Raw genomic sequence first — 117,266 nt, forward strand, 5'->3', positions numbered from 1 at the left:
ATTCCTGCTGTTACAGATTTGTCAATTATTACGATCGGCAAAAGATAGCTCTATGTCACCAGATCAGTTGAAAATAATCTTTACCTTTTACTTTGGACAATTTAAGCCTAGGACTATGGTCTTTTTTAGCATAGTATCGATTATTCAAAAATAATAAGTCTTTTGTTTCATATCCCTTTGAAATAAAAAGTATACATCCTATGAATGAGATTGCCTGTCCTGTAAGTACTGGGTTAAATCGTTAGGCTTACAATGGTAGTGAACCAATGTTTACAAACATATCTTGTATAAATACTGAATCAAATATGTTGCATCCGGTGAGAGAAGTTTAACATGACAAGTAGCAGCTTCAGCGAGTGCTCATTTCTAACCTATGAGTGGGTTTTTGTTTTCCCTCGTCTTAAATGAAATGACCTTTTGTGTAATGTTGTTTGTTGGGAGAAGGGGGGTATATTATTGAATATTTACTCTAAAACCTGAGCTGTGCAATGAGAAACTTTAAAGCAAAATAGATACAAATGCTAAATTTATGAAAGTTCTCAGTCCAAAAAAAAAAGTTAGTCAGAAATTTTCCAAGAAACCTAAAATGTTCCTTCATTCATATTTGCTATTTAAACAATTTCTCACTATGTCCCAGTGTGATGACTGTTCCATTAAAATTCTTTAAATTGTGATTTATTTATGAAGTAAATTCTTTCATTCAAAATATCACTATTCCAGGTAAAGCCTTATACATACATGTACTATAAAATTCTGTATGTCAAAAGCAGAAATTAAAATAACTTTTTAGAGAAAAAAAATTTTTTGCTTTCAATAAATTATAACAGTAATGTTTACATATATTTATCATTAAAATACATAGTAACAAAGGTTATTTGTTAGTTAATGTGTTTTATAACCGACTGGAAAACAGTTAGAGATCGGGGGAACATTTAGGGTAGTTTAAAAACTTGAATTTTGTCCTGTTTCATTTCTGATTTACTTTGGAATTTTGATTTCCTTTGTTCTAGTAACCATTAAGAAGTTAAAACTCTTTAATACGAATTACTTTACCAATACAGTAACATAACAGCACAATTACAAGTCTAAATATGACTTCTTTTGCGTAGGTGTTCGTCGACAGCGTAAATTGGAACGAAAACTGATAGATAACAAAATTGACATCTTATTTTAGTATGCATCAATTTATTTTTGGCCAACAATAGTACACTTTATTAGTAATTCATCATTTCACTTACTTTTTATCAGCAAAATGATCTGTTATTAATTTTACTGATCGTTTAGATTAATTTTACTAAATAATATAGTTAAATTTATTTTACAAGATAATTATATCGCCTACTTCTGTACAACAATTTTCTTACCAAGATAATTTTATTTTATCATTATACAAAAAAAAACTGTGTATAAATGTTTGTTTTACTTGAATTTATATATTTTGTTTAATTTTTGAATGGTAAAGATGAGGATTTAATGTATATATAAATATATAGGTTGTAAGAGGGTCTTTAAAAATCAACCATTTCTGATTTCATGTATTTTCATCTGTTTCTCGAAACAGTTCTAAAAATAAATTCTTAAATAGATTATATATAACTTCAGTCAGGCTTGATATATATACTTGTAAGCATTAGTCTGAAAATGAAAGGAAATACCATAGAAATGACTAATTTATTACAAATGTAGTCAGGTTATTGTACAAAATTGTTGTGGTAAAATTGAATCATTAGATTTTGGATACCATAATGTTGCTTTAAGACAACCTTTTGATTCACCTGATGTTTGTGGCAAACATTTGCAGATGATGAATTTTCTACAACTACATTAAATTGTTAGTATGTGGGTGGAGCCATTTAACAACCCTTATTTACCTCTTTCATTTGTAAATGTGCAACGTAATTTACAACATGCATATATATAAATATACTGATAGGTAATAAATGATAATTACTAAATCAGTGAATAATGATTGCTTGTAGGTTAACATTATCTATATTATGTTTTAATTCGTCAGTTCTATTTCATTATTTCAAGAGATATATATTTGAAAATAAATGCATCATGAAAATTAAACTACTTGAGAAAATCTGAATTTAACTGACAAGTTGCAACGACATGTAAATATGGATAAGGTTGAAGATTATTTGCCTTGTCAGAATTGATAATAATTATAAGTTGGATCATATAATGCCAATTGATTGTAATGAATATTGGTTAATGGAGGGCTATTAATACCATTAATGAATTATTGACTAGTCAGCATTATGGTACTTGACCATTATTGATGACCGATAGGTTGAATAGGTTACGGCCTTGTATTATACTTTAATTCTTTGTAATGACATCATTCAAATAGCTTCTATCTACAAGTTATAATTCTTAGTTTGTAAATAAACCAGAAAACAAATATTCCAGTTATAAATTTAGAGACAGAAATTTGTTTTACTTTTAGTTCTATTGCTATTATATAGGTTGGTAAATCATAATTCAGTTCTGTTTGAGTCATCCATATTTCAACTTCGTACTCAGCTAAGCCTTTAAACATTTTTGATCATGCATCACTGGTCCCTCTTTTGTAGACTAATATATGTCTGATATACAAAATTGCAATCCTGATATCTTAGACAAGTTTATTTGTTAGAAATTTTTTGAAAATTATATGGGAACTTTTAAAATTTTTACAATAAAATACATTCCTGAATACCCTGAATAAAGGTATCCTGGTACCCTGATGATAGAATTATCAAAGTTTCTTGGTGTGCTGATGATAAAATAGTTTACAGAGTACACTGTTAAATGCTGGTTCATTCTTACAAGGACAATGATTTTGATGCATTCATAATCATTTTAAATCAATTGTTCTGTTCAGAAATAGAGAAATGTAATATTACAATTGTAACCCTCTTTGTTCTTTCAGGCAGAGAACTTGCTGCTAGATGCCAACATGAATATAAAAATAGCAGATTTTGGTTTTGGAAATTTCTACAAAAAGAACGAACATTTGTCTACATGGTGTGGCAGTCCGCCATATGCTGCTCCTGAAGTATTCGAAGGGAAGAAATATTTAGGACCACAGATTGATATATGGGTAAGTAGTGCGTCTGACGTCATTCTGTCTGTACGTACGTACTGCAGTATGATTGATAGATAGTATTACATTACCACTGGTGTTTAGTTTGCCCCAAGCTATGATCTGACCATTTGTAAATTGTAATTAAATAATGTTGTCACATAGTTGTCTGTGAATACAAGTAAGGTTTGCATTGACCTACATTTATACATGTAATACACATTGTTATTGTTTCGACAAATTAATAACATGTCAGTCTGAAAACATATCCTGTAAGTCACGAAGATTTCCAAAAGTTGAGACTTTTATGCACTGTTTTACAATTACATTTTAAGATTTTGTTCAAAATGTTAAAATGTCAAAATTGCACTTAATAAAGAAATGTTGCTTGATGATAAATCTATTTTATTTTGATTACAGAGTTTAGGAGTAGTGCTATATGTATTGGTATGTGGTGCTTTACCATTTGATGGTCAAAGTTTACAGATTTTACGTGATAGAGTGCTGTCTGGGAGATTTAGAATCCCTTATTTTATGACTACAGGTAAAGAACCAGGAATTATTTTTTTTAGGCCTATGAAAACAAAGGGAGACAATATAGATATATCACCCAAAAAAATACAAAGACATCTATTCATAAATGAACCTATTATAAAGTTTGCTGAATCCACTCTCCTCAGAAGAGAATAATACTGTACATGTACACTCCCTAGAAAAATTAAAAATCATCAAAACACAAAAAAATTTAGATCATTCATACATTCCTTAATACACGTAATATGAATTTAACAGTCTATTGTAATAAAATATATGTCAAGGTCTGGACAGTTATATAACAATCATTAACGTGTGTTGGGTGCAAGAATGTTGTAAAGGGCTATCAACTGAGATTTTATCATTTATGATTATTTATGAGCTACCATAACAGTAGATATTTCTATAGTTTGAATTTGTAAAATATGTTTTCGATCCAACTGAATCGGGTTTAAAGAAATAAAATTGACTTAAATCACAAAAGAGTCATTATGTTATAAAGTACAATAATATACTGCAGGTAATTAATATGCTATTTATCAGTGTTTTCACACGGAACAGTGATTTCTATTTAGAATGTACTTTTTGAAAAAGCTGTGTTTTTGATGAATTATAAATAACTATTATTGAATATTTTACATGCAGAATTAATTACCTGGCTCGGACAACTATTTTTGGAAAAAAGGTGTAAATATTTCTTTGAACTGATTGCTCAATGTTTTGTTTATAAATTTTTCTTTTCATCTTTTCCAATAGATATAGATTGATATTAATTCAGCTTGGTTGTTGATAGATGATTTCATCAATATTTATTTCATCTTTAATCACTTGAAATTGAATGCAGAAAACTAATCTTGCATTTATATGCATGATATATAAGAGGGTTAAAAGTATAACATCCAGTTATATTTCATATTAACATTACATTTTTTTGCAACCTTGTATTCTTACATTTATGCAAGAAATTAAATATTCATTGCCATATTTTAATGAATTTCAGATTGTGAGAATTTAATTAGAAGAATGTTAGTGCTGGACCCTAACAAAAGATTTTCTATTAATCAAATTAAAAAGCATAAATGGATGCAGTCTGAGGAAGGACAGCCTAAATCTACCCCTCCCAGTCCTATGTTAGGGATCAATGCAAAGTTAGGGGAGTTCAACGAACAGATACTCCGACTTATGCAGAGTTTAGGTATTGATCAACAGAAAACAAAAGAGGTATGGTTAACATCAAGCATTTATAATACATCATGTACATTTTATACTTGCCGGTAAAGCGGAAGGTGATAGTAATTTTGAAAATGACTATTAACATATTTATATACGTATACTGATGCAACCTTATAAATTTCTGAAGTGCAGAACACATTCCTCTTCAATGTACATGATCACCAAAAAAAGTATTTTTATGCCCCATCTAGGATAGTAGAGGGGCATTATGTTTTCTGGTCTGTGCCTCCGTTTGTTCGTCCATTCGTTCGGCTGTTCGTTCGTTCGTCCGTTCGTTCGTCCCGCTCCAGGTTAAAGTTTTTGGTCGAGGTAGTTTTTGATGAAGCTGAAGTCCAATCAATTTGAAACTTAGTACACTTGTTGTTTATGATATGATCTTTCTAATTTTAAAGTCAAATTAGACATTTGACCCCAATTTCACTGTCCACTGAACATAGAAAATGAAAGTGCAAGTTTCAGGTTAAAGTTTTTGGTCAAGGTAGTTTTTAATGAAGCTGAAGTCCAATCAACTTGAAACTTAGTACACTTGTTGCTTTTGTTATGATCTATCTAATTTTAAAGCTAAATCAGACTTTTGACCCCAATTTCACGGTCCACTGAACTAAAAAATGAAAGTGGGAGTTTCAGGTTGCAGTTTTTGGTCAAGGTAGTTTTGGATGAAGTTGAAGACCTAACAACTTGAAACTTAGTACACATGTTCCATATGGTATGATCTTTCTAATTTTAATGCCAAATTAGATTTTCTACCCAATTTCACAGTCCATTGAACATGGAAAATGATAGTGCGAGTGGGGCATCCGTGTACTTAGGACACATTCTTGTTATTGCCTGAAAATGAATGAATCAAACAATGGAAAGAACAGAGGGTTAGGGGCAGTCACATTTGATACTAGACCAACTTCAGGAAAAAATTGCAATATCAAACGTAGAACAAAAAAATTCCATTCATGTATTGCTCCTGAAGGGAAAACAATATCGCAAACAAATGTCAATAGAAAAAAATGAAATCTCCGTAATACAAAGTACATGCTGTATCCAAGAATCAATGAAATCTTGTAATACAAAGTACATGCTGTATCCAAGAATCAATGAAATCTTGTAATACAAAGTACATGCTGTATCCAAGAATCAATATTTTAAGCATTGGTTTAAGTAAAATCACCTGATTTATTTTTAGTCATTGCATGATAACATTGACAGGAACTTTAGAAGCAGTGTGTGTGTGTGTAATAGATATTATGAACACGTTTGTGTAACTTGATACACAACTGTATCATATAGATGTAGCAGTGTGTGTGTGTGTGTAATAGATATTATGAACACGTTTGTGTAACTTGATACAAAACTGTATCATATAGAAGTAAACGGAAATAGATTTATATTTTCTATATTATATTGTAAGTTTTCATAAAATACAATGGGAAAATATAAAAGGTTTAAGACATTAAAGGAAAAATTACAGCACATTCAAAAGATGAAATGGACTTAATTTTATTAAAGATGTGTACAAACTCTTTAAAAAAATACAGCGTAACCTGTGTAATCAGGGATCAGAAAAAAATCTTTATTTAAGCAAGGTGTCAGAATACTTAGGTTTTTTTCTGCAAGGACAGACTAATTTTGGACGGTTAAAGTAGGATGTTGGAATACTTAAGTGTCAGATTAGGCAGGTTACGCTGTAGATTTATATCCAATAGCAATAGTATTCACAAAGACTTATAATTTTTTTTGTAATATGAACCTATTTATTATACATTGATGTATTTATTTCTTTGTAATTTCAGGCATTAGAGAAGGACTCTTATGACCATTACACAGCAATATATTATCTTCTTATGGATAGATTAAAACAACATCGAAGTAGTTTTCCTCCTGAAAACAAAATAGACGCTCGTCAGAGGCGACCTAGCACTATTGCAGAACAAGCTATGTCAAGAGTGGTTCCTTCTAGTCAAACCGGTGTTCAAACAACAGAGACTGAAGCACAAAACACAGCTAGTTCTTGGCGGCCGCAGCCTAATCCATATGAAAATACTTTTAATCGTGAAATGGACGTTCCAACGCCTCACGGTGTAACAGGCTGCATGGTTGACACATTACCTCAGCCATGTGTGAAATCATACATATCGGGTCACATGATAACTACATCGATAGATGAAGGAGTTGAAGCAGACATTTTAGAGGATGACGATGAGTCGAGTAAGGATCAGTTTGTACCTGATGGATTTGGGATTGGTCTGATTCCTAGTTCTGCTTACAGTGATTTGTCTCAGACACCCACGTCTAATCAAACTAACACTAGTGGATCTCCGTTTGCAAGTTTTGATTCCTCTTTAGGATCGGATATTATGTCTAGTTTACAATCATGTGCACAGGCCAGTGGTACTGTTAAACAGGAGAATGAATTATTAAATGGAAGTGAAGAAGAACAAACTGGAGAAGATCGTAGTCAAACAAAATCTCCTGTACACTTTCGTGAAGGTAGGCGAGCTTCTGATGGACTTGTTGCACAGGGTATGTTTGCATTCAGACAGTTAAGACAGGGCATGCGAGCCCCAGGAATGGTGGACATACAACAGGAACAAATTCATGTACAGAACATGTACGAGCAGTACAATATCCCGCAATCTCAGCAAGAACAATCAATAGATGGTGCTAAACCTAGTCAAATTGTACGGCCCCGTCCACTGATGAAAAGAATGAGTCTACCATCAGAGACATTTGACATTCAACCTCATAGGTTGTTAGCTCTAAAGCAGTCTCTTCAAGTAGAAAGGCAGATTGACGGGTTCAGTAACAAGCCTTTACAACAACAATTACTTCAACATAGATTTCAACAACAACTTCACTGTCCGTTACAAAATCAGTTTCAGCAATTACAGATTGATCCTCAGTATGCACAAGGTGACCAGCAACAAACTCTTACCTACATGCCTGTATCTATGCCTCAGAGGTTGACCACCAGTGAATTAAATCAACTAGGTCGACCTCAAGTCATCAGGAAAATCTCTTACAAACTTGCACAACAGCAGCCATTTGATCCTCCGAGTGAAGAAGTTAAACAGGCAGTGGAGCACAAACTGTCGTTTAGTTCTGCACCTACCTATCAGACCTCATCCTGTCCAACTACTCCTAGTCGTAAAAATGCTTTTATTCCCCAAGGTGTAGACATAGCTGTATTACAACATCAGTTATTGATGCAGCATGAACAGAACAAACAGTTTAATGAACAGAAACTTGGGGATTCTCAGATGGACTCCTCCTTTGACTCCTCCTCCTCTCAGTATAATCCGGCCTATAATTATGCTCCTCAAGGACTAGACTATCAGATCACTCCTCAGGAGAATCAGTCCACCATGGGAGGTAACTCTGATCCTAGTCAAATGGCTTACGTTGAAGAAGACATGGATATGTCCTAGCTTTGTCTCCTCATTTTGTAAATGTTCATTATTAAAAAAGATCAGAAAGTAAAATAATGAATTGTTTTCCTAAACCTGCTCCAAATGTTCAGTTCGACTATCTTGTACCTAATTATTGTTTAACATAAATTCTTATCATACACAAGCAATAATTGCACAAATATTTATAAGAAAAGAAAATTTAGCTGATCATATGATTACATATTAATCAAAGATCTGAATTTTACAATGTTCCCTGAATATTTGGCCGGACTTTCATTTTGTCTTATCAAACCATGTTTTTCACTGTTGTGAAATGTCCTCAGAAGGAAAAGGGTAAAGAATTTTGCTAAACTTGGTCAGGAAATGGAAAACAATGAATGTTTTATTTATAGTAATTTGCCATTCAAAATCTTAATGGTTTGTTGTCATTAATCATTGATTATCATACGAAGTTTTCATATTTTTCAAACTCATGTTGTTATGGAACCACAATCAGATGGAATTGTTGACAGGATATTTTGTATGATTTGAAGAGTTAAGACATTGGTTAATTATGTTGACAGTATGCCTCCTACAATTATAATCCAATCAAACTTATTTTTCCACCTCTGATACAAATTCAAATAAGTCCTAGCTATAAGAAATCTTTTATATTTTTCTGTTAAATTTCTTTTAAAATGTGAAGTGTTTTTTCCCTCAAATTTTTAACTGTCTGCTTTTTATTTCAATCATTAGGGGGTTATCACTATTAAAAAAAAAATGCATTAAAAGAAGAATTGAAAGTCCATTTCTTTTAATGAGGACATATCATCATTACATGTACAAGAAAGTTCTTGCCCCTAATATTTGTTAGGTGTTTTGTTTGTGAGGTTTATTTTTGTTTAAAAAAAACTCGGAAACAATTGAGGAAAAAAATGTTTTAATATGTCTAATTGGTGTAATATGAAAATTGAGGAAGGCTTTTGCCATGTGTATAGTGAGAAGTTTTATGATTGAATTTGATTGGTATTTCTTTTGTATTTAGATTTACCAATTAAAGTTGTATGAAATTATCTTACCTTGTGTCATGTGACTCCATGGTAAATGTTGGTTCTAGTCATGTCGAACTCATTGACTGCTCTTATAGAAAAACTTTGCTATTTGTTGAATATTATTTTGTTCTATTTAATGTTAGTAGTCATTCCGTGCTATTTTGTTGTAATATTAGTTCTTTATATGTTCATGTGTTTTGTATATTTTTGTTATAATTTATGAATCAAAAGCATTTTACTTAATTGTATTTTTGTAATGATTTTGGCTCTTTATTCTGTTGCTGTTGAACAGAATGAGAAATTTATGTATAATTGAATTTTTGCATGGTCAATAGGAACTTTAAAAGATTTAAGACAGATATAGTAAGAAAATGTTTTTCCTTATTAGAATTCTGTATTAAACGATTATTCATTTTAATATTTAATTTTAATCTAAAATTTGTCTTTTTTTTTTATTCATATACCATTTTTGGCAATAAAAAGGTTTTAACCTAGGGATTGTTAAAGTCTGAAAATTTTTAACGTTTTTTGAGAAATATGCATGTTACTGTACTGCTTTTATGTTCTTTAAGAGATATAAAATGGCTCACTTTTGTAAAAATTTTAAAAGGATCTTTTTTAGTATGAAATTCTGACATATATTGGCTGTTGATGCACATTGTTGTTTTGTTATAGTTATCCATGATGTGCAAAATGTCATGGAATTGTAAGGACATGTATATATGACAACAATAAAAACAATGAGTTTCATTAAGCAATTCAAGGTACAAGTTTTCGATTGGTTTGTTAAACAAAAAAAACTATCACGGAAAAATAGTGAAACACTTTACCCTCTGTGAAGTTAAATGAATTGGAAAAAAAAAAAATGAGTTTTAACTATAAGGAAGAGAAAAATGTGGCATCACAAAGCTGTTAAAAACTGGCATTAAATTATTAAATGAATTTTGCTTCTGAAGTTAAAATCCATATCATTTTCTCTTAACTTAAAAAAAAAGGACATTTTCTCTAAATTTTTGCGCAAATGTTGAACATAGATCCCAAAGTAAAATCTGTAATGATGACTCTGACATCCTCCTTTAGGTCTATATATATGAGGAATATGCAAATGAACTAGACAATTCTAAAGTGGTTATATATCTATCAATAATAAAAAAAAAATATTTAAATAAGTATAGCAAAATGTATTTAGTTTTTAAATATTGATGCATTTAAATGCCATACACACATGTATGTATTGAAGGCAGTTTTAAAAAATTTCTATTTTGCAAATATTATTAATATCAGTTATTGAACCATTGTTATGTTTGTGTCTAAAGTATTTAAACTGATATTAAATTTCCTGTCTGGTGATAAAAGGGAAGTAATACCTTAAAACAAATACATTACTTTTGGTTCAATTTTTCATTTTACAGGATGATTGCCTTTCAGAAAAAAATGTTTGCATATTAATGTAAAAAGTTTGTAAATTATTTTGTAGCCATTCCATTATTTATTGAAGTTTCATCAGGGACAAAAAAAGGAAATATTTAACAGCTTTCTATGTGTATATAACAAAGAATATACACACTCAATAATACACCAGTATTGTTTTTAAAGTGCCTAAATGGTGTGACCCTGAGATAGCCACATTTTTATCTTTGAATGCATGTTAAAAACAGAATGATAATACAAATATATTTTTAAATCTATACCATACAACTTTTATTCTCATCCCTGTGTTAAAATGTACTTTAAGCAACAGCTGAGAGAACAGGCTGATGCTGATTAAAATTTCTATAAGAGTAAAATTTCTGAAAAATTAGTTAAGTAATTGATTTAAAACTGAGTCTTTATTTAAATTAACATTATTGTTGCAGAAAAATAAATGGAATTTTAATCATGAGACTAACTCAAATGTATCAACTGGCATTAAAATCAGAAAATTTAATATACCTTCCTGGTCTTGTACTATAGTTAATTGTTTAACGGTTTAAGCATTATTACGATGTTTGGTTTTTGAATTGGTCTGCACTTAAATTGTATAGATAAAAACCTGTAATAACCACTTATTTCTCTACTCTTGTTTGTATGAATTGTGTGATTGAAGGGGTTAAATTGGTGCATATTCATTTTAGTGTGTTACAAGATTGATATTTGCTATATGTTATTCTTTGATAGTTTCTTTCACAGCTTTAACCTTTAATTACTGAATTTATAACGTAGTTATACCTCTAACATTTTATGATCCATTTTGCAGCAAATTTAAGTTGATTTCATTTAATTTTGTTTGTTTTTAGATTCGGTTCCTTGATGAATATTTTATACCTGTTTTACTCAAATAACTCTTTCAATTCGATGGTGGATATTTTTCCAGTTTTTATGGAGAAAAGTGTTGAGTCAAATTTTTGAAGTATTTTAAGTATAACAGAATGACTTTTTATGGAGGATATAAGCAAAAGGGAATCATACATATAAACATATTAATATCTTGGTTCCAATAGTAGTACAATGATAATCATAATATGTTGTGTTGCTTTAGAGGGGTTGTATCCCCTTAAATGTAAATTTATTATTGTTGATGCACAAAATTATGGCAAATAAATTTATCATGCAATGTATTGTTGCAGGAATAAAATGTTGAATATATATATGTGTTTTTATTGATAGTATTTTGCAGTACTCCTGTAGTCAATGAAACAAAAACAAAAACAACTAAAACTGCGAAAAACACACTAACTATTAGAAGAAAACAATGAAACAACTAAATCAAACATCAACAGTCATAGAAAGGGACTGTCTCATAGCAACTTTGTTTTTACCTGATTTGATATCTTATTGATGGATTTATCTTAAAACCTTCAACTTGTTGACATATTGAACTTAAATCCATAAACTTATTAACATCATATAAAAAAAGAAGATGTGTTAAAAAATAAAACATTATAAGAAGATGTTGCCAATGAGACAACTATACAAAAAAGACCAAAATGACACAAACATTAACAACTATAGGTCACCGTTCAGCCTTCAACAATGAGCAAAGCCCATACCGCATAGTCAGCTTTAAAAGGCCCCGATAAGACAATGTAAAACAATTCAAACGAGAAAACTAATGGCCTCATTTATGTAAAAAAATGAACGAAAAAAAAATGTGTAACATAAACCAATGACAACCACTGAATAACAGGCTCCTGACTTGGGACTGGCAAATACATAAATAATTTGGCGGGGTTAAACACGTTAGCAGAATCCCAACCCTCCCCTAACCTGGACAGTGGTATAACAGTACAATCAGTTTGTTGTAGAAAAGTGCAGTGTTGCTGCTGTTTCAGTATTAGTTTCAATATCATTTTGTATGCAGAGTTTGGCAAAACATGGAAAGAAGTTGATTGAACAATGAAGTAGATAATTGCAGACACTAAACAATTCACAAATCAGAATGAGAATTTAATATGATAGCAAACGATCCAAGTATGACAGCTGTCTGTCAAATGGTCTCAAGAGATACATTTACTAGGTGAAAAATATAACTGGACCAAATTTAATATCTGGTCAACTTCACAGGATCGAAACACTACAGCTAAGTTTGAGAGATTTCTGTAAAATGGTCATGTCAGAGTTGTGTTATTACAATACTAACTAAAGGTCAAAGTTTATTACAATACTAACTAAAGTTTTGTAACTGGTGAAGATGGTTAAATCACAATAGTGCTACAATAGGGTTGACCTCGCATGACCCCAAATAATAGTATCCAGTATAAGATTGATTGATTGAATGTCATTGTTTTAACGCCACTTTTACAGTGGCGCCAGTTTTCATTGTTGAGGGAAGCCAGAGTTGAGTGCACCTGCGAGAGGGGTATTTGTACTTAAAACCTCAGTGTTGACTGCCTAGTGATAACAGTTGTTGAACTACTTAGGTTAAATAATGTAAGCAACCCAAATTCTCAATTTCAATTCATCTGAAAATTTCAGGGCAGACAGATATTGACTTGATAAACAATTTAACTCCTTTTCAGATTTGCTCTTAATGCTTTGGTTTCAGAGATATAAGCCAAAATCTACATTTACATGTTTTATTTTTTAGCCATGGAGGCCATCTTGGTTGGTTAGCAGGGTCACCACACACATGTTTAAAACTAGATACCCTAATAATGATTGGCTAAGTTTGGTTAAATTTGGCCCAGTAGTTAGAGCAGATTATTGTACAATATTACAAAAATTTTACAAAAAAATTGATAAAAAATTACTGTAAAGGGCAATAACTCCTTCAGGGTTCAACTGACCAATTTGGTCATGTTTGACTTATTTGAAGATCTTACTTTGCTGAACATTATTGCTGTTCATAGTTTATCTCCATCTATAATAACATTCAAGATAATAACCAAAATTGCCAGTTTCCTTAAAATTACCAATTCAGGGGCAGCAACCCATCAACCAGTTCTCTGATTCATCTGAAAATTTCAGGGTGGATAGATGTTGACTTGAGAAACAATTTCACCACTTGTCAGATTTGCTCTAAATGCTTTGGTTTCAGAGTTATAAGTCAAAATCTCTATTTTACCCCTATGTTCTATTTTTAGCCATAGCAGCCATCTTGGTTTGTTGGTCGGGTCACCAGACACATTTTTGTCTCGCCTTGACGGAGTCAAAAAGCGAGACATAGGTATGCTGTTTCCGGCGTCGGCGATGGCGACAGCGACAGCGTCAACAATGTATTAGTTTGTGATTAGCTCAGTTTTATGGGGAACCACTAGTGGTATGTCAATGATAATTGGTATGCAGATGTATTACCATTGCCATTGAGATTATTTGGCTCCGCCCCCTCAGTCATGGTCTATTGACTTTGAATGGTTTGCTTACTTTACATGTATTAGTTTGTGATTAGGTCAGATTATGGAGATCCACTTGTGGTACGTCAATGATAATTGGTATGCAGAAGTATTAGCATTGTCACATCTCATTGCCATGGAGATTATTTGGCTCCGCCCCCTCAGTCATGGTCTATTGACTTTGATTGATCAAAATTACAAAAAGGCGAGACATATCTCTGTGATAACAGTTTATTTAAACAAGATACATCAATGATGATTGTGGCCAAGTTTGGTTAACTTTGGCCCAGTAGTTTCAGAGGAAAAGATTTTTGTAAAAGTTAACGAAGACAGATGACAGACGCCAAGTGATGAAAAAGCTCACTTGGCCCTGTGGGCCAGGTGAGCTAAAAATGGTCAAAATCCCATAAAAATTGTCAAATCAAACTAAGGATGCGGTAGGGTAAGGGGAAATGATAAACAAACAACCATACCTAGCATGGAAATTTTATGATTCTTTTGTGTTAATTGGTCTCTAATGGATATGAACATCATTAATATGCACGATGGGGATTACTGTAGAAGTGGCAGCATTAACTATTAGTACAAAGCTTTATATTGTAGAAGCCTTGGGTAGAAAATCTGGATGCTTCATACCTTGTATGCAGATATTTTATGTTGCAAAGTGTTCATGTTATAAGTTCATTGCCCTTGACCTCATTCAAATGGTTCAGTGCATGCTTGAATTTTTTTAGTTATTTTGTCATGTGAAATATATATACTAGTTGTTGTCAGTAATACTAGGATTACTGTCTTTGGTACACGAGTTCCTTGCCTGGTCTGCAGGTCTTTCAGCAAGGGTTCATCTGACCCCATATCATGGATTAGTGATAATGTTTAAAGTTTTTTGTGTTTACTATAAGCAATAGGTCAACTATATAGGTGTATGGAAGGATTGATAGATGTACATGTCTAACTGGCAGGTGTCATCTGACCTTGACCTCATTTGGTTCATAAGTCAATGTGAAGTTAGCATGGTTTTGTCAGTTTATCAGATACTATATTGAGTAATTGGTCAATTATACTTGGTGTAAATATGGATTGTATGATGTACTTGTCTGTCTGCCATGGTCCATATGACCTTGATGTCATTCTCAATGTTCAGATTTAAAGGTTTGGTCTGTTTCTCCTGTACTTTAAGCAATATGACCAAAATATTTTGTGTATTGAATGATTGTAAGGTGTACATGTCTGTCTGGCATGATTCATCTTATTTTCACTATATTTTCACAGATTATTAATAATATTAAGTTAATGTGATACTTGCAGTAAAACTTTCATATTACAGACTCAACATCAATCCAATCATTATATTAGTTAAGCAAGCATTTTTAGCTTGAACAAATCTTGCTTATGCAATAAGGAACAAAGAAAAAGGCAGATTTTTTCACATTTAATGTTATCAGTAAGAAAAATATTGCCAATAAACAATCATACCTTCACCTTGGGTGAAACACTATCAGATTCAAACAGAATGCATACATTTCATGTTTGTACATTACTTATAATCAAATATTTATATAAAATAAGCACAAATTTGTACCACTGCAACCAAATATCCATTTTAAATGCACTGCATACAAATTTTCAACCGCTAATTCTTCAAGCTTTTGGACAGACTTTCCCAATAATGCCCATTGCTCAATAGAGTTTTGAGAATTATTTAATTTTCTTCTATATCACACATGAGAATTCAAATTTCAAAATAGCAGTGAATGAGATTCATAAAACATATATACATCTGTATCTGAATCAAAGTGCCATAACAAAAGGTTGTTTGGAATTATCCTGCTAGCAAGGCAGACTTGTTATGGCCCAAAATTATTTAGTTGTCCTTGAAAATCAAAATGGGGCATTCAGATATAACAGGAGAAATTGTCAAAGAAGATCAGGAATATCCTTTATCTTTCTAAAAACACTTTTTACTGACTGCAAGGCCCTAATGGGAGTCAATGTCGCTAAAAGTCCCTAGTCTAGTACTACACCATCTTTACTGACTGTGCAAGGCCCTAATGGGTAGTCAAAGTCATTAAAAGTCCCTAGTCTAGTACTATAACATCCTTACTGACTGTGCAAGGCCCTAATGGGTAGTCAAAGTCATTAAAAGTCCCTAGTCTAGTACTATAACATCTTTACTGACTGTGCAAGGCCGTAATGGGTAGTCAATATCGTTTAAAGTCCCTAGTCTAGTACTATAACATCTTAACTGACTGTGCAAGGCCCTAATGGGTAGTCAATGTCGTCTAAAGTCCCTTGTCAAGTACTATAACATCTTAACTGACTGTGCAAGGCCCTAATGGGTAGTCAATGTTGTTAAAAGTCCCTAGTCTAGTACTACACCATCTTTACTGACTGTGCAAGGCCCTAATGGGTAGTCAATGTCGTTAAAAGTCCCTAGTCTAGTACTATAACAACTGCTGCAGTAATATATCATGTGTGACCAAAAGGAACTTAAGCCAAATCCATCTCACTTTGCCTGAGTTAGTTGCACCTTAGTTTTTTTTTCTATTTTCTAAATTTAACAAGGGATTTCTAACATAAAATATGAAATGTTGCTTATTTTTGTCTTCAATGATTACTGCATAATGTAAAATTTATAAATAAATATATAAAGGGAAATAACCACAGAATGGCAAATGTCATTGTGATCTTATGCACCATAAAAGTAACTCGTACCATTTCAATGTGTAAGAAGTGAATTAAAATGATATGTCTGTCCAATACCACCACTTATTTTAATCCAAGTGACATCAAGTAATTATAAGGTTTGATGTAGAAAAAACATCTGGAAAGGAAAAGTTTTGACTAGAAGACCAGCTTTCAAGTGTAATGTTTACTTATCTGTACCAAAAGCTTGAAGAATTAGCACATATTTCATTGTATAATAAACAATGATGTTCAATAATAAATACTTTAAAATTTAAGAATCTTTTGATATTTGTACAAGCACAAAACTCTATAACAATATATATCAAAACAATTTACATAAAAATAGTAAAAGTTTAACAATAACAAATATGCATACTTGACACCACTCTCACATAAATAACTAAGGATATGGGTAGCACTAATAATTTACCAGTTGTGGACATTCATTCACAGTCTTTAGTACATTAATTCTTGTTCATCATTTTGCTTTCTATGCATTTTTATATAAAAATTAAGCTTAAAACCGATTCTCCAGCATCGAAGCCAAACTTACAAATATTATTTGATTTGACCATGATTGTTGTAGTAAATATAGACAGCTATACTTAATCACTAACAAATGACTTTTTTATCCATGATTCAAAAATACTACTTTTCAATGTGGGCTTCTATTTCTTCTTGATCATTTGGCTTAACAACAAAAATTCTTAAAAAGAAAAGCAAAATAATGTATTTTCAAGGAATAGCTTACCTGGGTTATATTATTATCAAAATTTAAAATGTGACTGAGCATTTATTATTGCCATATTTATCCTGTAACGATCAAAGTATTGGAACTTCTGTGCTGTTTTTATAGCGATTAGAGTGCATACATGCATTATTTAATAACTCATTCCTTACACATAAAATTATTATGTCAATCATTATGTTGTCAAGATACAAATCCAATCAAAAAGTAAAACATCATCAGTATGATTGTGATCAACTTTATAGCTTCCCATTTTTTTTTTTAAGAGTTTACAACAGATAGACAATGGACAACAAGAGATGAGAAAGCTTTCACTTTGACAGATAAGCTAAGATGTTAAATACCATTATCTAAAGCTTTTACCAGGCCAGGTGAGCTAAAATGTTTAAAAGCAAAAATTTCAATTTGTACATTTTTTTTCTCAATTACTTAACAGTTTGCTGTACGGATATTTTCAATAACTCATCTTAAATTAATAAGAAAATTGTATACATTGAAAACATTAAAAGAACTTTGCATAAAATCTACTGATAAATATCCATAATGTGACTATATCTAAGAAAACTGACCATTCTTTGACCACTCATGTGTGCCTTCATTATCAGTCTCTAGTTACATCAAATTAAATAGAATCCTCACAAGTAATATCAGTCTTAAAGTAGACAGTGCAAAATTTTGATTTGAGTTATGTGACAATTTACTTTTGAGTATGAGGTAACAAGAGCCTACTGTATTTTAAAGCTGACATCATATAACACTTCTATTCATCATGTTCACAAAAGTACATTCACACTGAGAAAGACAATAGTACAATAAAAACATACATCACATATATACAAGATTAATAGTCGTACAACCACGACCAGTTTCAACGATCAGATCTGACAGTACTACGTAGAGAATCAAAACACCATTGTTCTTTGTCCGTAAAAAACAATAGTAAAGAAAAGCAACCTTTGAAAAATAATATGCTGTAATTTATTCAATATCATATGAAACACTCATTTCAAAACTTTCTTGTGTTTGATCACACAAGTTTTTAAAAGCAGTTAGTGAAGATACAACCCATAACAGTTGTTAGCTGAACAGGGAACCAGAAACATGTTACAGACCAAATTATTCTGACATAATGCCTTTGTAAACAAGTATAAAACTTAATGCCCCTCCACTACTGCAAGGGCATAAAAATATGAATTGATAAAGATCAGACCGTTATAAAACTGTAGTAATAGACAATGAGGGGGAATTTATTAAACAAACTTTGAAGAGTGAAAAATGGAATGTTCAACTTACATGTAGTAGTGTTAGCAAACACCAGGTGGAGCTGTTTTGCAGTTAGTTATTTGACAACTGCAAGCTCTATTTTATATTTATTTGTATTAAGTACACCAGTCATAGAAAAAAATTACCTGAGCAAGCCACATAAAAGTGCATAAAAGCCTCTTCACATATCAAAAATATCAACACAAAAGTCTTTACCCAACAATCTTTAATTGTTTAGATATAAGACAGTTTATTAAAAAAAAAGAAGATAAAAAGTATAAGAAAGTACTTTTTGGTTAACTCATCAATATCTTTTGAATTATTCTTAGATTGTTTAATCTTGATATTTCAAAACTTTCTTCTACAAAATTAACACAAAAAAAACGAGAAAAACAAGCAAACAATTTTATTTTTAAACACTATTTTTGGAAAAGAAAGAACGATTCAGAGGCAGGTCACATGAAGATTATTATAAAATGGATGTCTTTCAACTTTATGATATTTACAAAGACTTAAGATGTTAACATTTTATGGAAATTTTTGGCTTAAATGAGATCAAAATTAAATTCATAATGGAAATTAGTATAGATATTTTTCTAATTTATGGTTGCTTAACTCAGGGTAAGATCTGTATAACTTTGAATGAGTTCTTGATGTTTTAGTTCTTTTTATTAGTTTAAACAGCTTAAAATAATAAAAGAAAATACTGGACTAAAAGATCAACAATTTAAATATAACAAACCAAATACAGAATAACTGGTATAGACAAATATTGAATGCTGATGCAAAACTTTGTATTTATTCTATAGATAAAATAAAAGGAAATGGAGAATTTTATGGAACTTTTAGACAGAAACCAATTATTTTGAACCACCTTTTCATGATGACAGAAGTTTAACCTTTTGTTTTCAAAATAGATCTGACTGACATTAATAAAATAAAATCGTAAGAGTTCTATGGATTTGTGTGATGTATACTGTTATAATTCAATAAATGATATAGCTATATACTACTGTTATAAATTGATTCCAGACAATAATTCTTCACAAAGCTGAGTGTATTGTCCTTTATCGCCAGAGATCCGTCGTACCTGTAATCCATTATATGTAACCCCTTCACAAACCTCTAATTCTAATTCTACGTCTGAGTTTTCCACTTTGTAAACAGTGTCTGAACATTGATAGACTCGCTCGCGTTCTCGTTCTATGACTCGTTCTCGTTTCAATAAGATTCTTTTAATTTCTAACTGAATGTCTTCTACAGTTCGAGTTGAAGTCAAATTAATGTTTGAATTTGATTTGATACTTGGTTCTTGGGAATGAAGGCGATGAACTAAATCTCCATTGTAAAACTGATTCATTTGAAACTGTACAAAATTATTGGTATCAATATATGGTGAATGCTGTAGTTGCTGGAGATATGCTATTTGAGTGTTGTCCCAAACCGGTTCTGCGGCAGGGATGTTTGCCAAGTTTGTATTTACAATATTACCAAATACACGACAGTTTAAGGGTACCGACTGCTGGAATGTTTGATAATGCCCTGTGCGTTGATCTGATGCTTGTTGAGCAGGAGTACTATGAACAGTTGTTGCCTGCTGATGAGATCTACTCTGTGTTGTTGTATACGGCTGATGTTGTGAGCTGTGTTGTGTTGTATACGGCTGATGTTGTGAGCTGTGTTGTGTTGTATAGGGCTGATGCTGTGAGCTGTGTGTTGTCGTCGTGGTAAACTGTCCTTCAGGTGAACTATGTGACGTGTCCGTGTGAGAATCAGAGTCCTCCATTGAAGGATCACTATCAGATGTCACATCAGTCACATGACCATGTGTATCGGTAATACTGATTTGCGGCTTTTGTGCAAATTTTTGCTGTTTTTTATCACAGATATTATCTTGAACTTGCATTTCATCCTCACTTTCACATCGAGGCGACTCATCAGCATGATCCTGTGAATCTTCACGAATAGATTGCAGATTCTGGAAATTAGCTAAATTTGGTGGTGGACTGCTCCTCTGATGAGCTGGCTGTGGAAAGACTTGGAAGAGTTGATTATAACTCTGAGGTGGAGAGTCTGCTGTCCTCTGATTGGCTGTGGGTGGACTATTCCGATTAGGATTTTGTAGATGCAGTCTCTGTAGATGTTGATATAGTTCTTGACTAGGTTGATTGTGTCGCTGAAAACTGGGAGACCCAGGCACTAATGGGGGTGAGGGAATAGGGGAATGCTGAATTGATGAACCCTGAAAAGAAACAGATACAACTTTATTAAGTTTTTTTTTTTTCAATACAAAAAAATAATAAGTGTTCAAAGTTTTATTCGTTTCTGCTAAATGCTCTACCATATTCTCTGGTTTACGTTTTATCAAGTTGAATTCAAATAACTAACATATATGTCATGAAGTACCTCTACTTAATCTTATTAATCTCACTATCAGTCAATGAAAATTGTATCTTTAGGTGTAAAAATAAGTACATAAACTAAATAACTGACATAAACTGTGAAGCTATATGAAGCAAAACAAAATAAGATTACATGATATTATATGGCAGTCTGTGTAATTAACCTTCTATACTTATACACTCCTAAAAGCAATAATTGAATTGATAAAACTGCAACTATAGGAAAAGCATGAGTAGTACAGGTGTGTATAGATACTATATATAAACAAGTGGCGTCAAAATTACACTAGGTTTTAATTACATTTTGTTAGTGTCTCTGTAATTACTTCTGAATAACAAAAGTTATATTTGTCAATATCGAACTTGACCTTCAATTTGTCATCTGTAACAACATACAACAGTTTGAAAAGCATTGGTTAAAGTCACCAATATTGAACTTGACCTTAATTATTAAGGTCAAGTTCAATATTGGTGACTAAGTTAATTTCAATACCAGTTTAGGCAGTTATGTCATATAAAAACTTTTGAAAGCGGGAAATCACGTATCCATAAAAAAACAATTCCCAAATCAATGAAAACTGCTACCAAAGAAAATAAATATTTCTGTTAATATACTGCTGAAAAGTATCTCCTCATTACAAGTAAAGAATAACTTTTAAGATCTTGACACTTCTGAAACTCCTTGATGAAATATAACATAATAACTGTCCATGTCTATATAATTAAAATAAAAGCACAGTTCTAAAGCATATCTTGCCTAACTTGAGTATAAAATAAAATAATAAAAAAAACACGCAAAAATCATGCACATTTATTTTTAAAGGCATGCCATAGATATTCCACAACATAAATGTATCTACCATATACATTAAAGTATGACTCTTTTATCTACCATATAAATCTAAAGTATGACTTGTTTATTCTTAAAAAAGCTTTTCTATTGAATATTGAATAGCTGTTACTCTATCAATTACCCAAATATTTTGTGTACTGCTTTCAAATACTGCTTTTTGGTACAGTCTACAAGCAAATGAAAATTGTTGGGTTTTTTTCATAGGATAATTCGTATTGCCTTGCATCTATAAGAAAAGTTAGTGCATCTACAGCCCTTCAAAGTCTGGTAACATTTGTAATTTACACATAAATTTACTAACAAAAATGTGATCTAATTTTAAATGTTCTCAAGCATGAAATTTAGGTCAAGGTGAACTCAAGTAAGTCTTGCTTTACAATATGATAAAGACTCTACTGATATTTCTTCACATAAAGCATAACTTATTAATAGCATTACAATCCCCAATAGATGCACATATTTAACATGTCTATGGGGGAAAAGAAATATATGTAAGAACTGAAACAACAGAAAATGACAAACAAAAAGTTAGAACTCAGATTGATGAAACTAGATGGATGAATAGAATGGTGTTTAACATCCAGTGGCAAATGTTACAAATCATGACAAGAAGAAGATAAAAGTTGATGTGATTTGATTGTGCAACCCCTTTACACCTACATACTCATGAATGTTTTATGGGTATGTTCACATAGAAAGAAGACAGCAGGAATATGTCAACAAACCAAATTCTAGCAAAACAAAAAGGAATCTGAGAACTTTTTATCTGCTTTACTTGTCATGATTGAATTATGTTGCAAATGTAATATAAAAGTTTCCAATAAAATTAACATTATATAAATGATCAATACAAATGAGGTCAAATCAGATGAACCATACCAGACAGACATTCACACCTTAAAACCATATCATACACCAAATATAGTTAACATATTTGCTTATGATATAAGAGAAAGACCTAATTTTGTGCTTGAATTTAAATGAATCACAAATTTGAAAAACATACTTTTGTGCTAACTACAATTGATTAAATAGGTAAACCGTAATTATTTTGAGAAATTTCATTTTCTAAATTACTAAAATTGAGCATTGAATGAAATTTACCTCCCTTTTACAGTGTTAACACTATGCTTAAAAAATACATGAAACTGTTGGGTTAATATTGACTTATGGTACAACATAGATATGCTAAGGAAGGAACAGATAGACAGACAATCAGATAAACAGAGTGAAAACAGGCACCGCTGACTAATCAACTGGGCCTTATAATGATACATGAATTAAAAGAAAAATAAACACAGGTCAAGAAAGGTAGAAACTGATGATGAAATAGACTGGAAATTTTACCATGATAAGAATATATTTAATGAAAACTTTAATAAAATAAAAAATACTGAAAAACAATTTATTTTCACAGATACTTTATTTCTCACTTTACACTTTCTAGTCTATTTGGCGGCTATTTCAATTTTCTAAATGGTGTTTAACCAGGAAACATCCAAGTGTCACATATTCAAGATGAACAAGTGAAACTGTGAGCTACTGCTCACTGATGATACCCTTACCTCAAGTGGATAATATTAATAGTGTAAAAGTATGCAAGTGTTCGGTAAACAGGAAGTTGTCGAGTGATGAATCTGAAAACTCATCACACAGTATAGCTGACTTATATAAATCCTGAAACCAAATTTCAGAAATCCTTGTATTGTAGTTCCTGAGAAAAATGTGACGAAAATTTTCAACTTGGCTATCATGTGTAAAATCATACAAGTGTTCGGTATACCGGAAGTTGTCAAGTGATCAATCTGAAAACGCATCACACGGTATAGCTGACTTAGATAAACCCTGAAACCAAATTTCAGAAATCCTTGTATTGTAGTTCTTGAGAAAAATGCGCGAAAAATATTCATGGGAAGGACGGACGGACTGACTGACGGAAGGACAGACAGAGTTAAACAGTATACCCCCCCCCTTTTTTTTAAAGTGGGGGTATAATTATATTTGCACTATCTTTTTAATAGCAAAAGTCGCTAAAATAAATCACGGGCGAAAATAAGTTGGTTTACAGTATGCATTGTGATGTCATCCTCATTCAACAAAGTTCCATAAAATATTTGAGTTGTAGTAAATAATTGTGAACAGTGGTGTGAATGAATGATGACTTTCATCTTCTTTTCTGTAAGTGATATGATTCTATTAGTGTTGTGGAATTTTTTTATGATGAAATAATTTTTATTGCATTCTGTTGTAATTGAAAGTAGTAATAGTTTTTTTTCAAAGATTTCATTTATGTGTATGCTGGTCCTTTCACTAAAATCCTCAATTCTGTGAGTCTGCACAAAATAATACACTAATAAACTTATTCAAAATAACCATTCCAATGTATTATTAAATGTTATAATAAAGAGCTACGCCCCTCGCTTTTTCAAAGACCAAAGTTCCATAACTCCTTAAGGTTAAATCTCAAATTAATAAAACTCAAAAGAGAGCTCACTTCGATAGATATAAACAATTTACAGAAGTTTCATGCAAATTGGTTAAAATGTTTAATAGTTATTGTCTGTAATGACAGGCAGACAACAGTATACTCTAATACGTCCTTTAAACAGGCATGTGAAAAGAACATTTTATGAAAAGACTGATGCTTAAATAGAAAGAAACAACATTTTATGAAAAGACTGATGCAAAAATAGAAAGAAACAACACTGTGTTGGTCATTTTAGTAACTTATGTGTGAAAGTGACAAGTCAAATGCATAACAATAAATTATAATTAAAATGTTTTAACCCAAAGTTATTTATAATCGACCTTCACCCATGCATAACTCCATTACCATTACCATACTGTAAAACAACAAGTTTTTCTCAACCAATCGACATGCTCATGATCACCACAGAAATAGTCTTTCTTACGATATCTTATAAAATACCTTCCCATACATAAATGCAGTGAAATATTTACAACATGCCTTTCCAATGAACATGCTTGAAGCATAGTTTTATTATATTGCATTCTGGAACCTGATTATTTTGGGGTTAAAATCATTAATGGTATGTAAAGTGGTGGTAACTTTCTACCTCAACAAACTGATTTTATCTTAGCTTTCTGGCTATTCAATTTTTATGTTGTCTTATCAGATGTCTGTTTCCTTAAAACAAAAATGTTTGTAGCTCCAGATATTTCTTATCATAACACAATGTGTGTGTGCTTATAAGACCTGGCCAGTTCATCTTTGGCAATATCATACAACAGTAATTAAATCAACTTTCAGCGTGCTTGGCTAGATGATGACAAACAGTTTTAATAGCTGGAGGAATATAGTTTGACAAAGTTATTGATGTCTAGAAAATTTTTAACCTCATGAAAAGTAAACATTTATATATTCTGTTGACATTCAATTTTGACATTTTATGCGTCGTCAAAAAGGAAGTAACAGCTAACACTTAATTTATATTTAAAATGACATTTGTTTCCTAGAAAAAAAACATGGCCTACATGATATGAATTGAAAACGTTTGTCCTAAAACTCATTTGAGATATTTATTTTCTTAAAATGTATTAATGGTATAAATTCAATAATTACATAAAAATCTCAAATAGTCATTTGTCTTGATTCAAACCTGTTTTATGAAAATCTACTTTTCTTCAGGGATATACAGAATGGTCTACCAGTTATAGATTCTAGGAATGAATTTTGCAGAAGATTTAAAGATTGAAATTGTTTCTACTGTATGTTGAAAACACAAATATATAAACAGATCTCCAAGGAAATTTATTGACAGGATGCAATGAATTCACTGTTTCTAAACAATACAAAGATTAGAAATATAATGCAAAGATTTTAAAAAAGATTACATACAAGTTACGATATTGAGTCGAGTAAAAGATTCACACGTTCCAGAATGCAATATAAATAGACGGGAGACGATGAAACACAAACCTGTGTCACAAATACTTAGGATAAGACTTTTGGTTGATTGATTCATAGTCCTTAAAACAAAAGATAATAATGCACACAAAAAACTCAAAATAAATGCATACAAATTATGAAAATATGATACACAGAAAAATAATATTAGAACATAACTATAAAACACATGATGCAATATCTATATATATATCCTGAAACTAAATATGATTGTTTAAAGATTTGTATGTTTAAAGGCTTGTCTCAGATAAACTTTACTTTCATGTGGCTAGCTAGAGCCAAGAAGCCTATTTCCACAATAAATCTAAATCATAATCTGCTAAACTTTTCTATTGCTGACCAATAGATTTTAATATTTCAGAATTCTACAAATGAGAAAATATTCGATACCTAGAAATGTATTTGTTTATTTTTCTTTTTACATATTGGCACATTAGTTATGAAAAAACACTATAAAGGGACATAACAAGATAACTGTGAAAGTGACTCCAAACCGTTAAAGTGCTGCCACCCAAATTTTAACGGTGTCATTGATAGATCCTGGGGGGTTCCCCCCCTTTTTTTAGGGCTGATCAATGCATTTGAATGGGGACATATAGTTGGAACCCCCCTTTTTAAAAAGGCTGGATCCGCCCCTGGGTGTTACATAATTAAATTGTGTATAACTTTCAAAACATTTGGTTGAGGTAACCTTAAGTTAGAGAACAGAAACTAGTTTTGGGATATACATAAACTGACAAGGGTTAATTCACCCTTCCCCATGGTATGTCATCAAAAACAATCCCTTTATCATGTTCCTAAATTATCATTTTTTTTCCTGAACAGGAACCAGGAATGCATCAGTTAACCTTAGTTTAATATCAATAAGTCCTATTACTATTTTCTAAAATGTTTCCATTGATACTTTGCCAAATTTCTAAGTTTTGATTATAGGATGAATTTCAATGTAAGTGCAGTTTTAATCACCAATCATGATTTTTAAAAGGAATCATAAATTTAGCCTTTTTTACTCAATGTTTGTGACAATTTATCCATATTCATTCCTTTGAACATATTTTCTTATTCTCTATTGTTATGAAAATAAACAATAAATTTCCCTACCTACATTCCCAATCTTTAACATTTAAAATCTTGAAACTTTAGATAAATATATTATTATGCTAACCTGGCATTTAGTATGGTTTAACAGTTTTATAGTATGCCTGCTTTTAAATCAAAATGGCTGCTGTTGCTAAAAATAGGGAGAATAAGAAAATATGTTCAAAGGAATGAATATGGATAAATTGTCACAAACATTGAGTAAAAAAGAAACAAAATGCTTTTCCACAGGCTTGCAAATGAATAACACACAAGAGATGACAATGAAGCTTAAGTATAATCCACACGTGTACACACCTGTAATGATTGATGAAATCTGTGTAATGAGTGCTGTTGCTGAAGTTCTGATTCTTTCATTGGATCACGATTCCCTACATTATTCTGAAAAATAAAAAAAAGAAGAATGTTAACAAAATATTTTACAATTTAATGAAAAAAGAAGTGAAAACTCTCTGTTTGTCGTCTGTTCACTAGGATACAGAGATATAGGATATGTTTAAATAGCAGTTACTCAATGAATAGAACAAAAACACACCAAGAAAATATGGGTCAAATCTAACAGAGACGATCAAAGATCTGCATAGTCATTTGCAAGCCTGTGGAAAAGCATTTTGTTTCTTTAAAGGCAGTAATTTATTTGCAAGCCTGTGGAAAAGCATTTCGTTTCTTTAAAGGCAGCATTTCATTTGCAAGCCTGTGGAAAAGCATTTCGTTTCTTTAAAGGCAGCATTTCATTTGCAAGCCTGTGGAAAAGCATTTCGTGTCTTTGAAGGCAGCATTTCATTTGCAAGCCTGTGGAAAAGCATTTCATTTCTTTAAAGGCAGCATTTCATTTTTTCAAAGACTCTCAACCAATTTCAAGAGAGATAAGAGATGCTCAATAATTTTATCTGTAAATGTATGTTTTCCTGAAGTATGATTTGAATTTAAATCAATATTTTCTTTTCATCTTGGTTGATTTGTGTCAATTGCCACTTTCAACATTATTTTTCTATTCATAGCCTTCAATTTTTATTGGTGGATTGAGCTGGAGAACTACCAAACTTCTGTGGGAAAACTGACGATCATAGTCAATTAAAATTTGAGTTGAGTGCATCTGCCTTGTGCAGGATTAAAATTTTCACCTTGAAATGTTAAACATTCCAGGTGTATGATGTAACAGCCTGTGTTTACCTGTTATTTTTATTTAAACATCTATATGTATTCATGGTATTACTGTTCATATTTGATTATCAAAAATCTATAAAGATCTAAATATTAAAAATATTTCAATATACAAATATAAAATATTTCCATACTTGTAATTCTTGGCATTCATGTTGTAACTGTTTAAGACTAGTTGAACTGTTATTTCTAGATGTAGACTGTAACGTCTGATTGTAGATCTTTTCTAAATGAAGTGACTGAAACTTGCTGAGATTCTGTAAACCATCACTTGCCCGCCGTACTGGAGAAAATCTCTCCGATGGTAAATGCAACGAATTTATTGGTTCTCTCAATGTACTGCACGTAGGAGCTGAAATAAATAGACAAATTTTTCTTTTAAAGATTTATTATTTAAAATCAGATATTATATGTCAATTATCAATAAATTATTTCAAAATTTTCAAAATTTTTTTTCTAATCTACCAGTACATGAAACGTTATAGATTTTACCAAGCACGCTTAAAATTGATAGTGCATACCCTCATTAAATGATTCCATGTTCCTTTAGCGCTATACCTATGTGCTTTCTTTAAGTGCTACAGTCTTACATAGTTTTTAAAGAGATAATAAGCACAACTTAAGTCTATATGTACTAACAACTATTGTTGTTATAAAAGTTCAAGCTTGAAAAATGTAGAAATATAAACCAAAAAATTACAATATTCAACATGTTATTCATGGAAACTTTAAAGAAAATCAAATTTCTGACAAAATGCACACCTCAAGTTTATCTACTAACTCCCTCATAAACAATACATTATCACACCGCGGGTAAATAATCATGTTGTGATTGGTTTAACACAGTCACATGGTGACCCCCAATGAGACCATAGGGGGTTAGTAAATTTCATAGGGGGTTCATGCTGCGTTAATGGTGACGTCATCTATTAATGTTGTTGTGTTTTATTGGTTTTTTTTCCAACATAATGCAGCAGAAAAAGTCCAGCGTGCGATAAATTCTTTATATGGTTAACTACTGACCCCCTATGGATCTGTAGGAGTCAGAAGGGAACCATATAACTTATAGTGTTCTCACAAGAAATGTTTGAAGGAGTAAAATTCATAGCCCTTATCTTTTTATGTTGAGTTATTGTATAATTTGTCACTAAACGTCATAGTAAACGTGTCACAGTTTTAGCTACAAAGGGAGTTCATATGGGAAATTGCAGTCTATATTTACAGAAATGAAACCTGTAAATATGCTTCTGCCATACAATAACCCCCTATTGACAGCATGTTTTATATTGTCACAGTTTTCCAGTGCAAGGTCCAAATGCAGACATAACTCAATTTTTTTCAAATATTACAATTAAAGAAGAATTCTATTTCTCAAGAACAAAATAGCAAATTCTGACCCAAACTATCTATTCACATTATGATTTTATGAAAACTATTAGTTTACTTTTCTTTTTTTCTTTCTTTTTTTTTTTACATAAAACAACTGCTATCCAAAAATATTTCTGTTGTGTATTGCAAAGTTACCACAAGCTTTCGTCATTTTTATTGGTCAAATTTAAATAAATAGAAAATTTGATATTTAATTGAGCAATCAATCAGGAAAGCCATGCAAACAAACTTTTGTTGCTGAATTTGAATCTTTTTACTTAATTCCAACCCTGAAACACTGAACAAAAGTATGCAAGAAAGTTAACACACGGCTGAATTATCTTTTAAGGCAATGAAAGTGTTGTGAGACAAAAAAACAAAATTGGAAGTCACTGCAGGACTGCATCTTAGTATCAACCTGGGGAGAACACAGATTAATAAATAAGTTCTAGCATAAAAACTGTAGGACAAAAGGTAGGAGGTGTTAGCTGGACAAATAAAATTCAGTCAAAACAGCAACACTGCACAGTCAACTTGTGTGCATATTAGTATTTCAAGCACTCACATTAATAAGCACTACTACTTACAAGGAGCCCTGCCGTTTCTGAGCACTGTAAGAAATATCACAATAATTGGAATATGTCCTTAACTTAAATTTTAATGTTTGTTAATTCTCTGTTATATTATGCAGTATCTGAATATCTTAAATGTCAGTTTAGAAAACAGTGTTATCTTGAATAGGGTTCTTCATGGTTAGTTCAGCAATATTGGATAGGGGGCAGATTTTCGTAATGGAGGTAAAAATGGTGTGAAAAATACATAACATCATTAAAACAGAGCAGTTCGGGAAACACACATAGGATTTCCCATACTTTCATACTATTTTCACCTTTTTTTTAAAAATCTGCTCCCTATCCAATATGACTGAACTAACCGTGAAGAGCCCTATTATGTGTGATGATGATGTTCACAAATACTTTGATTTAGAAAATCAAATTACATTTTGTAGTTCAATCTCTTAATTTTGAATATGTGTCATAATAGAACTGAATCTGTTTAAACTTTGTGTGATACAAGATTCTGTCACATCACGTTTCTTTGTTTATAATCTATAAGAAAATCTTCCCCTCTTAATATTGCAGCAACTGTAACTATGAAGAAAAAAAAGAACTATTTAATGAAATCATACACGAGACAGAGGGCACCTTGACCTTGATCCGACAATGGCAAATGTAAGATGGTAACCAAGATTTCTTTTTAGGGAGGCTATTCTATTTTCAAAAAGTCTTCCTTGCAAATCATATGTATTTTAACAGAATAAGTATTCCCAATAAAGCTCCATTCCCAATTGATTTTTTTTAATTACTGTCTTTAGTTGTATTAAGCACACATTTTTTCCCCCAAAAAGTATTTGGTTTGAGGGTGTGTGTATAAAAACTGATATAGATGTTTTCTGGTACCTTTTGACTCACCAGCCTGATCATGCATACCAACAGCTGCTTTTCTCTCTCTTAAGTGACTTCATCTCCAGGGGGAAGGTGGGGGGGGGGGGGGGGTATAATACACAGTTATAGACGTTTTTTTGGTACCTTTTGGCTCACCAGCCTGATCATACATACCAACAGCTGCTTGTCTCTCTATTAAGTGACCTCCTCTCCAGGAGGGGGTGGGATGGGGGTATTATACACAGATATAGACATACTTTGGTACCACTTTGACTCACTAGCCTGATCATATATACCAACTACTGATTGTCTCTCTATTAAGTGACTTCCTCTCTGGGAGGGGGTGGGGTAGGAAGGGGGTATTATACACAGATATAGACATACTTTGGTACCACTTTGACTCACCAGCCTGATCATACATACCAACAGCTGCTTGTCTCTCTATTAAGTGACTTCCTCTCTGAGAGGGGGTAAGGTGGGGGGTATTATACACAGATATAGACATACTTTGGTACCACTTTGACTCACCAGCCTGATCATACATACCAACAGCTGCTTGTCTCTCTATTAAGTGACTTCCCCTGCGCCCTGAACGTAAAGGTTGCTGTAGAGATAATTTCTTTTGTAATTCCTCAGGTATTTCACTCATAGGGTTAGACATTGCAAGTGTATGTCTCTGGCGGTGACCTCTGTTTTGAAGATATCTACAATAGATTTGGAAACATATGAAATTATCATTTCACAGTTTTCTTTCAAAGGATGAAAATATGCATGTTTTCCTCACAAACTATTATTCCTTAATACCATTTCAGTAAGAACCCAATGAACATATTTGTAAGAAGAGACAATGTATCAAAATTTGAGCCGTCCAATTTTCAAAACTATCTCAGCAGATACAGTATAATGTTAATCTAGAAATCATCGCAAAGTTTTATTAATTATTTTAAAAAAAAATTTATTATTTATTATTTTCAAGAATTACAACAAATATGTTTTTTTATTATTGCAAATAAAACAACTTGTAGAGTATCACAATAAGAACACATATTCTTATAACTGATATATATATATATAGACTGGTATGTACTCTTTTTTTTTTAAATCGCAATAATAAAACTACCATTTATGTCCAATTTTTGAAAATCACAATAATAAATGCACGCAATATTTTCTGAACAGTATTAGGCAGTATTCATTTTCACTGTTTCTATCTTTCCATCACCAAAAAATAGTAAATACTAGTACCTCAATGTGATGCAATTAAGATATTGCTGGTTGTATTGTGTTGCTGGGTTGCTGTCTCATTTCCATATACCCCAAATTTATAAATTCTAAAGCTGATTCTGGGAGGGGGTGTGATGAATCAATTCAGGACATCCTCTAGGTAGATCAGAATAAAAGTATATCTGTCACAAAGCTACTTTAAAAGTGTCACATTGCACCCAAACCAACTAAATTTATTTTTACTATAAGTTAAAGATGTCTTCAACTGATTTTCCGTGACATCTATACAACATACCTTTGAACTGCTTCAGGATCTGGTTCCTGATCTGATCCTTCTTCCTCCTCTACTGTTATTGAGCCATGCAGTGGAGGTGTAGGTAGATGTAAACCAGATGGTGAAAGTGGAGACTATAAAATAAGTATTAGTTATTTCATAAGTTTAGGAAAGCAATCATAATATCATCAACTTGTTCAAGTGCTATAGAATCTGAACTGCAATTCTAAATAATTTAAAACAAAACTGTCAATTTTGTAAATAATAATACATTATTTTTTTTGGGTGTCTGATATATAACAGAACTGCCACTTTTGCAATGAATAAATTTTCTGGTGTTCAATAGATATGAGAATTGCCAATTTTGCGATGAATAATAATAATTCTTGGTTTCCTATGAATGTGAGAATTATAATTGATTTCTGAATTTCATTTCAGAATTCAGAATTCATTACAAACATTTCTGTAATAATGCCAATCGGGGTACATAAATATCCAACGGGATATGAATTTCAACCATGGATAAAAAAGAAAATAAAACACAATAAAATTAAGAGAAGTTAGTTACCCCCACTGTAGCGAGTGCTTCTTGACTACCAGGACTTCCAGGTAAACTGTTACCATACATCTGACGATTAAATAAATGTATGTTAGCACCACCATCCGAAGCCCTCCGACCACCAAGTCCTGAAATAAACAAACAAGAGCATGTAATAGTATTGTTTGTAATAATCTTCATTAAGTGTATACCCTCATCTTAACAAGAAGAACTAATTTGGTATTTGATATCAATTTAACAAGTACCTTTTCTACAATGAATACTGTTTCATACTTATATTCATCTTTTACTGAACCTCCTTCCAAAAGTAAATGTTAACAAGTCAGGAATATTGCAGTTGTCATCAAATATTCTGTTTCTATGTATGTTGGCATTTGTTTGTTTAGCAGTTCAGTGTTTTGTGTTTTGTGTTTTCTTGTTTTCTAATATTTGATGAGTAAAGAAAATACATGACAGAAACATACACAAACATTGTGAATTCAAACCAGGTGCTCCACAGGGCTCAGCTTTATACGACTCCAGAGGTTGAACCCTGAACAGGTGGGGCAAGTATGGACACAACATTCAAGCTTGCTACAGCTCTGAATTTGGATTGTGATCAAATTCTTGACATTATATGAGTTTCTGACACTAAACAAATGTCAAAATCTTACAAATCTATTATGCAATATTGTGCAATTAAAGATTTCAACTTCAAACTTTTAAAAATTTGGAGAAATTTGGAGAAAAAAAATTTGAACACTACTACCACCCCCCTTTTTTTTAAATAAGTCAAAATCCTGTCATTTCTTTATACATTATTTACAAGAAGTGTAAGGGAGGTCAATCTGCAAAAACCAAACATTGTATGTTAACTGTTAATGATTTACCTCCATTACACTGCTTTTGAATTGTCTTAATTGTTCATTGACCAGAAAAACCTAATTTCTTCCTTTTTTGGCCCCTAATTCCCCTTTATTTGCCCCTAATTCCAAAACATTATAAGAACCCCTCAAAGTCAATACTAACCATCCCTTAATGGTATGGAAACTTGTGGTATAATTTCAGAGCGATTCATCCACTTTAACATAAGTAATTGTTTGAAAACTACAAAAATGCTTATTTTTTTCCCCTTTTTGGCCCCTAAATCCTAAACCATGAGGACCATAACCCCCAAAATCAATCCAAACCTTTCTTTAGTGGTATTGAACCTTCTGGTAGAAATAAATAGAGATCCATTCAGTAAATCTAAAGTTAATCTGGAAAATCTAGTTTATCCCATTTTTTTGCCCCTAATTTCGCTTTTTTTAGCCCATTACATTTAGAGTAATTAGTCCCCAAAGTCATTAATTACCATCCCTTCACGGTGTGAAAATGTGTGGTATAATTTCAGAGAGATTTATACACTTAAACACAAGTTATTGTTTTAAAACTACAAAAATGCTAATTTTGGGCCCCCTTTTTGGCCTGTAATTCGTGAACTAATGGGACCATAACCCCCAAAATCACTTCCAACCTTCCTTTAGTGGTATTAAACCTTCTGGTTAAAATTTATAGATATCCATTAACTAAATCTAAAGTTATTGTCTGGAAACAAAATGTGTCTTCGGGCGATGACGACGCAGACGAGGACATGATACCATTATATGACGTATTTAATTATTTTTTTGCAGTCGTATAAAAACAGGTACAACATGTTAAGGTTATATATTTATATTATATATATACAAGTCTAAATTGAAAACTATGTTCATACCTATGATTGCGTTGGATAAATACCGCAATTTTTATATGTGTGCATGTAAAACAAAGAGTCAATATAGGATGAACGGATCATACAAACCGGAGGGAAAATATGATACATGCCCAAACGATAAAATATAAACAAGTCTAAATTGAAAACTACGTTCAAACCTATGATTGCATTGGATAAATTTTTATATGTGTACATGTAAAACAAATTTCGTTGTAGAAGGGTCTAAATATATTTATATAGTTTCAACCAATCACTTACCTGTGAATGCCGGTGGCTGTAACAAATGTTGTTCCCCTATGCCCTGATAATTCTGCATTTGTTCATTCTGTACATACGGTAAATTGGTCTGTGGCAAATTGATATGTGGCAAGAAACTAAATGGCATGAGTAAATTGGGTTGAGGCATTGCAATAATGGGCTGATGATTGGCAAGTTTTAATCGTTCATTTTCAGGAACTTCATGTCGTGTATCACCTACGCCTACAGTATGTCGTCTCATTGCTAGATATCTGGCTAATGCTTCAGGAGATGGCTCCTCTGCCTCAGAATCAGAGTTCTGACTGTTACTGTCTTCAGACTAAAATCACAAAATTATCTATTAATTTCAATTGTTTATCAACAGAAAAAAACGGGTTTAACCCTGTCAACGCAAGGGCCATGTATAGCTTGCAGTAAAGCGGTAAGGTGAACTATAGTTGCTAGCCTTCTACATCTTTTGGTCTCTTGTTGAGAGTTGGCTCATTGGTAGTCATACCACATCTCCTTTTAATATCGTTATATATTAACGATTGAGATTATAGATATAAACTTTAACCTTAAGCAGGACAGACATATGAAAGGGACAGTCGCCTGGACCTACAAACCTAATGCCCATAAATGCAGTAGAAAAAATTGTTTTAATTTACATCATTTTTCGTTTCAGAACCAAAAATTGAAATTGGAACTTTTTATAGCAAATTTCAATCATAATAAACTCTTTTAGGAAAGGTTCTTAGAAGTTAAGTAATCTAATAAATTCAACTCAGACTTTGATAGAGTATAATCTCATTTATATATGGGAAATTGCATTTTTTTTTCTTTCAGCCATATCAAATGTTTTTTTGTAGATCACATATTGCTGATTATTTTTTGCTGCTTACAGTTTATATCTGTTGATTATATTTCTTTATATAACTGACAAAAACGTGAATTTGAAATAATTATTTAGAACCATTAGTCATGTAAGATGGCAATTTTGGAATTTAGTAGGTTTTGTAGTGTGATAATTTTTTGCCTTTATTAGTTTCAACCAATTTATTATAAATTTCATGATTATTGGCATTAACCGTACAATTCATCAAAAAACCTACCTCACTAACACAACTATCTTCTGCCGGTGTATAAAATCGTAGTTGTGATGGAATGGAGGGAAATGTTGTAGGTTTGGTATCTTTAACATCAGTAGCTGGAAACTCTGGTATCACTGAAATAATTATAATTAATTACAATCAATTATTTAATCAAGGAATGATATCAAACATTATAATGTGGATTCATAATTATTCGTTAGGATACCAATTTTCGTGGGTTTGTTGATACAGGTGAACCTCAAATGCAAATGCTGAATGCATTCAAAATTCATATAGGCTTTGTATCTTTTATTTTTATCCATCTGATGAGTTAAGCCTTTTTCAACTGATTTTATAGTTTGTTCTTACATGTCTTATGTTGTACTGTTATAACACTGTCCCAGGTTAGGAGGAGGGTTGGGATCCCGCTAACATGTTTAACCCTGCCACATTCTAAATGTATGTGCCTTTCCCTAGTCTGGAGCCTTTAATTCAGTGGTTGTCATTTGTTTATGTTTTAAATATTTGTTTTTTGTTTATTTTTTATACATAAATAAGGACATAAGTTTCTCGTTTGAATTGTTTTACATTGTCATTTCAGGGCCTTTTATAGTTGACTATCAGGTATGGGCTTTGCTCATTGATGAACGAACAGTGACCTATAGTTGTTCATTTTTGTTATTATTTTGGTCTCTTGTGGAGAGTTGTCTTATGGCTATCATACCACATCTTCTTTTCTATATTTGTATAGCAGAGATTCAACTATGCCCCTAAATTGTGAAATTCTACACTGATGAAAACCCCCGCTACAAGGTTCTAAGGTATAATGATACATACCAATACCAGTAGTAATACTGGACCGTCTTTCTGTGGACACCACCGCTAACGGCAGATTTTGTGGAACAATTGTCTTTTGTATTGTCTTTGGATGTTTTTTATATTTGTCTTGTAATAAGTGATATATTGCACTATGGTAATCATAAGCCTGCTCTTTCACAGACTGAAATAGAAGTGTCAAAGAAATGAAAACATGTAACTTTCATATAATGTAAGCGTCGTTTGTTTATGTTATATATATGTGTTTCTCGTTTCTCGTTTTGTTTATATAGATTAGACCGTTGGTTTTCCCGTTTGAATGGTTTTACACTAGTAATTTTGGGGCCCTTTATAGCTTGTTGTTCGGAGTGAGCCAAGGTTCCGTGTTGAAGGACGTACTTTAACCTATAATGGTTTACTTTTTAACTTGTTATTTGGATGGAGAGTTGTCTCATTGGCACTCACACCACATCTTCCTATATCTATTTAGTTTATTCTTTGTTTTTCTTTTCTTTGAGAGGCGTACATGGAGGTTTTATATATACTTTTTAGTATGTTACATGTTTTCATAACCTATCCTCTTAGATAATTAAAAGATAAGTCTAGCTCTTTGTCAGGTGAAAATACATGTAGTAACCTAAATAAACCAAACTCAATTTTAGAATTCCTTCATATATTTTTATTTGATTACCTATATGCTTAGGAGCTATTTTGATATAAATATGTATACTACTCTCCAGTATGTTCTTTTTTGACAGGGCCAAATTTGGTGGTGTTACATCGTTCAAAGTTAATCAAAACATTTTGCATAGAGATTCTACTAAAATCAGTGTTAGGGGCCTTCTAAAACTTGCAGCGAGGTGAGATTTTGTATTGGTTTTTTTATCTACTTTGAAGCCTCATTTTGACTCTGAAATCAAGAACAGCAATAACAGAGCTTTGCCTTTGCTTTGTGTATGTTTTTTGCTGTGCATGTACTGATTTTGAGTCATGGATTGATACCCCATATCCTTTCTTTTCTATCATATTGGCCTACCCTTAATGCTATTGTCATTACTGGATTTCATTGACATTCCCATATATATCTAACGTCACAAAAAATGTGTGATGTCTCAAAGAAAAAGTGGTTGTTGTATGTCAATAGTTCAAGCAGATTTCAAAATCACTTTTATTTTTTGTCTATCTGATGAGTTAAGCCTTTTTCAACTGGTTTTTATAGTTCATTCTTATATTGTACTGTTATACCACTGTCCCAGGTTAGGGGGAGGGTTGGGATCCCGCTAACATGTTAAACCCCACCACATTATTTATGTATGTGCCTGTCCCAAGTCAGGAGCCTGTAATTCAGTGGTTGTCGTTTGTTTATGTATTACATATTTGTTTTCCGTTAATTTTTTTTACATAAATAAGGCAGTTAGTTTTCTTGCTTGAATTGTTTTACATTGTCTTATCAGGGCCTTTTATAGCTGACTATACACAGTATGGGCTTTGCTCATTGTTGAAGGCTGTACGGTGACCTATAATTGTTAATGTTTGTGTCATTTTGGTCTTTTGTGGATAGTTGTCTCATTGGCAATCATACCACATCTTCTTTTTTATACTATCTAATGTATACTGTAAATTCACAAATTATTGCAACGATTTTATTAATGCAAGTAATGGGATTGGGTAACTGTCCAAAAAAAGGAACTTGTATTCTGATAATTTAACATTTATCTTGATGGAGATTTTCCTAAAATCGCAATATTTAATCTCTCATTTTGGTACACTTTAGAAAATTTGAAATAATAAATGCAAGCAAAATCTCTTAATAAACAGTGTCTAAGAACAAAACCAAGGCCAACTGTGTTCGGGATTGTCAAGATACAGCATCTTACAAATGACACCTTCAATTTATATCTTGTGTAATGTAAAATTATATAAAATATGAATAGAAATAATTGTAGATGACAAATATGGATGTCCATGCACTGTACTTGGACAGAAACAAATGTGTTTCATTACCTTAAAGATTTGTTCTCTATTTAGATCTATACTTTCCATATGAGCTATGATATGTTCATTAAGATTTTCTAAGTCTGGATCAACGTCTGATGGACGATTATTTTCTAATATTAAAGCATCAAAGTCTATATCTTCACCAGCGAGTATCGTCCATTTATGTTTAATAATTTGCTCCATTGTTATTCTTTTGATAGGATCAACTGTTAACATCTGTTTAATTAATTGTTCACATTCTGAAATAAAAATCAATAAATTAATTATAATTAAACAACAACTCAAAATGTCAAAGGTCTGAAATTCACTTTTATATTACCAACTATTATGGCAATGCACAATGAAGCTTAGGTCTGCTTAGTAAACAGATTCTACAGGAGTTAATTGGAATTTTTAAAGTTAACTAATCCAGAAAACACAACAAATAATAATCCAAAGAACTGAGTTTCAATGCCCTTTGTGTTGCAACGTCTATCTAAGGGTACTTCAAAGTGTTTTTGTTTTTGTTTTTTTTGGGGGGGGGGGGGGATAGGCTCGAGAGCTCTTCAAATTCATTTAGCTGTTCCTTAACTTCTCAACAAACATGACTTATAAGTATGAAATGTATAGTTCCATTTTGGCTTGCTGTTTTACCATAGTAACCAATGCCTTTATTTTTCCTTTAGATGTTGATTCTCCTAATATGGTTACATCTACCGGTAATAACAAGGCCTTTTACACTTTATCGCTGGTTATTGAACACTGTAATTTATGTAATAAGTACATTTGTCCTTCTATATGTTTGAACTTAATAAATGACAGGTGTTGATGTGTTACATTTCATATTTTAGCATAATATCTTTGTTTTGGTTCAAGCAGAATTACCCGACCTTGAACTAACGGAAGTATAAAACTCAATATCAGACACCAGAGTCAACACAATCAAAAGCAGAAGGAAATAAGCCCAAATAAGAACAGGGATTCTGGCAAAAAGAAAACCTTTACTACCTAAAATACTATTTCCTGTGAAGTTTTGGTTTATACCATGAACATTTTTATTCTTTTTACTTAACAAACATGATTTATTTTTATATCAAATTGTAATTTCACAAAATGTTATGAAATAATATCATTTTCAGTTCTTTTGTTAGAGATTAACTGAATCTAAGAGATCTTTGGTTATAGATTAGTTGAGTTTAACATAGTTTGCAGTTTAAACATATAGATTAGTGCTTTTGTAAACCATTAAACTATTATCACTACAAACTGATATCTAATAATGATTTGACAGTTAAACTGTACAAGTGATAATGTTTCCAGGATAAAAGTGATGTAAAAGAAATATCTATCAGCCCTTTTACGCAAGCTGTCATGAAAATCAATCAATTTAAACGTGCAACACCTTTTGAAATTACTTCCTTCGTTAACAAATAACCTTACTAAATTGAACAATAATTCCCAACAGGATAGACAAATATGTTGTACATCTTTTGTGTAATCATCATGGGAGGACAAAAACCACATAATATTTAGCTAACATGATAAATAACATTACATATTAGACCCTTTACTGCGTTAAATCAATCTTTACCCACTGTTGCAATATAACGGTTACGTTTTCAATTACAATTTTTATAATATAATCATTCCATTTAATCCTGTAACATTTCAAATTTATAAAAATTTCAGCACAAGAAAAGTAATCTATTATATACAATAAAAAAATACACACCGGGAGATCAAATTTATAAAAAGAGATGTATTAAAATATTATGTCATTTTTAGGAAGCTCAGTATAATGATAAAACAGCTTTATATGTATATAGCCCTAACCAGATTAACTTATAATGGAGCCCTGTTTACCATTTACCATAATAGGTTATCGATGACGATGTTTCACTTAATAGGGTGCAATTGTCACCTTTTTCTATAGATTTTCAACCTTTTTTTATCGTCAATAAATAAAACAATGGCATTTCATATGATAAAAATAAGAAGATGTGGTATTATTGCCAATAAGACAATGTTAACTCTCCAACAGAGAACAAGTGATAAATTTATTATAAATAAATAGTTTTAACCTTTTTGAGTGTATATCATTTCCTGTTTTATTACAAAATGTATACATTTTTTTCATTGGTTACTTGATTTTTTAGGATTTATGGGTATTGGGAAACAACAAATTAAGGTGTTTATCAAAAATACAAATTGTCTATATTCAAGTTAATAACTTTGAGAGTAGAAAAATGCTTGTTTTAGCCCTCTTTGGGCCCCTTATTCCCCAACAGTTGGGACCATCACCCCCAAATTTAATCCCAACCTTCTTCTTAAATTTCATAGAGATGCAATGACTCTAAATAAAGTTATTGTCCGAAAACCAAATGTGTCTTCGGACTAGGCAGACAACATCATACTATTGTAAGATAAAAAAAAAAAAAAATGAGGTCGTATATAAAGACTCACACAAGTCTGGAATAGAGAAGTTTGAATAGTACCCTCTCTTATTAATGTAGCATCAGTTATATAAAGATAAGGTCTTGCCTATCTAATATGAAAAATTAAAATAACAAATTGCCATGTAGTTGTACATGTTATTAGTTAGTCTCATATATTACTTCAAGCAGACATCTTCTCGATCACTTTTTTTTAATATGTTATCTGGAAGCATTAAGAAATATGTGAGTATCTAGATCAGTAAATATTTGACTTATTTACTGCAGATGAATGCTATAATGTCATTCTATTATATTTCTGTCCTTGAAAAGTTGCACATCATCCAGATCAATAGAAAACATGACGTCTGTTTGCTGTTCATTGTTGCAGTCAAGATTTTAACATTCTCAAACTTTTTTTGTCTGTTATTCAGTACAACAGTGCACAATATATGCAAAGAGAATATTCTGTTAATTGACAAATCAAAATTAACATTCACAGTGTCTCGTTGAAGATCAAATATCTTATCAATAGATACAGATAGACTTCTTCCAAAGAATGGGTGATATAAAAATCCCTCTTTTGCATTATTTTTCACTTAATCAATTTATTTTATTTCAATATTTGATTAAATAAAGTCTGCTTTAATCATAGAATCATTAAGAAATTAAGTCAAATTTATATTTAAAAACTTGTTTAGAAGTCCATACAGGCTATAAAGCTTTGTACATTTACATAAGTCATCCCACAAAATGCCATAATTATGTTTTCTAACCTTAGCTAAGGCATAAATAGGTGCCCTAGTGTACGTTAATTTTTCTTCACACAAAAAAGTGTAAATTTAAATGAATAATATGTTTATTGGATGGCATTTTTGATGATCTCATCATAAGTTAGAAATCTATTTATCCATCCAATCTAAAGAACTATTATGATTGAGCAATGAAAACCAAGATGATTTTTTAGGAGAAACGCCATATGTTACAAGTGTTATGTAATTTTATTCTAAACATGTTAACTCTATGCTGTTGTCACACTTTTATAAATCAATCACACAGCTTTTCTTTAATGCTTGTATGCTTTATATCGTATTTGTTCCATGAAGGCTAATAATTGTAAAATAAAGAATCTGTAATTTTAAGTTCTATCTGCTTGTTTCTGTGTAGATCTTGAGATAGCAGGGCAGTTTCAATAAAACACACATAGCACCAAGGGATGGTACTTCACGGCTATTTTAGAGTTTTGCTTACATACTAGTTTTAACTGTACAAAATATTGTGTAAAACGGACCCATAGGTAGCTGAGATTTCATAGTGCATCCCATGAGTTCATTGAATGATTATATGTTACATATACATTCCCCATTTCATATTGATTGCAAAAAAATAATTGAACTGAAAATTTACCTGTAGACATGAAAAATGGTACTCTAAATTTGCCACTTAAGACACGACTCCGTAGACTCTGTAATGTACTGCCATCAAATGGAAGAGCACCACACACTAATACATATAATACTACACCCAAACTCTGAAAAAAACACAATATATAACAATTATCATTCAATAAGTTAAATTACATATAAACAAAACAACTTGTAACAATGAATAAATTTCAAGATTTTCCAGATAGTATTGTTTGTTGAAACAAAATTAACATCTGCAAATATACATTGTAGGGGCCACCTTGTCAACTATTAAAGTGACAAATGTTGACAATATGGATAGTTACCTTACTTGATGCACTGCTCAAACCAGCTGGTTTATTTCACCTAATAACAAAAGGGGAGATTCAAAGTGAGATTTCCTACTATCTGTGAGACACCAAAGTATCAACTTAAATGCACCCCAGAGAAATGGTACCATAAAGATTTTAATTCTCTTTTAAAATAAAATTTATATAATATAAATTTGCCAGTTGTGACTGTTGTCATTTTTAATGCTTCCCTGATAGAAGGATAAGTCTGTGTCAAGTCATTAATGATACAATTAAGTGACAAATAACAACAACACATCAAAAGATCAATTCAAGTTTTAATAAATTTTCCTAGAAAGAAGCTGCATATTTCTTCTGCAGAAACTGTCCTGAAGGTGCATGGATTGATTACCACTTGGTTATTAAGCAAGCAACAAATCAATCAATTCTCTGCAGAAACAACATACAACCATGTCAAAGAAACAGTTGGTATTTTTGAGCTTTTATACCTTTTAGCAAGAAAACTTTTCTCGCGAAGATACTTAAATGAATGGGTCTAAATATATTTTGCTTTAATTTTCACTACGCCTACCCAATTCTACTTTCTAAGTCTACTTTCAAAGGCTAGTTTTTTTATAGACAGCAGAAAAATTTATTTTTTTTAATTTCATGAAGAAAAAAATATATAGTTATTTAGTAAAAGGTAAAATTGAAAATGGAAATGGGGAATGTGTCAAAGAGACAACAACCTGACCAAAGTTTAGTTTAAACAATATTTTATTCAAAATAAATTGAATTGGATTGGGCAACAGGCATTGCCTATGTAAGCCCTCTCTACGAAAGTGAAAAGGTATATATATCTTTTAATGAATTGAGGAACTTGATGCAGAATTTTGTTTAAAAGTTTAGTTTTTTAAATATTTTTAAATTCTATTGCCTTCTTAAATTTGACATTAAGTTTAAACCATAATAAAAAGTTAGAAATGGCATAATTTGAGTGTTCCTGTAAATAAGTTTTATAACCTTTAATATACTTGAAGACAAATGCCAATGCCTTTATCACATATAGGGTTTCTCCAGACAAAACTGAAGTTTTTTCAATCAAATTTTGTATGATTATGACAGGTCACAAGAATATATGACAAATACATTTAATCTGGTTTTATTCACACATGTCAAGGTCAATAATGTTCATGAACAAACAATAATACTTTTACAATTTGTAATCAGCTGCCTGTTCGTTATATAACACTGAATCTAGCAGAAAAGTCTTAATTTTCATACTAAAAACGGTTTCTTCTATTTCAATGTTTTTTAAAGACAAATATGATTATGTAATGCACTTTTTTATGAGTTTTTTTTTTATATAAGTACATGTATTCAACAGGCTTATCGGAACAGCAATTTTTTTTATTGTAAGACTTTGAGGTAAAAAAATGTAATTCATATTTCTTTTGACCATAAGTAATGTGAGATTAAATGAATGAATTACCCATATATCAACTTTAGGAGCACTGTATTCTTTCCCTTCAAACAGTTCTGGAGCTGCATATGGTGGACTACCACACCAAGTCTTTAGACAACAATTCTGATTATAGTAATTACCGAAACCAAAATCTGAAACGAAAAATACACCAAGTCTTTAGACAACAATTCTGATTATAGAAATTACTGAAACCAAAATCTGAAATGAAAAAATACACTAAGTCTTTAAACAATAATTCTGGTTATAGTAATTACTGAAACCAAAATCTGAAATGAAAAAATACACCTAAGTCTTTAAATAACAATTCTGATTAGGCCAAAACAAAATATATGTCTGTTTTCTGTTTCCCGACCGACCCTGACTCAAACCCCCTGACCCTGAATCTTTTTATTCAATTCTGGGAAAAAATCGTTTCCGGTCCGGAAAAAGTCATTTCCGGTCCGATCTAGATCTTACTATGCCCAGACAAATGTGCTACAATTGAGGTTTAAAAAATGTCGGCACTGGGGGAATAAGTCAATTAAGCTTCTTTAAAGAGATTAAATCATTTTGGGGTACAGGACCCAAACCAAACAACTGACTACAAATCTGACAGGGAGTGCAAATAAAATTAAAAAAAAAAAAAAAAAAAAAAACGACCTTCCGACCCTGATTTTTTTTACTTGGCAGCAGGAAACAGACATATATATTTTTTTGGCCTTATAGAAATTACTGAAATTAAAATCTGAAGAAAAAATACACCAAGTCTTTAAACAACAATTCTGTTTATAGTAATTACATTTGTACTGAAGTCAAAATCTGAAAGAAACAAGAGTGCACACGCTGAAATGTCTCGCCTTCTTTACTAATCATTGATATTATGTTGATAGACCTAAATATAAAGCTTTATTACAACTGTCACATAAACTCACCATTAAACTAAAGAAAACAAAAAATTGATCAATGAACCATGAAAATGAGGTCAAGGTCAGATGAACCATGCCAGACAGACATGTATAGCTAACAATTCTTCAATACAACAAATATAGTTGACTTAATATTGGTTATAAATCAAGAAAAACAGACCAAAACACAAACACTTAACACTTAGCAATGGACCGTGAAAATGAGGTCAAGGTCAAATAATACCTGCGTAACAGACATATAGATCATAAAATATTTCCATACACCAAATATAGTTGACTAATGCATAAAGTATTAGAAAAAAAGACCAAAACTCAAAAACCTAACTTTGACCACTGAACCATGAAAATGAGGTCAAGGTCAGATGACACCTGTCAGCTAGACATGTACACCTTACAATCATTCCATACACCAAATATAGTAGACCTATTGCATATAGTATAAGAAAAACAGACCAAAACACAAAGACTTAACTATAACCACTGAACCATGAAAATGAGGTCAAGGTCAGATGACACCTGCCAGTTGGACATGTACACCTTACAGTCCTTCCATACACCGAATATACTAGACCTATTGCTTATAGAATCTGAGATATGGACTTGACAACCAAAACTTAACCTTGTTCACTGATCTATGAAATAAGGTCGAGGTCAAGTTAAAACTGTCTGACAGGCATGAGGACCTTGCAAGGTACGCACATACCAAATATAGTTATCCAATTACTTAAAATAAGAGAGAATTTAACATTACAAAAAATCTTCACTTTTTTTTCAAGTAGTCACTGAACCATGAAAATGAGGTCAAGGACATTGGACATGTGACTGACGGAAAGTTCGTAACATGAGGCATCTATATACAAAGTATGAAGCATCCAGGTCTTCTACCTTCTAAAATATAAAGCTTTTAAGAAGTTAGCTAACGCCTCCGCCGCCGCCGCCGGATCACTATCCCTATGTCGAGCTTTCTGCAACAAAAGTTGCAGACTCGACAAAAAAAAACACATTTTAAAATAAAACCTTCTTGATATAGTGACTCTAAGTTGGCTGTAAGGTATGAGATTTTTTACATCTTAAAATACTCCAAGGTACAAGATTTGATCGCCTTAAAGTGGCTGCATATTAGATTTTGTACATTTCTTTGTGGTTGTTATATGCTATGAGATATGGACCACCTTAAAGTGGTTGCAAGATACAAGATTTTGTATGGGTAGATCTTGTAAGATCTTTTTTTTTTTTTAGCTGCGGAACCGTAGCACTTAACCAGATAGGTGCTGAAAAAGTCCAAAAATATCATTAGGACCTAAGAGCTATGGTTCCACAGCTAAAAATACCTGTAAGGAATTAGATTTTGTACATCTAAATATGCCTGTAATGTATGAAATTTAATGGATCTTTAAAAAATGTCTGTGTTATTCAATGGATATTTAAATCAGCTAAGGCAGAACAGTATAGTTATGTGATTTTGTTATACGTCTGCACCTAAAACCTGCTGCAAACTTTTTATAATGATTTTATTAGTATACATGTATGACCATGAATATACAACCTTCAGATGTCACCGAGAAAAATAAAAGATTACATAAAGAAAGTATTTTTTACACCAGTATGAAAAAATAAGCTGTACTTTAAACTTATAATTTAAAGAAGGTTTGACCCTATAAAACATAAAACAATAAAAAGCAGATTTGTGGAATGTAATGTATTTAATCATACATGTAGACACGCCACATATAATCATAATGCTTTATTATATATATTGTTCAATAGTCTTTTGAATTTGAGCCAACATGAATGTCATTTCCTTAACCATAGTTTATGTTTTATTGATATAGATTAAATTGTATCACCAATCTGTCACAGTTCCTCACAAAGTATAGGATATAAAATTCAATGTCAACATGGGGGTAGAATTACCGATTCCTCAAGAGTGCAAGTTTCTAACGATGTGGTTTTGTATAGTCATCAGATCTGTGTCAACACGATTTTCTAATGAAAACATTACACTGGAGTACATTTATCCCTGACCTGAATGTGGAATCAATACTACAATTGTCTGAGAACCTTGACTGATATTTACTGTCAAAACAAATCCATGATCCTTTCATTGTTTAATACAGGCTATAGACAATGCATCTGTGCTTACAAAAGCCATGATTATTAATTGCATATTTACTCAGTATTATCTTTCTTTATTATGACTTGACTTTTTAATGGGAAAATAAATTTAAAACTCCGGAACAGGTAAATGAAAACAAAACAATTTTTTTTTTTAAATGGTTTTAAAAAGTTGTTTAGCACTTATTTAATTATAAGGCTGACCTAGAATTTCAACATGTTATGAATATCTGATTAATTTTATACACATCTTTTCTTCAGACTAATCTATTGCTCTAAATGCACCAGTTCCCTTTGAAGATAACTAGATGCAGATTTGACAAAGAATCTTTACACATATGAAACAAATTGTATGCAGATGTTTATTACAAGGTTAAGGTCAACACTTTTGTTCCAGACAATTACTTTTACATTTTAATGTATCCCAACACTTTGTTTATTTTCATACTTCACTTTTATTGCTATGCATTTGTAAAACATATGTGAAGTGCATAAGGCATTTAGTAGACACAGATGTAATTCTAGGTCATTGGGTAAATAATGTAATGATCAATATGTATAAGAGAATTAAGTATGTCTCCATACATATTGTTAAACAAGGTTATTAGAGAAATACTGATTTTCTAGGATTTCTTGAGTATAGGGAAATCATATATTATTTGTGAAATACCAATGTTTGTTGATTTCTAGGGTTAAGGTAACCATATTTAAAATGTTCCACATATAAACAGAATCTTTTCATATCCAAATTTTGTTAAAACCATGTAATTAAAAATCCACAAAAATGAATTCACTAAAATTGGTATTCACAAAAATGACTGAATCTGTAATACAATATGCATATAATACCAGACAATTAATACACAACAAAAAAACTTCAGTGATCAGGTCCGAGTACACAGTTATTTTGTAGTGCATTTCTTTTAGACAATAAATGAAAATAAAAAAATCCCACCTGTGCTTTCTCAATAATATTTTTACAGTGTGTTGTACTCCTTTTGGGACAAATTATATCAAAATTATAGAAAACTTCATTGGCTCTAACTCAAAATATGGACAATTTTATGTTAAAGGGGTCTTGAAATCTTTTGACAACTTTCGAAGTGCTAATTTTGTACCTTTTCAGCTGGACCTAATAAAATTGAGAATGGAAATGGGGAATGTGTCAAAGAGACAACAACCCGACCATAGCAAAAACAACAGCAGAAGGTCACCAACAGGTCTTCAATGTAACGAGAAATTCCCTCACCCGGAGGCATCCTTCAGCTGGCCCCTAAACAAATATACTAGTTCAGTGATAATGAACCCCATACTAATTTCCAAATTTTACACAAGAAACTTTAATTAAAATAATACAAGACTAACAAAGGCCAGAGGCTCCTGACTTGGGACAGGTGCAAAAATAGGGGTTAAACATGTTTATGAGATCTCAACCCTCCCCCTATACTTCTAGCCAATGTAGAAAAGTAAACGCACAACAATACGCACATTTAAAATTCAATTCAAGAGAATTCTGAGTCGAATGTCAGAAGATGTAACCAAAGAAAATAAACAAATCACTAATTTACATTAATATTTATTACCCAAATTTTTTTACAGTCATTTCACCCCTTACTTGCTATATTAGGCATAAAACATGGAGAAATAAATTTGGAAGGGTATAAAAAAAAAATTGGCAAGTAAAACATTGTCCACACTAAGGACTATATTCGTGGACAATAATTGTGTACTCGGACCATCAGTTCTGATTTAATGCTTGAAAAAAATTCTGCTTGACAAATACATGTAAAACAATTTAAATTAAATAAACCATCTTTGGGACATACATACAGACAGACAAGGGTAAAACTTAATGCCCCCTTAATGCTTAAATTGCTCATTGTTGAAGGCTGTAGGGTGACCTATAGTTGTTAACTTCTGTGTCATTTGGTCTCTTGTGGAGAGTTGACTCATTAGCAATCATACCACATCTCCTTGAAGGCCTTAAATTGGCCCTTTGATTTTAATATTTTTAAATCAGGCAAAAATACAACACATTTCACGTAGAAATAGTTGTAATATTTTTAATATAGAATAACTTCTGTTTGGCAACTTACATTATAAATGACAAAGCTTTGACACTTAAGTTATGTATTATTTGTGTTGTAACGTCAGTCTTGGTCCAATTTTTCCATAACTTATAACAGTTTTTTAGCATTATTAACCTTGGCCACAGCCACCATCCCTTATCTAGAACATTAATGTGTCTAGGGATTCAATATAAACCTTGGCTACTTTTGGTTACAAAACATTTAAGATCATAGGTTGCAGCCAAGGTTTACTAAAGCTTTTAAGTCATATGATTATCAAAATCACCAGTTTTTAAAACAATATATTCAAAATGAGCTGCCTTCAGAGATTATAATGTACTTTTAAGAAGAGATCTCTTTTACCTAATATTAAGGAAATTGAAATAAATCCATACAAGAACCAGACTGACTTTTTTATTTATATTTTATGATAAAGTTGAATTCAAGGCCATATTTTGCCTAAAGTGAACAATGCCATTTGCACTAACAATAAAAAAAACTTGCTTCACCTTGACGAAAGTGAGGGACAAAGAAGGTACTATGAATCAAATCTTTTTAGGCTCCCCTGAAATTACAAAAATTGTCTTGAAATCCTTTCAATGCATACTATTTCTTTATGATGAAACTAAGACACTTTAGAGTAAAAGGTCGGTGTGATGGTCTAAGATGTCATGAACATGCGGATGTGAACATGTTTGACCTAAACCTGGCTGTTTCACACATCCTTTTTCACCCAATGCATGAGTGTTGAGCAACAAAAAAAGATATTATACCAAATTAACACCTTTGAAAGATGGTGTTGTATGTACATATGTAGGTCAATATGAGATATAAAAAAGTAAAATTACATCTTTTTGGGTTTACAGATTTGACTTAAATCTGAATGTTTATCATGAATCTCATAATAAGGCTATTCAACGTTTTGCAATTTTGACTTAATATTTTTGTTTTGGGGTCTGCTGTTGTTACTGTGGATTCATTTATTTTCATGGGTACCAATTTTCGTGGATTACGGAAAACTTGCATGCTCGTGGATATTTAATTTCGTGGTTTTGCCGAAGTCTGCATATAAGCCTATAGAAATTTTGTTATTCGTTGAACTTTTAATTTCGTGGTTCACCTTTACCCACGAAAGCCACGAAAATTGGTATCCAACGAATAATAATGAATCCACAGTAGTTGATTTTTTCTGTTATCGTCACTTCTGGTTAGTACGTTTTTCCTGGGACATTTTTCTTGGTTATTGATTACCCCTTGGTTATCTTTTCACTGTTTTTCACGGTAATTGATGGGTGTTGTTGTTTTTCCCTCAGTACAATTGTGTATCAATTTATACTTCTTGAAATTAACAAACATTGTCAATCTTATGAAAGGTTCCTTTTTTTGAAGGACATATTCCATTTTTTCTAATAATTTCATCAATGAAATGCCAAGTACTAATTGCCTCTTAGAAAGTTGTTCAACACAATCATCAAAATTTAGAATGAACAGGAACAACGTTAAGATTTTATCACCAGAAATGTCAACCAGTTAAAAGAGCTTGAAAATTTGATTTTCTGAGACATAATTGTAAATAGAAAAAGTAATTTGTTTATAAAATGTCTATTATAAATGTTTAAACTCCCAAATGCCTTCAGAATATTGACAAATGAAAGTTTACCGCAAAACTGTGTGACGCGACTTGATTAGATTTAACTTTTAAGCTTGGGACTTTCTAAACCAAAAAACACTTGGAATCCAATTGAATATATTGTATTTGTAAAATGAAATTTACACAAGACTGTGTTACTTCTAACTTATCTGAAATATCAAGGTGATGTAACTTTATTGATCTTAAACATCGGATGTTTAGATGGAAACTAACTCTCTTCCTTTCCCAAATATCAAACTTGATTTGTAGTTGATTGTTTAATAGGTATTAAACACCACATATTAATTAATTTACATCACCCTCCTACAACTGACATTTATAAAATATTGGACATTCAACAATCAATCACTTGTGGAGAGAATAAACTTTATTGATTCAGCCAAAAACTAAACGTTGTTCAGAATATCAAATAAGTAAATGTCCAAACATCAAGGGTAATATGGAAATCACATTTTCATTGTCAAGTTGAGGCTTGCTGATCGTTTCTGGTTAAGGTCAAATGAAAGGAGATTTTATTTTGCCAGGAAACATTAGGGATTTTTGTAAAGTTGCTTATTCTTTGGAGAGTTTTAATAAATCTCTTCATTTGACTAAGACCAGAAACAATCAGCAAGCCTCAACTTGACAATGAATCTGTGATTTCCAAATGACTCTTGATGTTTAGACATTTACTTATTTGATATTCTGTACAAGGTTTAGATTTTTAGGGTCAAAACAGCCTGCAAGATTTTTGTTTTTTACATTTTTCTTGTCTTTGATTCTCATCTTCAATTATAGTATAATACTGTTATTGAAGATGAGAATCAGTGTGTATACATCAATTTTTTGTAAAATATCATTTCCAAGTTTCTATTTTTAAAATTTAAATACACCCCTCTCAAAAATTAGCAATTTGTTTCTGAAATATTTAGTAACTCCAAAGTCTGTTCTTTGTTAGATTTGCCCATTGTTAATAAAAGTTATGTATAAGAAAGCTACCAGCCTTGATAATTCTTTTCATAATTCATTTGTCTAAAGGAAGAATAACTAATTCCTAGAATATTTGTTGTATTTCAAGAGCTGTGAGATTGATCTGTCAAAGAAGACTTTCTTCCTGTTATAGAAGTATTTTATTCCAATGATCGTTTGACATTTAAGTCTTCAGTTCTAAACTATGCAAATTCTATTCCACCTTCACTAGCACAGAACATGATAATATACTACTGCATTTTATATAGATAAAGACTAGTCGAGAAGAAACTGGGGAAAACAGGATTTAGTACGTATAGATTACTAATTTCCAGCAAGTAATCCAGCCACAGGAAATCAACCCATGAAACATTTGGTCACAAAATAAATCAGAAAGTACACAATGTAATTTTTTACTGTAAAATGTATGAGATATCCATGGATATTAATTCAATAGTTAAAAAGGTTTAGGAGAACTTAAATAAGTGGGTAGGTGTGTTTTGCCAACACTACAAATTAGGTAATGGAGACCCAATAAATAATTCTGAACAAGATAAATAGAGAATGTGTCCATGGCACACTGATGATGCCCCTGTTTGTATATAATGTATAAAGGAATATAAATCAGGAACAGTAAAAGTTACCCTACCCAAATATCATATTTCATCAGAGTTTTGTAGTTTTATGCATTGTGGATAATTTTCATAACATTTGGTTTAGGAAAACATAAGTTTGAGAAGGGAGACAAAAGATTCAGCAATTCTTCCATTTGTTAAGGGACATATATAGCTCAAGACAGTAAAAGTGATGCCTGCAAAATTCATTCAGTAATTGTTCCATAACAATTGGACGAGGCAAACTAAAAATAGAGAAAGGAAATGAAAAATTCATAATCTTTGATTAAGGCAAACTAAAGTCAGAGATTAATGGAAACGTAAAAAATTAAGCATTTTTTTCATTCTTAAAGGGGCATTACTCTAGAAAAGAAAATGTGATGCCACTGAAAATCAAAATTGGAATGATCTGTGATTGGTGTTAATAAGTAATGTATGCAAGATAAATTCTCAACACTAGCCATGTAAGTTATAGATAATGCCTAGATAGTTTTACACTTAATACAAATATTGTTTGTAACCATTTAAAACATAAGTTTGAAACTCATAAAAAAACTTAACAAATCTTCTCTACCAAGTTAGTCATACGAGGGAGGGGATTTCCTAAATAATAATGATTTCCAACTTGAAATTATCCAAGAGCCAAGAGATACCTTTAAGCTGCCAAATAGTTTTTAAGCTGTAAGGGAGATATCTTATATCTGAAATATCTTATTACTTTTTAGTACCTAGGTGTTTATTTATAGAGACTTAATAAAACTATCTATACATGTACAAAATGTATAACACCAATACATGTCTTCTTTGACTATACAATATGTCAACAGGAGATAAACTGTTGATATTTATTGAAAACAGATAATAGAATATAAGGGATTCAATATCTCACTCTATTTTTTCCTATCACAGGTTTATCATGTCATCTGCAGCAGTTCTATTTTTTCAAATTTAAGAAAACTGATGATAGTTATTCTATTTATGACCAAAGGTATTATTAAATCAATCTGACCTACAGATAGAATTGTTAATTTTAAAATATCACAATTATTGAATTGCTGTAAAATTAGTCAAATAAATGGGGAATGTGTTCATGAAACACAGATAATGACCCATGCATGCCTATCACGATATAATGGAGCGTAACTTCAGAACGGTGATAGTGACACGATCAAAATTCAAACTTGATACATGTTCATGTATGTGTTTTATGGTAATAAGCATCAGGTTTAAGTTTCATAACATTTTGTTTGGACAACAATAAGTTAAAGAACAGAAACTAATTTTGGGACAGACAAGAGTAACTCTTAATTCCCCCTCTACATCAGTGGCGGCATAAAATTGGAGGCAAATCTAAAGGAAATATTACAGTAGATTAGTGAAAATATGCAGGATTTATGTAAACATGGTAAAAGGGTATTTTATATCTACAAGTCAACTCAAGCTGACTATGTGGTATGGGCTATGCTCATTGTTGAAGGCCATACGGGGACCTATAGTTGTTAATGTTTGTGTCATTTTGGTCTTTTGTGGATAGTTGTCTCATTGGCAATCATACCACATTTTCTTTTTTATATCTTCTCCTTTCTAAAGACATACAAATATCAAACATAATGGGTACTGTACTTCATTTGTAGTAAGATGAACCAAAAACCCAAACTGACTCCTAAGAAATATCAAAGTAGGAAATTATTGACAATTTAAAAAAAAATATACCAAAAAATGAAAACTGATCATGATCATCAACAAGTCTATCATTTTCAGGAAAATAATTTAGCATTAAACACTATTGATTTGTAGGACGAAGGCTGGCTATGCCATGTGTTGTGTTAATTAATGGTGTCCAGTTATCGCCCAGCAATTATCACTAATAAACTTGACTGTCAACTCAATGTGTCAAATCTAGATCTGCTAGTAAAACAAAAATACAAACAAGAGAATATCTATTATCCAGATAAAGTAATTATATAACTTGAATAAGGTGATCTGTCCCTAATATTTCTAATCATTGTCTATATTAACTTTGGTATAAAGACACAAAGGAAAATATTATTTACAAATTATGTACTTAAATTGGAGATGATTGTACAGTTTTCAGTAAGGGTTCTGCACTTTTCTACATGTTGAAATTACAAATATGTGAGATGATTAAATGAGTTCTGATAGATGAGTCAATCATAATGGTATTGTATTAGTACTTTTACTTAATCAAACTAGGCAACAAATAGTTAAAACTAATGACATTCATAACCGTTCTAAATTAAAGATATATAAGAATACTACTAATGACACTAATAACTGATCTTCAACACTTCATCTGTGTATAAATACATTGACACGAGAACTATTGGGAACTATATTTCCGAGTGAATAGATTTAGTTTCTAACCTGTTTACATCTTAGAAGAAGAGGCCAATGCCTTAGGAAAGAATTGGGATATAAGTTATAATCTTTCCAAAATTAAAGTATAAGTTATGGTGAATGTTCATGAAATTGAATAATAAGGATAATTCTTCAACACTTTCAAAATCATAACAATAATATTCAAGGGCAATAACTACTATAAAGGGACAATTGATGATTTTTCTATGTTGACTTATTTGTATTTGTACATGTTTACTTTGCTAAACATTTTAATTTGTAATGCTTATTGTTATGGAATTGCAATGGCATTTCTAAACATGTTTTCACAACAATTTTATTTACTTACCAGCTATTTTTATGTTAAGACTGGCATCCAGCAATAAATTTTCTGCCTTTAAATCCCGATGTACAATTTGACGACTGTGGCAATATGATACTGCTGCAATAATTTGTTTAAACTTTTTTCTTGCTTCTCTTTCATTCATTCTACCATGTGCCACCAAATGATCTGAAAAAATGTAAAAAAGGTGAAAGTTTGACCCATGTGACGTTAGGCTGTACTTTTTATGAATAGTATCCAATGGTAATAAGCACCAATGTTCTCTAAGATCAGTACATTGTGTTCTTTGTCTGCATTTTAATTTGTTACAGTTGTAAATACTACCTTTCTGATGAGTCAAGCCATTTCAAATTGATTTTAATGCTTTGTTCTAATGCTGTTCTGTGTCCGCACTTTTGCCTGTTTAGGGGAGGGTTAAGGACTCAAGAGCATTGAGGACCAAAATTACTGAAAGTTTTGCTAAATACAGATAAGGTAATCTATTCCTGAGGTAGAAAAGCCTTAGTATTTCGAAAATTCAAAAGTTTTTCATAAATATGACCATATCAATGATCAGTCACGTCAGCACAGAAGTGCTGACTATTCGGCTTGTGATACCATTGAGGAATTAAAACTCCACCAGCAGTGGCATCGACCAAGCGGTTGTATATTAACTAATCATAGAGATACCAGGATCATAATCATTAAACAATTGATTTTGGTCATGTTAGTATATAATTGAGCACTTTTTTCCTTTCTTTCGCTGCCAGAGCTTAAGAATCAACACCACTCTTGAAGCTATGTCATGTAAAACTTTTCTATGGATAACATTGAAGGATAAAACTGTACACACAACAAACATAATCATGATAATATTGTGAACACTTCATATAATAATGATTACTGAGCTTACAACACACCAATATATATGTATGACTTACCAAATATTTCACCACCACTGGCATATTCTGTCACTAAGTATAACATTCTTTCTGTTTCTATTACCTAAAGAAATAAGAAAAAAAGACTTGTCAAAAAAATAAATTATCTACCCCCTAAAAAAGTTATGCATACCTTAAAATTACCCCCAGTCTGTCCAGACAAGTATAAATAACCATCTCCTGTTGGCACTTTTCTTATTACAATTCCTCCTCCTGACCTTTCTCTGAAAACTTTTAAGTCAATCTGTGAATTCATTTATTTTCATGAATGAAGGAAAACTTGCATGTTTGTGGAATTAAATTTCGTGGTTTTTCCAAGTTTTTTTACAAGCCTTTAGAAAATTTGTCGTTTGATAAACATTTAATTTCATGGTTTATCTGTACCCAAGAAATCCACGAAATTTGGTATCCAACAAATAATAATGAATCCAAAGTATGCAAATAAGAACATATTATTACACCCCTTTCAGCACTGCTGTGCAATTTTGTGTCAGTCATTTTTTATTTTTAAGGAAGCCGATTGCTCAAAGAAAACAAGACCTTCAGTAGGAAAACTGACAATCCTAGTCAATTAAGATTGGAGTGCAGATCACCTGCCATGTATGTGTAGTTCAAAGTGACAACATCATTGTTGACTGGCTACTAGTGATACAGTAGTTGAACTATTTATACCACTTGGCAAACATGAGCTTCTTGTAGGATTAGAAGACTAAATCATAAATGCTGAAGCATATGATAAACTTTCTGCTTATGAATAAGAAATGTGGAGTATACATTGATGAGACAAAAAAAAATGTCACAAGCTTATTGATACTATGGTAAATAATCTTTGAACCAATCTTCATCAAGCATAATTGACCAATAGTTGAAAGGCAAAAAATAATACATGAAATAAGATAAAATCCACAAAGGGTCCAATATGTCACATACATGTACATTTAATTTGTATATGAATGTTGATAAATTAGATTGTATCTACTGATGGTTTCAATAATGGAGGAGGAAAGGCCCATGAGCATAAGATATACTTGAGAAAAGTCTGACTCTGTATTAAAAGAAGAAGAGGAAACATAACAGATGAAAAGAAACTGTCTTACTTCACATTTCAAAGAGGCAGTTTTATCCAAACAAATGTTTAATTTTAATAAAATGTTGACTGATTTCATAGCTTTTATGAGCTGGAGATTGTATGTCTAACAATCACATCAATTTTTCATTGGTGCCTAAAATAAAGAAATGTGGTCTCCCTGACTTAACCATGTTTACTCATGTGGTAGTATGGCAAATGACGTGATATGGGGGATAAGTTTAACTGTACAATATGTAGCAAGTAAGTATCAGTAATGTGTGAATATTTAATCTGGTGTTCATTACATGTATTGGAAGACATCAAGAACCTTGCCATCTGTAAGTCCAATGATCCTATAAACACCGATCTGAGTGTATGTCACATCTTACAAGGCAGGTCTCGTATTCTAAATTGCATTCCAAATTCCTGATAATTAACCATGTTACAGCAGATTTCAGTCAGTATGTAGCTAATGGTAATATCTTTGGTTAGCTTGCTTGTTAGCTGAACCGTGAAGTCATTGTTAGGTAAGGTATACTACCCTCCTTTTAAAGTAGCTTAGTCCTACAGAGAGATAGATTGGTTATCTGTTGGGCTAGTCTACTATTAAAGGAGGGTAGTTTACCTAACCTAACAATGACTTCACTGTTCAGCTAACAAGCAAGCTAAATAAAGATATTACCATTAGCTACAAACTGACTAAAATCTGCTGTAACCCATAGCCACTGACTGAGAATATAACTTATTTATTGGAAGAGATCAAGAACCTTGCCATCTGTAAGTCAGAGAATCCTATAAACAACAATCAGAGTGTATGTGACATGTTTAAAGGCAGGTCTCTAATTATAAATGGCATTTCAAATCCTGTTCATTAACCATGTTACCCCATAACCACTGACAGAGAACATATGATATATATCTTATTTATTGGAAGAGATCTAGAACCTTGCCATCAGTAAGTTCAAGGATCCTTGAAACACCTATCTGAGTGTATGTGACATATCACAAGGCAGGTCTCTAATTCAAAATGGCATTCCAAATTCCTGTTCATTAACCATGTACATGTTAACCCACTGACAGAGAACATATCTAATTTATTACTTTGTACTCATCCTGATAATCAAGGAGATATTTGCCACTGACAGAGATCTAATTTATTACTTTGTACTCATCCTGATAATCAAGGAGATATTTGCCACTTGATATTAAGCAAACAAAAATCAATCAATTTCTTCCCTCACATTTTTGTATGAAGGACATTACATGGATAATCTATGATCATGATCAAGTTTTATGGCCATCAAATCAAGTGCAACTATCGACAAATGCTCCCAAATGGATCTTTTGTTTATTTTTTCCACAAAGGATTAAATGCTTCAAATTATATACATTTGTAGCACATGTCATGTGCTAGTCATCATGTACACTCAAAATTGGATAAAAAAAATTAAAAATCGAAATCTCAGAGAAAAAAGGCTAATACTCCTCAAATTTCTACATGAAACAATTAACCTTTTTAAATCAATTACTTGTTATATTTCAGGCAATGTTTTTTTATCCAAATGAGTTTTGTGCTTAGAATTTTCCTTGCATACACTTTATATTTGATTTCAAATACAGAGTGCCACTGATTTCAGTTTTCTCTACACAAATAACATTAAGCATCCTGGTACACAGGGAATTTTGAAAGTATAGAATCACATCTTTAAATAAATCTATCAGAAAATCATTTCAGACAGCATGACATTCGAAGTAAAATAGAGATAGCACTTTTTAACAAGTTAGAGAAACAAATTTAAACCAATAAGTATAACTTAAGTTTAGATTATTTTTCTTGCTTTAATACTGAACAAGAATCGAATATGTCCAAAGTACATGGACGCCCCACTCGCATAATCATTGATTGGACTTAAACTTCATCAAAAACTACCTTGACCAAAACTTTAACCTGAAACTCACACTTTCATTTTCTATGTTCAGTGGACCATGAAATTGGGGTCAAAAGTCTAATTAGGCTTTAAAATTAGAAAGATCAAATCATAAGAAACATGTGTACTAAGTTTCAAGTTGATTGGACTTCAGCTTCATCAAAAGCGACCTTGACCAAAACTTTAACCTGAAGTGGGACGAACGGATGAACGTACGCACAGACCAGAAAACATAATGCCCCTCTTCTATCGTAGGTGGGGCATAAAAATAGCAAGTAGAGATTCTATTGCCAATAAGATAATTTTCCAGACCAAATGACATGTTTGCCTGCCCAATCTAAAATATTTTTTATGATATTACATTACTACTTATATACATATACATGAATTAGCAAATAAGAACACCAGAGAAGCAATTTACACATACAGTGTCAGTGTATATAACTAACTTTTAAATAAAAGAGCATAAGCCTCTGTAAAGTGTAAAGATATGTAATTTGTATAAATTTACACTTTTAGACAAAAAGTATGTGTTAATCACTCTACCTATAGACCATCAGCACGATGAACATGTAAATACTAAGGTCTTGTCATTTAAAACCAGACAACAAATGTGACACCAAATTCTCATCTACATTTTAACTGATGCTTGGAAGGGGCTTTAAACCTAATTGTACAAGTTTTGATAAAATCATATACTATTAGATATATATAAATGCATATATTCTCTGAACTAAAAAATGATTCAAAGTACACATTACAAATGTATTATTGTGTTTTAAAACAACAGGCACTCTGGTTTGAATGATTGCATCATACATATAAAGACGTTTTTGGAACAGTATAACATTTGTTTAACATTGAAGCAGCACCCATTGTCTTGATACAAAACCAAACAGGTTACAAGAAATCATTGAGAAGAACCTGTTACAATGTACCAAAATTTAAAGCTGGTCTTGATGAATTTGCAACAAGAAAACAATTTAATAAATTAACTGGTAATCAAACCATGCAATAAGTTTAACAGATTTGTTATTCACATGACACATTTACTATTAAAGTCATTGACTCTAAATTATGAAAATCCTTTTGCATGACCAGTAAATTGAGATACATAACATGCTGCAGTTGGTTTATTGAGAGGATGAAAACATGAAATAGTTAACAATTGATGCAGTGACCTATTAAAGTCACATGACCCAATTAGAAGGATGTATAACCTACTTAACATTTCTTCGACTTGATCATAGCAACATTATGATGTTTAAATTGCTTTACATGTTATGACCTCCATGTTGAGTTCTCAATCTAATTCATTTTAAAATTTGTACTCTAATTACATGTATCACAAAGTCTATGTCCTAATTACTACCTCTACTGTATTCCTGTTACAGCAGCCTGTATAAACCATGTTAACAACAGTTTTAATATATCAGTGTTTCTAACAATTGCAGCTATACAGAATATAGGTCTGTCAGTTGTCTGCACAATTTCTCAATTAGTAAAAAAAAAAATTGTGTAAAATCTCAATAATTAGGAGCAGAAAAGGGGTCTTCAGAAGGGAAAATTAGAGCCAGGATACTTCTGGCCCACGAAACCTTGCCTTAAATTCTTACAACAGTATAAGAAGATGTAGAGTTGTTATTTATAAAAATATAACATTGACCCAACCAGTTTTCTCCCCAGAATTTTCAAATAGCACCATGGAAATTAACATAGCACTGGTTTTCCAAAATATACAGAAAGATATGTGCCACTATAAATTCTATTATAAAATCATCCAAAATACATGTAACACCATGGTAGAAAATATAGCACCAGGGTGACACAGTGCCTTATATTTAAGGCCCTTACAGTAACAGTGACCCAACAATAACACAGAGCAATAGTACAGTGATGTATTTGTGGGATCAATATATATATATAGTTTACCTGATAATCGGATGCATTTATATATGTAGTTTACCTGATAGAGTCTGATGATGTGTGGATGTTTCAACATTTTCATAATTTGTATTTCTCTGTAAATTTTTTTCATGTTATCATCGTCAAGCTGTGTTTTATCTATTATCTTAATGGCAACCTGCAAAGAAAACACAGCTACATTATATTTGTATACAGATACATATGCTTATTCAATTTTCATGATTTTCAAGATCAAATCAAACAACTGCAAAAAGAAAGTTTTGTGTAAGCCAATCATAATCATGTTAAATGCCTGTTTAACATAGTTTTAACTTATTGTTACAATAAATAAGCCATTATATGTCATGTGGCAATACAGCTTACTTGTATGACACTTGATGAGTACATTGTAGAAATAATCTTTTAGTTATAATTTCTATTTAGTTAAAATTTCTTTTGTCTTTTTCCTGAAGCTTTGCAGATGACATTCCAAAACTTGTAAAAAAATAATTTGTATAAGTGACAACCGATCTCATCTGGCATATATTTATTTTCTTACTACATGTACATGTACTATTTCTGGGGAAATAATTGATTGATGATTTATTCTTGGTTGCTTTACGTCCAGTGGCAAATATTTCTTTCATGTTATAGGATGAAAACAGGTTAATACAGGCCTATATGTCATGTAGGTCAGAAAGGATGATGGTTTGGGATATTTGGACTGACACTGGAAAATGAGGATATATTGGATATAAAGGCAATCTTAAATTACAAATTAAATGATTAAAAAAAAAAATGTAGATGCTTAATCATGTGTCAAGAATCTGAAGTTGTTATACACAGAAATGGATGCGGAAAACAGATGTGGTAGCAGATCAATGATTTTACAGCCAGCGTCATAGGCCTTCAGAAGACTTGTAGTTTCTTCCACCAAAAACAATTGACCATATTTCTATCCACAGTCACCCTTTTGAGTGTAAGGGTTGGTGTATATTGTCAATGGCAAAGGGGAGGGTTTGGCACCCACAAACATGTTTTACCCTGCCACATTCTGTAGGTGTCTGTCCCAAGTTAAGAGCCTGTTTCTCAGTGGGTGTCTGTCCCAAGTTAAGAGCCTGTTTTTCAGTGGCTGTCATTTGTTGCTGTGTTATTTGGATCTTGTGAAGAGTTGTCTCATTAGCAATCATATCGTATCTCCTTTTTATTTGTTGTGTAGATACAAAAGTATGCACATTAATATCCTGTTTAGCCAATAGATATTTGAATTCCTTTGGTCTAATTTGCTTGGAATCTGAATAAATCTGCTGGTCAATTTACTCAGCCCATTGGGGTCCAGTTTTCTTTGGACAACTGAACATGAAGATCTAAATGTACATGCATGTACTGCAGTGATCACTACATGTACACTAATCAGTAATGCACTTTAAGCAGCTGTTTTTTAACGATATATATCTTTATGCTGTCAAACCTAAATTAGGTAAAAACCAGTTGCTCCGCAGGGTGCAGCTTTATACGACCACAGAGTTTGAACCCTGAACATTGGGGCAAGTATGGACACAACATTCAAGCTTGATACAGCTCTGAATTTGGATTGTGATTAAATAGTTGACACAACACAGGTTTCTGACACACAATGAATGTGGTCAAAGAACTTAATCTTAAAACTTTAAATTTGACATTACTTTTAATGGTCCAATATCCAAAATCTAAAAACATGGTTAGATTCAGCGACAGCATATAAAAGAACCCCAAGAATTCAATTTTTGATGCAATCAAATAAAGTTCAAATTTTGACCCTAGACCTCAATGTGGACCAATTTGATACCCAGGCCCAAACATCAAAAATCTAAATACATTGTTAGATTAAGCATATATCAAAGAAACCCATATATACAATTTTTGTTGAAATAAAACAAAGATTAATTTTGGACCCCAATTAGACTAACTTGAAAACTGGGCCTATAATCAAAAATCTAAAACACATGTTTAGATTCAGGGTAAAAGATAATAATATTAGGTAGATTTTTTTTACCATAAACTATCATTTGGTACTAAAAAATATTCAGATTGAGAAAACAATACCCCCTCCCCCTTGTTACATCATTCCCTAAACTTGTGAATGGTCAACATATTTTGATTATAAAGGAAAATAGCCTATCATAATAAAATTTAATAGTTTCCATTCAAATTAATATGACAAATGTCTCTGTCCTCTTCATACTGCAAAAAATGAGACTACAACATGAACAATTGTTTCAGTTGTCAATCATAAGTAAACAAATTCTGTCTCGGCCCCATGGCATGAGGGTTGTCGACCTTTTTAGATTTTGAAGTCTTCGGCCTCTGGTTATCAAATATGTAATATCTTTGTTGTACTCTATAGAGTTTTCCTCATAAATGTTAGACTTAATATCCATCTTAAAATTCACCAAATGACACTTAACAACGCATCAAAACGTGTGTATATGAACCTTCTCCAATGACTGAGCAGTGATGTTATTCTAACTGTTTTATGTGTATCAATATATTGTTTACTGAGTAACGCCATATCTTACCTTTGTTTTAGTATACATATGAGTAGCCAATTTGACGACGGCAAAATTTCCTTTTCCAATGGTTCTATCAATTTCGTAACATCCTATTCTAACGATTCCCCCGTGGGGTTGCGACTTTCCCTTCACCGTCGCCATTTTGTTTACAATATAGATCCACGCATGCGTTAAGTCTCCAAAAAGCAATACACAACGAACTACTACGGTTGAGTACACCCCACTGACACACATTCAACACAAGTAGGTCAATCGAAACATTAGCGACGAACTGTGGTTAAGAGTACATATTGAAATAAAAATTGAACTACATAATCTAATTTTTAAAATAACAGAGACATTTATAGTGTGTCTGAAAAGAATTTGAATATAATTGACAAACAGAAGAAAGTGTGGACCCACACAGATGTCTTATTTAACGAGATCGAATTCATGTGTAGGTATTAGACCAATATATAAGGGTGGATCAGGGACTTTGGGCACCCCATTATTCTTTATTATTTGGATTTTTTTTCTTTTCAACAGTCCAAAGGCCTTTTTATCTAATCTGTTAATCCCATCCTTTACCCCAATAGATAACAGGGCTTGAAACTTATATTGTTTTCAATATCTGGCACTGTTCATTTGAAAAAAAAATATGTAAATTTCTGTGTTAGGGGCACATTTAATTCCTATAAGAACTGCTTATTTATTTCTAATATAAAACATATATATATATGACATTAAAGATGAGTGGTTGTATGGTGTCTATATCATTGAGCAGTTTTACTTCCACAATCTTATATAAAATGGTTATTCTGATTTCCAACTTAGTTGGAGGAATCTAATTTTCAACTCAAGTTCCTCAAATCTTTTAACTTAGAAGATGCAAAAAAAACACATCCTGGCAGCTTGCAATCAATTTATTTTTACATGGTTGGATAGAGGAATTTGAAAAGGGTGGTGTAGAAGAGAGACGAAAGATAACAAAGCGTCTTTCAAACTCAATAGTCGAAAATAAACTGACAATTCCATGGCTAAAAATGAAAAAAGACCAACAGACAAACAATAGTACACAAAACACAACATGGAAAACTAAAGACTGAGCAACACGAACCCGTAGTGTGTACTTTTATCTTATTATTTTAGCATGGAATCATTATTATTTTTTTTATTAAAACTGTATATCCAGCATCCAAATATAAAATTACCTATATATACTGTTGAAAAAGACAAAGATACGGAATTTAGCTTGTTTTTGCTCATTGTTGAAGGCCGTACGGTGACCTATAGTTGTTAATTTCTGTGTCATTTTGGTTTTTTTTTATGTCTTAGACCAAATAAAATATACTGATTACAGAAACTTTGGATAACACTGTCCAAAAAAACAGTTATCTTGTAATTACAGAATATCCATTATTTTAAAAGTTAAAGAATCATGAGCGAAAAAATTAAAGAATACAGAAATGAAGTTGACTGTACCGCCCATCAATACCCTTATACATGATTGTCTAGTGACCTGCTGAAACCGTACCGCCCATCAGTACCTTTATACATGATTGTCTAGTGGCCTGTACCGCCCATCAATACCTTTATACATGATTGTCTAGTGGCCTGTACCGCCCATCAATACCTTTATACATGATTGTCTAGTGGCCTGTACCGCCCATCAATACCTTTATACATGATTGTCTAGTGGCCTGTACCGCCCATCAATACCTTTATACATGATTGTCTAGTGGCCTGTACCGCCCATCAATACCTTTATACATGATTGTCTAGTGGCCTGAACCGCCCATCAATACCTTTATACATGATTGTCTAGTGGCCTGTTCCGCCCATCAATACCTTTATACATGATTGTCTAGTGGCCTGTACCGCCCATCAATACCTTTATACATGATTGTCTAGTGGCCTGTACCGCCCATCAATACCTTTATACATGATTGTATAGTGGCCTGTACCGCCCATCAATACCCTTATACATGATTGTCTAGTGACCTGCTGAAACCGTACCGCCCATCAATACCCTTATAAATGATTGTCTAGTCGCCTGCTGAAGCCGTACCGGCCATCAATACCCTTATACATAATTGTCTAGTGGCCTGCTGAAGCTGTACCGCCCATCAATACCCTTATACATGATTGTCTAGTTGCCTGCTAAAGCCCACATCAATCCTTTAAATTAACTTATTCTACAAGGTTACCAACTCAACAATGTCAAATAACTGCGAGTACCCTATCTGTTCCTAGTGTCTTTTTGTTGTCGGGATGTACAAGTACCCGCGGCCAAGTCTACTTGTATTTTTGTCCATCTGATGAGTTCAGCCTTTTTCAACTGAACTTTATAGTTCGTTCTTATGTTGTACGGTATTCCACTGCCCAAGGTTAGGGGAGGGTTGGGATTCCGCTAACATGTTTAACCCCGCCACATTATGTATGAGCCTGTCCAAAGTCAGGAGCCTTTAATTCAGTGGTTGTCGTCTGTTTGTGTGTTACATATTTGTTTTTCGTTCTTTTTTTTTTATATAAATAAGGCCGTTAGTTTTCTCGTTTGAACTGTTTTACATTTTAATATCTGGGCCTTTTATAGCTTGTTTTTGCTCATTGTTGAAGGCCGTACGGTGACCTATAGTTGTTAATTTCTGTGTCATTTTGGTCTCTTGCGGACAGTTGTCGCATTGGCAATCGACGAAAAGATATACAAAATTACACAAAATACAACACAGAAAACCAAAGACCAAGCAACACGAACCCCACAAAATACAACATAGAAAACCAAAGACCAAGCAACACGAACCCCACAAAATACAACATAGAAAACCAAAGGCCAAGCAACACGAACCCCACAAAATACAACATAGAAAACCAAAGGCCAAGCAACACGAACCCCACAAAATACAACATAGAAAACCAAAGGCCAAGCAACACGAACCCCACAAAATACAACATAGAAAACCAAAGACAAAGCAACACGAACCCCACAAAATACAACATAGAAAACCAAAGACAAAGCAACACGAACCCCACAAAATACAACATAGAAAACCAAAGACAAAGCAACACGAACCCCACAAAATACAACATAGAAAACCAAAGACAAAGCAACACGAACCCCACAAAATACAACATAGAAAACCAAAGACCAAGCAACACGAACCCCACAAAAAAACCGAAGATGATGTTTTGTACTCCCGATGAGTAGCAGATCCTGCTCACAATGTCATCACGTTCAAACCCAGTTAAGATCATATAAGGTACTAATTAATTAGATAGACCCTTCGTGTATCATTTTAAACTAACATGTGGGTCAAACTTATTACCCTCAAACGCTTAACAAACCTTTAATAAAATTGAGAATGGAAATGGGGAATGGGTAAATGGGAAATGGGGAATTAAACAGACTTATTAAGAAGGGATATAGTTACGATACTGTTGTCAGGTCATTAAAGATTGCATATTTTGGTTTTAATATTGATTTACTTATAGGGTTTTTGCATCGGAACTAAACACACATATTTAAATCTCCATGGGAACAAAATGTGCAACTGATAAATATACAATGTAACTGTAAAAAATCATTGAACTACAATTAAGTAGTGATACCTCTTAAATTAACCTAAGGGTAATCACAAACTTTAACAAATTATCTCAAATACCACTTCCATCAAAACGTTTAGTAGTACAAAACCTGACAAAAGATGACACAATGTCACCACTGATGTCAATATGTTTAGGTAATACAAAATCTGACAAAAGATGGGCAAGATGTCAACACTGCTGTCAATATGTTTAGGTTATACAAAACCTGGCAAAAGATGGACTTGATGTCACCACTGCTGTCAATACGTTTAGGTAATACAAAACGGACAAAAGATGGGCAAGATGTCAATATGTTTAGGTAGTACAAAACCTGACAAAAGATGAACAAGTTGTCATCACTGCCTTCAACTTGTTATACTTTTAGGTATTACAAAACCTGACAAAAGATGGGCAATATGTCAATGCTGCTGTCAATACGTTTAGGTAATTCAAAGTTGATAAAAGATGGGCAAGATGTCACCACGGCTGTCAATATGTTTAGGTTATACAAAACATGACAAAAAGATGGACAATATGTCACCACTGCTGTTAATACGTTTAGGTAAAACAAAATCTGACAAAAGATGAACAAATTGTCACCACTGCTGTCAATACGTTCAGGTAATTAAAAACCTGAAAAAATGATGGGCAAGATGTCACCACTGATGTCAATATGTTTAGGTTATACATAATCTGACAAAAGATGGGCAAGATGTCACCACTGATGTCAATATGTTTAGGTTATACATAATCTGACAAATGATGGGCAAGATGTCACAACTGCTGTCAATAAGTTTAGGTAATACAAAATCTGACAAATGATGGGCAAGATGTCACCACTGCTGTCAATACGTTTGGGTAATAAATCAAAGTGCTGTAAGCACTGTAGGCAGTTAACCAAAAACCAAGGCAAACATAATTATGAAAACTGTGGCAATGTTGCTTCAACTTTTTTAAAGATTTAAAAGAACAAACATTTTGTACATTTATGTTCATTTAATGAATTAATCATTAAGGCAAATAATTCATATTTTATCAAGGTTTTCAATAGCAACGCGCATGACCACGTTGATGGCAATTGTACGTATTAGTTGACTGTTAGTAGTTCAATTTGACTTTAGTACGAGCTTGTAAAAGTATGAATGGACTTGCTTCCCTGGAAAGAAAACTGAGTTTGTGTTGTACAGTACAAAAGTTATGAGACACAAATCAGACAAATGTTTACTGCTACAGGGATCAATGGTGAGGTCTGACTGACCTGTCCATAGTAAATGTAAATGACTCCCACCTTCACCCCAAGTCCATGATGTCTAAGTTTGGAATACAATGACAGGTGTTAGGGTCTAGCAAAGTGATATGCATATGTGTGGCCTATGAGATTGACCTTGTATGTCATTCAATCTTATTTTGAAATGACAAACAGGAATGAATATGGTTTAGGCGATGGTATCTCAATCTTTTACAAGTTCTCAAAACACACACAAGAGGTTGTGGGGGACCCTAGGGACTACCCCTATTTTTCATTTGATTTTTTATATTGTCCCATATATGAATATATATGGTTTATTGGTGGGGATCTCGGCCGTTAACAAGTTTTCAAACAGACTGAGGGGTGGGGGGCCCCAGTGACTTCCCCTATATTTCATTTCATTTGTTATATTGTCCAATACATGAATATATATGGTCGAGGGGTGGGGATCTCATCTGTTTCTAAGTTATCAAACTGGAGTGGGTAGGGTGACCCTAAGGACTCTCCCTATATTTCATTTGATTAGTTCTCATACATGAATATATATGGTTTAATTTAAAGGTGGGGATCTCGACTGTTTCCAATTTCTCAATCAGGTGACTGCAGGGACTCCCCCTATATTTCATTTAATTTAGAGTTGTGGATCCCAACTGTTTCAAAGTTCTTCAACATGAGGGGTAGGGTGACAACAGGGACTTCTCCTATATTTCATTTGATTTGTTATATAGTCTTATACATGAGTATATATGGTTAAAGGGTGATGTTCTCGAATGTTTCCAAGTTCTCAAACAGGAGGGTGTACAGTGGCCATAGGGACCACCTTATAAGTCATTTAATTTGTAATATTGTCCCATACATAAATATACATATTATTTAAGATTGTGGATCTCGACCATTATAAATTCTCAAACAGAAAGGGGTAGAGTGGCCCCACGAACTCCACCTATATTTCATATGATTTGTTATATTGTCCCATACATGAATATATATGGTTTAGGGGTGGGGATCTTGACCGTTACCACGTTTTGGTCATTTTTGTGTTTTGTGGATAGTTGTCTCATTGGCAATCATACCACATCTTTTTTTAATATAAGAAACTTCCAGCTATTTTAAAGGACCTATCAAAATTGAGAAGAAAAAAAACACCCCTTGAAATTGCAGTAATATGTTTAACTTGAAAAGCATTTAACATGCATAACAAAACATTTATCACTGATAAAAAAAAATTATGCTGTTACCAGGAACATATATATTGTCGGATAAACTGTTCCCAGCTGTCACAATGTATTGGATTTTCACATAAAAATTGGTGTACAAAATATTTTCTGCTTCTTTTTTCTTTTACATATGTCTTTTTGTATCAATTCTAGTGTTTATATTTATTTACCATGCATAGAAGTATTTTGCCACCTGTCTGGATTTTTTTAGTTGATAGCCAAATCCGGTATTACCCTTATCCGCTTCCGGAATCGGATCCGATATTGTAATCTCGCGGCAGCCATTTTTGTTTCAATGTTGTTTTTGACAGATATTGAGATACGATTTTACTCGGATTTACACATTATTTATCGGCAATTTTATGTATAAAGCTAGCGGTTAAACAAATTAAACATCGCTGTCATGAATATTAACCGCTAATTTGAACCCCTGCGTCCAAATTGAAAAGATGCGGAAAATTCCTCTTTTTTTAAATTCAAAATTGCCGCCAACAGCGTGATCAGTTGAACTTAAATACGTAGTTGACTACGTATTGACGACAAACAATATTTCTACGACTTTTGCAATTTGGGAAATCTTAACTACTTGTATTTAGAGATTTTCGTCGATTAGATATTTCAACATTTGTTCTTTGACATCTTAGCCGAAAGCTCAGGGGATAATAAACTACAAGATGATTCCTAGTGTGCTCTACTTCCTATGTGGAACTTCAAAACTTTTGGGAAAATCGACGATCATTTAAGGTTTTTCTGGTCATATTTTTTGTAATCCAGAATGAAAAGTATAAAAAAACTGCCCAATAAGTTACAAATAATATAGAAGCCAACTAGATGATAACAATGGCACGTATTTCAGCATTTATTGGGTAGCACACAAATCCAGGGTGCTCGCATAAGGCAGCTTAACTGCCTAAAAACTTGACAAATGATGGGCAAGATGTCAACACTAATACGTTTAGGTAAAACAAAAGATGACAAAAGATGAACAAGTTGTCACCACTGCTGTCAATACGTTTAGGTAATACAAAAGATGGACAAGTTGTCACCACTGCTGTTAATACGTTTAGGTAGTACAAAACCTGAGAAAAGATGAACAAGTTGTCACCACTGCTGTTAAAAAGCTTCGGTAGTACAAAAACTGACAAAAGATGAACAAGTTGTCACCACTGCTGTTAATACGTTTAGGTAGTACAAAACCTGACAAAAGATGAAAAAGTTGTCACCACTGCTGTCAATGCGTTTAGGTAATACAAAGCCTGACAAATGATGGGCAAGATGTCACCACTTCTGTTAATACGTTTAGATAAAACAAAATCTGACAAAAGATGAACAAGTTGTCACCACTGCTGTCAATACATTTGGATAATTAAAAACCTGACAAAAAATGGGCAAGATGTCACCACTAATGTCAATATGTTTAGGTAATACAAAACCTGACAAAAGATGACAAGATGTCACCACTGCTGTCAATACGTTTAGGTCAAACAAAACCTGACAAAAGATGGGCAAGATGTCACCACTAATGTCAATATGTTTAGGTAATACAAAACCTGACAAAAGATGACAAGATGTCACCACTGCTGTCAATACGTTTAGGTAATACAAAACGGACAAAAGATGGGCAAGATGTCAACACGTTTAGGTAATACAAAACCTGAAAAAAGATGGGCAAGATGTCAACACGGCTGTCAATATGTTTAGGTTTAGGTAAAACAAAACCTGACAAAAGATGACAAGATGTCACCACTGCTGTCAATACGTTTAGGTCAAACAAAACCTGACAAAAGATGGGCAAGATGTCACCACTAATGTCAATATGTTTAGGTAATACAAAACCTGACAAAAGATGACAAGATGTCACCACTGCTGTCAATACGTTTAGGTCAAACAAAACCTGACAAAAGATGGGCAAGATGTCACCACTAATGTCAATATGTTTAGGTAATACAAAACCTGACAAAAGATGACAAGATGTCACCACTGCTGTCAATACGTTTAGGTAATACAAAACGGACAAAAGATGGGCAAGATGTCAACACGTTTAGGTAATACAAAACCTGAAAAAAGATGGGCAAGATGTCAACACGGCTGTCAATATGTTTAGGTTTAGGTAAAACAAAACCGGACAAAAGATGGGCAAGATGTCTCCACTGCTGTCAATATGTTTAGGTATACAAAACCTGACAAAAGACGAGCAATATGTCACCACTGCTGTTAATACGTTTAGGTTTAGGTATACAAAACCTGACAAAAGATGGGCAAGATGTCTCCACTGCTGTCAATACGTTTAGGTAATACAAAACGGACAAAAGATGGGCAAGATGTCAACACGTTTAGGTAATACAAAACCTGTAAAAAGATGGGCAAGATGTCACCACTGCTGTCAATATGTTTGGGTTATACAAAACCGGACAAAAGATGGGCAAGATGTCACCACTGCTGTCAATATGTTTAGGTTATACAAAACCTGGCAAAAGATGGGCAAGATGTCACCACTGCTGTCAATATGTTTAGGTAACACAAAACCGAACAAAAGATGGGCAAGATGTCAACACGTTTAGGTAATACAAAACCCGAAAAAAAATGGGCAAGATGTCTCCACTGCTGTCAATATGTTTAGGTTTAGGTAATACAAAACGGACAAAAGATGGGCAAAATGTCACCACGGCTGTCAGTATGTTTAGGTTTAGGTAATACAAAACCGGACAAAAGATGGGCAAGATGTCGCCACTGCTTTCAATATGTTTAGGTAATACAAAACCTGACAAAAAATGGGCAAGATGTCACCACTGCTGTTAATACGTTTAGGTTTAGGTATACAAAACCTGAAAAAAGATGGGCAAGATGTCAACACAGTGTCAATACGTTTAGGTAATACAAAATCTGACAAAAAGATGGGCAAGATGTCAAAATAAAGATTTACAAGCCCTTCAATAAAACCAAGTATGCTAAAATTATGAAAGTCTGAGGTTGTCAATTACTGGCCATTGCCAACCAAATTTTGTCTTAACCTCAAACATAAGTTTACTTTAAAATGTGGTAATTAATACAAAAAGTTTTTATAATGACAATCAGTTTCATTTCTCAATGAACTGGAGTCTTCCATGAAACAATGAATTTGACAGGAGGATCAATGTCCACTTACAATTTTGTATATGAAATTAGGAGATAAAGGCTAATTGTAACTACTGATAAACTCAATGAATGATCCAACTTCAAGAGGATGATAATTGCTTTGCTTTAACATTACCTGTTTAGATGTTCCAGGATTTGCCTACAATTTATGGAAATTCATAAATAATTCTGGAATAGACTTTCAATGGAAATTTATACTCAAAAATAAAATAATCAAAAATACCAAGCTCTATGAAAAATTCAAAATGGAAAATCCCTCATCAAATGCCACAATCAAAAGGCCAAACACATCAAAAGAAAGGACAACTGTTATATTGCTGACTTGGAAGAGACATTTTTTTATGTAGAAAATGGTCCATTTAACCTGGGTTTATAGCTAGACAAACCTCTTACTTGTATGACAGTCCCACATAAAATACCAAATTCCAGCATTTTTACCTTCTTCTAATTTTTGTTTTGGGTTTTAAGATATTGGACAATTTTTTGCATTTAAACCTTTGTTCTTTTTTTCTTTTGAGCCATGTTGGTTTTGGACCAAAATATAGTTTATTAATTATATCCCAGACACCATATGATATGGATCAATTTTGTTTTATGTGATCTGAACAAGTTCCCAAAATCTCTGAAAAAAGTTTATGTAGTGGGTACCAAGTGACTGCAAAAATCTAGTTTTTTAGAAAATGTAATAAAAATGTAATTAAAATTGATGCCTTAAATACCATTTACACTTTTTGTGTACTGTGCATTGAATTTCCCTGTTGTTGACTCAGACACCACTGCTGTATATGTTTAGGCAAAACAAAAGATGGACAAGATGTCAAAATAAGCTTTCACTTGCCCTTTGATCCAACAGAGCTAAAATAATGAAAGACTGAGGTTGTCAATTGCCAATAACATCTTGTCTTGGAGCTCAAACATAAGTTTACTTAAAAATTGTGGTTATTAAAACCAAGAATCTTTGTGAAGGCATCAAGTACCATATTTGCAATAACATCAATAATGTAATTTTTCAAACTTTATTACAGTGGTAAAAAGACATGATCCTAACTGGCCTTGTTTTTGTATTTAACTTTTTTTACTGATATTTTCAATTGTCGTCGTAATTCATACTAGTACGAGTTATAGAAATGAATCTTTCTCTACCAATAATGTCTTTTCTCTCATTCATACAAATCAAATCGACTTCTCCATCTTTGTGCTTTTTTGCATTTCTATTTGTTTTTGGTACAATCGCTGGAATCGGTGTTGTATTCTTTTTAACAGGGTTAAAGACAACAGTTGCTGAAACTAAAGGATTGAATCTAATCAAGTCTATAGGAATACAATATGGGTTCAATGTAAACAATGATGGCTTTTTTGGAATATCTTCAGTTTGACTTCCATCTGCTTCATCTTGACCATTTTCATTGGCTGTTGAAGAACCAAATGATGTATCACCTGACGGTCCAGGCTGGTTCTGACTGGTACTGGGTGGTGAAGATTTAGAACTATGACCCTCAGGGTGAATAATGGTGGTCTTTGGTGATTGAATGGTTTTTGCAGTATTTGTTTGAGTTTCTGTACCTGATCTATCTCCTGAAGGATCAGGCAGATGACTAGAATCTTTCCTTGATATTTTTTTTCCTGGAGTTTTAGAGATTTCGTCTGTCTTATCTGATTCTGCATTCTGACTTGTAGATAATTCATCTGGTCCCATGTTTGCAGATACAGTTTCAGAAGAGGTAGATGTCCTTTTTGATGGTCTACCTCTCTTTCTTTTATTGACTGGTGTGCTTTCTTCTTTCTTTTTATAACACACTGGTGTGCTCTCTTCTTTCTTTTTATTACACACTGGTAGGCTCTCATCTATAAGTATGGGTGAGTTGGGCCTATCGTGAGCATTGCCAGCTTTTTCAAAGTCAGAAAAATCTGAAATTGTGAACAGAATAATTATGGTAAAAAAAAAGTATTAACAAAATACTGAACATTCAGAACTCCAAGGATGATTCTAAGAGTAGGAAGTCAATTAAGCATCTATTAATCTTTGAATGAACTTTGTTTTAAGGCAAAACTAAAATTCTAACATGACACTTTGAGTACACACCCGTGGAAAAATATGAATATATTATTAGGGCTGTTCTGATCGAAATTCCGTGTCATATTCTTTTTTATAAATGCTACCCGCCGTCATTGAAAGATGACGTAAGAATATAAACATTTTACAGAAAAATGCATGCTTGTGAAACCGAAAAATCATCACAAAAGGAAACGTGAACAAACGATGCTAATATGTGTTATAAGCCATTTTTTTTTATACATATAAAACATAAATGTAAATTAGCATTTAAATTCATCCAAACCCATCTGAATACCCTACTGTAAAGAGTTTAAGCATGTCACTAGTTCAGTTAGCAACGTTCTTTTACTAGTGCATTTATTTATGAAAACATAATTCATGGGGCTTGAATTCATACTGATTTCACCACATGTTTGCCCTTCATGCTCACATTTTATCGCACGCTATTGTTCTGGGTAAAATATTTAGCATAAAGGGCCAACCCTTGGTAAAATCAGTACCGATTATCAGGTTATCTGCATGTTGATATCGTAAAATATCAGCTGCAAGACATAATATGAAGCTTTTTGTCGAGTGAGCGTAGCAAACGAGATCAAAAAGCCTTCATATAAAGTCAAGCAGCTGATATTTGACAACATCAATATGCAGATAATCTGATAATCGATTTATCGGGTTATATTTGCGTGTTTCAGAAGTGTTTTCTTTGTTTCACCAGCACACAAAAGATGACTTGATAAATCCGGGTCAAAGTTATTAACGTCGGTTTAAACATTATGACGTCGCTGATATGTCCGGGTCAAAGTTATTAAGACTTGGTCAACGTATTTGACGTCACAAACTTTTCACCAGTTGGATACACTGTATTATCCATACCATTATTTACAGCTTTACGACACCTCTTAACATTGAGCATGGTATTGTTGATATCTATTTTACTGGTCAATAGATGATATTTGTTAATCATTATTTCCTGTTGTTTACTGGTATCAGATGTTCTGATTGTGTCCACCAAACCATGAAGTAGATCCTGGACAATACTACTTTCTACAACATAAACAACAATTCCTTTATTTACTTTGTGATGAATAACCATGAACTATTTCTGGTTAGTTTATATACTACAAATAAACAAATTCATTATTTTGTACATAAATTTGGTCATTTAGTTTTATCATTGGAATTGTTTTACATTGTCATATCGGACTTTTATAGCTGACTATGCAGTATGGGCTTTGCTTTTTGTTGAAGGCCATATGGTAACCAATAGTTGTTAATTTCTGTGTCATTTTGATCCCTGGCGAAGAGTTGTCTCATTGGCAATCATACCCATGTCTTTTTATTTGTATAACAATTGTAGCAATGCACTGAATTCTCTTGGTTTGTTTAGTATGACACTTTTGGTTCTTTCCCACTTCCCTTTTCACCAAATTAATGATTACATGCAAAGTCATCATTTGTAATGAAAAATACCCTCTGCCAAAATAGCAAATATGTCAAATTAGCCTATTTGACTTTACAATAATATTTGTATTTAATTTCTAGTACCAATTTCATTTTTCTGTTAACATGACTGATCATTACTTATTTTCTGTAATGCTTTCATATATATTTTCCAAGATATTCTAAATAAGGAAGATCTGTTCCAGACAGAATAGCCAACAAGTATCTATATATAGAACTTAAATATGTATTTACCAAGATATCCTAAATATGGTAAATCCGCCCCAGCAAGAATAGCGGACAAGTATCTATAAATAGAACTGTAATCTGGAGCATCAGGAGAATCTGGTGGAAAAGGATTTTCTAAATTCCCTGCTACAGCCATTACCTGAAAATATTCTGAATTATTAAAAGATCTGGCTTAAAAAGTAAAACAAGATCAAACTTCATATGTCAAACAATATATTTTACTATATATCATTTTCAATTCATTCATTTAGTAAAGTTTGGCTAAAATAAACACATATAATCAGATAAAACAAGTGTGTGCTATACTTAAGAGAAAAACTGACATAATCACAAAATTTTCTGACCCTACCATTGCATGAAACAGCAACCTAACATGCAACAAAAACTGAATGATATTATGCCAGTGTATCATTTTTTTCACCACTAAGTAGAAACCAGGAGCCATTTTTGTGTGTGCGTTTGTGTCTGTGGCAGTGACAGAGATTTATTTCATATGATTAGACTATTAATATAGAATATGATTAGACTATTAATATAGACATACCTGTGATAAGGCTTCACTATAATCTTTTAATTCACATGATACTAAGTCTGAAGCTAAAGTACCCCACATCTGAAATAAATGCAACAGGCTACAGTACTAAATTTTGTAAATTAATATAAACTTCCTTCCTAAGGCATCACAATGGTTTAGCTTTTGTGAATATTTTATGTATATAAGTTTGTCTTATTTGCTGCTGCTAGGTTGTCAGTCCCTGAGAGAATTATTCCATAAAAAAAACCCCAAATCTTCCATACTGACCTGATCAAAAAGATTCACTGTTATTGCAAAGAAATAAGTTTCTAAATTAGGTAATTGGACTTTAACTAAGGCAGCAATTAAACTTTAAGACTATTTTTAATAATATTGATGTCCACTACTAGTGTCTATGTCTATATTTAATTCACAAGCTTTTGGTATTGAGCCTACATATTTCAGGGCCGTTTATAGCTTACTATGAAGTATGGGCTTTGTTCATTGTTGAAGGCTGTATGTAGTCCGAGATTATTCAAATAACTGTTTTGGGCCCAGCTTGTCTGGCAAAACAGCTGTTGGACGTCAGAGTAATGTCAGACTAGGCCGTACAGTGACCTAAAGTTGTTTATTTCTGTGTCATTTTGGTCTCTTATGGAGAGTTGTCTCATCGGGCAATTATACCACATCTTCTTTTTAAATATAAACATTTAACATACCTCTGTTGCTTCTTTTGGTCTTTCATCCGCTGGAAATAAACAAATTTTTAAACTTATTATGTATGTTTTATTCAAACATAATATTTATGATAACAACAAAACTGTGATAATTTCATAAAATTGTAAAATATAATTCCTAAATCATTTTTTAGAAGTATTCTATTTAGGCCAGGACTATTGTTTTGGCAGTGATCTATTGAAGGAACTTCTGCTTACATTTGTGTTTAGAACCAATAATGATTTGGTTGGAATGTCAGTTTAGAACCAATAATGATTTGGTTGGAATGTTCAGTCTCATTTTGTTCGTTTTGATTTTATTAAATTTTATGAATTAGCCTTTCTAAAATGTTCATCTCAAGCCTTAATGATGAAGCTTATCCAAGAAATAATTGCATACACTGAAATTAGTTACAAACACATACAATTTTAAGGTGTGAATTAAAAGGGACTATAACCATTTGCCCCAAATGTATGTCATCATCACAAAATATAGCCCTTACACAAGGTTTGTGAAACCTTAATATCTAGACCAAATTTGTGTATCTCAATATTGAACTTTTCCCAAAGCCAAAGAACAACAGTCAGGATTACTGACAATAAGTTTATCAAAATATTTTTTCTTCTGTCTGAAGTTCTGATTGTGATTCCATCTTTTATTTGGCACCATTTTAAACATTAAATATCTGACGCTTTATTTTAGACTACATCATGTTCTAATAAATCAATAATCTTGACCACATTACCAGTAGCACAATCAACACAATTTAAAAATCAACATAATTATATCATGCTCTTAATTTATTAGAGAGGATATGTTTCTTAAATACTTCCTTAAACTACTGCAATTGTAAAATATGGAAATAAGCTGTGCTGCCAAAATCTAATGAAAAACAATCAATATAGAACATAGAATACAATACATTGTACATGCATTTCAAATTTTCCTTAAAGTCAATTTCTGGATAGGTAATTCACATTAACACATAGACATCAGTCAACAAAAAAATACCTTTTTTCTTTACTTTCTTCTCCATTAGTTCTAAATAGGCCTTTACCTACAACAACAAATGTTATCTATAAAAGTTAGCCTTTACTATGTTGGTGGTCCATATATACATTTGACATTGGGCCATCAATCTGTCTATTTGTCTTTAAAAATATTTTTTTTAAATGTAAATGTGTAATTTGAACATTTAACTCAATGTGTCTTTACTTTCTAAACAAAATATTCTACTATAAAGGGCCACTGTTTCCAATATCAACATTGCAAGTTTTTGTATTAAAATCATTTCATAACATTTTTACATGTGCAGAAATTTGTACATTTGTGCAGAAAATTTCAAAAATTTGAACTTCATGACTGCAAATTGAATGAAGCAAACAGGGATACAAATGTGGTCATACAGAGTTACACTCAACAAAGGGAGACAAATGTGGTCTTACTGAGTTACACTCAAAAGAGGGAGACAAATGTGGTCTTACTGAGTTACACTCAACAGAGGAAGACAAATGTGGTCTTACTAAGTTATACTCAACAGAGGGAGACAAATGTGGTCTTACTGAGTTACACTCAACAAAGGGAGACAAATGTGGTCATACGGAGTTACACTCAACAAAAGGAGACAAATGTGGTCATACAGAGTTACACTCAACAGAGGAAGACAAATGTGGTCTTACTAAGTTTTACTCAACAGAGGGAGACAAATGTGGTCTTACTGAGTTACACTCAACAGAGGGAGACAAATGTGGTCTTACTGAGTTACACTCAACAAGGGGAGACAAATGTGGTCTTACTGAGTTATACTCAACAAAGGGAGACAAATGTGGTCTTACTGAGTTACACTCAACAGAGGGAGACAAATGTGGTCTTACTGAGTTACACTCAACAAAGGGAGACAAATGTGGTCTTACTGAGTTACACACAACAGAGGGAGACAATGTGATCTTACTGAGTTACACTCAACAAAGGGAGACAAATGTGGTCAAACTGAGTTACACTCAACAGAGGGAGACAAATGTGGTCATACAGGTACCAGTCTTGTATTACAACTCCAGTTTCCGGTGCATGTCAAAACATGGACGGAAACAAAATAGTGCATTTTTTTCTGAATTTTTTTCTGAACTCAATTTTTTCTGTTTTATTATAGGTTTATGCTGGATTGAAACATATATATATAAATAGACTTTTAAAAAATCTTGCATCTTTTGGGGATATCAATCCAGGAAAGTGGAAGGATATCATGTTTACTGGAAGTGGTGCGGACTAGTAAAAATAGCAAACAGAAAGAAGAAAAAAAATGTTTTGACTTCAGGATTGCGTAACTTTTTATTCTTCGTGGCAAGACCCCCTTTTTTTTCGATTAAATCACAATTTTACATTACCGGTAGAACATACATGATATGTACATGAACTTTTTTTTCTATGAAGCATTTATTTATTTTTTTATTTTCAAAGATCAGCTGTTTTGCATGTAAGCCTATGGAGCAGTCAAGACTGCAACCTGCATACAGAGTAACACTCAACAAAGGGAGATAAATGTGGATAAACTGAGTCACCCTTAAAAAAGGGAGACAAATGTGGTCATACGGAGTTACACTCAACAAAGGGAGACAAATGAGGTCACACTGAGTTCCACATAACTAAGGGAGACAAATGTGGTCATACCGAGTCATGAGTAACAAAGGGAGACAAATGAGGTCATACTGAGTTCCACATAGCAAAGGGTGACAAATGGGGTCATACTGAGTCACGCTTAAAAAAAGGAGACAAATGTGGTCATACCATGTTCCACAATACAAAGGGAGACAAATGTGGTCATATCGAGTCGCGCATAACAAAGGGAGACAAATGTGGTCATACGGAGTTACACTTATCAAAGGGAGACAAATGTGGTCATACGGAGTTACGCTTAACAAAGGGAGACAAATATGGTCATACGGAGTCACCCTTAACAAAGGGAAACAAATGTGGTCATACTGAGTCACACATAACAAAGGGAGACAAATGGGGTCATACTGAGTCAACTTAACAAAGGGAGACAAATATGGTCATACCGAGTCACTCTTAACAAAGGGAGACAAATGGGGTCATACTCAGTCTGTTTAACAAAGGGAGACAAATGGGTCATACTGAGTCACCCTTAACAAAGGGAAACAAATGTGGTCATACTGAGTCACACATAACAAAGGGAGACAAATGTGGTCATACTGAGTCACACATAACAAAGGGAGACAAATATGGTCATACCGAGTCACCCTTAACAAAAGGAGACAAATGTGGTCATACTGAGTCACACATAACAAAGGGAGACAAATGATGTCATACTGAGTCTGTTTAACAAAGGGAGACAAATGGGGTCATACTGAGTCACCCTTAACAAAGAGAGACAAATGTGGTGATACTGAGTCACACATAACAAAGGGAGACAAATGGGGTCATACTGAGTCTGTTTAACAAAGGGAGACAAATGTGGTGATACTGAGTCACCCTTAACAAAGGGAGACAAATGTGGTCATTCTGAGTCGCTAGTAACAAAGGGAGACAAATGTGGTCTTACTGAGTCACATGTAACAAAGGGAGAAAAATGGGGTCATACTGAGTCACATGTAACAAAGGGAGACAAATGTGGTCATACTGAGTCACATGTAACAAAGGGAGACAAATGGGTTCATACTGAGTCACATGTAACAAAGGGAGACAAATGTGGTCATACTGAGTCACATGTTACAAAGGGAGACAAATGTGGTCATACTGAGTCACACATAACAAAGGGAGACAAATGTGGTCATACTAAATTACAATCAACAAAGGGAGACAAATGTGGTCATACTGAATTACACTCAACAAATGGAAACAAATGTGGTCATACTGAATTACAAAACTTACCTCCTTTGCACTTTTGGTTTGAACACATTTAGCTATTTTTCCTATTTCTAGAGGACTATGCCTGCAAGACAATATCAATATCACATTATTTTTATTTTTTACATTTGTGAACATGTGACCAAATTCCCTCATAAAAGTCTTAAAATTTACACCAAACATGTTAGAAATTAATATTGATAAAAAGTAACTGAATTTCATAGATTTTCAGTTTTTCACTCATAACATACATGACATAACTTCTGCAATATTAACAGCCTCATTAATTTTTTTTCTATCTATTTTTGGATCTATAAATAATTATAAAGGAATACAATTATTTGTAAATGTACTTCAACAAAGCTCTTTGATATCTTCTTTTCTCTTTTGTGCTCCAATTGTCATTATCATGATAAACTATAGGTATCTCCCTGGTACGTCGTCTTGGTCGATTAGCTGCCATCTATAATCTAAAAAAAGACAAATACTTATCACAATTATAATAATAATCAATGAAGAGAAATGTATATTCAACTTTAAAACCAGATGCGCCGCAGGGCGCAGCTTTATACCACCGTAGAGGTTGAAGCCTGAACGGTTGGGGCAAGTATGGACACAACGTTAACATTCAAGCTGGATTCAGCTCTAAATTTGGATTGTGATTAAATAGTTGACACAGCATAGGTTTCTCACACAGAATTAATGTGGTCTAATGAACTTAAAAATTTGTTTTTGCCTTTGAGCAATTCACTCTGCTGTTGAATATTAATCCTCTCAAAAATATGTTTGAAGAAATTTGATGAAATCTGAAAAGAGAAAAAAAAAATATTCACATCCCCCTTTCCCTTCTTCCAAAACTGATCTCAATTCAAATTTCTAATGGAGTTTGCAACAATAACTGCTCATTTAAATACATTATAAAATATTAAAATGTAAAAAAACGTGCTAGTTATCACTGAATGGTAAAGATTGTTTCAATTTATCAGTTGGTAGTAAAAGTGAAAATACATTGTATATAGTATAAAACAATGATTTAAGTTGCTTCAACTACTATTCTGGACAAAGAAAGATAACTCCAATTGAAAATTTCTTGCTATTGCACAATATTGTGCAATTAGATATTTCTTGCTATTGCGCAATACTGTGCAATTGAAAATACTTCCTATTGCACAATACTGTGCAATTGAAGATTTGTGTTTATCCAATTCTTGAACCAATGCATGTATATATCATAAACTTAGTCCTCTGCCAATTTTATCAATATTTTCGCAAATATATCATATAATTGTCAATTTTTTTTCTCTCTGTTTGTTATGATTAAACAATTATGGCTGCTCATCAAATGCTGTGTTTGGAAGCCGAGTTTTACCGATTGTCACCTTATATTTTGACTATTTTATTAATTGTGACTGTTTATTTAATGCATCATGTAAATGTAGCGGAATTTGATGAGACTGTTATTAAAGTGAGAGGGTTAGCGCTATAGAACCAGGTTTAATCCACCATTTTCTACATTTGAAAATGCCTGTACCAAGTCAGGAATATGACAGTTCTTGTCCATTCGTTTTTGATGCGTTTTGTTTTTTGATTTTGCCATGTGATTATGGACTTTCCAAATTGATTTTCCTCTGAGTTCAGTATTTTTGTGATTTTACTTTTTATAGTAAACAAATCACAAAAAGCTTGGGGCTGGGTATTGAGCACGTGTTTAACATACATGTATAATCAGATATTTGTTTATTTCAATGACAGATCCATGCGTATTGTGGTCACCAGATTTTTACGAGGAGGGTTACGCTCAGGTCATTATGCATACGGAAAATATATCGGCAAATTAAAAATAAGTAAACTTCTTCTATATGGGGACAAGTTAAAGAATTTTCCTCAAAAAAAGTATAATGTACATTAGAAGTATAATGAAAACTATCCATTTAGTTTTAAAAAACATATGCATATTTTTTTTTAATTTGAGGTTTCTTATGACTTTAATATAAAGCCAAAATATCATATGAATAATAATTTTTAATCCTGATTTGGACCAACTTGAAAACTGGGTCAATAATAAAAAATCTAAGTACATTTTCAGATTCAGCATATCAAAGATCCCCAAGGATTCAATTTGTGTTAAAATCAAACTAAGTTTTGGACCCTTTGGACCTTAATGTAGACAAATTTGAAAACGGGACCAAAAATTAAGAATCTACATACACAGTTAGATTCGGCATATCAAAGAACCCCAATTATTCTATTTTTGATGAAATCAAACAAAGTTTAGTTTTGGACCCTTTTGGCCCCTTATTCCCAAACTGTTGGGACCAAAACTCCCAAAATCAATCCCAACCTTCCTTTCATAGTCATAAACCTTGTGTTTAAATTTCATAGATTTCTATTTACTTATACTAAAGTTATGGTTCGAAAACAAAGAAAAATGCTTATTTGGGCCCCTTTTAGGCCACTAGTTCCTGAACTTTTGGGATCTCAACTCCCAAAATCAATCCCAACCTTCCTTTTGTGTTCATAAACTTTGTGTTGAAATTTCATTGATTTCTTTTACTTAAACTAAAGTTATAGTGGGAAAACCAAGAAAATGCTTATTTGGGCCCTTTTAGGCCCCTAATTCCTAAACTGTTCGGACTAAACTTACAAAATCAATCCCAACCTTCCTTTTATGGTCATAAACCTTGTGTTTAAATTTCATAGATTTCTATTTACTTAAACTAAAGTTTAAGTGCGAAAACCAAAAGTATTCGGACGAAGACAACGCCAACGTGATACCAATATTCGACCAAAAAAATTTTTGCGGTCGTATAAAAATTACAGAATAAAATTATGTATTAAATTGTATAAAATTGCAAGACATTTAATATCTGTTTTGATATACAATATGTATGTAAAGTGTTTAGGAAAATGTTGAGAAGGTAAGTTAAAGTAGTAAGTACAATGTAAATTTTATTTAGAGTCCGCATATACAATGTATATACATAATAACAGACAAAACTCTCTGGAAGCAGAGAAGAGAAGCAATCAGTTTAATATATAGTTAAACATTGTTAATCATGTTAATAATTCAGGTACTATACATAATTCAAAATTCATGTACTACATATATTGTGACGTTTTTGACAGATAGCAGTGCCTTTATTGATATTGTCTATATTTTGTTGAACTATTATTTAACTAAACTAGTAAATACTTTATGTATAATGGAGACTTCATGATTTATCTAAAACACAATTTACATAGTTGCAACTTTAAGACTTTAAGTGCAAAGATATGAACCTTATAATGAAGTTTCCTTATTAGTTCATTGATTTCACCCATATTTGGAATTTCTATCAGGCGAAATAACATCACTAGTGTAAGATTTATAGTATTTTACATCAGTTCAAGCTTGTCCCTACCGCCAGCTAGCAGCTTAATTTACATGTCTCATAATTTTCAAGGTACAGTTTTCTAGTTTAAGTGCATGTATATTGCAATATATATATGCAATATAATTATTTATGCAGTTCATATAATTGTTCCAGTTTCATGTTTTAAACAGAGGCAGAATTTTAATAGTTTTTTTGTTTTCTAAAGATTATAAGTTTTGAGAATAAAGTTTAATAAAGAATTTTAACTTTAGAAAGGAGAAAGGTGTGTAAAGTCAGCAAAAGTGTTCTTTTGTTTCAAATAGTAGGGTTGCTGTTAATATACAGTACTTCTTATAATATAGAAAGAGGGTTACAAAAATAGTGAATTATTCATTTGTGTAGTATTTAACATGTATTTATATGGAGAGTTGCTGATAGAATCTGTGTTTCCTGAATGTTGATTTTTAGTGTAGCTGTTAATAAGAATATTATTATCTGTTCGTCTAATCTATACAGAATATTGTTTATTGTTGTTTTAAGAGATTTATTTCTGTTAATCTGTGTTCCAGTTGTTTTAAAAAGTTATTATACACTTGAAACGATTTTGTATTTGCATTCAGAGCATCAACGAAAAAGGCAGATCTGATACTTTATTACATTACATATAAAAATCCAATACAACTTACACACACACATACAAAGGACTTGACGATGACCTAAAAACTATGTTTAGGTGATATGCAGTATGCAGTAGCAGTATTTGTAATTATTTTAAGCGTTCATATTTCATTGCATTTCCTGTTAAATTCTTATGGTTAGTTGTTGGTGTCTGTCTGGTCTAATGGTTGGTTAGAAAGGTTCCCACCAGTTTGCAAACAATATATATAGCATGTATAGAGAGAACGAGAGCCTAGGTGGTTGAGAGGTCTGGTGCGTCAGGCATGGTGCAATGGGATTCGGTACTAAGATTTTTCATAGCATGAGTTTGAATCCCAGCGTGGGAAGAACAAAATATTTGCTTAGATGCAAATTTACAGATCTAACATAATTTGTAGGGCTGATGTTTTAACAAAACGGTTAAATCACGGTCTGATCCGATTTTCACAAACAATGAGCTGCAAAATGAAGACAACTGTCTGTGGACACAGTATTCCAAAAAGAGAACAACCAATTTTTTTTTTATTTTTTTTTTTTATCATCTCTAGCTTTTTGGTCAGTTGATAATTTCTCGCTTGGACCCCTCCAGAAGAAGATATTGTGTAATTTCCTATAAATAATCAACAATAATAAGAAAATGTTACTAAGCGTTACTTTAGTTTAAATATATTATAACAGATATGATTAGGCCTACTGATAAATCAAAGTCGACTCTATTTTCTTTTCAACCAGTCTTCCCAAACATTGAACAATGCAGGGTTCAGCAAGACGGTTCCTGGTGACATTCATACTAGATTTTACTGAAGACCAAAAAAGCATCCAAAAAAGTACCACAACGTACTCCAATTTTTTGTTATCATCGTTAAAAAAACCAACCCAAGAATAACCTGTAAAATAAATAAATATATATATCAATATATTATATAAATAATAAATAAATGAATATCATACCTGCCAACTGTCACTATTTGCGAGTGAAATTTTTAAAGAGCAGTTTTGTCCACAATTTAAACAAAACAGTTAATTTTCCAATGAATTTGGGCTCATAGAAGTATGAAGAAGCATAAAAATAACATTGAAATGTATTTGCATGCCCCCTTGAAGGTTTTTTAGGACTATATATGACAGCTAGGCATTTTTGTCATTAATAAGTGTTGCTAAGGAGAGTTTCGCATCTCTTAACGCACAATTTGACTGTTATTGTGTTTTATTTTATCACCAGCAGGCTTCAAGTGACTTATTTTGTACATTTGTGTTAAAAATTCTCATTTAATATTTTCACCCTCAGTAGGTTGCTATGCGAAATAGATGGTTGCCATGGAAATTTTATGCATATTTTTCTACTCAAATGAATACACTTTTATGTGACACTTATTTTGTCATGAATTAGCTTATTTGACACCATCTCTATACAAGTTAAAACTCTCAGTCTTGTTGCAAGACTTTCATTGCCACACATGTCCACTGACAAAGAATTGAAGAGACAATTGCCATTTGTTGAGACTTGGACAGGGTTTCTTTCTTTAATAATCATGCTTTGTTCATTTAATATTTGTCTAGAAACCCTGTCTTCAACCAAAGAGCTCATTGCAGAATATGTATGGTTAGTCTCACAATAATTTGTGTTAGTGGATCTTTTCTTAGCAATATTTTCTCTACATTTACTTCATCCGTCAACAAATTTTTACTTGCATAAGCTTCTAATTAATTCTACTAATAGAAAGATCATAGTCAAATTTATGATCTTTTGTATGACAATAGTGTGTACATTTGAAATCAGAGCTTTTATTCTGACTTAAGATCCGAAACTGATCTTTTGTTAATTTCTGACATTTTTGGTGAAACCATGTTTCACATTTTTCACAAAACACACACTTTCGAGTGCAGTTTTTTTTAACAAGTACCACATGGGTGTGCCATATTTAGAGTGTAAGAGTGTAAGACTAATATTGCAGGTATAAATTCCCTTACTATCTCCTTTGCCCAAGAGGAAAACCCTTATGATATCCCAAGGGATTCAGTTTGACACGGCGATGTGACATAATAAGTGCGTTTCAATATTTACCCTTGCCCAAGGGGATATCATGAACGGACGTGTCCACTATAGTATAATTATAATACTTCTAATATGCATTTATCGAAGTTCGAGTAGTAACCTTTTTTTCCCTTGCCCAAAAGGAAATTGAAACCCTGTACCAAAGGGTTCGTTTGATACCGCGCAGTATCAAAGACGTACAAAGTAACTGATTTATTAATCAAAGGTTAACCGAGTTGCGTTTTAGATTCTAGCAATTGCACCGAGCACGTACTTTTGCAAGAATAATACTGAAATGCTGACAATTGACTTTCTACTAAACATAAAAGTTGAATGGCTTCAGTCAGCTTGGTAGAGCAAAGGCAATGCACACTCTAGCAAATTGAAACAAAAACATAAAAAGGTCAACCTTTTGAAGGATGTATTGAAACATAAACAGTATAATTCATTGTTCTTGATAGGAACAACATTAGATGTGGCTTCACCCTAAGGTAATAACAGTACATACTAGCTATGTGGAACATCAAATGAGATTATCGACGCGCGTGTCCCCTGTGTTATTGCTACAATAACATCCAATTAACACCTTCAACTTTGTACACGCGTCAGACTATACAATTACACGCGCCAGAATATACAAGCATTGTAAGTAGTGCACACCTGTTGAAAACTCAAGATTGTCATTAATTTCCTTTCATCTTCAATCAATATGCATATAAAACATGATAAATATCGTTTAATGAGGCAATGAACAAATAAAAAGATGAAAACATTCACATTTCAATTTTCTTTTCCTCTTGTTTGATTTCAGTTCTTTGTATTTCACAATTTGTGTCAATATTTTCAGGACAATGATGCACAAATAATTCATTTTGCGATCTTAATATATATTGCACGAAAAGAGTTTTAAAAAACAATTTATAAGATAAATAATATGTAATAGGAAAGTCTGGATGACAACTGAGAACAGAACAGTGACAACCTGGAGAGACAGGAGACTTTCAGGAGAGACTGGGATCAAGGGGTGCAGAGGCTTGGCAGGCCGAAGCACATCTTCTGTGATGAAGAACCCACTTGCATCTAGCTATGGAACGATATATAATAAGACACCCCCAAGGTTGTGCGAGAGCGGGGGAGGATGAGCAACCTACAGGATTGGTAACACCGGAAACAACACAGGAACGAACAACGACTACGAATTTGAACAACGGAAATGTATGCATCTGTGGGAAAGTTTGCAAGAACCAACGAGGTCTGAAGATACATATGGGAAAGATGAAACGCAAGCCAAATCAGAGCATAACACAACGCACAGGGCAACCTGGTGAGACGGAGGAGGAGGTGGTTCAGGATACAAACCACAGCGACCACAGCCTCCATGTGTTGTACAATGAGGCGGACAGCATGGTAGAGGGGAATCAACAGGAAAAGGAGGGCTTAGACAACAACAGACAGCCACAAGAGCCAAAAAGAACACCAAACACAAGTCAGAACATAAGAAGAAAGAAAGTAAAATGGCCCAACAATAAAAATAAAAGTGAATGGCAACAGTTTGATGAGGATGTGGATGCAATTTTGAACACAAAATTGGCAGGTAACATAGACAGGAAGATAGAATCAATGACATCATTTATTTACAACATAGGTATGGACAGATTTGGTGCAGATGAGAAAGAGGTGGTGAGGCGAGAGGGTCAAAAGAACAGAAGAGAATCCAAAATAGCAAAGATGAGGAAAGACCTAAGGCAACTTAAGAAAAGATATAATCAGGAATCAGAGGATGAAAAAACAGCATTATCTGAGCTGAGGGACACCATCATGAAGAAACTCAAGATCACAAGGAGAGCAGAGAGAACTAGGAAAAGGAGGAAAAAGAGAGAGAAAGCAAGAGCTCAATTTACATCAGATCCTTTCCAATTTACATCAAGATTGTTGGGGAAGAAAGGATCAGGACAACTAAAAGCTAGTAAAGAGGAAGTAGAAGAATATTTAAGAGGAATGCACAGTGATCCAAAAAGGGAAGACGAACTCCCAGATATAGAACAACTTATACGCCCGGAGGATCCAGAGCAGGTTTTTGATGAATCACCACCAAAGTTGAAAGAGGTAGTAGATGTTATCAAGAAAGGAAGGGCAGCATCAGCACCAGGTCCAAATGGAGTACCATATAAGGTATACAAGAACTGTCAGAGAATTACAAGACGTCTATGGAAGTTAATAAGAGTCATCTGGAGAAGAGGTCGACTAGCAGAGAGTTGGCACAAGGCAGAAGGTACGGGGCGCCGAATGGGACTCTTGTGGCTTTGTACAAAATTCAATTCTGTCATAACAAAATCATTTTTGTCTTACAAAACTATGTGCTACTGACTTGTTTTGTGAGAACTTCAATTTTGTGTAGACAAAATTCATTTGTGTAGACAAAATTCATTTTTGTCATGACAAAATTCATTTTTGTCATGACAAAATTCATTTTTGTAGATAAAATTCATATTTGTCATGACAAAAGTCAATTTTGTCATATTTGCATACAAAATTGACTTTTGTTACCTGATATGGAAATTAAATCACAAAAGTCAATTGTGTGAGGTAAGATTCAATTTTGTGAGACAAAATTAACTTTTGTGAGACAAAATTAACTTTTGTGAGACAAAATTAACTTTTGTGAGACAAAATTAACTTTTGTGAGACAAAATTAACTTTTGTGAGACAAAATTAACTTTTGTGAGACAAAATTGACTTTTGTGAGACAAAATTCAATTTTGTCAATTTTGTTGAGACAAAAGTCAATTTTGTCAATTTTGTTGAGACAAAAATCAATTTTGTTAATTTTGTTGAGACAAAAGTCAATTTTGTTAATTTTGTTGAGACAAAAATCAATTTTGTCAATTTGGTTGAGACAAAAGACAATTTTGTTAACTTTGTTGAGACAAAAGTCAATTTTGTCAATTTTGTTGAGACAAAAGTCAATTTTGTTGAGACAAAAGTCAATTTTGTTGAGACAAAATTCAATTTTGTGATGACAAAATTCATTTTTGTAACGAGAAAATTCAATTTTGTAACAACAAAATTGACTTTTATGGGACAAAATTGACTTTTGTGAGACAAAATTGACTTTCGTGAGACAAAAATCAATTTTGTTAAGACAAAATCCAATTTTGTCAATTTTGTTGAGACAAAATTCAATTTTGTCAATTTTGTTGAGACAAAAGTCAATTTAGTCAATTTTGTTGAGACAAAATTCAATTTTGTCAATTTTGTTGAGACTAAAGTCAATTTTGTCTCACATAGGTCAATTTTGTCTCACAAAAGTCAATTTTGTCTCACAAAAGTCAATTTTGTCTCACAAAAGTCAATTTGGTCTCACAAAAGTCAATTTTGTGTAACAAAAGTCGATTTTGTATGCAAATTAGTTCACAGAATCCAAACCAAACCTGTTTTGCATACAAAATTGACTTTTGTCGCCCAATATTCAAATTAGGTAACAAAAGTAAAGTCTGTGTTACAAAAATGAATTTTGTCATGACAAAACTAACTTTTGTCCACCGAAAGATAATTTTGTATGACAAAATTGAAATTTGTAGTATGCTACAAATTTTGTTAAACTGAATTCATTTTTGTTGAACAAAACTCATTTTTGTCCGTACAGAATTGAATTTTGTCGACAAAAACACAAGAGTCCCATTCGGCGCCCCGTAGTAGGGTGCTTTATACCAAAGGAAGAGAAGTCAGAGACATTAAAACAGTTTAGAACCATCTCACTGTTAAATGTAGAAGGAAAGATATTTCTTGCTATTCTTGCTAAAAGGATGACAAACTACATGCTGAGCAACGAGTACATTGACATTGCAGTACAGAAAGGAGGGGTACCAGGTGTATCAGGCTGCATTGAACAAACAAGCGTATTATCACAGATAATCAGAGAAGCGAAAGATTCAAAGGGAGAGCTCGCAGTTGTCTGGCTGGATTTAGCGAATGCATATGGGACAGTACCACACAAGTTAGTTGAGTTGATGCTGGAGAGATACCATGTACCTGACGGTGTAAGAGAGCTGATAAAAGAGTACTTCAACCATCTGCAGCTGAGATTTACCGTTGGGGATTTTACAACATCATGGCAACGTTTAGAAGTGGGAATAGTGACAGGATGCACGATATCTGTCATTCTTTTCTCCGCAGCAATGAATATGATTGTGAAGTCAGTAGAGAAGAAGAGCAGAGGTCCATGGATGAAGTCAGGAGTACGGCAACCACCAGGAAGGGCATTCATGGATGATATGACAATAAGCACAAAGACAGTTATCGAAGCCAGGTGGACACTACAAGAGCTTAATAAGATGATCACCTGGGCAAGAATGAAAGTGAAGCCTAGCAAATCCAGAAGTTTGGTAGTGAAGAATGGTAAAGTCAAGGAGGAAAGGTTTAAAATAGGAGACGAAATAATACCAACAGTCTCAGAGAAGCCAGTTAAGTGTCTCGGAAAATGGTTCAACAACACCTTGTCAGATAAGTTGAATGTGGAAGATACATATAAGCCGTTGGACGACTGGTTAAAGGCAGTAGATAAGAGTGGACTACCAGGAAAGTACAAGGCATGGATTTACCAGCATGGGATATTGCCTCGGCTGCTGTGGCCACTTCTTGTTTATGATGTACCAATGACAACGGTAGAGGGAATGGAAAGAATATCAAACAGTTACTTACGTAGATGGCTTGGAGTACCACGCAGTTTCAGCAGTGTGGGCCTATACAGTTTAGGAACCAAGTTACAGCTACCACTGAAGTCAATCACTGAGGAATTCAAGGTGACCAAGGTTAGACAACATCTGACGTTAAAAAACAGCAGGGATGAGAAAGTACGATCAGCAAAAGTAGAAATAAGAACTGGAAGAAAGAAGACGATAGAATATGCTGAGTCACGATTAAAACACAGTGAGATAGTGGGCAGAGTTGCAGTTGGAAGACAGGGGCTGGATGTTACACCTACAGCAAAATGGAGAACAGCAACAGTGGAAGAAAAAAGACATCTGGTACAGAAAGAGGTACGATCAATGGAAGAAGAAAGTAGAATGGTAAAGGCAGTGAGTATGAAGAAGCAGGGAAGCTGGTTAAACTGGGAGGGAGCAAGACAGCAGAAGTTAGGATGGAATGAGATCTGGAAGATGGAGCCACATAGGTTGCAATTTAAGCTGAAGTCCGTATATGATGTATTTCCAAACCCAACAAATCTAGCAACATGGGGATTGATAGACGACCCAAAGTGTGTTCTTTGTGGTAAGCCAGCAAACTTAGAGCACATATTATCATCATGCTCGAGTGCTTTGAAAGTCGGGAGGTATACATGGCGACACGACAAGGTATTAGGGACACTAGCAGACACCCTAGAGAGAAACATCAGGAAGCCAAGGAAAAACAAGGAAGGACTTACTTTTGTCAATTTTGTTAAGGAAGGAGAGAAAGGTCAGAAGAAGAAGGTGGAAGGAAGTGGTTTATTGGTAACAGCAACTGATTGGCAAATGTTGGTAGATCTTAAACAGAAGTTACAATTCCCGCCACAGATTGCAGTAACAAACCAGAGACCTGACATCGTCATTTGGTCCGGCCGCCTCAACAAAACAGGCAATCCTGCTGGAACTAACTGTACCATGGGAAGAAAGAATAGAAGATGCCTACGAAAGAAAGAGACTGAAGTACCAAGATCTACTTGCAGAATGTAGAGACAATGGATGGCGGGTTTGGTTATTTCCAGTGGAAGTGGGAAGCAGAGGGTTTGTTGGACAGTCTATGTGGCGAGCATTGAGAGCACTTGATATTGTTGGAGGGGAAAGAAGTAAACTGATAGGGAACTTGTGTAAAGAGGCAGAGACAGCATCGATGTGGTTATGGAGGAAAAGGTCAGAACAGTGGAAGCAGTAAAGTGTAGAGGCAGGGATGGATAGCCAAGTGGTTTCGGGCTGGGACTTGATCACCCCAGTCGGCGCACCTCTGGAGGTTGTAGTGGACAGCGCCGAAACAGCCGAGGAAGGAGGATTCACCTGAAGACGGAACCACGCATTTTTCCAACAGGATGTATTAAGGTAAAAGTTCTAAAACACAAGGAAAAGTAATCTCATAATACAAAAATTAAACGTAATACTGGCTGTTATACATAATATATGATAAAATAAATATGTAAATAATGTTTCATTTTTTTCTATCAATTTTAACTTTCTCGTCGCTAAAATTATTTTATTTTGCATATTCTTTTAATATTTATTGCAATAATTAATTTTTATTTAAAAAAATATGTTTTCTTGTCGCTAAATAGTTTCTTGTCGCTTGTTGTCCCTAAAATAATTCTTGTTGTCGCTTGTTGTCGCTTGTTGCTGAGACTACTATAACACAGTTATAGTAGTCTCAGCTTGTTGACGCTTGTTGTCGCTAAAATTCTTGTTGTCGCTAATTAGTGTGACCGGATTAAAGTATTAAATAATATTTATTGCCTTGATATTACTTGACGTATTTTATCTATAATTGTGAACTTTAATACATTGTTGATCATTGTTACTTTGGCAGAGTTGTTTCATTGGTAGTCATACCATCTTTATCTTTTTATTTATCAATTTTACAAAATTGCATACAATTTTTTAAACTTTCATTTGCAATATAACAGTTTCTGCAAAGGCAGTGGCTATTTGACCGGCACCGTCTTTATAGTTCCCTTTTTATTAAAGTTGTTGTACATGTTATTTTTCAAATTATGAATTGGATTTGGTCAACTTTATATGATTTCTAAGAGAACAATCTCATCAGAGCATTGCCTGTCGGCAAAATATAAGGGATATAACTCTGTTGCTGCCAGGGACGCAAATTTTTTGATTGAGAATGTCATTTCCCGATATTCATAAATGCATGAAGGTTATTTTAGATCTATTGATATAAGTCAAGCTTAACATAGTAATTCTGAAAAAAGTACCTATTTCTTTAAAATGATTCACAAATGATAACCTGTAAAATACGTTTTTAGAATGTCACTTTTTTTCCTCCACTTTTCATATTAAGGTTCATCATAACAAATGGACAAATATGGCCCTATTTTTACCTCAAAAACTACTCTGTGTACAGACTAACCTGTGCTGTTTGAAAAGTTTTAATGCCTAGCATCCACTAGATATATAAAAGTTAAATGCATTTTGTGTTTAAGAAAGATCAAATCTTTCTTGGTTTTTGCTGGCCATTTTTTTTTCCTTTCTTCAGAAGGTGCAAAAATAAACAAACACCTGCATTACTTTGATACTATCCACTCACTGACTCAGATAAACTCTTTAACTCACCTATAGTTCTGAAGATACCTGGTGTCTATGTCAATTAAGGACAATGAAAACAATACAAACCGGTTTTTGGGATACGATTGCTGTCAAGCAATCTGTAGACTTTTACCATTGACCCTATGACACACTCCCTCACGTCATTCGTTTTATTCTAAACATTCGGCAACATCTCAGATTCTTATGATTGTCTTGCTTTAAAAGGTAAAAACAAGCAAAACAATTGAACATAAACAACTTTCCTGTAATGTTTTACTCATAATCTTCATGTATGATATTTTCCTTGACTTATATGCGTGTTTTTAACAATACGGAAAATCAGAATTAAACAGTATTTATATTTAGTGTTTTTATAAATTTAGAAACACGTCAGAGGGAATTCCCAAATTTTGATAACTTGCGAGAGTTCTCTGAAAGCCGATCGATAATTCTATTTCTGTCACAAGAACTGAAGTGGAGTATTTCTATATTTTACCGTTATGAAACTGATATTTGATACTGTACTCTCATAAAGAAATGGAGAACCATTCATCATATCATTTAATAAACGTTCTTGTTCCAAATCGCAAGTCGCGGTTTGTTTATGTATTAATGTCCATGCGTGGTCTCACTAATTAGAGACAAAAAGAATTGTAGAGACAAAAAGCGTCAAGAAGCGACAAGAAGAATAATATTAGCAACAAGAAACTATTTAGCGACAAGAAAACATTTTTTTATTTATATTACTTATTCGAAATAAATATTAAAAAAATATGCAAAAGAAAACAATTTCAACGACAGGAAAGTTAATTTTGATAGGGGGGGGAAATGAAACTTGTAAATCTAATTCAGTTGCTACATTTATTTACATGATATTTTATAAGGTATCACAGGAAGTAAATTTTGTCTTTTTATTTGTTTTTAAAACCATTTTTGTACAATATATAATTAACTTGCAAAATGCATTATTTGTGCATAATTGTCCAGAAAATTCATACACAAATTGTGAAATACAAATTAAGAACTGAAATCAAACAAGAGGAAAACATAATTGAAAATTTGAAATGTGAATATTTTTCATCATTTTATTTACTGTATTGTCTCATTTAACGATATTTATCATGTTTATGCATATAGATTGAAGATTAAAGGAAACTGATGACAATCTTGAGTTTTCAACAGGTGTTCACTATTCGGTACAATAATTTTATATTCTGGTGCGTGTAATTGATGAAGGTGTTAATGGATGTTATTGTTGCATTAAAACAAAGGACACGCACCTAGTTAATCTCATTTGTTGCTCTTAATTGTGTATTACCTTAGAGTGAAGCCACAGCTAATGTTGGTCCTATCAGGAAAAATTAATTGTACAGTTAGGAAGGAAATAATATTTCATGTTTTTGTTTTATTAAATCCTTCAAAAGGAAGGTGACAAATCTTTGTTTTTATTTTCATTTTATAGCGTTTACATTTCCTTTGCTCTTACACATGTTTAATTTCTACATCTATCAATATGATAATAAAAAGTACACAATCTCTTCATCGATTTTTTTTATTTCTTCATCTTTCAATATAATCCTAAAAAATATTTTAATGTATGTGATAACAAAATGTATTATTGTCGCTAAATAGCTTCTTGTTGCTTTTTGTCACTTATTATTTTTCTTCTTGTCGCTTCTTGACGCTTTTTGTCGCTAATTAGTGAGACCCCACATGCGTGTAGTTTTCCTGATTTCAAGGGGTATCAGATTGAGTGATTCCCCGCTTCATTGATTAATTTGAAACTCGTGGGATTCTTTCTATGTCTGTCTGCATATGGAGGGCTATTGTTGTTGCATAATTTTAAATCACATGCATAATTTAAATTGAAATAAATGTTTCATCGTAAAAATTACCTATAACACCCTTCAGCAGAAATGGAATCTTCCATGTTATTGTTTCGAGTTGTCTCCCTTTTCGAAGTATTCGTCAAGAAGAATTAACTTGTTAATGCCGGTTAACGTCGTATTATATTAAGAACGATTTCAATGTAAACAGAGGAGTGTGTACGGAAAGGAGTCATGCCCTCTGACCCAAAGGAACTTCAATAATTAAAGAGTAAGAAATGGGGTTCCTCCTTAACTGGTCCGCCGTTCTATATATAGCTTCACACCGAAGGTCAGTGTAGCGATAAGTGAACACAATATGATAAGCGTCCAGTTTAGGGTTCCTCCTAGAATTACGGTGATAAGATACTGAAGCAAGTTAACTCGTACCACGGCATTGGAACCAAAAAAGTTAACTTGTACTACTGGGAAGTCGTAACATTCAGAAAAATATATAAAAAATATGATGTTTTATGGGTTTCTGTTTGTAAACTTAATAGAAATAAAGTTGAATTACTTGAATTTTACACAGGAGTTAAATGAAAACTTAGACAAAAATAAAGAATGTTTTAAAGCATTAATGTTTTAACTGATCTTTCAAACTAGAACATAGGCGGATCCAAACCCCCCCCTTTTTGTGGAAAAAATTTGGTTGATAATAAAGGGAATCATTGAAGCTTGACTGGAGCGGGCCCCCTCTTAGGTCAGTCAGCGGGCTCCCCCTTAGGAAAAGTTCTGGATCCGCCACTGTAGAACTTAATCCAGAGGAAAGTTAAAACATTGCTTTAACTGTACCTTATTAAAATTGAACATGTTGAATATGTATATATCCAATTTAAGTTAATTAAAGCTGTAATCCATGATCACAAATTGAATGCTATGTTTACAATTGTTGAAAGCCATGTGCTTTTTTTGCGGGGGAAATGCGGACCCCCTTAACAGGAATCAGTTAAATTTCATTGTTACATTTATTTATAGACAGTAAAAATAATTTTGGCAATCATTTTGACTAACTGCTAAGATTTTATTATTCATGAAAAATTTTCTTCGGGTAAAACTGTATATACCTTAATTATCTACTTCTGCCACAGTATTTTCTATCCAATATACAAGGAACATAAACTACAAATTGGTCATTGTACTTTCAAATTATATACATTTTACAGACTTAAGAGGTATTGGGTGAAAGTAACGTATATCATGTATATTCATCATTTAACACCATTTGAATGCATTTAAATAAGTTGGTACGAGTTAGCAATGGTACGATTTTTTTTTTTTTAATGGTACGAGTTTACAATGGTACAGGATAACTATAATTCGATAAAACACAATAAGTACATGGCTCATACACTTATAATGGGGATTGGCTATTCTTTAAGTTGGGTGACTATTCAGATTGTTACATTTTGCATGTGCAGTTGAATTAGTTTAGAGAATAATACTATCCAGCTGTACCAGGGTTACCGGCCAAACATGCTTGAGACTCGCGCATGTTCATGCTTTTTTTGCAACAGTATTCTTGGATCTATTTCTTTCCTCTTTGATCTTTTGAATTTTGGCCAAATCTCATGCATTTGTTTAATGAAAATTTGGCAGAACTGCTATACATGTACATGTGTCAATGAAAACTATGGCAATCGTATCCCTCAGAGCATTCTGCTCTTTGATTTACCTGAGGGAGCATCTCATAGTTGTTCCACACCTTTTTTCACACCTTTTGCATGAAGGAAAAAAAATGCCCATCAAAATCCAAAAGAGATTTTATCTTTCTGAAACACAAAATGGATTTAACTTTTTTATATCTAGTGGATGCTAGGCATTAAAACTTTTCCAACTTTACAGGTAAGTCTGTACTCAGAGTAATTTTTGGCATGTAAATACAGCCATATTTGTCCATTTGTTATGATGAACCTTAAGGATTTCATAAGGGGGGCTAGTCCAAATAATTATGCCGTTTTAGTACTGCTTTTTGATAAAAAAAAAAAAATTTGGATGCATCATAAGAAGGGGTAACAGCAAAATCAAAAATAGCCTTTCTAGACGGCATAATTATTTGTACAGAGGAGTGTGGGTTGTACCCTAAGTTGAACTTAGACTTAGAAGTTTTCTGCATATACATGTGTGCTGCCTTTCAATATTTGTAGTGACGTCATAAATCTTGCACAGTTAAGGACACAACATTTGATCAAAGCTAAGTGACACAGAAAATACCTGAAGACTTTCCTCACATAATGTTTACAAGTCTGGGGAATGATTTAATATGATAATAATGCCTTATTAACTTGTAGACTTCAAAATGCTAATTAACTTTTAATCTATAAAATGAAATCAAACAGACCTTAAAAAATCCAATTGCACGAGGTCACTTCCTATTTCTAATTCTGTATATGTCTACATCAGGTATTGTGACCGTCTGCAGTCTTTGGAGGTCATCTTGATAGTTAATTTGATTGAGTTTAGACTATAGTACATACAAAATTCTGATATATGTAATTAGAGTCCATGCATTGTTAACTGTTCATTTCAGACTTATTGTAATTTTGATATATGTTTTAAGTTACAAGTTATAAATCAAATATGAGAATTTGTGTCAAATCAGTGAACATGAATTTGACAGCTATATCATTGTCAATATAATGGAATTTTATAGATTGTCATACAAATGAGAGGTGTAGCTAGCTATAAAACCAGGTTTAATCAACTATTTTGCACACAAGAAAAAGCCTGTTCCAATACAGGAATATGACAGTTGTTATCCATTGCCATTGGTTTGATGTGTTTTCGCCATTTGTTTGGGAATTTCTGTATAAAATTTATCTTAAGAGTTCAATATTTTTTTAATTTTATGTTTGGATACAGCAATTGTATCTAGTATTTACTGACCAAAAATTGTTTTCTTCATACTGTGAACTTTAAAAACACAAAACATTTTTGTTGTAGTTATCATCAGAAAATATAGACTTGAAAAGAAAGTATTTAAAGGTTAAAGAGCAAAGAGATACATACCATAGAGAGCTACAAGTCTTTAAACAGAAAGAGAACATTGACAACCTCCTAAAGAGCTATGTCACCACCAGAGAGTAAGTTATCAAAATAATACACGAAAAGAAATATATGAAGCAACAATATACAAAGCACTTGTCTTTATAGTAATTTTTATACAACAATTCAATCAAATTGCTGATCCACAGATGATTAATCGTTTGAATGCTTTAAGATAGAGGGGGAGAAGTTGTTATTGAAATGAAGCTTTTTATAATGTTAGAATCGTTTTGAAAAAGTTATGACCCCTAAACAAATAGAAAAAAAACTATTGGCATTTAAAAAAAAAAAAAATACATCAAATATTTTGATTTTTGCAGTCTTGCCCTTATCAAGAGCACTGAAGTGTCTGTGTTTTAAAAAAAAATAAATATGCAGGTTGTTAGTTTTCTCATTTGAACTGTTTATGTTTTTTTATGCCTAGGCCTTTTAAGGCTTACTATACAGTATGGGTTTTGTCCCATTGTTGAAGGAAATATGATGACTAATATTTTCCTTTTTTCTTTGTCATTTAAACTCTGGTGGATTGTTGTCTCATTGGCAATCATCAACATCTCCTTCTTTTGTAAAACTGTATGGCTATTTATTCTCATTTTTTTTTTTTTTTTTATCTTTATCTTTACAAGCAATTCCTTTATTATGATTCATAATTGTTTCTCGACCGCAAAAACATTTTCTTTGTATAATGGTATGATGTTGTTGTCTGCGTCGTCTGAATACACATTTTGTGTCCGGACAATAACTTTATTTTAAATGAATGGATCTCTATAAAATTTTATGAAAAGGTTCAATACCCCAAAAGGAAGGTTGGGATTGATTTTGGGAATGATGGTCCCAAACATTTTGGAATTAGGGGCCCAAAACAAGCATTTTTCTACTTTCAGGATATGAACTTGTGTATAAGTATTTCAATTGCTCTGAAATTGTAGCTCAATGTTTAATTCTACAGGTAGAAGGTTTGGATTGATTTTGGGGGTTATATATGGTCCCAGAGGTTTAGGAAGTTTGTGCCAAAAAAGGGGATAATAAGCATTTTTGTAGTTTCCAGTCAATAATTTGTGTTTAAGTGTTTTAATCTTTCTAAAATTATACCACAAGTTTCCTTACTACAAAAGGATGGTTATGGGGGTTATGTCTCAAATCATTTAGCAATTAGAGGCAAAAAAGGGGGAAACAAGGGTTTTTCTGGTTAAAGGACAATTTATACAATTTAAAAGAAGTGTAAGGGAGGCAAGCCAATTCTATTTAAAGAATACTGTTATGATATATATATATATATATATATATACACGAGTCTAAATTGAAAACTATGTTCAAACTTCAAACCTATGATTGTGTTGGATAAAAACCGCAATATATATATATATGTAATAAAAACTATAACACAAATTCCCATACTTTTCGGCCATTGGAATAAATTACAACATTGAAACAACAATTACATCACTTGGATATATTACGTTATAACAACTTCTATGACGTTCATTTGCCTCGTTTTTTCGCTTTTTTAATATAAATATTTTTATTATCGTTCATACATTGTGTTGAGTCATCCTTCAGGTTCTAAAGTTTTTTAATTTTATATATATAGAGTCTTATTATAGACATTGTGTATATATGTTTGATTATCTCCCCTACACTGCTTAAACATTATGTATTAAGAAATGATGATTGTCATAAAGTGATAAGCTGTAAATTTGTATTTAAACATGTTAGAAGTTACTTTTAATAGATATTATTTTAACCATGACTAAGTCATTTTATATTTCAATATTTTATCATGTACATGTATTTAAATGAGTACCTGTAGTTATTGTTTCAAACTCTTTTTGAAGGGATTGATATTCACCAGCATAGTGTATTGCTCAAAAGCCATTTTTTTTTTACATTCATTAGACCACATTCATTTTGTGTCAGAAACCTATGTTGTGTCAACTATTTAATCACTGTTCAGGGTTCTACCTCTGCAGTCGTATAAAGAGGGGCCCTGTGGAGCATCTGGTTTACATAAATTATTCTGTACATTTTCCTGTTTGAATGGTTTTACAGTAGTCATTTTTGGTCCTTTATAGCTTTCTGTTGAGTGTGAACCAAGGCTCTGTGTTGAAGGCTGTACTTTGACCTACATGTATAATAGTTTGCTTTTCACAAATTGAGACTTGGATGGAGAGTTGTCTCATTGGTACTCATACCACATCTTCTTATACAAATGTATCTATTAAATTTGTTTGTATATTTCAGCACAAGTTGTCAGACAGAACCTGGAAGATCTTGGCAGCCTATATGTTTTCAGAAAAGGAAAAGTGAAGAAGCTAAGGAAAATGATGTTGATAAAACAAACAAGTAAACTTTGGAACTTTTGCATTTATTTTATTTAATAACTGTAGCAGATGGTTAGGATTCTGACTACTCAACTGTCTCTAATGGTAAATAAGCTGCCAAAATTGTAATTTTTAAACACCAAAATGACATAGAAGTATTCTGCTAAAATATTTTTTTCTGTAGAGTGAATGTAATGATAAACTTAAAAGTAATGTAATTTTGATACTAGATACTTGGACAACTATTCATGAAGACCAGAGGACACATGTGTGAAAATGTGTATTTGAATCTTGATGATGTAGCTCTATGCTATAAACAATTATAGACTTTTATTAAACAATAATGCACCAGGAACTTTAATGGTCATACACTAATTTCTAGTGTAAAATGAACTTTTACTATACAAATAATTTGGTATTTAAAGAATATGATTTTATTTTACATTCTCTGTCTGTCTATGCATTATCTACACTTTCAGACTGTTATTTATTCATTATCTACACTGTCTGATTGTTATCTATGCATTATCTATACTGTCTGTCTGACTGTTATCTATGCATAATCTACACTGTTTGTCTGACTAATCTATGCATTATTTTACTTACATGTATAAGACTGTTATTTATGCGCTATTCTTACTTTCTGACTGTTATCTATGCATTATTGATCTTATAAAACTGTTATTTATGCATTATTTTTCCTTTTCAGATTGTTGTCTATGCATAATCAGATGATGAGAAGATACGAGAAAGAAGTCAAACTAAATATGTCACACATGGAAACTATTACAGATCTAAATGTAAGTTCCATGGCAGTTTGCTTTTGCCAATAGTTATGTCAAGCTTATAGAAAATTGAGTGGTAATCTTTTGAATCATATTACAACTTTCCCTGCCCTTAAATTGTGGGGGTATGAAGCAATTCTTATGCAAATAAGTGTTCTTCTTTTATAATTTTCCTTTTTTATTCCAATTTATTCATATTCTTGTAAAAATGGATTGAACTTTGTTAGTTGATGCAAAAGAGAGTATTTTATTTAATATAAAATTTAGATAGCATTATTTATAGCTGTTTTAAGTATTTCAGTAATTTTAGGGGTCAAAGAGTTTTGATATTTTCAGTATTGTGTGTGGTAGTCCATTCTATAAAACTGATCATGAATCAAAAGAGATTTCTCTAATTTCTTATGTTTTGGCTTTAATTTATAACTATCAGTCTACCTTGAGACAAGTCTCACAAAGAATATTTAACTTTCAGGTTAAAGTTTTAAACATTCAGCTAGGTACACAGATGCTTCCTTCCTTATTCATATAGTAGTTGATGTTTGTGATGATGTATTCTAGTTTTGCTGTACAAAATATCTTTAATAATGTAGCCAATAGTGAAATTTTATCTACATCTTTCATTAACCTTCCTGCTTTGTGATTTACAGATACAAATAAGTGAATTAGAGAGAAAGCTAATTGATGAGGGCGAGAAACATAAAAAGACGCAGAAAGAACTTCTAGATCTACATGTTGGTAAACATAAGAAAATTGCACAGAAGAAAGAAGGTAGGATATAAATATAGGGAGAAAAATCAGTAGTTCTTGATCCAATTGTAAAAAATGTGATTTTTTTTACATTTCCAGCATCCATAGCCATTGTTTTGGTAAAGATTGCATGAAATGCAATAAAACCCTATGGAACTGACTTGATATGTAAATCTTTCAAGGCTCAACATTTCTTTTGAAATACACAAAATATACTGCATTGATAATAACATTCTAAACATCCTATCCATGAACATTTCCAGAAGTTTATCAATGAAAGACATAATCAGATTTACATGTTACAAAATGATGGTATACTTGACACGATTATTACATAGTTTGTTCAAGTTGCAGGAATACGATATTTGTTCTAAAAATATCAATGATATCATTGTTAAAGTTATTTTAGAATTAGAGTTATCTTCTTTTGTACATGATTATAGTTGAATCAACTACAACCAATGTTTTATACAATTCAATGTTCAATTTTACTTCCCACTGATAATTTAATGCAATCTTTACCCTTCAGTGCTTACAAGCACTTTGATTTTATACATTAATTGTTTTCCTGCTGCACGTTAATGGTCCCCTATAGGCACTCGCTTCCGCCAATCAAAACTGGCTGCCAATATATATATATATATATAAATCAAAGAGTGCTGATTGGGGTGTTAATAAATCATAAACAACCAATCAGTTAAATGACACAAAGATACATTGAAAACTGAACTACATCATAATATTTTAGTTACAAGTGAGAAAAAAGGGGATGAGTGTAGTGTTATTATTTTATTCTTTTTCAGATACAGATGATAAATATTCACATATTAAGAATGAATGTGTAAAGGTAAAAAAGGAAAATGAAAAGCTGAAGAAAGAGTTGAAAGGTTTAGATTTGGTAAGTGAGAATTTATTCCATTTATAGAAAACTTTTTTTATTCTGAAATTAAAGGCATTTCTTTCGAAGAATAAAGAATGGACAATCTGTCAATAATTTTATAAACTAGAGGCTCTAAAGAGCCTGTGTCGCTCACCTTGGTCTATGTGAATATTCAACAAAGGACACAGATGGATTCGATCATGACAAAATTGTGTTTTGGTGATGGTGATGTCTTTGTAGATCTTACTTTACTGAACATTCTTGCTGTTTACAATTATTTCTATCAATAATGATTGGCGCAGTAGTTTCAGTAGAAAATGTTAGTAAAAATTTACAAATTTTATGAAAATTATTAAAAATTGACTATAAAGTGCAATAACTCCTAAAGGGGTCAATTGACCATTTTGATCCTGTTGACTTATTTGTAAATCTGACTTTGCTGAACAATTTTGCTGTTTACAGTTTATCTCTATCGATATAATATTCAAGATAATAACCACAAACAGCAAAATTTCCTTAAAATTACCAATTCAGGGGCAGCAACCTGACAACAGGTTGTCCGATTCATCTGAAAATTTCAGGGCAGATAGATCTTGACCTGATAAACTATTTTACCCCCCATGTCAGATTTGCTTTGGTTTCAGAGTTATAAGCCGAAAACTGCATTTTACCCCTATGTTCTATTTTAAGCCATGGAGGCCATTTAGGTTGGTTGGCCTGGTCACGGGACACAATTTTTAAAACGATGGACAAAGACGGACACCAAGTGATGAGTAAAACTCACTTGGCCCTTTGGGCCAGGTGAGCTAAAAATGGAGGTAGAATCAGAAAAATGTTTTCAATGTTTTACATTTAGTCAGGGTCATTTGTAGAGCTTAATGTATGTAGACAATGTGTTGATACTTAATAAAATATTAAACATTACTTTTACAGGGGTTCTTTGAAGAAATTGAAGATATTAAATTTGCTTTACAACAGTCAGCAAAATTAAACAAAGAATATGAACAGACGTTAAGAAAAATGTGCGTGAAGTTTGGAATTCCTTACCCTCACCCAGAGAAGAACATTTTAAGTGACAGATCAAAATGGAAATGAACATTTGGTAGCTGATAAATTGGATGGCATTTTTAACTGTGATATATATTTATATTTTGCTAGATTATAAAGTGATTTTATTTACAGTGATAAGTTTGTAAAGAGGGTGTGAAGTTGTATTGTGCCAAGGTGTTTATGCTCTAGTGCAAAGTATCATGCATTTATTTAAGTAGACTAATATGATAAGTGTTCACTAATATAAGTAGATTTTATTGCAACAGAGACTGTGTGCAGAAGAAGACATTTCATATTAATAGAATTTGTATTTTATAGAAAAAGAATAATATATAGTTGCTGAAGTGTTATCAATACAATTAGAAATTGGAAAAAAAAACATACAAGCAACAGAATAAGAAAATATCAAATTGCAAGTTACGCAATTATAAACTGTGAATAATGATTTTTACCAGCTTTGCCAAAGGTCTAAGTAGGTGTAATAATCACTGGACTTTAACGTTTCATCTGAAAGAAAGAATACTTTGACTTCTTGCCGTCTATAAAAGGAAGTGATTTGATAATTTTCAGCTGCTCGATGACATTGAGTTTTTTCTATTAATTATAAAAAAGAATATGTGGTATGATTGCCAATGAGACAACTCTCCACAAGAGACCAAATGACACAGAAATTAACAATTATAGGTTACTGTATGGCCTTTAACAATGAGCAAAGCCATACTGCAAAGTCAGCTTTAAAAGGCCCTGAAATGACAATGTAAAACATTTCAAACAAGAAAACTGATGGCCTAATTTATGTATAAAAAATGAACGAGAAACAAAAGTGTAACACATAAACAAATGACAACCACTTAATTACAGGCTCCTGATTTGACACAGGCACATACATACAGAATGTGGTGGGGTTAAACATGTTAGTGGGATCCCTCCCCCAATCTGGACAGTGGTTAAATATGATAACTATTTCAGAAAATCAAAAATGCCCATATTGTCCTTCTCAATGGTTTATTTTTCAACTTTGTTCCAAACGTTCTAGGAATGCTAGTTAAAAAAGGTATTCCTGCAAAGTTGAACAGTGCTAGAACTAGATATGCTTTTCAAGCAGTTTACTTGTGGATACATTTCTGTACTGAGATAACCATTTTCATCTGAAATAAACAAATCCATTAACTCTGTCAATTTAATTCATGACCTCAATAAATGACCAAAACCAGTAAAAACAAAGTTAATAAGAAAGATGTATACAATTAGTCAACAAAAGAAGTATTACTTTGCACAATACAAATTTTCATTCTACTTTGTAGGTGTAATACAATCAAATCATGGTACGTCACATTCGGTTGTACTTTGTAGGTGTAATACAACCAAATCATGGTACGTCACATTCAGTTGTACTTTGTAGGTGTAATACAACCAAATCATGGTACGTCACATTCGGTTGTACTTTGTAGGTGTAATACAACCAAATCATGGTACGTCACATTCGGTTGTACTTTGTAGGTGTAATACAACCAAATCATGGTACGTCACATTCGGTTGTACTTTGTAGGTGTAATACAACCAAATCATGGTACGTCACATTCGGTTGTACTTTGTAGGTGTAATACAACCAAATCATGGTATGTCACATTCAGTTGTATAAGAAAATAGGTCCAAAAAATGTTTCCTTGAATTTGACAGTTTTAGGTGATTAATCCTACATTTTATGGCAGTAAAACATTTCTGTTTCATAAACATATGTCTTAGGTATTTCAAATCACTATTATTTTCTTATTTGGGTTTGAAATGAAATGTTATGGGATTTTTTTAGCTCACCTGGCCCGAAGGGCCAAGTGAGCTTATGCCATCACTTGGCGTCCGTCGTCGTCCGTGGTCTGTCGTCGTAAACTATTTCAAGAATCTTCTCCTCTGAAACTACTAAGCCAAATACTTCCAAACTTTAACTGAATGTTCCTTAGGGTATCTAGTTTATAAATTGTATCCGAAGTTTTGATCTATCAACAAACATGGCCGCCATGGCTAAAAATAGAACATGGGGGTAAAATGCAGTTTTGGGCTTATATATCAAAAACCAAAGCATTTAGAGCAAATCTGACATGGTGTAAAATGTTCATTAGGTCAAGATCTATCAGCCCTGAAATTTTCAGATGAATCAAACAACCCATTATTGGGTTGCTGCCACTTAATTGGTAATTTTAAGGAAATTTTGCAGTTTTTGGTCATTATCTTGAATATTATTATAGATAAAGATAAACTGTAAACAGCAAAAATGATCAGCAAAGTAAGATCTACAAATAAGTCAATTTGACCGAAATTGATTTTTTTTTGCTTTTGAAGAAAATAGGACGATTCAAAGAACATTTAAATAAATTGAAAAGCCAAATAATCATTGATGAGAGATTTAAACAAAAAAAAAATAAGGTGAGCGATTCAGGCTCTTGAGAGCCTCTTGTTTCTATAGTACTGGACAGGATAAAACTTTACTCATGCCAAGTATTTCTGTATTTGAAACAAAGATAACTTCTGCACATCTTTTTGAAAAGTGAGAATTTAACAAGACTAATAGGAGAACATTAATGGTTGTATTACACCTGTAAGGTTTACTATAGAACCAGGTTTAATCCACCGTTTTCTACATTTGAAAATGCCTGTACCAAGTCAGGAATATGACAGTTCTTGTCCATTCGTTTTTGATGCGTTTTGTATTTTAATTTTGCCATGTCATTATGGACTTTCCGATCTGATTTTCCTCTAAGTTCAGTATTTTTGTGATTTTACTTTTTACTAGCTACTGCTTTGCATGTGAACATCGTTGCAAAACACAATGGACAACGAGCTAGCCATTGATAAGATTTATTTGAAAAATCAGAAAAGGACATCGTAAACTAAGAGAGGTATATCTACAATAATGTGTATCATGATAATGAGTGGTAAACAATATAGTTAGTAAAAAACCAATGCAAGATACCAGGTTTAAAACTTTTTATTCCAGACGCACGTTTGACTTCTACTTCATTAATAATGCTCAATTCAAATCAGTAAAAATGCCATATTAAATACAAATGTTTCTCCAAAAAACTTGCAACATAAATCAATCCTAAAATGGGATATTTCACTGTGTGCTCTCTTGTCTAAATGTTGTATTATTTCTGTATTTGGTTGTGTGATTGTTTGGAAATTTATGAAGGTTGCTGTTTGAAACCTTAGTCAGATATTATTTATGATATGAACTTCTAGTTCTGTTATTCAATGAACAGATGTAGCATGATCGATGTCTAGGAAAATAATTCTCCAAAATCGATATTAGACACCGTGCTGAATTTGAAGAAAAAAAGGAAATCACAAAAATACTGAACTCTGAGGAAAATTCAAAACGTACAAAAAATGTTTCTTTCTTTAGAAAATAATGGATTAAACCTGATTTTATAGCTAAAAATAAACCTCTCACATGTATGACAGTCGCATCAAATTCCATTATATCGACAACGATATGTGAACAAAACAAACAAACATAATAAATAAAAATCTCACGAATGAGTATACAGCAGTCAATATTATGTTATAATCTTAATAACTATAAATATAAAAGATGAGGCATGATCGATTTCTAGAAACATCAATTCTCTAAAAAAAAAAATTGAAGAAAGATGATATGTTTTGCTCTATGGTAAATGACTCATCATTTTGATTTGTGTATTTTTATGCATGTGGCAGTAACCACTTTGTGTCATAATTGAATTGATACACCACACCCTTTTCTGGTCCATATTTAGATATCATTTTTGCACCATCCTAAATCAATTATGAAATTTGAAAATTTGAGACCATCTTATTGTATCAAGAGAGAGGAAATATAGAATAAAGAATACATACATTTTGGGGCCCTTTATAGCTTGTTGTTCGGTGTGAGCCAAGGCTCCTTGTTGAAGGCCGTACTTTAACCTATAATGGTTCACTTTTTAAATTGTTACTTGGATGGAAAGTTGTCTCAATGGCACTCACACCACATCTTCCTATATCTATGTTTGTATTATTTACCGTTAAGGCGTTATGTCCTATACCAATTTCATCCTCTTAATAGTTTCAACAGGTTTTTATCATCCAGTGTATTACAAAAGGCATGAAAGCAACAGCATTCCAAATCATACTTTATTTTTCAATCCATCCATTTCAACGTTTTTGATTGGGACCTCATTGATAATTCTTTTGTACACGAAACGCTCGTGTGGCGTAGATATTTTTAAGCCTGATATCTGTTAATCTAAAAAGAAATAAAAAAATATGCCCAGATAGCTTATTTCTAATTATAATATCGCTGATTTATTTGCAGTTATATTTATTTGTTTAGTTGGGGTTTTTTTTCTCACAAAAATACCGAAATCCGATGTAAGAACTAAAAACACAAAACATAGTGTCATTGAAACTGTTATTAACTTCGCTTCTACTTGAATACCTAATTTTCAACTTATAAATTAAGGGCAACAAATTGTCGACTTTCCGAAGATTTTGTTTGACATCGTACAATAATACGATATAAACTAACTTTCTGACCAAGTCAGATTTTCTAAATATAATGCATCCTTTTTTTTTCAAATTGATTTTTTTTGAATTTGGTATTTTTAGCTGTGTTTCCTATTCATTATTATATTGTATTATATAAAAAAGAAGATGTGGTATGATTGCCAATGAGACAACTATCCACAAAAGACCAAAATGACACAAACATTAACAACTATAGGTCACCGTACGGCCCTTTGAGTTCAAACTTTTATAGTTCCTTTCCTTGACTTGTATAAATATCTCAAATTTAATCAATACACTTAATGCGTTTATCCCGTTTGTTCTAGACTTAAACCAGATTGTTATGTAAACTTATTTGAATATTACAAGTAATTGTCCAATAACGTTGCCATCTGGTGTGTTTTATCAGAACTTCAATCAAGGAAATAAAATAAATTAGCTTTAAATATTTATGGTGTTATTGCCTAATTGTGTGGAATATTCGTTACTCTTTTGAAGCGCTAGAATTGCCTCTTGTATTTAGTCCTTTTAGTTTTGTTTACTAACACTTAACTATTGAACAATTGACACTATTGTTTTGAGTTTATGATAATGTTTAAGAGGGTGTCCATGGAAAACCCAGGCAGTGGATGGTACATGAAATATTTTGTTTTTCAATTTTTTTTCCTTCTTAGTATTTCATATCACAAATTCATTCTTTCTTAAATTTAAATTTTGTATTTTTATTAACTTCAACAAATAAAGAGAATAAAATTACATAGAAATTCATTGAAAGGGCGAGATAACTCTTCATTGTGTACACAATTTTTTTGCGTTGTTAGTGAACTTTAAAATCATTTTCTGAGCCATCCAGTGTTGATTCAATAATATCTTTGACATATATATCCTTTGTATGATATAAACATTCAATAACATACAAAAATTCAGTGGGATAAAAATTATGTTGTGCCATCTATATCATAGGATTTGCCTGATATTTACTTGGACAGCCACTTAATAATTCAAAATATTCTGAATATGTATGGACCATGAAAAATCGTTACTGCTTTGGTGCTTCTTCTTGTAAGTGATAACCGTGATAGATGTTATCTACGCATTGTTATAACGAGTATTATTCTTATTTGCTTCTTTCTTAAGCAGACCTCATTAACACTTGAAAGAAGGAAGCTAATAAGAACTTTTTGTTTTCAAACTAGATTCTACTGGTTTATTGTAACATTGGCAATTAATCCAGGTTATCTCTACAGTGCGTTTTATTTGCAGAGTAAAACATGTCTCTGTTATTGCTATAAGACGTGTCACTGTACTTTTCTATCCCAAATTCGTGTATTTCATTTTGATGTTATATTTGTTATTCTCATTTGATTTTGTCTAATGCTTTGTTTGTTTCTGTGTGTGATACATTTTAATGTTGCGCTTCTGTTATGTCGTTGTTCTCCTGCTTATAGTTAATGCTTTTCCCACAGTTTTAGTTTGTAACCCGGATTAAGTTTTCTATCGATTTATGAGTTTTGAACAGCGGTATACTACTGTTGCCTTTATTAAGGGTAACTTGTCTATTTTTACAATGGAACGCCACATGTGGAGCAGGATCTGCCAACCGTTATAGAGCATATCCGGCTAAAGATATGGCTATTGTTTTTCAGTCTTTAGACTCTATGTGGCGTTTGTTTACAGTTGTTAGTATTTTTGTCTTTTTTATTGCCATAGCGTTGTCATTTTATTCGACTTTTGAGTTTAAACGTCCCTTTGTTACAATACTCATCTCTTTAGAAAAGTCGTTTTTTTATAGAACCCCCAAAGCATTTAGAGAAGATGAGAGCTGAAATGATGTTTATATTCAAGCTAATTTTTAGCTTACATATTTACCATTAAGGTGGTACCTACCACTACAGGGAGATAACTCTGTAAAGTCAGATAAATGTTGTAATTACGTTGTGTTGTTAAGGAATATTAAGCTTCTCAATGATCAAAATTGGTGTTTGTCAAACTGCTATATAACCAGTGTAATTTTTCTGACAAAACGGTTGGTTCAAAAAATTTTGAAATTGCTATATTTTTGTTAAAGGGTCAAAGTAAGTACTTTGACAATTTTTTATGAAAATTAAACGAGTCAAATTAATGTTAGTGCAAGTGTTGGGTACCACCTTAAGTGAAATTGGTATATATAATATACATAGTTTGCATCAAGTGTACCATGTCAGGAAAATGACGATTATTATCAATTCATTTGATGTGTTTGAGCTTTTGACGTTGCTATTTGATTAAGGACTTTCCCTTTTGAAAATTTCTCTGAGTTCAGAATTTTTGTGATTTAACTTATCATATTATACACAGAAAAGATAATATGAATCACCAGCAATATGTCTTGATGAAATCAGAATACATTAGCGAGCTATTGTTAGTGTTGAAACAAATTTTGGTTCATTGATTTAAATTTTATGTATTAACACCATTTGCGTCGTAGAACATTAGGGTCAAAAGTAAATCATTTTGTATATCAGAGACTTTCCCGTTATAATTGTTTTCAAGGTTATGGGTTTGAATGTTTTGCCTATTCAATTTTGGGATAAGCCCTCTAAATTTGCCAAAATCTTTAAAACTGCATTTTTGACAAGCTTAAATCATATACGCCTTATGACATATTACTTCTACTTTTTCTAAATAGCTTGTTCTATATTTTTACACCATATGTTAATACAAGGAATAATAATGGAACAGTTGTTGTCTAGTACTTTTAATTCCTGAAAATTATAGTTTATCACTAAATAATATCAATAGAATTTTATATCTTCAATTTGTAGAATTTCATTTATTGTAAATAATACTCTTTGATTGTCCATTTGGTATCTCCATCTTCCGCATATTAATTCCGATGTTTTCAATTATCGTTAATAAAACAATTTTATTACCACTTTCTTTCGAACAATTAAATGTGCAATTACAGCTATTATTGTCTTCTAGTTTGATGTAGTGAACATTTGTCATAAATAATCTATAAAATATTGTTACACAAGTTACTGAACTCAAAGATCAAATATTGTATCATTGAAGCTATCTTTATGACTAAATGATACAATAGTTACAGTGTCTACAATTTTACAATATAATTAAAATATGAGCTCACATGTAGTATAACGAAATCAAAGTTCTATATTTTGATAAGAGGTAATTTTTTAAGCTCGTACTCCAACGATAACGTTTTTTTTTTAATACCATTATGTTTAGAAATGAATAAGCAATCTCAAAAGAGCTATAAACCTTCTTTAATTGAAAGAAATCATTTCAACGTACATAGAAAAGATCTGAGAAGATTGTTGACGACGAAAGAATGAAGAATACATGTATCCTTGTGAATCTTGGAATCTGTTGATAACTAAATGTAAGCCTAGGGATGTCAGTTTGTATTTTATTATAACGGTTGTGCCTTCAATTTACTCGAGTCGAGTCTGACAGTTCTTGTCCATTCGTTTTTGATGCGTTTTGTTATTTGATTTCACAATGTTATTGCATTGAATCGGATGTCGAATTTGTTTTTCCCGCAAAACACACTGTAAAGTCAATAAGGCCGTTCTTGTAAATAAAAAAACACTGATGAAGTCTGCGTGGGTAATACCCGTATAAATACATATGTTTTCAATTGACAACATTTTTTAATTTAATTTCTGATGTGTTTCGTTTCCTCTTCATTACAGCCCATTTAACAAATTATACGATTCAATAAAATTCCTTTCTATAATGTTGATTTCATTTGAACGGTAAATAAAGGCAACAGTAGTATACCGCTGTTCAAAGACATCATCACTTGAAAATAACTGGACAGTTTATTGGAATATCTTGTAAAACAATATACCGTCAAGTTCATTGGTAGTTCAACGATACACCGGATCATAAATACAGTTGATTATGTTTACGAATTTCGTGTCTTTAAAATTAAATAAAGCCGTTCAGAATGTGTAAACTAATGATTACGTTCGTGTAAAAGAAAGAAACAAATTGGCTCACGAAAGAAGCTTGTAGACAGATACTCGATGATTTCTGCTTTGAAAAAATAATATTACTTTATTACATGTTGATTTTGCTTTGAGTATTTTTATTCAAAATATTTCATTAAATTGGATGTCAAAAACAATTTATTAGATAAAGACAACAGTAGTTTATCGATATCCAAATCTAAAAAATCATAGGTAGACAAATCAAGGTAGCAAAAATAAAAACAGGGATTATCATATACACTAACAAGAATTTAAATGACGGTATCATCAGCTCAGTAGTTATGTAATTTGATTTTGTAGTTACTTACTTAGTCCTTGCTATGCCTTATGGCACATAGGGTAAAGATAAGTTTTCTCCACTATGTTGGTTGCTTTTCTTTCCACTGTGCCTCAAGGTATATCCTCTCACCCTTAATTCCTTTTCTATAGTGCGTCTCCATGTTGTTTTTGGTCTTCCTCTTTTCTTTTCCTTTTTTTTTTTATCTAAGGGCTACCTTGGTCATGTCTTCAGACTGTTTGCGTATAACATGACCAATCCACTTTCATCTCTTTTGTTTAAGCAACGTCTCCATGTCCTCGGTGTTGGTAATCTCATGTGGGTCTTTGTTGGAGATTTTGTTTGGTCATAATATTTAGCCGGAATTTGGTGCAACTGTCGTACAAGTGAGAGGTTTAGCGCTATAAAACCACCAGGTTTTAAATCCACCATTTTTGTACATTTGAAAATGCCTGTACCAAGTCATGATTATGACAGTTGTAAATTCGTTTGATGTGTTTTAACATTTGATTATGCCATTTGATTAGGGACTTTCCGTTTTGAATTTTCCTCGGAGAATTTTGCTTTTTTCATTATCTTTCTCATACATGTGTTTTGGAAGCTGGAGAGTCTGAGATGAGTCTTAATTATATATAAGTAGACGAATCCTGGTGTCTTTGATGAAATTTTCCTAATCACTGGATCGGTGCAATTATTATCAAATATTGAATAATTCGAAATACGTCTACCCCAATGTATAGATTATTCAACACAGCATTTTAGAATGTAGGATTTTAATGTTTTTCCAAATCGCATTTAACTATTTTGACTATTTTAATTCGGGCATCACTGCTGAGTATTATAATGTAGATGACATGAGGATGTGTTTTTAAACAAGTCGTAAACTGAAACATAAATCTGTTTTAACAAATAGTTATTCTAATTGTTTTATCTATAATTTGTTTAAAACACATTTTCTGTGCTTCCATGACTTGTTATTTCAATCCTCACTGTGCAAGGGATGTACAGCTAGTCAAGGGCGGTAAAAACTCCCATCATTCGTTTCTGTGTGTGTTACATTTTAATGTGTGTGTTACATTTTAATGTTGTGTTTCTGTTGTGTCGTAGTTATCTTATTTTTGATGCGTTTCTCTCAGTTTTAGTCTGTAAACCGGATTTTCGTTTTTATCTCAATCTATTTAAGAATTTCGAACAGCGGTAATCTACTGTTGGCCTCATCTATCATTATTCTATTTTCTCGAGCTGAAATAAGGCATTTGTCATAAAAACTGTTTAAGATATTCAGCATTACACTTTGTTGATTTGATTGAGTAACATTTCAAAATTATTATGATTTAATCACGTTTACATAGTTTGTTAGTTGGGTTTTATTTTCAGTTCTTATTTGTATAGAGTTTTCTTCTTTATTGTAATATCTGACTCTATTTTTATGATCACACTAGCTAAACTTCCCAATTGTATTTTACTTGTGTATTGTTTCATAATTTTGACAGAAGTATGTCAATAACCAAAAACATACGTAGCAATAAATTGAACCCAACAGCCAACATGGTGTTTACATATATTATAGATATACCACAATTGGACTTTTGGTGGGGTTCGTGTTGTGTATTCTTTAGTTTTCTATGTTGTTTCCTGTGTACTATTGTTTTTCTGTTTGTCTTTTTCATTTTTAGCCATGGCGTTGTTAGTTTGTTTTAGATTTATGAGTTTTACTGTCCCTTTGGTATCTTTCGTCCCTCTTTTATAGATATACCACATCGGGACTACATTGCTCAAAACACTGGTTAACATGGTGTTGACATACATTATAGAAATACCACATCTGGACTTCGTTGCTCAAAACACTGGTTAACATGGTGTTAACATACATTATATATATACCACTGAACTTCGTTGCTCAAAACACTGGTTAACTCATAAACATGCAAATCAGAAACGAGAACGAACTGTTGCATCAAACTGTGTCCTTTGGAATACATCTTTACTTCTATTAATACCGACATTCATAAGTACGATTGGATGGTGAACTAGCTTTTGTCGTCCTTTTGTTTTTCTTTTCTTTTGCATTTTACATCGATTGAAACACTATCGAACATATCATAGGAAAAAATAGAGATTACGAGCGGAATATGGAAAATAAAAATCAATATTACAATGTTGAAGACTAAAAAAAGTGAGGGCGTCTTTTGAATTATACTGTTTGAAGTATTCCTTTGCGTCTAGATGTGAGAGTATATCATAGGAAAATATAACGTGTCTTTTGAAGTATGAAAAGAAATTATTTCTATAATTCATTATATATAAAAAAAATAAAATTAGCCTTTACGCTATGTTGTTATAGGACGTATATATTTTCAATCAATTTTAGTCGTATGTTCAAGAAAGTCATAATACTGAAAATGAAATAATTAACAAAAAGTATAATCACACAAATACTGACGTTCCTTTATATAGATGATGTTCCTCATTTAATAGTTCAAAGTGATGACTATTTTGAACACTATCA

At 32.4% G+C, this 117,266-nt stretch overlaps 5 protein-coding genes across 9 annotated transcripts in view; 3 read left to right on the forward strand and 2 right to left on the reverse strand.

Moving 5' to 3' along the window:
* Nucleotides 1-11,894, forward strand: part of LOC134698874 (serine/threonine-protein kinase SIK2-like) — a 22,617-nt gene extending 10,723 nt beyond the window's left edge. For both annotated transcript variants that reach the window (XM_063560548.1, XM_063560549.1), the window contains 4 exons: nt 2,918-3,088; nt 3,491-3,614; nt 4,605-4,825; nt 6,622-11,894. In XM_063560548.1, the coding sequence (XP_063416618.1) occupies nt 2,918-3,088; nt 3,491-3,614; nt 4,605-4,825; nt 6,622-8,256 (2,151 nt within the window). In that variant the 3' untranslated portion in view covers nt 8,257-11,894. The remainder of the gene's footprint in view (nt 1-2,917; nt 3,089-3,490; nt 3,615-4,604; nt 4,826-6,621) is intronic.
* Nucleotides 11,895-15,499: 3,605 nt separating this feature from the next.
* LOC134698944 (serine/threonine-protein kinase SIK3-like) lies at nt 15,500-64,082 on the reverse strand. 3 transcript variants are annotated; one of them, XM_063560627.1, is made up of 17 exons: nt 63,948-64,082; nt 61,451-61,567; nt 56,488-56,551; nt 55,574-55,735; nt 44,571-44,695; nt 42,790-42,913; nt 38,978-39,210; nt 36,995-37,157; nt 36,179-36,291; nt 35,088-35,406; nt 33,104-33,222; nt 32,557-32,669; nt 31,566-31,741; nt 28,359-28,576; nt 27,358-27,441; nt 25,975-26,024; nt 20,858-21,021 (listed from the first exon to the last, which is right to left on the reverse strand). In XM_063560627.1, exons 1-16 carry the CDS (start codon nt 64,080-64,082, stop codon nt 25,980-25,982), a joined length of 2,310 nt encoding a protein of 769 aa, XP_063416697.1. In that variant the 3' UTR covers nt 20,858-21,021; nt 25,975-25,979. The 3 variants fall into 3 exon arrangements, with proteins under 3 accessions (XP_063416696.1, XP_063416695.1, XP_063416697.1); XM_063560626.1 differs by lacking the exon at nt 25,975-26,024 and having other exon boundaries at nt 15,500-21,021; nt 31,584-31,741; XM_063560625.1 differs by lacking the exon at nt 25,975-26,024 and having other exon boundaries at nt 15,500-21,021.
* A 10,023-nt stretch (nt 64,083-74,105) lies between these two features.
* LOC134698867 (uncharacterized) lies at nt 74,106-86,742 on the reverse strand. 2 transcript variants are annotated; one of them, XM_063560541.1, is made up of 9 exons: nt 86,648-86,742; nt 82,297-82,413; nt 81,968-82,028; nt 79,091-79,136; nt 78,082-78,110; nt 77,393-77,461; nt 76,855-76,987; nt 76,033-76,203; nt 74,106-75,011 (listed from the first exon to the last, which is right to left on the reverse strand). In XM_063560541.1, the coding sequence occupies exons 2-9, from the start codon at nt 82,404-82,406 to the stop codon at nt 74,191-74,193; spliced, it is 1,440 nt and encodes a 479-aa protein (XP_063416611.1). In that variant the 5' UTR covers nt 82,407-82,413; nt 86,648-86,742; the 3' UTR covers nt 74,106-74,190. The 2 variants fall into 2 exon arrangements, with proteins under 2 accessions (XP_063416611.1, XP_063416612.1); XM_063560542.1 differs by having other exon boundaries at nt 86,608-86,655.
* Nucleotides 86,743-89,074: 2,332 nt separating this feature from the next.
* Nucleotides 89,075-93,702, forward strand: LOC134699087 (uncharacterized). Its single transcript, XM_063560772.1, has 2 exons — nt 89,075-90,260; nt 91,760-93,702. The coding sequence occupies exons 1-2, from the start codon at nt 89,075-89,077 to the stop codon at nt 93,700-93,702; spliced, it is 3,129 nt and encodes a 1,042-aa protein (XP_063416842.1).
* A 1,098-nt stretch (nt 93,703-94,800) lies between these two features.
* LOC134698854 (centrosomal protein of 290 kDa-like) lies at nt 94,801-106,251 on the forward strand. The gene is made up of 7 exons (XM_063560521.1): nt 94,801-94,882; nt 100,080-100,219; nt 102,423-102,524; nt 103,212-103,302; nt 103,935-104,055; nt 104,838-104,932; nt 105,848-106,251. The coding sequence occupies exons 1-7, from the start codon at nt 94,850-94,852 to the stop codon at nt 106,007-106,009; spliced, it is 744 nt and encodes a 247-aa protein (XP_063416591.1). The 5' UTR covers nt 94,801-94,849; the 3' UTR covers nt 106,010-106,251.
* The last annotated feature ends 11,015 nt before the right edge of the window (nt 106,252-117,266 follow it).

The sequence above is a fragment of the Mytilus trossulus genome, unplaced genomic scaffold, assembly GCF_036588685.1.
Source record: "Mytilus trossulus isolate FHL-02 unplaced genomic scaffold, PNRI_Mtr1.1.1.hap1 h1tg000024l__unscaffolded, whole genome shotgun sequence".
NCBI classification, from domain to species: Eukaryota; Metazoa; Mollusca; class Bivalvia; order Mytilida; family Mytilidae; genus Mytilus; species Mytilus trossulus.

Coding starts and splice junctions, on each gene's coding strand:
- LOC134698944 (XM_063560625.1), bottom strand. CDS start 64,082: ATGGCGACGGTGAAGGGAAAGTCGCAACCCCACGGGGGAATCGTTAGA. Junction 37,158..38,977: donor ATAGAGAACAAATCTTTAAG/GTAATGAAACAC, acceptor CTTCTATTTCAG/TCTGTGAAAGAGCAGGCTTA. Junction 21,022..27,357: donor GATTTCATCAATCATTACAG/GTGTGTACACGT, acceptor GTTTCTTTTCAG/GGTTCATCAATTCAGCATTC.
- LOC134698867 (XM_063560541.1), bottom strand. CDS start 82,406: ATGGCAGCTAATCGACCAAGACGACGTACCAGGGAGATACCTATAGTT. Junction 78,111..79,090: donor GAAGAAAGTAAAGAAAAAAG/GTATTTTTTTGT, acceptor GTTTATTTCCAG/CGGATGAAAGACCAAAAGAA. Junction 77,462..78,081: donor GACCAAAAGAAGCAACAGAG/GTATGTTAAATG, acceptor CATTTATTTCAG/ATGTGGGGTACTTTAGCTTC.
- LOC134699087 (XM_063560772.1), top strand. CDS start 89,075: ATGGAACGATATATAATAAGACACCCCCAAGGTTGTGCGAGAGCGGGG. Junction 90,261..91,759: donor GAGTTGGCACAAGGCAGAAG/GTACGGGGCGCC, acceptor TGTTAAATGTAG/AAGGAAAGATATTTCTTGCT.
- LOC134698854 (XM_063560521.1), top strand. CDS start 94,850: ATGTCATTTCCCGATATTCATAAATGCATGAAG. Junction 100,220..102,422: donor AGCTATGTCACCACCAGAGA/GTAAGTTATCAA, acceptor TGTATATTTCAG/CACAAGTTGTCAGACAGAAC. Junction 104,056..104,837: donor AATTGCACAGAAGAAAGAAG/GTAGGATATAAA, acceptor ATTCTTTTTCAG/ATACAGATGATAAATATTCA.